At 39.2% G+C, this 144,179-nt stretch overlaps 2 protein-coding genes across 2 annotated transcripts in view; one reads left to right on the top strand and one right to left on the bottom strand.

The window, feature by feature from the left end:
- Positions 1-22,688: 22,688 nt before the first annotated feature.
- On the top strand, positions 22,689-114,560 carry APBB1IP (amyloid beta precursor protein binding family B member 1 interacting protein). Its single transcript, XM_075211980.1, has 14 exons — positions 22,689-22,783; positions 58,492-58,557; positions 62,345-62,432; positions 68,715-68,992; positions 70,701-70,772; positions 73,233-73,392; positions 75,487-75,608; positions 87,768-87,842; positions 93,527-93,670; positions 98,411-98,521; positions 102,866-102,964; positions 104,424-104,514; positions 106,187-106,278; positions 111,879-114,560. Exons 2-14 carry the CDS (start codon positions 58,492-58,494, stop codon positions 112,431-112,433), a joined length of 1,953 nt encoding a protein of 650 aa, XP_075068081.1. The 5' UTR covers positions 22,689-22,783; the 3' UTR covers positions 112,434-114,560.
- A 4,515-nt stretch (positions 114,561-119,075) lies between these two features.
- LOC142158224 (protein nucleotidyltransferase YdiU-like) overlaps positions 119,076-144,179 on the bottom strand; it is a 39,126-nt gene continuing 14,022 nt past the window's right edge. The window contains exons 9-20 of the mRNA XM_075211981.1: positions 141,883-141,970; positions 140,126-140,195; positions 139,582-139,654; positions 132,236-132,319; positions 130,477-130,606; positions 126,387-126,431; positions 126,222-126,303; positions 126,033-126,125; positions 125,162-125,241; positions 122,692-122,735; positions 121,248-121,327; positions 119,076-119,404 (exon numbers count right to left, since the gene is read on the bottom strand). Of these exons, the coding sequence (XP_075068082.1) occupies positions 119,282-119,404; positions 121,248-121,327; positions 122,692-122,735; positions 125,162-125,241; positions 126,033-126,125; positions 126,222-126,303; positions 126,387-126,431; positions 130,477-130,606; positions 132,236-132,319; positions 139,582-139,654; positions 140,126-140,195; positions 141,883-141,970 (992 nt within the window). The 3' untranslated portion in view covers positions 119,076-119,281. The remainder of the gene's footprint in view (positions 119,405-121,247; positions 121,328-122,691; positions 122,736-125,161; positions 125,242-126,032; positions 126,126-126,221; positions 126,304-126,386; positions 126,432-130,476; positions 130,607-132,235; positions 132,320-139,581; positions 139,655-140,125; positions 140,196-141,882; positions 141,971-144,179) is intronic.

The following is a 144,179-nucleotide window of genomic DNA, read 5'->3' on the forward strand; positions in this document are numbered from 1 at the left end:
TAACCGCCATCTGATAGTGATAACTCACATGGCACAGTCTTTGTTTTAAAAAGTACACGTATGTGTGCCACTAGATAACACAGAACATGTGTATGCAGAGAAAATTGACTATATAAATGCATTGTATGTACAGTATGCATTAAAAGCATCTTTATATATTTAATGTAAAACAAATTAAAAAAAAATCATATTTTTTATTAATGATTATACTATTAAGGGCTGTTCTTTTTTTTTTTTCATTTTATTAATGTGTCCTGATGTGACCTTTTAGTGAACAGACGCTTATAATGATGCGTATAATGCAGTCTATTGTGTGTATCTTCAAACAGCAAGTAGCATAGTGTACTTACACACAGTGAGGCTAGGTACACACTGAAACATTTTCCGACCGACGTGTTATCTCAAACGATTGAACCTATGACTGAAGGTTCGATCAGTCTGATGATTCATTCATACACACTGACATGATTTACCTTCAGGTCTGTGCTCTTGATCTGGATTACTAGTCTTCAGAGAACGACAGCACAATATTCAGTCAATCATTCTTGTCACATTGTCACACTGATTAAAACCGCCTTGTTACAGCTATCCACATCGGTGGTAATCGATTTTACGATTACCACCATTACGACAACAAGGACTCCTCCAATTTAACATCAGCGCGACTTCTATCCCCCCTTTTAATTTAAAGCAGCAATGTTTGGTTAACTGTTTAAACACTTAACCTGCGGGGTTTGACATCGCCGCTTTAAATTAAAAGGTATAGAAGTCGCACTGACGTTAAAGTCTCCTGACAGACACATCAGTAGTCAGAGTCACTTGCGGTCAGCATCCTGCGCCCTTTGGACATCTCCAACGTCGAGATGCAGGTAAGTCTGCTTCTCTTTAAATCGTTTTTTTACAGATTCGGATTTTAATTGGAGGATTCTGAAACTAAACATTCTGTCTCAGAATGAACAAATTAATTATTCCTTCTACAGCACTCTCTACATTTATTCACCGGGACATTCATTGCCGGCATCGGCTGAAAAGAGCCTGACTCTGTAAATTCTATGGAGATCGTAAGCTTGAGTGCATACACACTACATGTTCGGTTGGTGATTGGGAGGAAAATATTAAACAGTACGACCAACCAAATTAGCCAACAATCGACACTTTGGGATGACTTTCAACCATCGCGTCACTATACACACTAACCCAGTTTCCAAGCGAACATTTGTATGTCGGCTGAATGCCCCGATGATTGGACGAGAACGCTCCAGTGTGTACCTAGCCTCAGATATGGAATAGTATCTTGAGATACGTTTGGATTTGAAGACGTTCAGAACTACGCACAAGCTCTCTTCTATAAAACACAAATTGGGTACACGTTGCGTCCGACCATGAATCAGACCCTTACTGTCTATTATGTGTTCAATATGACACCTCCGGTACACCTAATTACATTTTGGCAGGATGAAGTTTGAGCTGTTTATCTTTGCAGGCTTCTAACGTAGCATTCAGATTTTTACAATGTTCAACTTTTGTTTTCTCAGCCACCAGGATGCCACAGATGACTAAATATATGAAGGCTTTTTATTATTTCATGTACCTTTTTTGATTTTTTTTTCTCTGTGGATGTGGTTCCAAATAGTAAATCCCAAATGGATTTGAAAAGTGATTAAAAGTGATTAATGTACTGCTCTCTCACCCACAACTAGTTGCCAGTCTTCAGTGTGGGCATCAAAAACAGTGAAGAATGTTGCTTCTGCCAGTTTTGCATGACATGATATACAATGTTAATAGTGCATAGTGCTCTCTCATTCTCATCATATTACTCAATCTCTTTTCCACTAAGATCATTGAGCTCCCTTGCGCCAATGGGTCTGTGTTATTTACTATTACACTTAGTTTTTTCTTTGAGTGTATATCTGTCGGTGCCCCAGGTTACAGTTTGATGGATCATATTCCTGGCACACAGCCCAAAAATGTAAAAACATCTGCATAAATGTTCTCCGTTATCAGTTGTGGTTCAGCCCCCTCAATGTTCAGTGTTAATTTTACGATGTTGAGTTTCTTACAAGTTTTATGACCAAGCACCGCTGGGCCTTCTCTTGCTATGCATTATTCACAGTGTCCATCTACAAATTAACTACATGTGTAGTGCTTTGGTTTTGTCTCTAGTTCCAGTTCTCGCTTCTGTTTGTTTTTGTGCCAGGCAACTTTCATAATATTGGAGTCCACAATGTCAGCAGTATGTACTGTCTGCAGTCTTTATGACTAGTCCTATGACTGTCTCTCTGCTTGCTCTGCAAGTTTATCTGTGTGTGTTCTGCAACATCATGAACTTCTTGTGCTGTAATTTTTGTATTGGCTTTTGACACTTCAATTGTTCTGGCAATTGTTAACGACTTCTCTAAAGTGACATCTACTTCTGCAAACAATTTTTCCTGCCACTCATTGGGGTGGATTCAATTCAGTGCGTAGCCTGTCAGAGCCTTGCACGATGAGAATCAACGGGTTGTTAGGGTACTAGACCATTGGAAGGGAGCAAAGATAAGCAATGTTTTTACGGTAGTGTCCAACAGTGCATTGCATCCAACCCTTGGGTCTATTCTCTAGTAAAATTACCAATGGCATAATTTCAGAAGTGTTTAGGAACGTGCTATACATGTCCATCCACTCCAGGGGCCACTACTTTGATTTTCTGAGCATACACTGGGGCCAGCACATACCGAGTGGCGCCCCATTTAGGCGTTCAGTTCCACTGTAATAATTTAGTTATGGGATTCTGTAATTGCAAGATACAGCCATGGTGATTTCTAACCATAATATCAGTATCTAATCATTTTGTCTGTGTCTTTAAACACGAGGTCCTGTTCAGTCAGTTTAAGCCAAATTATCCAATCCTCTATTGATTCCTATGACTTGTATAAAACAACTTACGCTGTGGGACAAAATGTTTGACTGTTTACTCTGTGTCTTTTTGTTTCCCTCGGGACCCAAAAATACCACCTGTGGCAGTTCCTGTAATGTTGTGCTGACAAGCCCACTCCAGGTGATAATATTCACAGACTGCAACATGTCTCTCTGCACTGAAGAATTTTTGTTAAACTTTTATTTTATTACATAAGTACGTTATCAGACCCATAATACAGCAACTACTGCCAAAAAATGGCTCTATAAATGTTTAACACCAAACTAAGGGGCTATTGGGCCTCAAACACCAGACTATATTTTAAAGGGTATAGAAGCTGTGGAGGGGTACAGTTAATAACAAAACAGTGAGTTACATTTAGACGTATTACAGTTTTGATGCCTAGTCAAACTATTCGGGAACAAAACATTGTGGGCCTGATTCAAGTCGGAGCGCAAGAGTAAGCGTAACTTGTGTCTGAAAAATGTGTGTGCAAGTGTACGCATAGTCGCATATGTACGTCGTATTCAGAGTTCAACCCCCTAAACATATCACTGCAGGTGCATCACCAGCTCACCTCCCAACAGTCCCAAACAGACAAAAGTTCTGACTGTCAGGAACAAGCAGACTGTCCACCTAAATCGGCAGCTACATATAGACCAAGAAGAGAGGAGATTTACATATAGAACATGAATGGTAAAAGTAATACTGCACAGTTTTCCATTTGTCCAGAATAAAAGGTAGATACTGAAAATTATTATCAGTATGCAGAACCAGAGAAGTGTTCTATGCAGCTATAAAGAAAAAAAATAGATGCTTAGCTGAAAACCAGCATACGGAACAAGAGGAGGTCACCTTTGTAGCTGCCCATACATTATAATTATATATATATATATCAAAGATTGCATTGTAGATTAATGCAGAGTGAAAAATTCACCGGATATACCGGGGATGTTCTGTGCAGCCATTTTTTCAAAGGCTCGTCTCACAGCCCTGGTGGGTGTGATTGTGGCTTCTGATTTGTCTTTCTACTCACATTCCCACTCCACAGTCATTTTTAAGTGGTGAATCTAAGCGGTTTGATGGATTAGGCGGCAATGCGACTTGAACCCTTATGCAGAGATATGATTACATATTTTATTTCTGTGACAGCTGAACTTTATAACCTGCTTCCTGTCTCCAGGTTGTACTACAGCATACATTATTTTTCTTTGTCGCTCCAGCATTAGGTGTTGGTAGTTGGGGATAGGAAGCCCATACTAATTTACCACTGGTTACTTGAGAAGTGTTTCACTATCTGCTGCTCATACTTACCTACTTTTGAGATCCCCTCCCGCCTGCAGAAAGTGAAATCTCAGTGAAGTGGTCTGGGGGCGTGGCAACTGGAATTGCGTCATTAGACCCCACCCCAACTGCAAAATGACAGGATTTTCAACCTATTGCAGCAGGGGGTGGGACCATGATGACGTGATTCACAAAGATTGAGTCACTAAGGCTCAACCCCACTCAAATCACTAAGGAAGTGACAGGATTTTGGAGGTTGTCCTGCTCTTCCGGGAGTCCAGATGAACTCCCAGACATTCGGGAGTCTCCCAGACATTCCGCATCTTGGTCTGGTTCTCTCACTCCCAGATTCTCAATGGATTTACCAGCATTGGGCAGCACAGGCTTCCACAACCAAAACTGTATTGAACTTGTGCAGCTCACATAAGTGACCTACAAGATGCTTGTGACTCAATCAGTTACCTCAGAGGGAGAGTTCAGTGTTATGTTTTTTTTACATTATTTATCTGTGCATTTTAATGTACTTTTGCTTTGAAATATGTGTAGATGGCACAAGATACATTCCATTGAAAGTAATTACCAAAGTCCAAATTGTATCTGCAGTGCCACTTCTGAAGTGGTGTAAAAATTATCTCCCCTTTCCACAAATACAAGGAACCCACACCAAAACAGAACTTCCTCTACCACTTGACTGCATTAGAATCTTTCGAGTAAACAAAACCGTATTTTTGCAATTGTGCTCCATTCTGGTTCTTTACTACAGCTAGCTTAAATTTTCCATGGATTGTCTTGATCCAGGTCTGCGCTTTTTAAATAGCAAAAATTTGTTCCCCTAACAATCGACTCCATCTTACTGGGTTAACCTTCTTGTGTGTCCATAAACACAGGCACAATTTTGCAAAATAGAGGTTTAAAATTACAAAAGTAAAAGACACGCAGTTATTGTTTCTCACATCTGCATTTAATTTATTTTTTTTGCATTCATAAATGACCTTAACTTACTTTTAAATAACCTACATGGCAAACTCTAAGTCATTTTAGCTTTTCATTCACTGCAGTATTCTCATTTCAAGAGTACAACTAACGACAGTGCAGTATCCAAATAGCTTTCCCTGCTGAAACAGCCAAACCTTTAATTAAAAAAACACTTTGAAGGGTGTCACAGCTACATTTTTCGGGTCAGGTAATTGTGGATATTAAGTCATGTTATTTCCTACTGTTACATCACTGGCGCTGTCCAGACTTGTCGTAAAGGTCACTGGAAGTAACCTATGGAATATTTCTTGCTGTGTTATGATGGTTAACAGTAACTACATGCCCACATTACAAGGCAATTAAATACAACACAGTTTTCTTTCCATTACTTCCAAAATAGAAAAAAATAAAATAAAAATTGTTATATTTTATTTTATTTTAATTCCAGACACAGCAATACAGTAATATAAAGGTAGCACAGATGCGACATCATCATCACCACCTCCAGTATATATAGGTACAACATTTATGCTCCTTAACTAATGTATTTCAAGCAATAGATCTCAAAGGGGCAAGTTTAACATACATCTGCATGCCCTTACGGTAGTGAACTTGCACATTAATGTCCTTGATGTGTCTCTCTGAGCTCAAGGAGCTGCAAATACAAGAAACGTTCAACTCAAATAAGGCTGCAAGTTGTGCACATCCGCAGTGCGTCAAGTTTTTACCAATACACATCTATACATCACGTAAAAGCACTTACATTCAACTCTAATTCAGGCACAAAGAGAGGAAGAAAGCAGTAGTAAAATTCAGATAAAAACAATTAGCAAGTTGCTTTAATGTAAATATTTTGGATGCACCATCATTGTTTCCTATATATGCACATTTCACACATATTTGTGGTTGCATTTATATTATTATATATTATAAAGATGTGTTCACTACAGACCACTCACTCTCAGTTTGAGAGAGACTATTTAATCATCTGCGATAAGGGTATTGGGGAAAAGGGTACAGCTATATGTACCTTTAATTGTAATGTAGCATTATCATTATTACCATTTAATTAGAAGGCGCCATAAATGGTCCGCAGCACCTTACAGTGGTATCTTGATATTTTTGTGACATTATTTATCATTAGTATTACTGTAAAGTGTTCTTCATACTTCAATAAACGAAGTGCTACTAATCTAATAACTGACACTCCATGTATACATTTGAACCATAACACATGCAGCTGTATATTAATAATTTTCAAACTTTATTAATGAAAAATAATAAAATAACAAAATAGAAAATTTACATATTTTTGCCTTTATGTATAGGTATGCATACATATCCCAATACAAATACAAAAACAGAAACGCACTGATAATAACACAAACATACATACACAGGCAGCCAGAACAGCCTCATTCTGTATTGACATTGAAGTAGTAATACATAGACGCATACTGCATACATACAGATATACAGTTACAAGTTAACCCGTGCATGATACTCCAGCATTCTAGTCAAATCAAGCTACTTAAGGTGTCAAAAAGGTTCTTGTCATGCATTTGGACCATAGCCCAGGCCTCCTCAGGGGAAGAGCGTTACTTTCCGACGTAAGCGCCCTTTTTTAACGTGGTTTTGTCCACATGTCACCCCCTCATCATTCTTCTCCATCACCTCATCCTTCATTTTCATCGCCACATCTATCCAGATGTCTATCCAGACACAGGGATCTCTCTCAGCGGTCCTGAGTATCACACTCCTCTCACTCTGTCACCCCCGGCAACCACCAACCACTCCCCACTGTCACCCCCGGCAACCACCAACCACTCCCAACTGTCACTTCTCCTTCAAGAAATATATATATATTTTTTTAAATCTTTATAAACACTTTTAACAATTAACAAATTAAATTAACAAATTAAAAACATCTTAGTATACCAAATTTCAGCCCTTTCTGAATTTTTTTTCCCAAACACACTAAGAATTTAGTAGGTCAGTGTATAACTCCGCCCAGCAGGTGGCGCTGCAGCTTGGTTTTATTTTTTCCACACACACAGACAGACTAACACACGCCACTAAGCATTTATATTATAGACAAGTTAATCCGTGCATGATACTCATGCATTCTAGTCAAATCAAGCTACTTAAGGTGTTAAAAAGGTTCTTGTCATGCATTTGGGCCATAGTCCAGGCCTCCTCAGGGGAAGAGCATTACTTCCCGACGTAAGCGCCCTGTTTTAACGTGGTTTTGTCCACATGTCACCACCTCATCATTCTTCTCCATCACCTCATCCTTCATTTTCATCGCCACATCTATCCAGATGTCTATCCAGACACAGGGATCTCTCTCAGCGGTCCTGAGTATCATACTCCTCTCACTCTGTCACCCCCGGCAACCACCAACCACTCCCCACTGTCACCCCCGGCAACCACCAACCACTCCCAACTGTCACTTCTCCTTCAAGAAATATATATATATATTTTTTAAATCTTTATAAACACTTTTAACAATTAACAAATTAAAATAACAAATTAAAAACATCTTAGTATACCAAATTTCAGCCCTTTCTGAATTTTTTTTCCACACACACTAAGAATTTAGTAGGTCAGTGTATAACTCCGCCCAGCAGGTGGTGCTGCAGCTTGGTATTATTTTTTCCACACACACACACACAGACAGACTAACACACGCCACTAAGCATTTATATTATAGATACATAAATCCAGATGCCATCGTATCGCTTATTATAGCAACACTCCCATACTGAATATGCCAACACTATCCACAGTGATTATACCAACACTGTGCCCCCAGCATTGCCACATTGATATCAGCACTGTGCCCTTAGAACTGCTTCTTCTCCAAGACTTTCCCTACTGATACCAGCACTGTACCCAATAGGTGCCCCATTAACACAGGCCATGTGCCCTTCAGAATTTCCTCATGGAAACCAAGCACTTTACCCCTCAATATTGCCTCCATTAACTGGCACTGACCCCCACTGTTCTCTACTAATAGCAAACACATATTCTGTTCCCTTGTCACAATATATCATCCTCTACACCAGGGGTAGGCAACCTGCGGCTCTCCAGGTGTTGTGAAACTACAAGTCCCAGCATGCTTTGCCAGTAGATAACCAGCAGATAAGTGGTAAGGCATGCTGGGATTTGTAGTTTCACAACACCTGGAGAGCCGCAGGTTGCCTACCCCTGCTCTACACTCTGCACAAGATATGTATTTCTTATAATTATTTGTTTCTTGCTCCCATTCCCATTTAGACTTCTAGGCTCCCAACCGTCAAGCATTCTCTGAAAACTCACCTCTTTAGGAAAGCTTATAAAATTCCTAAACAATCTTCTTTGCCCCGTTAGGCTATTCTACCCAATTATGTGCCATTTATAAAGTAAACCAGAAACTGGATCATATAGACCTCAGCACGTTCTTCCAATGCAACCTGGCTATATGAATAAGCAATCTGTGGCACTTACCTACATGTATCAAACTCCTCCACTGTGATAAGTGCCCCACTCATGCCATCCTATGCCCCAGTTGTCCCACACAGACCATTCATTGTGCCCGATGCCTCGCATATGCGATTCACCATTCAATATGCCCCTTAAATGTCACCCACTGTGCCGGCTGCAGCCATATGTCATCAGCAAACAAGAACCTTCAAAGCTCAGAATTTCATGTTGTTTCCTGTGAAAGTGCAGTAGAGCAAAGTTTGTGCCTGTGAGATAGACTTATGTCCAACTCTAAATGAAGCCCTAAGTGTTTAAATTAAAGTGCTGGACAACGGGACTGGTTTATTCTATGCAGCACTTTAGTGGAGAAGTAAATTTCAAGATGCACTTTGCCCAATGTAAAACAAAGCTTCAAACACACATCAGTGCCACATGTAATAAAGGCAGTCCCGATATCTCAATAGTCCTATGATTAATATGTAATAAATGAGCCTAAACCAAGCAGTATTTTGGGGTAAAAACAGAAATGTTTCCTTTAAAGGGGTGGTACTAAAGTGGAACGAGACTGAACGTTGATGTGATGTTTATACTTGTTGCACAGTGTATTTAGTGGGACTTTCCATCTGCACACTCCTAGGCGAAGTTCTAGTTTGCATTGGGAATTCCCAAGAGCGGAGAGTAGGCTGGCATCTTAATATGCACAATGCAGACTCTCTAGAACACAGATATAAAACCAAATACCATTCAGTATTGCACATTTATTACATTTAGGTTTTACTGCTTTTATTTTATTACACCTTTTTTTTAACTTTATTTTAGCTTTTTTTTTTGTACTGGGGGCAAAAGTAAATTCCATCATGTCTCCCCGCTCCTCAGCAATGTTGGAACACTGCAACTAGTGATTAAATGCTAACTCTCATTACATCACTAGTGACATGATCTATTTCTACTGAGGAGCAGAAGAGTCATGGATTCCATCTCTCCAGCCCCTCAAGGAGAAAGTCACTGTGACAGCTCCAGGTTTCCATGGCAACTGCATTGTGCGAAACACGACTTGCAAACTTTTACTGATCACGTGCCTGTGAGTCAAATAAAATGGTTTCTATGCATGGAACAAAGACCATCACAGCAATTTGATCAAACATGAGGCAGAGCAGGGATTTTGGCACTCGTACTCTAAAGCATAGAATAGGAGGATAATATTTGTATTTTTACATCACAACAGCAAGCCAATTTGCAAAAAGGTTTAATAAACAGTATAGAATAAACTAAATGTATAAATAAATTAAATCCAGTGCTCCCTCTTTATAACTCTCTCCTCACTTGTCACCAGTTATATTCTCTATACAAAGTACTTTAAAAATATTGGTTTCCATATTATAACCGTCTTTACAATGCCATCTTGGTATGCTGCCTATTTTGTCCTGTGTTTCATGTTGGTGGTATGAAGAGGGTGCACTGTATAATTATTATTATAACTTTTGGTACCATATCAGCCAATGATCAGTTAAAATATTCTAACACAACATTCTTACAGCATCTACTAGGTGCTTCTCACATAAGAACTAGAGTTGGTATTTTAATTATTTCCTAAAGAATGTTCTAAAGAATACAGAGGAATCCGCGGGGCTCTTTGGGTTCACCAATCCAAAATAGCCTAATCAATAGCTAGAAAAGATAAAAAACAAGACTCTTTGTCCTAAGAAAACATCATCTCCCGTGTCTTTAAAATCAAGTAATGGAGCTTGAAATGTTTGGGATGCCATTTATAATCTCTTTTGTGTTGGTTGACCTCAATCATTTTGAGGCTTTCCTAACGAATATAAGCTTTGTCTGTGGGAAGTGTAAACACCCAGTTGGTGTAACAGACTGTGTATAAAAGCACATTATAAGATCATTTATTATATTGTACAGCTTGTAAATTGGTAAATATATATTAAAGGGCTCACCGTGTATGTTCCCATAAACTTCACATCAACCTTAAAATATAAACCTTTGCATGCAAATAAACACACGGAGACATGAAATAAGTTATTAAGAAATGGCAGAACTTTTATTATAAGGATTTATATTAAACTAAACCTATGGTGGTGGAGAAAGGGCACTGCGGAACAGCTCTCAAGCTGATCACACTAGATCACATTGGGGACTGGCGCAAACCGCCTTAAGTCCGCAAACCACGGGGAACAAATCCCTGCATCACTTGCGCTGAGTTGGCGTCAGAGTGACTGCCCTCCCTCATCGAGCCGGACAGGGACCTTCCTCACCGAAGGACCAAAAGGAGTTACTGGTGCCTCAAAGGGGGGCAGTGACCTACGACATCTACCTGTGCGCCCACTAATCAGCCGCTGAACGCAGTGCCTTCCTACCCCCACGTCAACACAAAAGTACTACTTGAGGAGTGGGATCTCGGGCTGCAAAGTGAGGCAGAGCAGGAAGTGCAGCCTGCTATATTCAATCAGGGTCCCTCCCACGGAAGCAACCATTGGTCGGTTCACACCCTATGTTAACCCCTTAAGGTAAGTGTTAAGCTTATTACAAACCCTGTCGCTCTTTAAGTGCGTTCATCCTAAAAGCCTCACTTGTCATCTATTACACTCTAGTTTTAATGGCATAAAAAATCCAGTAGTTCAATTATAGAAGCTGAGTATGTCTATGGTTATTGTCATTGCTTATTTATATTGCACCATCAGTTTACACAGCGCTGTACAGAGAACTTTGAACCGGTCACATCAGTCCAATCGTTCACATCAGGACCACTTCAAGATTTTGGTTATAGAAACCAGATAGGGAAGGTCCTAAATAAACTTCTATATCAGCGACCTGCTGTCTAAGGAAAAAAAGAGACTCATTGCTTCAAAAAGGATATTCCCCTCTTAAGAAAATAACTAACACTGCCATGGACTATACACAGGATGGACACATTAATGATTCTCATTAGTTACAGAGTTCCGTTACCAAGGGCATGAGTTTAGGCAATTTCAAAGCTTTAACTGCTATCATTCTGTTCCAGAGCAAACCTTATCTATACTCTCTGTTCAACCTAGTTATATATTTCCTTCACTTTTCACAAATGCTTTATCTCGTCCAATGTCCAGTCATGTAAATTAGGATGAGAATGTAAATTAGTGCCAAAATGCATTGACTTTAATTTTTCATGTTACAAATTTCTTGTAATACTATGTCTGGTGTACTTGTAATAAAAATTGAGTTTCCTTCAATCTTCCTGGGCAGTAACCATGTTATTTGCATTCATTTGTCTTGGTTTAATCATGTAAATTGTTTTAGGATAACACTTTGCAGTTACATGCAAGTGTAAGCTGCAGTCTATGCCTGTAAGTGGTAGAGCTTTAAGACACAACAGATAGCTTAACAACAGATATGAGGCAGAATTGGCGCAGAATATGTCAGTGAGCTCAGTGACATATTAATAATGAAAGCTGGAGAAGGAATATCTTGGGTCAGGAAAGCTTAGAAAAAAGACTAAAGTTAACCTAAATAACTTTTTTTTCAATTCATCAGTTAATCAAATTCTGCTTATAAAGCAAGGCAGTAGTTTACTCAACGTACTTATGTTTATGCATATCTCTCCATCCCCCCGCTGGTGCCAAAAATAATAATAAAATAAAGATTTTAATGTGTAACAAATGACACAACTAATAACAACAATATTTGAAACACAGGGGGACTGATGCAGAGAATGGGATGTATGCAAGTTTGTGTAGCGCATCTTGTGTGAAATCACTCTGTGCATGCACAGAAAGTGGACACATGTGCGATTACACCCGCCTGCGCCTGGGAGAGGCGGGACCAGGGAAGGAAGGGGCGTTCTAAGATTGACTGAGTGCACTAAAGGTGTGTTTATGCAAATGTGGCTCATGCAGACCTGTCAAAACACACACACACACATACGCCTGGTAGGAGGCGTATTTTTTGCAGGTGCAAATACGAGCTGATCAAGATGACTTATCGTAAACCAGGCGCATCTACTGAGATGTGTACATGTCCATATATAAGCGGAAACGCTCTTTTTTAAGAGTTACTCCCATTTTGTGGCCATGTCTTTATCAGCCCATAGTTTGGTTTCATGAGGAGGGAACAAGTAAACTTTAATTGCAAAGCTGCAACATTATAAATAAGAAAAAAATCATTATTTTACTTTATGCTGGTGCGAGAAAAGTACTACAGGATAAAGCATGGTGGAAACGCCATTTGGATACCATTGGTTAGCAATGCTTTCCATAAAATGTTAACAGTATGCTTCTACAATATGTATATTGAGGAGAGCAATGTGCTTAATCTGCTGGCATTTTGTGGGAAGCATTATTTGTAGCAGTGTAGCAGTGTAGCATATATCCAATAGAAGTTCATATTTTATTTTAGCCCCTTCTGGACATCAAGTGAGTCTTTCTCATATTAACTAATATGTACTGCTGGATTATGAATATGGATTGATACAATAACATCTTTATTACACTAGATGGAAGCTGTGAGCATGTTTTCTATTCCCGATGCCATGCCTGTGTATCGCACATAAGACTGCTTTGTAGCAGATTGAGTTATTTGCTATTATTCAGCAGCCTAATACATAATGTCAGCGCTGTCTTGTCTGCCGCTCTGTTATCATTGGCAGCCGGTTATGTACCTTTCACTAAAGCCCGACAAGAAAGGAATATGAATGGGATGGTAATAGCTGTTGGCGACGGAGCTGCCACGACTCGTGTAACTCCGCTGGATATCAGCCATCAATTGCTGGACTCAAATTGTTATGTACATTTTTAGACATAGTTGTAGAAATTAAATAGAGCAATGTATGAACATTCTGTAGAGTTGAATCAATTCAAGGATGTCTGGCTGCGCACATGTCCAGGTACTATGATACCCCAACAACGCAGATTTTCCTGCACTCCTCTATGGGGTGTGAGGAAAAATACGCGATGCTGCTTAGCCGTGGAGTGGTCAAGAGTGATAGTCATGTTATCAGTACTGATAACACTGACAGTTAGTGTAACGACATGACATGTCCGATGCTGACAATAAAGAAATATAAACTCACCATAATAATGACACCTCAACTATTTGCCAGTGTTTACTTACATTCCGAAGACAACAAATCACAGCATGGTGTTTTGACGTCATTTTAAACAGCGACCATCCTATTCGTGGTTTTAAAGCGGCAATGCCGAGTCCCGACGCTTATCTTGTCTACGTAAGTGTTACGGTTATGGCTAGGGGGCCTGATTCATTAAGAATCTTAAATGAAGAGGATTTTTATTTCAGTCTCCTGGACAAAACCATGGTACAATGCAAGGGGTGCAAATGAGTGTTCTGTTTTGCATATAAGTTAAATACTGCCTGTTTTTTTATGTAGCACACAAATACTTGATAGCTTATTTGCACACTGAAATTTAAAGTTGATATTTGTGTGCTACATGAAAAAACAGGCAGTATTTAACTTATGTGCAAAACTTTGGGCTAGATTTACTAAGCTGCGGGTTTGAAAAAGTGGGGATGTTGCCTATAGCAACCAATCAGATTCTATCGCCTTAACTGTACATGGGCTGAGCTAGTCCGCCTCTTCCATCCCAAAACATAGAGAGGCACAACAGACAGATACGTCTATGTCTACACAACAGCTTTGATGTATGAACTTTTACAGCACATACACAATACGGAAATGCACATTTTGCACTTAAGAAATGGACACATGTCCAACTCTAAATGAGCCCATTAATGTTTTGGTTTGCATTTTATTTCTTACAATATTTTAATAAAGACTTGCTCCAAAAAGACAAGGGTGGGGGGTCACCCCAGGAGTCCTTTGAAAGCACAGTGGAGGAATAAAGCAAAGGCAAATGGGGAGACCGCCTATCTCTGTGGATTTCTAGTGGTTAAAAAGTAAGCAACCAATATTCCTACCCCATGTTTTTTTGCCTAGCATCGAACACATGGAAATTGTCTGTCATTTTTTGGAACAGAGCTCAGGGTGAAAATGTTTGACAAAATGTGTTTCCTGGAGAAAAACTAAGTCTCCTCTCATGCTGTGAAGTGATGAGAAAGTTCTGTGCATTTTTAAGGCACATTCAGTCCCTACCAGTATATGAGATTATATGTAGGACCATGGAAAAGGGTCGAGAGTATAATGATGCAAGTTGGTAAAAGAACACAAATAGTTTCAGCAAACCTATTTTTTAAAGTTTAAATTCCTAGGATATTCTGTCTTCCTTTGTGTTCCCGAAGTCATGTAGGGACTTCAGCTTGCAATCTTTAAAGGAACTGAGGAGAAGGCTGTCCCAAAGTGAACCTCAGCAAGAATTGCATTTTCACTTTTTGAGGTGCTGCCAGAGTCTTTTTGGTAGAGTCATGCTGGACAGGAAAAGAGGTTAATGATACAGCATTTTATGTCTCAGAGGCTTGAGGAGTGAGTTGTAGGATAACAATGTATCAGGGCAGTTGAGTATGAATTGTATTAGCAAAATCAGTTTGATTAACCCTGTTATATCCATTAGTTATACATATGTTGGGAATGTATGGTCCTCATTGCTAGACCAAAAGTATAATCATGCTAACTTATTTATTGATAAGCATAGTGGGCCTGATTCATAAAGGAAAGCGAAGCAAAAAAAAATAGGTAACTTTGCACCTTGGCAAAACCATGTTGCTTTGGAGTGGGAGCTAAATTTAAAATGTATGGACAGATTTATAGTTGGGGAAGAGCATGTCCTAGATCACCTATAAATTTCAGTTTAGATATAAAGCTATCAAGTATGTGTGTGCTACATGAAAAAACAGCCAGTATTTAACTTATGTGCAAAATAATAGATATGCACCCCTTGTATTGTAACATGGTTTTGCTAAGGTGCAAAGTTACTAATATTTTTTGCTTTACTTTCCCTAATGAATTAGGCCCAGTGTATTTATTTAAAATTCTAACTGTTTCAGATGCTAGCTAAGCTGGTGCAGGTTTATGAGGATACCATTTGGGAGATGAAACATGCAGATATATTAGTTATGAATGTGTTGGTTAAGAAAGTAAATGTGGCTAATCAGGAAGAAGTTTGTAAAAGTAATATGATGTGAAAGTTAAATATGTACAGGCTCGGACTGGCCTGCAGGGCAGCAGGACTATCCACTGGTAGGCCCCGCTACGTTATAGCCACGCCCCCTCCATTGTTAGGGAGGAGCTAAGAAAACAGCTGACTCCCGACTTGCATACAATTCATCTATTGGACATATGTGAGAACATGAAGGGACAGATGCGTTCCGCAGTGGAACGCAGACGCCTTCCTCTCCAACAGTAACAAGCATGGGCCACGAGAAACATCCTCTGATTTCAGTACACTGGGTACCCGGCCACCATCTCTATATACATTGAAACTGTAAGTAAACAAAGTTAAATTTGAAAGCATCGCAGCAATAACCATGTGATATATGTGGACAGTGATCTGAATATTTTTATTTCACTAGCAGAGACTTAAAGAAATACCAATTCCCATCTACTGGACTTGTATGCTATGTACATTATTTTATTGAGATATCAGTGACTGTGTTATATCTGGATCAATGCAGCATTTATACACACTGCCATTTGCCTCCCAGTAGCTAGACTAGGTCTATATACCTAGGGTTGTCTGATTTTTTATGTATGTTCAATTGATGCCATACCATATGTATGTATATAGAAATCAATGCCTCATAATATAAATACTGTGGTTTAATTGGAGTATTTTATTTGTCTATATTAATGTATTTTTATGTATTTCAACCAGGATTCAATAAATTGTAATAAAACTAACATTAAATGTTATCCCACTAATTGAACCGAGCCTCTTGCTCACAGCCTAATACAAGATATAGAAAAATACGAATTGTATTCAAGATATTACACTTGGAATAATACATAAGTCAATGAGCGCTTAACTTTCAGTAAATTATTAGTTCGTAGGGAGGGATAACCTGTGTTAATGCTGCTCTTGCAACAGTAGGGGTAGAGCGCAACTCCTCCTCCCCCCCCCCCCCCGTTTTTGCCAAACACTCCCATTAAACACACTACCACACAGGTGCAGAGAGCCGCGTCTGGGCTCTCTGAACCTGCGCGGTAGTGTGTTTTTCACTTTGAGCAGGGCAGATGAGAGTAGGAGTTCTGGATATCCAACCGCCCAGAGGAGCATGAGCAGGTTAGTAACTAAGTGCACAGTCAGCCTGTCATTTTAAAAGAGAAGGATGAGCACACTGCATTCTTTATATACTACACTATGGTGCTAGCTGTCCTTCGTGGGCTGACCACTCTCCCTTTAGTGTCTGGTCTCACCTCTATGATAGCTGGCCACACCCCCTCTGGCGGGCCCCTAGCGTTGCAGTCCCCCTGTGGGCCCTTCATGCCCCAGTCCGACACTAAATATGTATACAGTAAAAGTTGAATTGTTGTGGTACTACACCCCTGACAAACTCATGAAAATGTTCCCCTCTAGTTCTCCATTATGCTGGCGAGGTTGTGGTCAGACGGGTTCTTTCTTAGATATCTGGTGGACCTGCCCTAAAATATCCCCCTTTTGGGATCGAGTTAGGACCCTCCTCTCCTCCCTCCTTCCGTGCCCTGTCCGAAAAGACCCATGGTCTTTTCTTCTCTGTTATCCTCTGATTGATAATGATAGACAGACTGTGAAATTGGCTTCCCATGTCCTTGCAGCTGTGCGTTGCCTAGTGGCTAAGTTTTGGAAAACCAGTTGAACCCCCCACTATGGCGGCCTTATGATCCTATATTTGGTTTATCGCCCAGATGAAACAGATTACATACCATCTACATGATAAGGATGATAAATTTCACCAGATTTGGGCTCCTTGGCTTTACTTATAACCCCTAAGCTCCTGCACCAACTCCTCCCTCCTAAGAGAACTCCCTATTCATAAGTGGCCTGACTCTTGAAGCTGTCTCCCTTCCCAGAGTATCTGGGTAGTACTCTCCTTCGAATCTTTTATATATTTATTTATTTATTTTTCTTTTTAAAAAAAGTGGATAAAAGAAAGAATGTTTTCTCTTTTTTTTTTTCTCGGTGACGACCAGTGCCCCCCCCCCCCCCATGCTGTACTATTATAAAATGTTATAGATTCTCGAGTAATCTATATTTACTTGTTTGTTCAATGACAATCTGTTGTTGTCTTTGATATTTCCGACTCAAATATTTTCTGTTACATTGACATTTACCCATGTTCTGTTTTGTTTTCTGTTTTGTCTGCAATGTACTAATTCTTGATTCTGATCTCTATATCATTGCTATTTTTTAAAATAAGTTAAAAAAAAAAAAGCTGAATTGTTGGAAAAGAGAAGTGTTACAGTAAATTAAATTCTGAGATTTAAAACATTTTGTACATTAGAGCTGGAATTGTTTGAAAAAGAGAACTAAATAAAATGCTTTTGTACAAAAAGACAATGAGATAGAAGAGCTCTGTAATGAACTGGGCACTGTGGGTCATAGGATGGCACTACTGAGGCAAGTATAGCAGAGCTCAAACACTGAAGTGTCTGTGCCCACAAAGCAAATCTGTGAACACAATATGGAGAGAGGTAGTGCAACTAGTTACCACGCAGATTTGCCTGGCTTAAGATTCAATGTAACACAATCTATTCCTAGGGATGGTCAGGGATGATACACAAAGTGCCCTGTCAATCAACCAGTGGCGTGCAGATGGACTACTCCTTAACATGTGTGGTGAGTGGTGACAGGAGACATGCTAATTAGCGTGGTAATCAAGGCCCATTGCAACCAACGTCATGTGGCCCCAGAGGATTGCATGGATCTGTTTAACTTATGGCTACCCACACATTTCCAGCCCTCATGATCTAACAAAAGGACATAAACCAGGGTTTCCCAAACCCAGTCCTCAGGGCTCCCTAACAGTGCAGGTTTTCCATTTCTCCTTGCTGGAGCACAGGTGCATTCATTACTGACTGACACATTGTAACAGATCCACAGGTGGTCCTAATTATGTCACATGCGATCCGAAAACCTGCACTGTTAGGGAGCCCTGAGGACTGGGTTTGGGAAACCCTGACATAAACAATATAATGTCTAGCTGCAACCTGCAAATCATCATGACCCTTTAACTATATGATAGGTTTGAATCTATGTAGATAGCAGTGAGCAATGTCTCTACGTCAGAGACTCCACCAGTGTTGAGTCATACATTTGTGGATATATTTTCATATACAAATGCCAGCTTGTATGTAATAGAAAAGAGAGAAACCACTCTTACAGGCACAGCCAGAATAACTGAGGAACTCAGAGAAGAAATATTGTATTCCTAGAAATCCGTCCAGATAATGGTGTATATGGGTGTTCATTGCTAAATCCTACACTTTATTAGGCAGCACCTCAATTTGGTTAAATCCAGCATAGTACATAGCACATAGAGCTCAAAATATCATTAAACTGAACAAGCTAAGGCAACATGCTTAAAATTCCTGATGCCTAAATGCAATAATATTTTGACATGGTCCATAATGCATGCAACGTCATTACTACCACGGATGAGCTGCAAAACCTAACACAGAATTGGTCACCTGTGGCCAGCTGCATTCTAAATAGCAATAGCCAGGTGTGAAAACTCATAAAACTTTATTTTGGTATTGTTGCTTTTGTTGTTAAACTTTGTTTGAGTAAAACCATGTGGAATTAGAAGAAATAGCCATATATTGAGAATTTGTACACATAGGGTCAGATAAAATGACTCATGACATGAAATAAGGATGTGTTTAAAATACCTGTTTTTCTGCTTCTGGGAAAATGTGTGTTCGAATTATGAATATCTTAGGGTGGCAGATGTAATTAAAAACATAAAGCGTAGTACATAACATGCAGGAGCCATAAGACAAGGACGAATAAGTGAAGAAGGTGGGAATGGACAAGACGACAGAAGAGCCCTGCTAGTGAGAGCTTAATTAGCTAACGGACAAAATGATCTGCCTCTGTGCGTGGGGGCTGTGCTGTGGGTGGCATATCTATTCTGATGTCAACCACTCCCTCAATTTGTTGGGGATCAGTGCACACCAGTGCTGTTCTCTCCATGTAGGTTAAAGCCATCTCATTTCTTGATTTACCATCGGTCCCCTGGCATGTTGTTAATATTCTTTGAGCTCATCTTATCTTGACACTCAGCCTCTCATGTGCAATCCAGAGTTCCTGACATGCTTGTACACACCCTGACATACCTCTACAGCCTCTGCCAACCTTTGCCTTCTTTTAGATGTTTTCAAGTGTAATAGCTAATTCTACACTTGGTCCTGGCTGTTTCTCTGCTGTGTCATGGCTGTGCATCTTTTATCTCTTAGTTTTTCATGAATAATCTGTGAAGGATTTCCTGTCCAAAATAACAGACCTTATATAGGAGGAGCCACATTTTTCTTATGGTTTTTCCACATTTTGATGCAGTGGGCATCAATTTGGAAGTAGGTCACCCATGTAGGTTGAGGCACTTGTAACAATTCCATGGTATGTATTCTACTCCTAGTCTGCATAATGATGTAATCATTTACACCTCAATCAATAACTGTCTTGAGGGGTTTCTTAATCCTCACTCAGTTGCTACCATAAGGGCAGCTAACTTCTCTAAGCGGGAGCTAATGATCCTTACCAAATATATAGTTATATATCTTGCAGACATGGTACCTGTCAGCAATGCCCCTAAAGCCACATCATATAGGGTACTGTGGCTTAAGATCTGCATGGTTCTAGGTGTTGAGTAAGGCAGGAATTATGTCACAAGTTGAGTCAGAGATCTGTGAAAGTTTAAAATTCTTACATAAAAATATACAAGACATGACAATGGTTGGGAGTTCTTAGGCTGGAGAGCTATATCAGGATTGCACACGGGTATCAGCATGCCAGAAACTCAGGACTGCACATGGGTACCAAAATGTTCAGAACTCAGGATTGCACAGGCACATGGGTAGACAAGTGTCAGGAACTGTGGCATGCACTTGGGTAGTAGCGTGTCAGGAACTCTCGACTGCACATAGTTAGCAGAGTGTCAGGAACTCAGGATTGCACTCAGGTAGAAGAGTGTCAGGAACTCAGGATTGCACTCAGGTAGCAGTGTACTATGAATTCATGATTGCACACTAGTAGCTGGATGTCAGGATCTCATGATTGCACTAGGGTAGCAGAGTATCAGGAAATCAGGATTGTATATATAGTGAATAGCAGAGTGTCAAGGGCACATGGAGAGCTGAGTGTCAGAAACTCACAATTGCACTCAGTTGGCAGATTGTCAGGAACAAATGGGTAACAGAGTGTCAGGAACTCAAGATTGGACACTGGGACACTGAGAACAGGGACTAAGAATAGCAGGATCAGGATATCAGGGATAGGGTCAGGATCACAATTGAATTACTGTAACTGTAATTTTGTGACTTCATAATCTCACTAATGATCTGGCCATGATTGCAGGGAAAGACAGAGTTTTAAAGGCAAGGCAATATTTGCAGCTCATTGCAGCTGGGGAATGTGGCTAGTCTGATTAACTGCTGACTTGCAATCCAATAAACAACAGTACTTCTCAGCTCCACGGTTCAATCTGAGCCCAGAATGAGTATTTCACCATTGTACCCTAGACTTCCAAGGGCAAGAATTTTGTGCTCATCCAATGGTACTTCAATAGAGAAAAGATTTCAAGTTGGCAGGGCTGTTTTAATACCAAAGACCTCATCAAGAGAGAATTCTGGTTGCCTACCTTACGGAAGGATGTATCTACCTTAGTATCCTTCTGCATCACCCTCTGTGTCCACACGCAGGTTAGCCACATTCTGTCTTCCAGCCTACTAATGATTGCTTGGCTCTTTTATCTCTAGAGCGATCATAGGAGTAGCTAAATTTTCCCAAAGGTTTTGTTGCATTTCTTGACACAGTGGGCATCAATTCTGATGTAGTCAACCATGTTGGTTGAGGCCTATGTAACAAATCCACAGTGGCAATTCTGCATATAGAATTTCAGAATGTGAACCCACCTGCTACAGGGCAACACCACCATCCTTGTAGTTGTAGATCCCTTCTGCAAACAAGTCCACTTCACATTCTGGAGAAACTACTGACTAGCAACCAGAGCTATATCTAGACATCAGATGCTGGACTGTTTGGCCCCTGTATGCGTGTTTATTTCTTGTGGATCCTGGTATTCAATTTTTTGTGTCCTCCTTGTGGTATTCTGGTATCCTGTATATGTTCCTATTCAGCAGACCCTGGTATCCAGCGCTATATGATTCTCAGCTAATCCTGGTAACCTGTATCCGCTGCTTTCCAAGTAATCCTGGTATCCTGGTTTTCCTATCCTCGTCTCCTCTTGTCAGTTAACATCTTCTTCTCCTGTCAGTCTCACCTGGTACCCATACAGAGAAACGCAACCAGCGTCTTGGAAGCAACAAAGACCAAACCTCCTTGAGGGGGTTCCTGGCAAAAACCTTTTCCGCGTTAGACTGCATCTCCGTGGTGGGTGGAGCTAAACCAGGCAGATTGCAAGAATCCTACCATTTCAGTGTGTTTCGTGATAAAATGTCATTGACTCATAGGAGCAGCAAATCTGGACTCCAGGGGGTATATTTACTAAACTGCAGGTTTGAAAAAGTGGAGATGTTGCCTATAGCAACCAATCAGATTCTAGTTATCATTTATTTAGTACATTCTACACAATGACAGCTAGAATCTGATTGGTTGCTATAGGCAACATCTCCACTTTTTCAAACCCACAGTTTAGTACATATACCCACAGGTGTCTCCATCCAGACCTCCAACTACACAGACTTCCTACAGCTCTTACTATTTTATTGATTTTGTTTTCTTTTGTTTCCATGTTTCTTACTTTTTTAACTTGTTCAGAGGTTGGCAGAATAAAGTTAACATTTCTCGTAAACACCACCTTGACACTTATCACGAATCAAGATATTATATCTTGAGCAGATTAATGTCACTCACGGAGAATGCAACTGTCATCAGAGAGACATTTCTGCTCCTATTGGTCAGATGAACCACTTCCTCTTAAGGTGGAGGATATGTGTAACCTTAATGGGGAAGTTACACGGAGACTCTGACTTCATTTGTGCAAGGTAAAACACAGTCACTGTGTGAAGTAGTGCCTGATCTTAGGAACGGCAGAGCACATCAAACAGCAAAGGTACGTTCTTTTTCTTTATTGCATCCGAAAATAAATATTGGACACACTGTTACCAACTATACTTTACAAGTAGGCTAATGAATGTAATATTCTAATTAATTAAGAGGTTAATACATGAGCTTTCAGAGAAACATACATAAAAATGCCAGCTCTTTATCGCAGATCAAAAAAATAAAATAAAGTTTGGACTGTATATACATATATTTTCTGTTTCTTATGTGCAATGGAATACAGGCCAATTGGTTACATGTTAACTAAATTATGTTTTTTTACTGTGCGTTAATACTAGTGATTCCAATTAAGTTGATTTGCAGAAAGAAAACTTATTGCCATTTTGCAGTAAGAGTGGAGAGTGGAATTTCTCTCTTTAAATAGATGCTCATATTATATTATCCCCTTTATTCTGAATCAATCGAGCAGAGATTACTAAAGTGTGGACAGTTCTGGTCATTACTATGTAATAACATTCTTTAATTTCACTGTATTTTTCTGTGACTAGTCAAGCACAAAATTACAGCCGAGATTGTCAACGGTATCAATGTGTTGGATTTAACGATATGACAAAATGATGCTAAAGTGTACCCATCACCTAGGTACAGTGGAGACAGCATGAGAATGCATCGTATGAATGCACTAACTAGTGACCTCACTCTTGGACCAAATGCCACTTTCTCAGAATGTGTGATAACAGTTGCACTTCAAACTAATTTAACACTGTGTTCTTCATTGAAAATTACCAACAGATTAGGGTTTAATATGCTATAGTATGAAGTCTTTTGTTTTGACTGTAAAATATTATTCTTTAGTTCCTCCATACTTAAAGTCAATGAAAAAAAGCTAAAATAAATGAGTTTTTAGGAAGATGTGTTTAAAGAGTACTGGTCACCAATTGCACATTAAACAAATATCTGAATAGGAACAATGGGCCTGATTCATTAAGGAAACTTAAGCAAAAAATTGAGTAAGTTTTCTTACTCAAGTTTTCTGGACAAAACCATGTTGCAATGCAAGGGGTGCAAATTAATTTATTATTTTGCACATAAGGAAAATGCTGGCTGTTTTTTCATGTAGCACACAAATACTTGATAGCTTATTTGAACACTGAAATTTAAAGTTTAACTAGTACATGCCTTGCCCCAACTATAAATCTGCCATCACATTTTTATCCCCCCCCCTCTAATGCAACATGGTTTTGCCTAACTTACTTTTGCTTAAATTTCCTTAATGCATCAGGCCTCATATAACTAAACATGTTTCATTTACTATGTGTTAAATATGTAAGGTTTCTATTATATTCACTTTATACATGCTAACATAATGTTAGCAATCTCCTGGGCAGCTATAAATGAGTATTAATGAGAGTGTGACCCTCCAATATACTGGCAGGAGCATGCTCACTGTGACACTTTCTGTAATCACCTCTCAGCACATTGGCTCTGACTGATCACATGAGCTCAGTGTCACATGGCACAGTTTTTCTGAATTTCCTTAGCATTGGCTTGAGTTATCATAACTGTACATTGTATTTAGCCTTTTATACAGGCTGTACAATTAATGTCATGTCTTACCAAATGTACTTGACAGATCCACATTAAATTCACTGCATTTTATATTATGTACCCCTGTTAGCTTAATTAATTTAACTTAGATTCATGACTTTTAATGGCTAAAAAATATGTATGTAACCTATTAAAAAATGTTTCAAAAACTGAAAGCAGTAACATTTACATGTATACATCCTTCATACGTCTCTCACTTCCTGTGAAGGGATGTAGCACAAATTAGGTTTATTAATGTGCGAACAAACACCATATTATACAACAAAACACTTATAATCATAAATTCTCCTAAAATGTGCACACAGCATTCACGGATTGCTCTGCAGGACATATAATAGAATATAGCTCCATTGGCATGTGTTCAGCTTGCTCTATTTTTTATACTGTCTGTTTAAACAGGAGGCACAGTGCTGTTATGAACACAGGAAATGTGCAGTGTGATTTTTGAGAGATAATAGGAGTACTGGTATTTGTGGTTAAAAGCAGAAACACCCGCTATGTTTCCTACATATATATTAAGTAAGAGAGTGTAGTATATCAGAGTGTTAGAGAGTGTAGTATATGAATAATATACTCCTGTAAATAGTATCTGTATAAACAGTGAGTTCTGAGGCCATTGCTTATAACTGGTGAGTGTAATATATATATATATATATATATATATATATATATATATATATATATATATATATATATATATGTATACAATACATATACATCCATAACCAGTCAAGAAGCAAATACATATAATAAAAATTACTTAATTAATGAGACTGACACCCCACAACTGTGCTTGAGTCCAGTTTCTCTTGCACACATGCTTTTGTTGTACATAGTATTTATGAGTTAAATCTTAGAAATTAGCTATTTTGCTTCACTACCAATAAACGTCATTTCTCTGAAAGCTCTGTTCAGTTCAGCTAGTGCTGAATGGAGCAGAATCCAGGTTTTAAGAATATACCTTTGATGATTGCAAGGACTATTCACAATTTTCATAACTGTAAGTGCTTTAGAAATCAAATTTGTTCCGTGCCCCTTTTTCATTAATTTAGTGCACACTTGCCAACATTGGAGATCTCCCATCCAGGAGATCTCCAAAGTTGGCAAGTGTGCACTAATTACAACATAAGAATGATAATTTAATTATTTAAAGGAAATTTTCAACTCTTGATTGATTTCCTGGAGTGTAAGATGCGTATCATTTGCATTTGCACCTTTTAATGCACTCCACTAAATACTCAACATTTAGTGTTTGGTGAAGTTCAGTATGTAACGATAAAATGGAGTGCTTTACATACATGGGAGGTGCTGATCACATGATCTGTCGAAATCCATGAAGCTTCCCATGGTCCAGCTCTGCTCTGCTACCAACTCACATGTATCAATCAGGTATTTGATTTGTTAATAAGTTGCAGGCAGAGCTGGATTAAGGTTCGGGGGGGCTCAGGGGACTTAAGACAGGGGGGCCCCATATTGTCTAATATGGTCTTCATTTTAAATAAATAAGCAGGCAATGCTGTGCGCACAACTGTTAGTTGCATGCAGCTCTGTCATCACAGCATAACTGTGTGAAGTAGGACATACCTCCCAACTGTCCTTGTAGTCAGACCAAATCCTGACTAAGTGAGACAGTCACCCACATTCTTGACTGTCCCACTATATTGAGGACATTTGGCAGACTGTCCTGCTCTCTCCTACCTGCTCTTGTCACTTTCACCACCTGTGGCTGCTGGTGTCTTAAGCTCAGTTGCTGCTTTTGTAGATTCTGGGATGTCGGGGCCCTATTTTTTAAAAAAAAAACAGGTACATAAAGTTTAGAAGTCCCCAAACAGTCCCGTTAATAAATCAATGGCACCCCCTTTAATAATTAGGCCTCCCTCCCTGCAACCAGCCCCAGATTTGGAATTAAATAAAATTAATACTATTCACTTTTAATAATAGAACTATTTTCCCCAAGCAGCCCGACATTAAATTAATAGCATACACATTTAATAAATAAACTTATTTCCCTCCCCAACAAACAGCCTGGTAATAAATGAATAGCATTTACATGTAATAAATAAACCCATTTCTCAAAACCATTGCCAACATTTTATAATTCATATTCACATTTAATAAATTGCACTCCTTCTCCCCAAACTCAAGCACAAATTAAATACCGCCACATTCATAAATCACTCCCTCCTTGTTCATAAATAACCCCCATATTTATAAATCACCCCCTCCTTGTCCACAATCATCCCCTTCATTTTCATAATCACCTCCTCCTTTGGCTGAAACACAGACAGACAGACACACAGAAAGACACACACACAGACAGAAAGTCACACACAGCAAATCTTAACTTACTTTATGCCCGACAGGCAGGGCAGCTCTTCTCTGCTCCTCCTCACACTGTCATCTACACGGCAGCTACGGAAGCCCAGAAGACTCAAAAAAAAAAGCAAAAGCTTACTTGTGCTTATAGTGCCGACAGAGCACTTAAGCACAGAACCCTTTGCTGCTTCCTGTATACCGACATTTGGGGGCAGCAAAAAGAACCACAGTTGGTCCGGGGGGACCCCTGAGAGAGGGGGGCCCGGGGCACATGCCCCCTGTGCCCCCTGTGCCCCCTCCTTAATCCGGCCCTGGGAGCAGGGGATGACGGAGTCCCAATACCTCTGCCTTGGTGGAGCAGCACTAAACAGTTTAAGACTCAGGCACTCAATTCATTTGTGCAAATAGTGCTCCCCAGGTTAAAAAAAAACACAAAAAAAACAATGAATTTAATCTTAAAATATTGCACTTAAGTCTTAAAGTTTTGTTTTGTTTGTAGATTTTTTTAAGTAGTCCTCCATACCCACTCATTTTTCTTTATTGAAGCCTGTGGTGCGTGACTTCAAATCACCCAGTGCAGTGTAATACTGTCCTGGGGACTAGGAGCATTGGACTCTTCCCAAAAGGGAAAGAGCCTTGTGCCTCCCCATTCCCCAAGAGCCAGAAGGCCCCATAGAGGGAAAATGGAGATCTTCAGGCCCTTCTTTGCCGAAGATAGGGAGAGCCCCTTTACATCCCCGACCGCTTGAGCCAAAAGGCTCCTTAGGAGACAAGGGTCTTCAGAACCACTTCCACCTCAAGGCTCTGGTGGTTCCCTTTACCCCAAGGTTGGCCGAAGCTTCCTCTGGGGGACTGGTTCTTCAGCTCCCCCCAAAAGGAGGGAGCTGAAGGGTGACTTGAGGAGAGAGGGTTGCCCATAAGGGTGTATACCAAAACCCCTACAAAAATGTGAAAAAATGAAGACATCAATCAAAAAAAGTGTAAAAGTGTTTGGTTCTAAGTGCTAAGTGTTAATAAATAAATAAGTGCCAAAAGGCCCCTTTCTTTCGGACGGAAATATAAAAATTATCCTTGCACCCGGCCAAAAGGCTAGAGCGAAGGAAAAATGGTGCTGCCTGAAAATGAAAGGTGCATAGTGCAAAGTGCCTTACTCTGTGCACTGGTGCCTTTCTCCCCACTGTGCATTTTTCGGACACCCCCGTCTCAGGCAGCGTAGTGGGCACATAGCACCGTGGGGCAGCATGGTAGTTAGTGGTTAGCACTTCTGCCTCACAGCACCAAGGTCATGAGTTTGATTCCTGACCATGGCCTTATCTATTTGGAGTTTGTATGTTCCCCCTGTGCTTGTGTGGGTTTCCTCCGAGTGCTCCGGTGTCCTCTCACACTCTAAAAGGGTTTTTGGCTGCTATCAAATTGACCCTAGTTTCTCTGTCTGTGTGTGTGTGTGTGTGTGTGTGTGTGTGTGTGTATGTATGTTAGGGAATTTAGACTGTAAGCTCCAATGGGGCAGGACTGATGTGAGATCTCTGTACTGCGCTGTGTAATTAGTGGCGCTATATAAATAGCTGATGGCGATGACGATGACCTTGGGTTTTAGGCAGCCATCCCTTGGCCAGAGGACCAGGTGATGGCCCATCACCTACAGGGGGCACCTTTAAGGCCTACTACATACTTAGACATCTACCCCTGATCTTAGACAAAGGCAGAGGAGAAGGCACAGTGCTGTTGGAAATACATATATACATGTTTACAGTACAGATACATCCATATTCAGTAAAAGAACAAATACATGTAATAACTGACTGATACCTCAAAACTGTGCTTGAGTTCAGTTTCTTTTGCACATATGCTTTTGTTGTACATTGTATTTATGAACTAAATCTCAGAAATAAGTTGTCCGGGGTAGCTATATTGCTTCACTACCAATAGACATAGTTTACCTCAAAGCTTTGTTCAGTTCAGCTAGTGTTGAATGGAGCAGGATCCAGATTTTAAGAAGATACCTTTGATGATTGCAAGGACGATTCACTATTTTCATAACTGTAAATGCTTTAGAAATCAAATGTGTTCCGTGCCCCTTTTTAATTAATTTAGTGCACACTTGCCAACCGGGAGATCTCCAAAGTTGGCAAGTGTGCACTAAATAGAACATAAGAGAAAAATTTAAACTCTTGATTGGTTTCCTGGAGTGTAAGATGCGTATCCTTTGCATCTGCACCTTTTAAAAAAAGTTTGATTCAAAGATCATTCAAAATTTTTATAACTGTAAATGCTTTAGAAATCAAATATGTTCCATGCTCCTTTTTCATTAATTAATATGTGAAGCAAAGAATCACAAAGTAAATCTGATTTTGCCCAGCTGTTGCGACAGATTTTAAAAAAGGAGACTGGAAGTCTCCAACACCCAGCATGTCTGTTTTCAAAGTTTCACAAAAACAACTCCCCCCCCCTTCATATTCCGTTGCACCATTGTTACAACGGATCTCTTAGTTTCTTCCTTCTACTACTGCATATATTGAGCAAGAAGAGTGTTAAGTATTTAACCATTTTGCAGTTAGTGGAACCTGCAACATAGCCTTTAACAAGAACACTGCATAGTCTAAGGGGTATATTTACTAAACTGCGGGTTTGAAAAAGTGGAGATGTTGCCTATAGCAACCAATCATATTCTAGCTGTCATTATGTAGAATGTACTAAATAAATGATAACTAGGGGCCTGATTCATTAAGGATATTATCTTGAGAAACTTCTTATTTAAGACTCCTGGACAAAACCATGTTACAATGCAAGGGGTGAAAATTAGTTTTCTGTTTTGCACATAAGTTAAATACTAACTGTTTTTCCATGTAGCACATAAATATAAACTTTAAATTTCAGTGTACAAATAAGCTATCAAGTATTTGTGTGCTACATGAAAAAACAGTCAGTATTTAACTTGTGTGCAAAACAGAATACTAATTTGCACCCCTTGCATTGTAACATGGTTTTGTCCAGGAGTCTTAAATAAGAAGTTTCTTAAGTTAAGATCCTTAATGAATCAGGCCCTATAATCTCATTGGTTGCTATAGGCATTATCTCCACTTTTTCAAACCCGCAGCTCAGTAAATATACCCCTAATTATTTGCAAAAGGAAAAATACCATATTATAACTGCTGTAGCTGTACAGTATTTACATTTATGCAGGCTCACAATTTTAATGGTTGTGCACGAGAGGTCATGCAAAGCCTTATATCAAAAAGTGAGAAGTGAAATTCTAAGTATTTGGGATTTAAAGAATGTTGATGTAATTTCCTCAACATGTTAATTACAGTATTACAAAACTATATAGTTGTATTTGAATACTTTTATTTTTTTAAATTCCCTTACATATTCATAAAGGTCAATAAAAGACACAAATCCGTCAACTGCTCCTAAATTATCCTATTGTTAACTTAGGGATTATATAATACATCCCATTGATCATGTTTCCAGTTTATTACAATTATACAAATATTACAAATGTTTCTGCCATTTTATCCTATACACTCACAGGCAAATTGTTAATATATAATACATTTTATTGATATACTTTAAAATATATACATTTTGATAAGACTCATATACTTGGAGAACATTATTTAGCGAAATATTAAAAATTGGAAATTATGGTTGAAAACTAATGACACTGTTAAAATAGTAGTGAAACACTACCGTAGCGCGCTGCAAATAGCGTACTGATATGATAAACCTATTTCTAGGTAAGAAGTATCAATCAATGCTAACCTCAAATTCGTTAAAAGTAGAGTCAATCATTAGGTAGGATAGTAGGTATCCTGAATAATCTAATGGTCTCTGGTAGTTAATAACATATAAGATACTCCCTTGTCATTGTGGATATATGATGACATCTGATTTTTGCCTTTATCAAATATGTACAGCATATGGAGAGGACCCCCATATTTCCTGAGTATATAGGGTTGTAACAAGTAAGAACCCCTAGAGGTCTACTCTAAGCTAATTGTTTGATATCTATTTAGCTCTTACTCTGGACTATTAGGCATTTAGATATGTAAATAGCAGCACGTTACACTGCCGACGCGCGTTTCGCTAATGTTCTTTTTTAATGCATATCAATAAAATTTATTATACATTAACAATTGGACTGTGAGTTCCCTAGGAATATATTTCGTTCTTTTTTCTGTCCCGTATATCCAATTTCCCTATATGTGTGGGTGCACTTGTCCTCTGAGTCTCATGATTAATATTAATAATTAATAAAATTGAATGACTTTAGAATTAAGGAGTTAGGAGGAATTCAGTCTACCCGGTGCGATATATATCCTGTCAAAATGTTATCCTATACATAGAGTGGGTTCAGGGCTCATATATATGGGTGTTTTAAAACAAAACATTCAGTTTGTTCAATGCTTGTGCATATTGCATTAATTAAGTGCTAAACAATGCATCTCAAGCTTCCCTGCACAGTTCAGTGTGGTCAAACACCGTTGAAATCCATTCTGACGAGCGCTTTAATGCCTATAAAACTACAGTGTAATTTTAACACTTCTGAACTCTGAAAGGAAACAACAAGATTAATGTGAATTGAATGTTAGCCAGAAAATGTGAGTACACAGGTCCATGTGCCTTGCATCCTTTTGGGGGTCTCTGTATCGTAGTATACTTAATACACTTTAGGAAATGTCTTAAACACTTTAAAATAATGCATGTGTACACGGGAGTATTAACATAGTACAGGTATTTGCTTTCATAAATAAAATTGCCCATGTCCTTGATATGAATTGTTACAGCATTTTATTCCGTTAACTGGATCTTCAATATTAATTTCAGTTCAAAAATATAGATACAGATCTTAACCTATATAGTCTACTAGTGGATGATTATACTATTGGAATGTAGGAGAGGGAGCTCAGGAGCCAAGGGTCTAATGGGTTCTGGTCCTTCTCCACACAAACTCTTTCGGGTATGGTCATAAAAAGGGTAAAATGAAGTTGGGGAGTGTTACGTAGTTGAACTTCCTTCCTATCTGAAATATGTCACTGCTGAAATACATAGAAAACTTTGTGTGGTAAGGTGAATGTTGATGTTTTACTAGTGATGTACAATCTCTGTATAACTCAATAGAACATGACATTTTAATAATCATCATCATCATCATTTATTTATATAGCGCCACTAATTCCGCAGCACTGTACAGAGAACTCACTAACATCAGTTCCTGTCCCAACATACACACCGATAGTCTAGGGTCAATTTGTTAGCAGCCAATTAACCTACCAGTATGTTTTTGGAGTGTGGGAGGAAACTGGAGCACCCGGAGGAAATGCATGCAAACATGGGGAGAACATACAAATAAGATAAGGCCATGGTCAGGAATTAAAATCAAGACCCCAGTGCTGAGAAGCAGAAGTGCTAACCACTTAGCCACTGTGCGGCGCATACTTTTTACTTTTAAAATAGATGTGAAGGATGGCAAGGAGGACTATATTTGCACCCAGCTTTGCTCTTTTATTTATGGTTAATTCTGAGAGGGAGTTTGTTTATAACAATAACCTGTACTCAAAGAACATCATATTGTATAAACAATACATTAATGATATTTTATCTGTATAGAAGGGTGTGATAAAAATTTATTGAGAACAATAATTATTATCTTACATTTACACAGAATATTAACAAAAATAAGATCACAGTTTTAGAGTTGATATTGGAAGGGGATTTGATGGAGTTAATATTAGAAATGTTATCAAATCTGTAAATACAAACCTATATTTTACCAATGTCTATCTGGGAAAAACAAGGAAAACCAATATTCCATTTTCCCAGTTCTGTCAAATTAAAAAGAACTATAGTAACATAAATGTTTGCGATCAACAATTTATATGCCCAGAGGTTTAAGGATAGAGGTTATTCAAAGAACATTAATATCATTAATGCCATTAATAAGACAAGAACACAGGGCAGGAAATGTTTATTGGTCTATAATGATAAACAAACAGCCAAAAAATTTACTCTCTTCACCACTGAAGGCAATTGCAATGAAAAAATAATTAGAAACACCCTGAAAAACCACTTGAATGTATTACTTCAGCAACCAATATTGGTTGACTTTCTCCCGCAGAAACATTATTTATACATATTTAGGCTTTCAGTATAATTATATTTTAATTTTCTGTTTTATGTATTATTGATTATTCATGGGAATATATTGCATATTTTATATTTTACTTTTCCATAATATAGTATTTTATTTCACATTACTTTCTTGTTATATGTATAAAGTGGGTCTTAACTTTGTTTTAAACATTTTGATGTTGATACAAATAACATTACTGTGTATCATTGTGTATTGTGTACTACTCATTATGGGTTGAGTTTTGTAATATTGTCTTTTTATTCTCCTATGTTGTTGCTGCGCTTTATATTACTCATTTATTTTACTTATACACGTTGTTAATTTAACTTAAATATGGGTACAAACGTTTTCCCCCCTGCACTAGATTGTTTTTTGTACGATGGACACAAGTGCAATAGGCTTCTCTATCCCTGTCAGTGGCATCTGGGTGCATACACAATTAGGGGGCCGTCTCTACAAACCAAGTACAAAATGACACTTGACCCAAAAACTAACTGCCCAAGCCCAACTGCCTTTGCCATCAGTCTCTGGGAAACATGAGCATTAACGTACCAGTGGAGGACAGTTGAAAATTGCCACTTGATCAGAACTATGGATAGACTATACACAAAATACTAAAAATACCTATTATCCCCCAAGGAAGTCTCCTTAAGAATGAAAGGCATTGGGGGCCTAACTAAGGACAATATCTGCATCTGAATACATGACATCTATCACTATAGGATTTTATTGATTAAATGATTGTTTATCCAGATGATAATAAGATGTTTTGAAACAATTTCATGTTTTCTGTTGCATTATGGTTGATGACAACACATAAACTCATCAGCTTCTCTGCAACATTGAGTTTAATATGTTTTACAGAGGGTTGCAATAATGTCAACAGTTCATTACAAGCTTAAATCAAAGCTGTCTCTTGCCATTGACTGTTCTCTGTCTGTTCAGGTGGGTAACACAATCCATCTCGGATCTCGGGGTAGCTTTTCTCTCAGATAAACCTCACTATCTAGATGTAAGTCAGTACTCACTCTACAGTCAACTACAGGCAAGGTCATGCCTGTCTTGAATGACTTAACCTTAAACATGACACTCAACTCAGGTCCTTTACACAAGGGTAATTGGAACAGACAACACAAGGGGAATTTTCAATTTTAACACATGATAACTCTAACTTCTCAGGCATTGGAGAAGGTTTTTAAGACCTTCATCCAAAGATTACGCAATATGCCTCGAGGGTATCACTCTCAATTAAACCAGTAGCTAGGCCCCTTTCCATTAAACAATGCTCCATCAAGAAGGTGCTATGAATATATATATATAATAATGCAATATATATGCTCCACAATAACAAAAAAAAACTTCTATTGGAATAAAGCAATAAATATTATTTTCCAAAAATACTTTTCTTGATAGGAAGGGCAATGGTATAAAAACTAAAGTAACATCCTTTAAAATGAATCCAAGCAAGCAATAATTATGTAACATATTCCTTAGTCTCAGTAATACAAATAGTAATTTATCATACACCATAGCATTCCTAAGCTTAAAGTAGACTTGTTATTGCAATAAAGAAAAGGACCAAAAAGAAAAGGCTAGAAGAAAAGGCGACTGTAGAATATTAAGATAAGTAAAGCTCCAGGTCCAGATGGCACCCAAGGGTTCTTATCGAGTTAAACTCGTAAATAACTAGACCGCTATTCTTAATTGTCAGAGATTCAATCTCATCAAGTTTTCGTACTGGGGCCACTCCTTTTTAATATATTTTATTAATGACCTTGGTGATGGTTTAGAGAGTAAAGTTTCTATTTTTGCACATGACACTAAACTCTGTAAGGTAATAAAATCAGAGCAATATGTAGCTTCTCTACAGAGGGACTTAAATAAACTGGAGGATTGGGTGGCCAAATGGAATATGAGGTTTAACATAGATAAATGTAAGGTTATGCATTTAGGAATCAAAAACAAGAACACAATCTATAAATTAAATGGAATTAATGTAGGGGAATCTATAATGGAAAAGTATTTGGGAGTGCTCGTAGACAGTAGACTTAGCAATAGTGCTCAATGTCAAGCAGCAACTGCAAAGGCAAATAAAGTATTGGCATGCATAAAAAGGGGCATAGATGCAAGGGAAGACAGTGTAATTTTGCCACTGTATAAATCGATGGTAAGACCTCATCTTGAATATGCAGTACAGCTCTGGGCACCACTCTAGAACTAGAAATGGTTCAGAGAAGGGTGACAAAATTGATAAAGGGTATGGAGTCATTAAGTTATGAGGAAAGGTTAGCCAGTTTACTTTAGAAAAGAGGCATCTAAGAGGAGATATGATTACTATGTACAAATGCATTACGGGTCAATACAGAGAACTTTCATGGGAACTTTTTACCCCAAAGAATATACACAGGACACGCGGTCACCCACTAATGTTAGAGGAGAGGAAATTTTACAACCAGCAAAGGAAGGGGATCTTTACAGTAAGGGCAGTCAAGATATGAAATTCACTGCCAGGGAAGGTTGTGATGGCAGATTCAATAGATCATCATCATCATCATCATTTATTTATATAGCGCCACTAATTCCGCAGCGCTGTACAGAGAACTCATTTACATTAGATATGTTTAAGAAAGGGTTAGACAAATGTTTTGCGGAAAAGTGTATCCAGGGATACGAACGTTAATTAAAATGAAGGATAGTAGTCGACATAGGGTAAAAATAGGACTGCAATATTGGGTCTGGGGGAATTTTCACAATTGAAACAGATTGGCAGTTGCTTACTCTGGATCAATTTCAAATATATGTGAGGGATCGCAGGAGATCCAAAATAGGTTGAACTTGAGGGACTGGTGTCTTTTTTCAACCTCATCAACTATGTTACTATGATACTCAGTGTGTCCATACCACTTAAACAGAGCACTGTTAAGCTTCATAGATGGTTTGTACCAGTGGGTATTCGTTCTATCTGCTATACAAGACGTGTCCAAAAGTGGAGAACTCCTTTAACATTAGCTTTCTTCAAGCTTCAATGTACTGTGAGACTAGAACTTGTTCCAGTTAAGAATAAATATAAACGTCTGCACTGTTTAACATCATATTAAATAAAGTTAATACACATCAATTTGTATTACAAAAACTGGGTTTAGTGACTTATATTCAGGCCACTGGATAAATAAGCCCATCTACCTCTAAAAATGCCAGGTTTCTATCTCGGCTATCTCATCTATAACACTGCTACTAAATAGTGACAACGTGAATCTACCAAATAATTTCTGAGAAAAGAGAACCTTTCAAACCTAATCCATTTAATATTCTGTCAAAAAGACTCACATTCTAGCATTAATTATACCATGTGTCAGTTGTGCACATCATTTACAATTGCCAATGTCAGATTATGTGTCTACACATGACAATTCTCAAAGTGTCTGCTATTAAGAATATGTTGTCTGGAATTTTGATGCCACCTCCAGCCCCCTTCTCCCTGCACTGTACCTATTTGCATCACCACATCCTGCAAATGGTAATGGAAGCACTTCTCAATAGAAAACATAATAGTGATTTTGCAATGGGCAGGTTTGTAATGTTCCTCTCCGACTCTCATAAATTAGTAAGGTGTACGGTTAGTGCTAGCTCCAAGCTGCACTCACCATAGGGTGCACGGCTTAGTGCTATCTCCTAGCTGCACTCACCGTAGGATGCACGGTTAGTGCTATCTCCAAGCTGCACTCACCATAGGGTGCACGGCTTAGTGCTATCTCCAAGCTGCACTCACCATAAGGTGCACGGCTTAGTGCTAGCTCCAAGCTGCACTCACCATAGGGTGCACGGTTAGTGCTAGCTCCTATCTGCACTCATCATAAGGTGCACGTCTTAGTGCTAGCTCCAAGCTGCACTTACCATAGGGTGCACGGCTTAGTGCTATCTCCAAGCTGCACTCACCATAAGGTGCACGGCTTAGTGCTAGCTCCAAGCTGCACTTACCATAGTGCCATACTCCAGGTGACTTCCCTTTGTTACCACATCTAGCTACCACTTCAGTAAAACGTTGGTTCCATCAGTTTACAATGCTGAGTTTGGCACTGAAATTATACATGGTGACAGCCAGGATTCATTGTCTGTCAATAATGCAGAAATGCCGCTATTAAATTTCATCAAAAGACGAGGTTATCGTCACTTTGTGTCAGCCAAATGATGCCCTGAATGATTACGCTCATAAGTCTGTACTAGTAGCAGCTATGAGTCCTCATGATTATTCCATTGAGTGCCCTATTGCATTAACTCAATAAAAACATCCCTCAAACTCACACACACATACACACAGACCCTAATTCAAGTCACTATGCATAGACCTACTATAGCCAGCCTATTGCACACACCAACCCCCACTGCACAGACACCCAAATGCAGTCTCTATTGTCAGGCTGCGCTCCCATTACACTCACTTTGCAAGATCCACCTTATTGCATGAACCCTCTTAGCCTGCCATTTATTGTTATTATTATTAATATTATTATTATTATTATTATTAGTAGACACTCCTTTCTCAAACTCTCTATGGAATTATTTAATTTTTTTGAAGTGTTGCTTACTTACTGAATGCAGAGAGATGCACATGTTTGTGGATGTCACTGGAACATTCAGACAGCACACACATCATGTGGTAAGATAACTAGTACAGCACCATGCACTACTAAGACTTTGCCACTTGATCTTCACCATTTAAATGAGGATGGAATAGGCCCTATTGTGGCAGTGAGGTAGGTGACCTACATTTGTCACAATTTGGGATGCCTGGGGCTATATATACACTCGGTAGGTGCCTACGGGGCTCTTGTGGGAGTGATTCCAATTTGGCCTTCATCAAAATGTTAGAATTCTTTAGGTATACACACTTTACAAATAATACATATAGCATATATAGCAGACATTACATGCAGTGGCTGTAAAAAGTCTTAATTTCCTTTCGGCGTTTCCCAGTTTCCTGCAATCTCCTAATTGCATTAGAGCAGACAGATCCACTGCCCTAATCCACCAGCAGATAGGGTCACATGACCTTTGCATTTTATAGGTTAACTGCAAGTGAAACACATTAGCAGGTATATCCTAAAGATGATGTGGATGGATGGTGCTAAAGCCATTCTAGTACCAGCTAAGGTAATCCAAATCCAGAGTCCAATGCCCACACACAAATACACACACACATACAATACACTCACATACAAAATATACACACACACACAAACACATAAAATACACACACACGCATACACACACACACTTCCATTGCATTGCAATTGCTTCTGGGTATTTTACTCCCTACAGGGAAAACAACTGTCTTTGCATTTTACACCATTATCTTGCTATTTCATTGTATTATATTATATATTAAATTATTTTCACATTTCTATTTAGGTCAAAAAATTCTCAAGACTGGCTAGCGCCAAGATGCTTGGGGGTAAATGTATCAAGCTGAGAGTTTTCCGGCGGGTTTGAAAAGTGGAGATGTTGCCTATAGCAACCAATCAGATTCTAGCTATCATTTTGTAGAATGTACTACATAAATGATAGCTAGAATCTGATTGGTTTTTCAAACCCGCCGGAAAACTCTCAGCTTGAAACACTTACCTCTTGGTCTGAAAAGAAGCATGGTCAAACACTTTGCAGTATTGTGTACTAAAAAAATGGTAGTCCTTCACAGGACAGTACGATCAATCATGTAATGACAGTCCTCAGTACCCCAACACTGAATAATTTACATATCAATGAATATCCACCCATACGTTCTTCATCGTAACCTTGCCACAAAATACTTATGTTTATTACATTTTTTACAAGGTATCCAAATATCAAATAGTATTAGACACTCAACACATGCCCCACCTAGCATCCATGGATCTATGAAATGTATACAATTTAAATAAGAATAGGGGTTTATAACTCTTTTTAGCATTTCCTAAAATAAAGTCTTGAACTAGGATTTATTGATTTCGTTTTTTTCATACAGGCTACAGGTCCCATCATACACACACCAGCTTCCATGTCAGACATGCTTGTCTAGCTCTTCAGTTAAGATAAACACTGACATTCGCCACCATGGATTGTTCATTGATTTAATTTGAATAACAATAGAGAGAGATTAGAGTTCAGGTGGACCCTCTGCAAAAATATATCTTGTCTGAGGATTTGTAAAAAACGTTCATGCAACATACTCATTGAAGCATGCGCACACCGATTTCCATATAACAGACATACCTAATGTAAATATTACTGTTGTCCGTATAGCCTAACAATCTCCCATTGTAATTTTCCATCTTTGACATAAGAGACTTGCAAGTTTCTTCTTGTGTTTTATAATTATAGTGTCTCCTTCCGGTGCTGCATAGTCTAGTGATGATCTGGTTTTCTTGCTTTGCTGGACAGTTTTGCAACCTCTCAGTGTGGTGTGTTCTCTCTTCTTGGAAATTAAGGGGAATCCTAACACATCTGATGTCCAATAGCCTCTTTAGATTTTTACATCTACCTCTTTGTCTATGTTGGTAAGAACTCCCTGCATGACAAATGACAGAATGGATGCACAATGAATAAACACAAGACATTTTGCATTAGTGATATAGGCAGCGGTGCAAACAAAAAGGTTTTTATGAGCGCTGGTCATAAGAATCTTGCTGCATTTTCTGGAGAATATAGGGAGGAAGGGGGATGTTGTTTCTTGTTGTTACTGTTTATTAGAATTACTTGGAGTATGAGTTTGCTGTGTATATAAGTGATCCACAGTGGATATTAAAGAATGATGAGTGTCTCAGTGGATGATCAGATACAATCAAATATGTTGATTGGGGATTATGATTTCATAGTTAGGATTCAATCTTGGCCTCATAGTGTACAGCACTACAGCTTCCATGTATACATGGTAATACAGGTGTTTTGTGTATCTCTGCGTTGGTAAGTTTGGTAACAGAACAATTTATTTTACAAGGAAACATGTCACTTACTGCCGGTTGTAAACCATTAAACAAAACTATGACCAGAGTTTCCTTCTGCTAAATGCCAAAGGCTGTTTATAGCATTCTTTGCTATATCTCTTTACGCTCTTGTATCATCATTGTTTATTTATAAGGCACCACAGATTCTATAGTGCCGAGCAAAGTCATACAGATAAGACATACGTGCAAACAGTAACAGGATACAGCAGAATGTCAAATGCAAGGATGCAATTAGCAGAACTAGTAGCATGGCATACAGAGATAGTTCTGGCACCAGCATAAGAGAGGAGCATGGCTGCAGGTCAGAGGCGAACCGCTGGCTGCAGAGTGGAAGAAGGCCGCAGGTCTCTGTTCACTCACCCTCATGGGCCCAAACATGGCATTTCATCATCATCACCATTTATTTATATAACGCCACTGATTCCACAGCGCTGTACAGAGAACTCACCAACATCAGTCCCTGACCCATTGGGGCTTACAGTCTAAATTCCCTAACACACTCACAGACTAGGGTCAATTTGTTAGCAGCCAATTAACCTACTAGTATGTTTTTGGAGTGTGGGAGGAAACCGGAGCACCCGGAGGAAATCCACGCAAACACGGGGAGAACATACAAACTCCAGACAAGTAAGGCCATGGTTGGGAATCAAACTCATGACCCCAGTGCTGTAAGGCAGAAGTGCTAACCACTAAGGCACCGTGCTGATGGACAGCTCAATATGAATGGGCTATCTTCTTGGGCACCAGCAGATGTAAATTAGTGCCAAATATACAGTTTCAGGTGGACGATTGAGGAGACAAGGATTGGAGATCTGTGAGCAAGCGACCATCCTTATCCCCTCCACAGAATTTTGTACAGGGCACATTAAATCATACAATTACCCTTAGACCCAGGCACTCATGAAAGTTTTATGGACGATTTCACTGATCTTTCCAAACTCCTCCTTTCACCTGCAAACATTGGTACTTTCTATTTACTTAAGTAGATATGACCCTTACAAGACAAAAGCTTCAGTTATTAAATAGCTATCGTGTTGTGGGATGCTACATCTACAGACTGTGATTTTTGATAAATGACTATAACAAATTGATTTCACTGCTCACTGACAGGATAGACACATTCCAAGCATTCAGTCATTATTCAAACACTGCCGGCATGTGTGTACACTATGCTACAGGGGTCCGACCTCAAGGGTCCCAGAAAGGCATGTTTTCTAGATGTCACACATGGGTGCAGCAATGAGGATTGCAGCAGTCACAGCAGATAATATGGAAACCTCCACACTGATTATGTAAGACTTCTGATCACAGATGAGCTCAATAAAGTATCCTAAGCACTGCGTTTGTTACCAGAAGATCAGTATTTCCCTGTCACGGATCAAAGTAGAAATACAGCTAAGGAGCCATGGATAGGTGAAAAAACAAACAATGTTTATTGCTGGAGAGTATGAACAGTTGATGACATAATAGCTTGCAGAATTTACCAGATATACAGCAGTTGCAGGTAAATGGGAGGTGAGGAAATATTCCAGGCAGCATGCACAGGGAAATGCACAGATAAGTCCCAGGTTCACGTAAGGAACAGGTCAGCAGGTTGTATGTTGAAATAGATCTCCAGCAGCATAAATCCAGGAGCACAAACAGGAGGAAGTGACCACAGAGAATAACCTCAGGATGTGACAACAATAACCAGCAATGACTGCTGGGAGGAACAGGTATATATAAGGGAAAAGAAAACACACCCAGGTGCATGGGATAATTGGAGAAAGTGTTAACCCCTAATGCAAACATGAAAGGCAAGATAGCAGCACCTCTGGTGATCAGAGGTACTGCTGCAAATACACACTAATAAAGTCAAAAGGCAGGAGCTGCCAAGCAAAGCAGTATGGACTGCAAGGGGCTTGCAGGCAGATCCTGACATTCCCAATTATAGTCCTCAAGTCCCTCTAACAGTCCAGGTTTTAAGGATATCCATGCTTGAACATCTGGCCGTGGTTTGGGTAGATCAGGACGGAGACTAATTTCTCATGATCGTCCAATCAAGAATGTTTGCAAATATAATGTAATGTCAAATTATTATTATTATTATTATTATTATTATTATTATTATTATTATTATTATTATAATTATCTTTTATTTATAAAGTGTTGCAAAATTTCCAGAGCAACATACATGAAATTTACAGTTGTATACAAAACACTGGCAGCGACGGTCCATAATACTTTACAAAATACGTTACTAATGTAAACATAATTAGAAAACAAATTATACATCTACTAATTACCAAATTAATTTTCATTTCTAGGAAAACTATAACTTAGTTGAGGTCAGTTTTAAGAGTACTTTCTCCTATCTAATTATAACTTTCTTTCGGTAAGTCCCAATTTTTTAAGCAAAAAATATATTTTTTTTTTTTTTTTCTTTTAAAGAAAAAGGAAGTATAACATGAAAGCTGTCAAAAAAAAGGGATTTTTATTTCTATACAAGTTTCCAAGTAAATAAGTTCAACTATATCTGACTACAAAATCAACACTGGTGAAAAAACTTTAATCGTACTAGCACTTAACCCTAACATAGCCACAAAGCCAGTGTGTTGCCTCAACAATAGCTCATCTTATATAAGAAATTCAGAAGTTTGAAATATTTGCTTTAACCAATTTCATATTGGGGGGAGCATTTTTAAAGGTATAAAGTTTTTCCTATTTTTTTTAAAATAAATTTTAGCTATTTTTACACACTTCTTTTTAACTACGTGGAACTTAAAGAAGAACTTAAAGTTGAAAGCCAGCTTGCAATAACTGATTTTGTTTATCGCCACAATACGGGAAGATAAGAAAAAAAAATCAGCCTTACTGGCAGACTAATGATTAATTGTCCCCTATGTCTTTTATTTTCTACTTACATTAGTATAATGTAAATATTAATGGATACATGCAAATAATTATTATTCTTACATAAATTACCTAGATTCTATGATGGTTGTCAGGGACATCCAGGATTTCGCCATTGTTCTGCTGCCTGAGGTAGCAACTGAAATGAGGTCCCTCTTATCCCTTACATCAACGTAAACATTTATGTCAATATTGTGTGCACTGTTATGTATAAATGTTGCGACTTTATTAGGTTCAACAACCACTTACCAACAAACCACTACATTCTGTAATAAAGTATCTATATTTTGTTGTCATAATAATAGACAGCTGCCTCAGTTTGCCTCATTAGAGGAATGACTTGTTCTGTTGGAATAAAAACCATGTGGTGTATTCATATTTATGTTACATTATAACATATAAAAGCATATTCGGAGGGTGTTGTCTTGTTGGCATTTGAGACATATGTGGTTGTGAGATTCTAGAAATAGATGGGTGTTTCTTCTAATGGTTGATGATCTCCACCCTAAAGCTGCTGTCGTAATCTTACAATTAGAAACTCAAAAGTTTCATAAACTATAAAATATGACCCAAAAACTCAGGCTACCGTGTTGCTATGACCGGCCAACCAGCTTCCTATTTAGTAAATGGCAGCATTGTCCTGAGTGTTGTTTAGTACAAGGTGTGGTAGATTGTCTTGCTAAGTACAAGTTCCCACAGACAGTAAGGTGGTATAACGAGAAAAAGAGAGAGAGAGGGAGAGAGACAGAGAGAGACAGAGAGAGAGAGAGAGAGACTGAGACTGACTTTTTGGCACTGTTTATGACGGTATGGACGTGTCCGTTCAGAGGTATGAAAATACAACATTTTGGTGAAAAATGCTACAAAAAAGTCCAATTATTACAAAGTAGTTATGTCATTTGTTTCCCTGTTTATAAATGTGCTGTTTATAAGGGAACGCCATAAAGACTTTTGTGGTGATTCTCCCCTCTGGCAGAAATGTGAGGGTTCCATTGTGGGGTATGCTCAAACAATGCCAGTGCCTGTAACTGCTGCCTCAGTGCCTGTAGCTGCTGCCTCAGTGTCTGCAACTGCTGCTTCAGTGCCTGTAGCTGCTGCTTCAGTGCCTGTAACTGCTGCTTCAGTGCCTGTTACTGCTGTTTCAGTGCCTGTAACTGCTGTTTCAGTGCCTGTAACTGCTGCTTCAGTGCCTGTAGCTGCTGGTTCAGTGCCTGTAGCTGCTGCCTCAGTGCCTGTAGCTGCTGCCTCAGTGCCTGTAGCTGCTGCTTCAGTGCCTGTAACTGCTGCTTCAGTGCCTGTAACTGCTGTTTCAGAGCCTGTAACTGCTGCTTCAGTGCCTGTAGCTGCTGCTTCAGTGCCTGTAACTGCTGCCTCAGTGCCTGTAACTGCTGCTTCAGTGCCTGTAGCTGCTGCTTCAGTGTCTGTAACTGCTGTTTCAGAGCCTGTAACTGCTGCTTCAGTGCCTGTAGCTGCTGCTTCAGTGCCTGTAACTGCTGTTCCAGTGCCTGTAACTGCTGCTTCAGTGCCTGTAGCTGCTGCTTCAGTGTCTGTAACTGCTGCCTCAGTGCCTGTAGCTGCTGCCTCAGTGCCTGTAGCTGCTGCCTCAGTGTCTGTAACTGCTGCCTCAGTGCCTGTAGCTGCTGCTTCAGTGCCTGTAACTGCTGCTTCAGTGCCTGTAACTGCTGTTCCAGTGCCTGTAACTGCTGCTTCAGTGCCTGTAGCTGCTGCTTCAGTGTCTGTAACTGCTGCCTCAGTGCCTGTAGCTGCTGCCTCAGTGCCTGCAGCTGCTGCTTCAGTGCCTGCAACTGCTGCTTCAGTGCCTGCAACTGCTGCTTCAGTGCCTGTAACTGCTGTTTCAGTGCCTGTAACTGCTGTTCCAGTGCCTGTAGCTGCTGCTTCAGTGCCTGTAACTGCTGGTTCAGTGCCTGTAGCTGCTGCCTCAGTGCCTGTAACTGCTGCTTCAGTGCCTGTAACTGCTGCTTCAGTGCCTGTAACTGCTGTTTCAGTGTCTGTAGCTGCTGCTTCAGTGCCTGTAACTGCTGTTTCAGTGTCTGTAGCTGCTGCTTCAGTGCCTGTAACTGCTGCTTCAGTGCCTGTAACTGCTGTTTCAGTGTCTGTAGCTGCTGCTTCAGTGCCTTTAACTGCTGTTTCAGTGTCTGTAGCTGCTGCTTCAGTGCCTGTAACTGCTGTTTCAGAGCCTGTAACTGCTGTTTCAGTGCCTGTAACTGCTGCTTCAGTGCCTGTAGCTGCTGCTTCAGTGCCTGTAACTGCTGTTTCAGTGCCTGTAACTGCTGTTTCAGTGCCTGTAGCTGCTGCTTCAGTGCCTGTAACTGCTGCTTCAGTGCCTGTAGCTGCTGCTTCAGTGCCTGTAACTGCTGTTTCAGTGCCTGTAACTGCTGTTTCAGTGCCTGTATCTGCTGCTTCAGTGCCTGTAGCTGCTGCTTCAGTGCCTGTAGCTGCTGCCTTAGTGCCTGTAACTGCTGCTTCAGTGCCTGTATCTGCTGCTTCGGTGCCTGTAACTGCTGTTTCGGTGTCTGTAGCTGCTGCTTCAGTGCCTGTAGCTGCTGCTTCAGTGCCTGTAACTGCTGTTTTAGTGCCAGTAGCTGCTACTTCAGAGCCTGTAACTGCTGTTTCAGTGCCTGTAGCTGCTGCTTCAGTGCCTGTAACTGCTGTTTCAGTGCCTGTAGCTGCTGCTTCAGTGCCTGTAACTGCTGTCTCAGTGCCTGCAGCTGCTGCTTCAGTGCCTGTAGCTGCTGTACCTCCAGCACGCGCGGGCTGGGAGAGGGATGGCCGGGGGGCACACAGGCGGCCGCATCATATGACAGGGGATGCGGCTGCCTGTGCGCTGACACGGCCGCATCTGATGTCATCAGATGTGGCCGCGGGGGGGAAACTATGTTTTTTGCATCCGGGGGGCGGCCAGCCAGCCTAGCCCCCGGCCCTAATAGCCGTCTGACCCAGCGGCCTGGGGGGGCGTTGCCCCCCTGCCCCCTGGGCCAGCCCGCCCCTGACCTCCAGGTTCAGTAGCATAGAGAAGTTTTACAGCAAAAGCTTCTCAGTGAAATATTATCAATGAGCTGACTGGGCAAGCTGTGACAACCCTCCAATCAGCTATAATGACAACCTTACACTGACCAGAGTTTACTTTCAATTTCTCCAGGCTGGTATACCTGATCATAATACAGTTCTGATAATTTATGGTAGGGGGGCCATTGTCAAAAAATAATAATTTATGGAGTTTTACTATTTTCAACATGTTTCTTAGGGGCTGATTTATCAAAGAGTAAAAAAGTCTATTGTCAGAGAAAAGGTTTACTTTTTGTTGGTGTTAGAAATTTTTTTTCTTTGCCCTATATTTTAATGGAATTCTTTTCACTGGCGTTATGAATCTGCCACAAAATCTTAGAAAAAAAGTTTTGCTAAAGCCATCTCAAGTTAATTAGTAAATAAATTAATTTCATTTAATAAATAGGGCTATTCCTGACCTTCCAGGAAAGTATATGTTTTGGGGGGGGATTAACTATAAGAAATGGAATTATGTGGTATATGTATCACCTAGAGGGAGATTCAATTGGCTGCCCTGTGCCACAGGACATCACCATGTTGTCCGGCTGTGCACATTGTCGTGCATTACGGTAAGGAATCTCCACTCATTTTTTCATTGCCCCTCTATGGGGTGGGAGGAAAAATGATCAGAGATATCATCCTTAACATCAGCGCAATGTGTCTCCATGGACTATTTCCCGAAAACACATTGCGCTGAATTGAATCCTCCCACCCCCTTAGATTTCTTAGCACTATGGCTTTGCCCTGCAGTTCTTATTGTGTATGTGCGGACAACAATACCACTTGTTTTGTATATTGGGTGTAGTTCTCACCATGTATTTTCATTGTGGGATTTCTTGTGGGTTTCTCAGACGCTGACATGTAAGTTTTATTGTAAATTGTTTATACTTGGGCATTTTGTATAGCTGATAAAATGGGTTGGCTGATGAAATCATATTAACTTCCCTCTTCAAGTAGTAGCAAAAATGAAGTGTGCCTGTATGGTGAGCTTAATCATCATTATTAACTATTTATTTATATAGTGCCACTAATTCCAAAGCACTGCACAGAGAACTCATTCACATCAGTCCCTGCCCCATTGGAGCTTACAATCTAAATCCCTTATATTACCTACACACAGACCAAGAGAGACTAAGGGGAATTTAATAGCAGTCAATTAACCTACCAGTATTTGTTTTTGGAGAGTGGGAGGAAACCAGAGTACCCGGAGGAAACCCATGCAAACACAGGGAGAACATACAAACTCCTCACAGATAAGGCCATGAGGCAGAAGTGCTAACCACTAAGCCACTGTGCTGCCCATGTTATGTATGCAGTCATATTATAATTATGCTTGTTGTAATCTTCAGTATTGGTGGTATAATAAGTGGAGCAGGTTTGGCAAAGTATTCAATAATTTTTCTAAGCATGACCGCTTATGTAATATATGGCAGATTGGTTATTGGTGGGACATGGCTGGTATGATCTACCTAATAAGGGGTAGATTTACTTAAGCATCAAAAAAGTAAAAGTGGAGATGTTGCTTATAGCAACCAATCAGATACTAGCTATCATTTGTCTAATACATCCCTTTTTTGGGACTTTAGTAATTTTAGCCCCTATCCTTACCAGCCTTCTCCTGGACAAATGCAAATAGCCAAACAGAGTTAGTGCAGGGCAACGTTTTGTCATGCAAAAATAGCACATGCTTCTCTCCCAAATGCCCCTCCTGGCATTTGGGGCTAGTGAGTAAATACACCAGATTGGGCTTTGGGATATACTAGCCACAAGTATTAGTGTAGTAAATTGTATGCATAAGGGAATTGGGACCAGGCCTAAATTGTGCACTGAGGCTTCCTGACTTCTCATTATACCACTGCATACATATGTCTAATACAGTACATATGTAAATGCACACATATGTTGATATGTTTACACTTCTATGATATTTGCACAATTGCACTTTACAGCACTGAGAAATGACATATAATGAAATCCATTTACTGCAACTTCAAAAAATACTGTGAAGCCACTTAAATTATCTATATTAGACATGCAATCAACACATGCAAAACAAATTCAGGACTGCCCCCACAGATTCAGTACAGTTGTAAGACTATCCTGCTCTCTCCTTCCTGTTCTTATTGCTTTCACTAATTTTGGCTTTGGTGTTTTTAACTCGGTTGCTACTGGTTTGGATCCTGGAAGGTTGGGGGCCCTATTTGGAAAATTGAGTACATGATATTTATAAAACTCCAACCAGCCCTGGAGTTAAACCAGTTGCACCCACGTTTAATAATTAGGTCTCTCTCCAGCCCCAACATTAAAAAAATCGTGTTCAAATTTGATAAATAGATCTACTTCCCTCCAACCACCCCTGACATTAAATTAATAACATACACATTTAATAAATAGACCTATTTCCCTCCATCCAGTTCCAACATTAAATTAATAGTATTCCCATTTAATAAAAAAACATATTACCCTCCCTCTAAACTGCCCCAGCAATAAATTAATAGCATTTTCACTTAATAAACATAACTATTTCCCACAACCATCCCCAGCGTTAAATAATTTAAATTCACATTTAATATATAGCCCTCCTCCCCAAACTCAGCCCTACATTCAATTGATAGCCCCAAACCACCCCAGCATTGAAATAAAGGTCCTCACCTTAAAATAATAGGCCTCACTATGCATTAAATAGCCCTACCATCACCCCACAAATAAATTAATAGTATCCACCATTAAATAATTATCCCCGACCCATAGCCCACCATGAAATTAATAACCTACCCCCCACCCACATATTAAGATACCCTCCTCCCTTCCCTCACATATTATATTAAGATACCCCCCTACCTTCCCTCACGCTTACCTTATTCCATGGGTTGGAGAGGCAGACTCTTCTGTCTGCACCTCTTGCAGCCCTGCACACATGGGACGGCACCTGTCATGCGGTGTGCATCCCATGTGACATCTGTCAGTGATAGGGGTAGGAGGAGACCACACTTAGGGGAAGAGAGGGAGGATTGGATCATAAAATCTGCATCCAGATGAAGGAAAGTAGCTGGTCCCATTGGAAGGCCCAGCAACCAAGTACCACACTAATCCCCCCGCTAGCACCATTTGAGATTACCTGGTACAGGAGTCCCTCTGACAGAGCAGTCCCCTTAATCCAGCTCCGGCTATCTGCTTTAGATGAAAGTTGTCCGTAGACAATCCTACTAGCATGCTGTGTACACCTTTGTAGAGACTCCTATATTTCGGTTCAATGTAAACTGTATATAATAATATTGTCTGGGGAAAAAAATATATTGTTAGCTTGTATAATACAGTAGTCCTTTATATTATGCACAATGCCCACTATGGTGCTTTCAGTCCTTGTTGTTCATCAATAAGGATTGTGTTTCCTCCACTTCTTTGGAAACAAAAATATAAGATAACATAAACCATTAACTGTCTCACAGTATGTTGTCTAATTTATACCACATGCTGCAGAGCAAAGTGTTCTTTACACCACTAGGCCACCGATCAACTGGCAAAACTACATACTGTTTTCATTGCATTTATGTTGGTCATTGTATTGTAGAATCTGTGTGTTTACTATGTATTACTATTCTCAATGTTGAGCTATAACACAGGGGGGCATGTAAAACTCATCAGCACAGACTATCTTCATATGTATATATGTACAGTTGTACCTACATTCACGGGATCACACGTAAACAACAAACGGACATTAAGAAAGTTTACGATCTGGGCATCTGATATGTATGATCGATTAAGTTTTGAAGAACGAAGCTAAAAGCACATGTCTTGTGCAAGTGACAACCTGACCGCTAAGCGCAGTCTGCAATAACCTTTGGCCAACCAAATATATGTGTGTATATCATCACCTTTGTGAAGTTTCAATGGCACTGGCAAGATGTATTGCCGTGTTTCCGGTTCATAAATAATCCATTGTATTTGAAACTATTATACTTACTTGGTCCTGGAGAATGCTTCTTGAAAAGTCCATGCCCACAGGCATTTTTGTACATGCTATAAAGACATCATGTACACCTTGAAAGTATGAATGACGCGCATCTCCCATGATGGAACGTAACATGTAAATGTATTTGCCTTTGTCATCTAACTGAATGCAAAGTATTGCAAAGCCTACTGAGTGTACCTAAAAAGGCAAATCCATCATGAATCATTGCCTTCTATACCTTTACTTCTGAAGAGTTTTTGAAACTCTTGCACGTGTATTCTAAACTGTATTTTGTAATTCATTGCTTTTTCTTAACCTATGGATTTAAAGACAAATGAGTTGCCACACCTGTACTATATGGCACTAAACCTAGAACACAGGTTGCTCTAATTTAATGTGACCTTTAAATTCAAAAATGTCTATAGAAATGTTCTCATATCATGACTCAAGATACCAATTTTATACATAACCGTTATCTACAGAGCAAGTTAGTCCAGTCTTATAGTGGCCGTTTTAGGCATAAGAGTTCTCTTCCAAGCAGACCTGGCTCTGACATCTCCAGTGTGCCTTCCCCGCTGCGGATTTTGCGCATACATAGTGAAGCATCTTTGAATATCCAGCGCATATTTCAATCTCTACTCTGCTGAGAGAGTGGGGTCTTGGATGTTAAGAGGGCACACAGCCGGTGCCGGGAAAAAAACAAAAAACATTTCGGCACAGACAGGCACAGTACTCCCAGATCTGAAACATCTGATAAGATCCTGAAATGTGTAAATTATTATTTGGGAATGATGTTGGAAGAATCTCATTCATATAAGGCTGCTTATAATTTTATAGTGTTAGGGTGCCTCTAAGTTACCGCAACCTTGCTTTGTGAGAATCACAAGTCTACAATAACCACCTATATATATATATATATATTCCAATTGTAAATATTAAATGTCTCATAAATGCTAGGGAAATTGGATGGTATGTCCAGATGTGTAGATGTTTAGAAATGTTATTCAGGATTAAAGTCAAATATTATCTTAAAATAAACAGGCTGCCTTAACAGACTAGGCTGTATAATGCTGCCTGACATTAGGACACTTTTATCTGTATGCCAAGTAATGCTGCAAATTAAAGCTATTATAATTTTGATCTGGATTTAGATTACGTAAAGCAGTCAATTATTGGTTAGGATGTTTCCTTGTAAAGATATTTTTAAAGGTTTCCATAATCCTTTTAATTACAGAACCATCCACTGTGCAGTCTTTTTTATACTTGTACAATTGCATTACTCAATGGGGATTATTCTAGAAAAGTACTCAAAGATAAAATGAAGGAAAACCATTATATTTTTTTTTGAGAATTACACACTATTCTATAAATAGTGCAAGAGTAAATATTCTAAATAAATCTACTTAATTGTTAGCGGTCAAATATAATCTTTCCCATAAGAGCATTAATTACCCAAAAATTACTTGGTTTTTTTTTAGCCATTTTCTAGTGTATAAAATCAACTTTTAATAACATACTAGCTGAAGTTTGTTTGCTTATAGCGCAGTGTTTTGGGCGTAGTTTTTACTTGTTTTTAGATTAGACTTTACACTATTTCAGTACAAAGTATACACTGATCAGCCACAACATTAAAACCACTGTCACGTGCAGCGAACAACATTGATAACATTGATTGTCTCGTTACAATAGCACCTGTCATGAGGTGGGGTATATTAGGCAGCAAGTGAAAAGTCAGTTGATGTGTTGGAAGCAAGAAAATGGGCATGCGTAAGGATCTGAGCGACTTTGACAAGGGTCAAATTGTGATGGCTAGATGACTGGGTCAGCGCATGTCTAAAGCGGCAGGTCTTGTTGGGTGTTCCCGGCATGCAATGATTAGTATCTAAAGGAACAGACTCATTGGCACCCAAGGCTTGGGGAGTGAAGACTAGCCCGTCTGGTCCAATCCCGCAGAAGAGCTACTGTAGCACAAATTCTTGAAAAAGTTAACTCTGGCTACAAGAGAAAGGTGTCAGAACACACAGTGCATTGCAGTTTGCTGCGTATGGGGCTGGGTAGCCACGGACCTGTCAGAGTGCCAATGCTGACTCCTGTTCATCACCGAGAGCGCCTACAATGGGCACATGAGCGCCAGAACTAGACCATGGAGCATTGGAAAAGGTGACCTGGTCTGACGAATTACATTTTCTTTTACATCATGTTGGCGGCCGGATGCCTGTGCGTCATTTACCTGGGGAAGACATGACACCAGGATGCACTATGGGAAGAAAACAAGCCGGTGGAGGCAGCATGATGCTCTGGGCAATGGTCTGCTGAGAAACCTTGGGTCTGGGCATCCATGTGTACCAACTACCTAAACATTGTTGCAGACTAGTACACCCCTTCATGGCAACAGTATTCTCTGATGGCAGTGGACTCTTTCTGCAGGATAATGCTCCTGCCACACTGCAAAAATTGTTCAGGGATAGTTTGAGGAACATGACAAAGAGTTGAAGGTGTTGACAAATTCCTCAGATCTCAACCCGATCGAGCATCTGTGGGATGTGCTGGAAAAACAAGTCTGAGCCATGGAGGCCCCACCTCACAACTTACAGGACTTAAAGGATCTGCTGCTAACGTCCTGGTGCCAGATACCACAGGACACCTTCAGTGGTCTTCCATGTCTCGACGGGTCAGAGCTGTTTTGGCAGCATGAGGGGGACCTACACAATATTAGGCAGGTGGTTTTAATGTTGTAGCTGATCAGTGAACATTCTTTGGGGTAAATATAAATCCCATCCATTTTATCTACTGGACTAATGTTAACTTTCAAGACACTAACATTACATTTCAAATTGTGTTATTTTTAAAAGAGGTCTCCAAATATTTTTTGGTGTATGTGTATTATTAAAGGAAATGTGTATCTTTGGACTTTTTTTTAGTGGTTACATGTGCAAAACAGACCCAAAGGAAATATCCCCTCTATGCTATATCCAACTGTGGGATAAGTACACTTTCAGGTAGAACACATATATGGTTTAGTCATACACCACATTGATAGACCACCCCACTGATAGCAATGGAATGTCCTGCAAAACCAGGACAGTTGTAAGTAGTGGGCAGAGTGTATTGGCGAAATGTCAGGATCACTTACCCTTCATATTTTCCAGTGCTGTTAACATTACTTAGACTATTTTCAGTTAATAGCAGCTTAATAGCAGTTGGTGTTATCTAGTCTTTTAAAGCCAAATTTAATTGTGTGATGATTTTATACACCTACTCCAAACACACATTAAATTCTGATTTTGAGAATGAAAGCAAACAATATGATATTGCTAAGAAGATTGTAATATGAAGCATCTCAAGATCAGTTTATTTAAAATCCCAGCTATGATAATATGCTTACTTAATGGATGCATTTTGTAGTAAATGTTATAGTTTAAGAGAGCCACAACAAGTCTGATGGGTATAAATACTGCTGCAACCTTGTCCTACCTCAGTCTATGAGGCCTCACAATGTCACAACTTACTGCTCTATGGTGAAGATGGGGCTGCAACTCACTTGTGACTCAGGATAGACAATACTCCTTTTAAAGTTCTGTGATCGTTGTTTATTGCAAATAACAAGTAGGAGACAAAATCAGCTTCAGAAATGTTCTCATGCAATCACTGGATATTGAAGTATAGGTAAAGATCCCATTGTTATATTGCTATAATAACATTCAACAGTGGAGATCTCTCACCACCTTCACCAACTACCAGTCTCATGCTTTCTTCTAAAACATGTTCTTCCGCTCCATGCTGCAATGCCTGGAATGTGGGGTGGACTGTATTGAATGCAGATTGGGTTGCACAGCACAGGACAGTAGCAGGTTGGGCTGGGGGGCATCTGCGGACCCATAGTGGGCTACCTTGGGCTGAGTCACTGGGCTACTTGCATTTTTTATGCCTTTAAAATGCTCCTTATAGGCTGCTGAGCCGAGGCTCACCCCAGGCTCAACTTTGCCCCTATCCATTCAGATACAGGAGAAATTTGAGGCCACATTGCATATATCAGCATATATCCGATCCAATACCATTTGCATGTAATGTAAAATTGGATGCACAGGACCTACCTATTCAAATGTTTGGCTAGTGATGTCACTTCTATGCCATTGGTGGTTACAAAATAAGTTGTCAGATAAAATCCAATCAGATTTTGATTGATACACAAGTATTCAATTTTAACCAAAATATGAATACAAGTATTATGTGTTTTACCCATTGCTTGTAAACTTTAGTCATTTATATATTAAATTAATCATAAACATGAAGGAAAACTGAGTCTTAATTGCATATGTCACTTTTGTGTGCTCCAATTTTTATTATATCAGTCAAAATGCACCTATGAATGCATCTGGTTAAACCGCAAATATAATGGGTCTAAGGTGTAACATTAAAAGTATAGAGTGACTACTTCTGAGTACCCATAAAATTCTATAGGGAGAAAAATATCTAATTTGTATATTCCCATCATGCAAGAGAAAATCTCATTTACAGGAGGGTTCTTAAGTAGACGCATTCATGCTTTAGTCCATACTCTGCAAGAAACTCCCCTGATCTATCAGGTTGTTCCCTCAGAAGTTGCATATTGATACATTCCCACAGATACTACCAGTCTTCCACATTACATTTGCCATCTTCTATACGACCTCTTATCATTCTCATGTCTTCTCAATAACCTTCTAGTAATCGTCATGTATGCAAGATTCATAAGTCTATTAATAGAATGGAAAGAGAGTATCACTGTCCGGTTACTAACACCCTTCCATGAGCTCATTGTGACTATTATTTCCGTCACAGTCCACACACGTCCCCTGCACAACACAGAATAATAAATCTTCTTATGTCAAATATCCCTCATTTACAACATGTTCAAGGAAAAGGCAAACTCCTTCTATGAAGAAACAGACCATATGGCACAGTGCAAATGTAGTGTAAAGGTCTTCCTTCCTCTTTTCAGTCTCTTTCAGCATGCTTTCTGTATGGATAGTGATCTACTTGAGAAGTAACCCACAATTCTGTGCACAGGATATTTAATTGAGACGTAACTGAACTGTGTTCCCTACTTTCCATGGTGATGTTTGTATATCATGCAAAACATTTTGATTAAAAGGATAAACACCTATTCAAGCGTAGTATTAACTGTTACCTTTAATTGGTGCCATTTACACATCATGAGGCTCATTTAGAATTTCAGACATTGCAAAAAAACTTATTTCAAGATACATCCAATTTAACACATAGCAGTTTTAAGGTGTCAGATGTACCTCAGGCATTCAATCGCATATACTTACACCCAACGTTAGCCTGGAGGTGCGGCTTGACAGTGTTCATAGTAAATTTAAAAGTTGTATTATACTATTCATACACACTGTAATATGATGATGTGTCATATACAAAAGAGAGAATAGTTTGGCAGCACAGTGGCTTAGTGGTTAGCACTTCTGCCTCACAGCACTGGGGTCATGAGTTTGATTCATGACCATGGCCTTATCTGTGTGGAGTTTCTGTATTCTGGGGTAGCATAAACTACTACCTTCAATTCCTTACATATTCTAAGTGCACAAGAGAAATAGGGTGCGTGTAAAGGGTAATCTCTGCCTGCCTTGCTGAAGGGGACCAAGCAGTGCATCCCCTGCCCTAATATGGTCATTAACCAAGTCCCAGTAATGCCACATTGATGTTGTTGTGTCTCCATGGCAACCACAAAGCAAAAGGAGGAATTGATATAGAAAGCAGTGTTGCAGTGGAACCAAATCACACAATGGTTCCGAGGCCCAGCACTGGGACCAGAGGCCGGTTCCAGCACCAGCACACTTGGAGACAATAGTGGACTGCCATTATGACGATATACTTAATTACATCCTGTTGGATCACAATGATTTCTAATATGGTGTAGATAGGCGTTTGGTGGTCCTGAAGTGGTTAATGTTAAATTCAATGCCATAATTTTTTCTTGCCATTTTGGTATTTCCAAATACCTCAGTGCTGTTCATCTTTCTCATGTTTTGGCTAACACAGATTTGATACCAGCATGTTCCTTTTTATATGACCCCCATCAGTTTCTACCAAATGTCTTTGCGTAATGCATCTGACCCAAATTATGTCAATTTGACAGCCTAGATCCAGTTAAAACGATTGCGAGCTGATAAAAAGCACTTTTAAAGAAATGTCTTATAAATACAAAGCTGTACAGTTCCCATGCCTTATCGTATTAAAATGCACGACTGAAAAATAAGGTGTTTTGGCTATAAAAAAAAAGTTATAATAGTAAGCACATGTTGAAATAGTTGTCTGGAAGCTCACAATTTCGTTCTACAAACTAATATGTCTTTGATCACAGACATGATTACAAATAAGCGTCAAATAGACAAATGAGTGATTGCTTTCAGAACCCACGTATAAATAACCATTTTTTTGCATATTTAAGTGAAGATCAATATCACGATTAATACATACAGGTGTCCACTATTTTTTATACTTTGCAGTAAATGGAAACAGTGACAAGGTGTCTAAGACACCAAGCTCTCTAAGCAAATAAAACAAGCACATGCAGTTTCATAACTTAAACATTTTCAAAGAGAAATCAGAAAAGAATATCCAAGTACAGCATGCAGCACATGTGTAGATTACCAGAAACACATGGCCACTCTCTCCCTTCATGCACATTGTGGATTTGCGTGCCATAGAATGAAATAAGATTAAGATGTGGGAAGTATGACCATTTCATTAAGACGGATGAAGCTGCAGCCCTTCATTGAACTGGAGGCACATTTTGTAATGGTCTAGGATTTAAGGAGCGCCTCGGTTAAGTAAATAGGTAAATTAATTAAAATGACTGGAGCATTATAAATCTGCAAGGCTTATGCTTTGCATTATGCAGTAGATGCTGTAACTAAATTATGTTGATATATTATCTAGATACATTGATATAGCTAAATGTCTAGATAAATGAGAACGTTCTGTGTATTTGTGAAGCCCATTCAGATACAACTGAAGACTGAGGTTAGATGGTACAAGGAAACACAGAAAGTAATTTGCGAAGCGCGTTGGTCTGTGATGTGACATTTACCCTTTTGCACAGTGCACCTCTTCAGATCTTTTCTCCTCTACACACATCTATGTGCACTTTTAGTTTGCGCAAGCATCTTCTGAGAGAGCAGGCGGGCATATCCTGTGCACTTTTGTTAATGAGGTCCATAGAATACGTATTGGTCAATCTAGTCTGCCCATATTATAATGGTAATGCAAAGTTTTAGTCCAAGACATGCTATGTTGTAGACAAACACTTGATTATGGCAATCACAAAACAGACCTATACAAACACATCTACAAATATACACACACCAAAAGCTCACATCAAAGCAAAGTGAGGTCCTGTGTAAATGTGAGTCCTCTGTACAAATTGTGTTATCAGAGGCAAGGGAGTGGTCCTCTGCAAGTGGGAGATGGACAGTATATTGGGCTAGCAATGGGCTCAGTGAAGAGTGCCTGACAATAGGTTCTGTGCCATACACCATAACATAAACAAATACAAACAATGGTCAATGACAAGCTAATTACTTGTTACGGTCTTAAAACAGATCTGTGTTAATCCCAAACATGCTTAATCTATTTTACTGTTGTCTTTGGTTTCTAAGCATGTACAACTCTTTCAATAAATGAGCAATACATGCTATCTGGTCCATCAGATGCTTTCTTCTGGTTCTCATCTTTATGTTCAGTCCTCATTGGCTATGATCACCTTCAACACTAGAATTGGTTGTATGACTTCAGCACTGCCCATTCTTTCATTCACACCTACAAAGAAAAAAATACACAAACTAGTGAAGATATACACAAACTGAGATTATACAGCAACCAATAGATAAAGAGACAATTTTATCTATTTATGTGCATACGTTCAGTCTGAGGCATCTCAAAATGTGTCCCCCTTAGGCATGGGGGTGTCAGCGTGAAGCCTAAGGGATCCAACCCCCCCCCAAAAAAATGGATGCTTTCACTGTTTGCTGGAAACAGTTACATGTTAACCTATCATGAACGTGAAAAATTAATAATAGCTTAATTATGGCAAAAATTACAGATTAGGACATAATTTGGTAATTATTTACAATTGCAAGTGCAAAAACAAATATAAACCATACTTTGCTTTAATTATGATAATCACAGGGGAGAACTACGCAGGGACACCTGGGGCACAGGATGTAATTCCTAAATCTATTACTCATCTTTCAGTTTCATGGAAGTTATCTTTTAAACTCAGATGTGGTTATTACAACAATATTTCACTTAGTAAGGAATTTGTTAAAAGGCCACTAAGGCTTATTTACTAATTGCAGAATAGGCAGATGTACCGCACATTTCATTTTGCACAAATCTCCAATTTGTTGATATAAATAGATACATATCTACATTGCAGTGCGGGAAGGAAGTGCCCAGGTGCAAATGTTTTGTGTTCGAGATAGAATTGCACATGACTGAAATAGTGAGTTTGTTATTTGAAAGTCTTTCTTTGATTACATTGATATTCATGCACCTATAATTGCACTTTCATGCACAAAGATAAGACTAGGACAAATACTTTGCACCCTAACCGACACCAACAACTTAACACACCATGATGTCAGAAAACGGCATCATTGAGATATTATGCAAGAGTCAGATAAAAACCATTTGTTGTCTATAATACAGAATGAACTCTCGTTATTCAATAACTGTTAGTGACGTATGTGGGATTGTTTGGTGATTCTATGCACAGATGTGACTGGTTTCCTCTTTTTTTGCAGATGGAGCAGAATGAAATAGATGAAATGTTCAGTAGTCTGATGGGACAAATGGATCTGTTAACACAGGTGAGTTTTCTCAATATAAAAACCACACAACTTGAAGACAGTCATTTCATAAAAGGAGAAAAAAATTACATTTGTTTCTCTTCCACACTGGCTGCCCCACTCACATGTAGAGACTTCCCAGACTGGATAAATATTGACAAAGGGGGGATTTCAAAGGGAAGAAATTGGTACAGTCTGTTTGGCATCCTTGCCAAATTGTCAGTGGAACAGTCAGTGTAATATAGCAGAAATCTGTAAGGAACAGCTGCATCTCTGTACCACAAAAAAAGATTTACTCTAATCTCTGGCCAAATTATTTAAAGGCCTAATCCAGAAAATGTCAACACATATTGTTGCCTTTGTGAACGAGTAATATACTTGAAAACTAATTGGAGTATGCAGCAAGACCTTGCATGTTTCTAAATCTTGGTTTCAACACATGATTAACAAAGAGTTTATGTATAGGAGTAGTCCAATACTGCCACGGGTGAGCTGATAATGAGTCAACGTGCGGAAACTTTCTTGGTCATTGTATTGAGGATATGGTTTGTTTGGGGAGGAGTACTTGCAAAATGTAAGAAATTAATGTAAAAAAAAATACAAGTTTAAGTGAACAAACATTATGATATTCAGTGTAAACATTATGGTAGTGTAAACATTTGGATAGGCAGTGTAAACATTATGACAGTATAAAAATTATGTTATTCAATGTGAATATTATGATAGTGTAAACATTATGATATTCAGTGTAAACAAGGTGATACCTAATGTAAACATTACAATTGTGCAAACATTATGTGAATGTAAACATTATGATAGTCAGTGTTAACATGCTGATGGTCAGTGTAAAGTAAACATTATGATAGTGAGTGTAAGGGATGAGAAGAATTGTGGATGCCACCTCAGACAGCAGATGACTAGATATATCACTAATTAACAGTCACATCATTCTGCAGTTTAAACCTAAAAATACATTTTTGATCTTGTTAGCAACTGATCCATTGTGACAAACTGGGGACATTTAATGGAGAATGCAAAAATTCCACAGAGCCCAAACATGTTGGCTATCTAAATATTTAAATGCACCACACTAAAGTTCATGTCTGAACACCAAATTGATATAGGAATGATAAAACAGGGACTAGATGTAAATAACAACACAGGCCAAGACTGCTGTTATAGCAAGTGTAACATTATAAAGAGGGTGACATATAATGGTTTTAATATGTTTATGCGCTTTTGTTCTGAGGAATGCCTTTTGGTAAGTGAGGATGACAATAAAAAGGAGGCAGTGCTATTAAGAGGGAACCCCCTTATTATAATAGATTTGGGGGTCACATTAATCAAAGAAGACATGTGCGCATGAGCAGCTGGGCAGCTTTACCTGTACAGCATGTATGTATGTATGTATACAGTGAGTTTAATTAGGTGGAGTAAATAAATGACAAACGAGAATTTTGAATGCTGACAAAAACATGCATAATTGTATATATAGATACTGGGCTTGATTCATCAAGGGACATAAATGATGATTTTGTGCATATCATCTGCAAAATCACTCTGTGCATTGCCGGAGCCAGACCATACTCCACAGAACCGAACCACGTTTAATTAATCTCGAATGCAAAGGACACTTACTACAGTTGAGGATTTCAGGGAGGTAACGGGACAGGAAAGGGCAGTTGCATGTAGTCAATGTACAGTAAGGGCGCGCCAAACTCCAGCGCACGCAGCAGCGTCCCATTCAAGCTCTGGGCATCTCTCTGCTACTTGTTTTTCAGCCGTATCTCTTTCTCCAGCTACAGATTTAGTCTATGTGTCGATTACTAATGATGACAACTGTGTATGCATGCTATAACATGTGTTTGCAAACAGGAGCAACTGTAAAAATGTATTTTATGTAAAACAGACATTAATAACATCCGAATAGATATATTTCATGGAAAAAAAGAAATAATAAAAAAAACTCACTTTTGTAATGTTTTGTCATTAATGTCTATACTATTAACAGGTGAGATTAATTCAATATTTATTTTTCCTGTGCGTTCTTTTGAGAACTTACAATCCACATAAGTATTGGACGTATCCTGCTGCGTCCTGTGTAGTACAGCAGAGCAGGCCTACACCCGTAATCATCAGCGCACGTATCTTCTGATCCACTCCTTGTTGAGTTCGGGCGTACGCAGACCCTGAATTATGTGCGCTCTGAAATAAACGCATCTTTGCGCTCAGTATGCATCCCTTGATGAATCAGTCCCACAGAGAGCAACAGCGGGACAGGGGAATGGTTTCCAACTGGAGTCCTCTCGCTGACTCTCCTGGTTGCTGGCTTTTCAGACTAATGATAGATATTGTCATATTATGCCACATACATAGATATATTTGATATTGGACAGACTGGTATGATTAATACAATTGAAAGAGTGTGGGATCTAATCATTTATATAATAATTTTTCTGCATAAGGTAGCAACTAAAATTACTGTATTCTTTTTCCCTATACAAACCAACATTCTATTTTAATTTATAGCATTAAATGAGGTAATAGAAACATTTTATCACTTTGTTGTATTACATATACAGCCAATAAAAAACAACCATTTCACCAAGCATTAAATGCTATCCCTCCAGTTTGCTGCCCACTCTATACCCTGCACGGACTCACACACTGAGGTGTAGTTCATGACATAGTGCAACAAGCTTGTAGTGCTATAATGTAACCATCAGATTTCAGTTTTAAACAGTCAAACTAACGAAACTTGACATCTGATTGGTTGCTAAGGATTAAAACACATGTTTTACCTGCAGTATAATGTCACATAGAGGTTTATACAATAAGACTCCTCTGTTAGAAGATTCTGAACATTCTATTGTGCATCTTAACAAAAAAATGAAAACTCCCTAATGATATAGACCCCATAATCTACACTACTGTGAGCACCTGAACATTCAATGACATTAACAAATATGGTTGAAATCTGCTTTATATTTGAGCAGTTGGGGTTTCTAATAACTGATACATGTTAAAATAATGTAATACAGTAACTGATAAGAAGATAATGTAATGCAACAATGCAGGCATGTCAAGCTGGTGTATTTGGGACTGCATGTGACCTTGGTTATATGTGGGCATCTTCACAATTGGCTAATCCTGGAACGTCTGTGTCCAGGATTGGTTGTACAAAATGCTCACAATGCACAGTGCTTACAGCAGAAATGACAGATGACCAGTAGTTACCCAGATTTTTGCTACTGGCTCAGAAACCACTGTCACATGCTGAGACGCTAATTCTGCTTATGTAGCGCTTACACAATATATAACATTGGGCTATTTGTAAGTCACCCAGCAGCAAAGACCAAGGGGCACATTTACTAAACTGCGGGTGGTTTAAAGAGTGGAGATGTTGCCTATAGCAAACAAATCAGATTCTAGCTGTCATTTGGTAGAATGTACTAAACAAATGATAACTAGAATATGATTGGTTGCTATAGGCAACATCTCCACAGTTTAATAAATATACCCCTAAATGTCTCCATCTCCCCACTAGTGGGCACTATATATATATATATATATATATATATATATAAATGATAATAAATTAAGGCAGCAAGCTATATGGACCATTGGCAGGAAACCTGGGCAGACAAAAATTCAGGATATACTGTAAGATCAACATTGTACAGTTTCAAAATGAGAGATGTTATAGAAGGCGTGGCTTGCATATGGAGTACATATGGCATAAGACACACCATGACTAAAGGTAATACAGACAGGCTGCATAATATTGTTTATTATTATTTTTTTGCAGGACTTGGAAATGGAAACCAGCACATATACACAACCCGATTACAAAGAAACTGAGATCAATTTTTCATTTGGTTTTAAAGATTTAAATGGTAAGTAGTTATACAATATATACCGTATCATGGCTGCACAACTGAAACTATTAGACTATTAATGAACCTTATGTTAAAGGATCCATCTCTGATAGGTTACAGTATGTCAGCTGATTTGAAATGAGGGTATTTAAGTTGCTTTGACAGCTGTCAATAGGATGTTGTGCACCAATCTGCAAAGGTCCATGCTATTCATTAAAGGGAAATAATCAACCACAAGATATGTGGTCCTGCAATACATTTCAATGTGCGCAAACGCAGCTAATTGTCTGCCTCGTGCTTGAGAAGGCGGAAGTTCAAATTCCGATTTTTGTAGCTGCCCCTTGTAGGTCCAGCTGGAAATGTTCACCTCCTGTCTGCCTGTAGGCCCGCTCTTTCATTATTTTCATCATGTTTCTTTCACTAGTGCATTCATAGGTGTGTCCACATCTCTATTTCGCAATTGTCCCCGGAAAATCAATCTGCTTCTTATTTTGCAAGATGATAAGCCAGACCAGGTATGGGCATGAACCAGTGACTACATTACTTCACAGGCCACCCTGCTACCATGTGTGAGGGGGCATCAGTGCTTTCTTTTATTATATCTAACTTTAGTGTGCTTAAAAGGTTTTAATACATTAATCAAAAGTGCCTAAAAATGTCCTTTCTGGTATTAAGTAGAAGGTGCAACAGACGTCCCAATGGTAGATATAAGCTGAAGTCTTGTTTCTACCACCTTCAAGGACATAAAATCTCATCATGTAAAATATCATTTCATTTGTTGGAGCTTAACCCACATACGGCAAGGAACATCCCTGAACCTCCCATCAAATGTTACACTCTGGTAGACATATATGCATTGCATGAAATAGTGAACATGTTCTCCAATGTCAATGCTGCTGTTATAGGTCTATAGACCTTTTACTCATTCATCTGAAATAACCGCAACAATGGCACATACAGGTCTTCCATTAAAACTAAACCCGAGTTATGTTGCTGTAATGTGATAGATTTGAATTTTCATTCTTAGAAAAAGGATTTAGCTTTAGTACAGCACTAATGGTTAAATATTAACACTTTTGTGTCGTTTTTAAAGTGGTTAAATGTGCAAAATAGGTCTCAGAGATCTGTTTTACAAATAAAACCTGTTTTCTGTCTGTAAGTATTGTCTACATACACTGTCTAGAAGAGATGTTCACTGACCCCCGTGTTTTGGTTTTGGATCTGGATCAACTTCGTGTTTTGGTTTTGGCAAAACTGCCCTCACGTGTTTTGGTTTTGGGTCTGTATGTTTTAGAAAAATAGCTAAAATATGCTAAAATCACATACTTTAGCTCTTTTTTTTGTTCCTACATTATTATTAACCTCAATAACACTTATTTTCAGTCATTGCAGTCAGTTTTGACCACCTCACAGGTCACAATATTATTTTCATACACTTTCAGACAAAGACTGCAGCGACCTGGCTGGATGCTAAGCGGCAGACCAACTACACAAACACACAGCAGTTCATAGCACATCTAGGAAACATTGCCACACAGCAGTGACAGAAAAGATAAGTGGTGCAAGATGGAATTGTCCTTGGGCTCTCCCACCCATCTTTATGTAAGATATTGAAAAGGACATGTTCAGTTTAACAAAGCAAGTGCTCCAGCGACAAGCAGTGTAACTTTTGTGGCTGAAGTGCTTGGTTTGTTTGGTTCCCCACAAAACAAGCTACCATTAGCTTAGCTGCCTTAAGCCTAACAGTGCTGTCAATGGACTCTACGTTATTAAACCATGTCTGCTCCTGTTGCATCTTTAATTTCCTTCTCCTCTGTGGATACCTCCCTCTCATCCCTGAAGAACTGCCAAACTTATGTAGACACAGGAATAGATATTACAACTGGAGTGGCATTACATCTGCTTCAGACAGACTGTGACATGGAACATGTGGGCAGCATGGAATCTGTCCTGTTGGAATACGCTGCATTGAACAGAGATTTAAATCAATATATAGACACAGTTGAGGAGACCATACTTAAGTTAAAACGTGACCTACCGAATGAGATCCTGGATTTAAGAGAGCTCGTACACAAGAGATATACTGTGCTTACAATGAAAAATACAGAGTAGGCCCTGAGGCAGGATGATAAATATGTCCAGTTTAAAGAACAGCTAAGAGACCTGAGAAAACAAATGGATAATAATAAGCTTTGGAAGATGAAGACGAGGAGATCGCCGTCACCCAGAGCACACAGTCGGTACAGTGAAACTGAGAATGGGTCATTAAATCGGTTATGGTTCCTATGATCGCTCCGCCCGTTCCTTAGATAATATTGTGAGAGCATTACAGCGGAGACAATTCCGTTACATTCCCTGTTTTGCTCACACAATCAACTTGGTGGTAGGAAGATTTTTAAAAAATAACAGTGACATGCAGGAGATGCTGTCTGTGTCCAGAAATAATTTGGGTTATTTTCGGAATTCTGCATGTAGGATAATGCAGCAGCTGCAAGAAGAATCAAATTTGAGGTATTTTAGTCCAGCGCAATGGAGAATACTTTCCATGTTGTGCAAGTGTAACGGTGCAGATGGTTGTCACCCCAAAAGTAGTATAAGGAAGGATTCTACAGGCCCCGCGGTATGGTAGAGAGGCGAAGGTCCCCCCAGTAGTGTTGGGATAAAACAAGGAACACAGGGCTAAAACTGCATAAACTCATGGGTTTATTCTCTTTGCTTGTGGCATAAGGCTTTACCACAGGAGCAGATCAGTAGCGGTAGGGTAGAGAAGTAATAGCACAATACCATCAACATGCAATGTTATTCAACATGTCACAAAGTAAATCACATTTTAGGAATCTTGGTTCAACGATATGCAAACATAAATCAACACGATGCTTTTAGTGCAATTATACCGATTATACTTCTCAGACATAAATCAGCAGAGATGCAACAAGGATTAATTCAGCTTGTTAAGGTTAGATGCTTTCTGCAAATCTCTCATCATCATCCATTTCAGGCATTTTCAGTCAGCTTGTAGATAACTTTAAATACAGCAGATTTGGCTGGAACAAACTCTTCGGTTAGCCAGTGCTATAACACCTCTCAATAGCAATATTACAGTCCAGGTCAGAGGTTTTAATAACACAGTTTGCTGTCTACTTAAATAACTTGAACATAGCAAAGCAAAAGAAACTTATCTGTCTTCATATGAGTCCTGCTCACATCTCATGGGCAGTGGCAAGTTAGGTCTTATCCTATACTGCAAAGGTGCTTCTTTCTGGGCTGGCTGCAAACATCCCTCAGGACAACAATTCAGCCATAGATTCCGTGTCTCTTTATGGGAAGATCCTTCATTAGTTCAGCCAGCAGCCACACACCTCCTCCCCTTTCACCAAGAATCTACCTGAAGCCTTCTAGTACAAAATCTTGGGCTCTAGAGAGCAGCCTAGGCTGTTGTTTGTAGTCTGTCCACTCACAAATGGCCGACATAATTTGCATTTAACTTCCCAGAGGCACTCTGGGGAACTATAGTTTTCTGAATGAGTGCATACAGTAATATACCTGTGATTTGCAGGGTATTACACAAGGTTCTGAAACCACTCAATGTAGTCACCTGTGAAGAGAGTGCAGACACTGTTATCTTGAGTCAAGTGATTCCCCTAATTAGACTTTTTGAAAAGCAGCTAGAGAAATTTAAGAAGGAAATGAAACAAAGCAATCCCGCCAACTATGTTGGACTTGTAGATTAAGTACTTTTTTCGCTTCGCCAGAATCCAAGAGTTATCAACATATTGAAATCAGATCACTGCATTTTGGCAACTGTGCTTGATCCTAGGTTTATGATCTATGTCTTCTCTTTCTTTTCAACTGACCCAGATCTCAAGAGATGCAAGGAGCTCCTGGTCATCAATCTGACAGCTTAAGTGGTACATGACACTTGTTGTGTCCTCCTCCTTCAGTTTCTCTGGCAACTGCTTCTAGGAAAAAAAACAGTGGTGATGCAGATGAGTCAGCACAACATTTTGACATTTGGTCTAGTCTAAAAGAATTGCCCAAAAAATAGTGACAGCTTTGCTGTAAAATGAACTACAAATTCATTGAGGAAGGCCATTACCAGCAATGACATCAAAGTACACAGACTCCTGTGATGGTTGATTCCAGTGGGGATGAATTAGCATTGTTTAAGGATGATTTACACACTGATGAGGGGGATTTGATGACAGTGTAGATTGCAGGTGCTGAGGTCTACCAGCTTGCCAATATTTTGGGTATAATGACATGTTGGCAATTTTATGTTTTTCTATAGTAAACTGTCACCTTTATTAGAAAGGTGTTTTTTTCTTTAAAAAGGTATAAGCTTTTTATTTATTTTTCATTTGCGAGTTCCGATGACACAATGATGACGTTTTGCGAGGGCGGCCTGGTACTCGGCTTGGTACTTGGATCTGCGAAGTTTGGGTGGGCTTGGTTCGAACCGACCCTGAGCATCTCTACTTTCTAGTAGAGTGAATATTGTGCTGTATCAAAGCTTTTGCCATCTGCAAGGTGTAGTGTGTATACTAGAAAGTGTCTATAGAAAATACTTAAAGACAGGATAAGGATTATATTTGCAATTGCAAAATAGATTATCAGGGTATTGCAAAGTACAGAAAAAATGTTACCACAAAATAACAAGTTGGATGTGCCTGTTATCCACTGGCATATATACCATGGGTGCAGGGTGTGCAATGAACACTGGCAAATGGGTCAAGGTGGCCCCACACTATCCCCTTGACTTGTGGACCCCATGCACTCAGAGTGATATAACTAGACAGATGTGCCAATGGTGGATTCGAACAGGGGGAGATGCGACAGCTGCACTGGTGTCCAGAGCAGAGTGTGGCTACTGGCTTCAGCCTCATTGGCTTTGGGGTGTAGGTATTCTAGTAATAGTGCGGAGGTAAAAAAAAAATCCTGGTAAAAGGTAACGGCTGCATGTTTATAACCGAAGTATTACTATATTATGCAGACCCTCCGCTTTTCTTTTAAGCATCACGTGAAGTTAAAATGAGCAGATTACTACAGTATTTCCGTATGTGTTTGTGTGGGTTTCCTCCAGGTGCTCCGGGTTTCCTCCAGGTGCTCCGGTTTTCTCCCACTCTCCAAAAACATACTGGTAATCTAATTGGCTGCTGATAAATCGGTGTGTGTCTGTGTATGTTAGGGAATTTAGACTGTAAGCCCCAGTGGGGTAGGGACTGATGTGAATGAGTTCGCTGTACAGCGCTGCGGAATTGGTGGTGCTATCTAAATAAATGATGATGATGACGGGCCATTAATATATTTATACACAGTGATTATATCGTTATACAGCCACCCTTAAACCTCTTTGCTTACGTTTAAATAAATCTGAGATGTTCTTTACACATAACTGATATCTTATGCAGCTCATATAATTTATTTAGTTGTTACTTTTATGGACTCTATAATTCCTAGATATCCTATATGTGCCAAAACTGAAGTACATTTTCAAGCTGAGGACTCTCACCAGTGCCTTATATCATCATCATTATCATAATGATCAACATTTATAAATATATATAACTCCAGCAAATTCCATAGCGCTTTACAATTGGAAACAAATTATAAAAGGAAAAATTTATGTTTGTGCCCCTTTTAGTACATATTAATATTCTTCTGGAACTGGATGCAGCACATAGGCATTGATAGATCTCTGATTTACAATTATACTTAAGTTACAACATCAATTCACCCAACAGTGTTCCGGTGTTGAAATCTCCAGGTCACAAGTAGATGGGTCAGGGGCCACTTTCGCATATGCTAATTCTTCCAGCATACAGAAAAAAAAACAATGTATTATTTGGCCAGCAGTGATTTTACGTTTTCTTTTAATTACATAATATTTTGGTTACAGTTTCACAAGGTATACATTTTAAAAAAAAGTGTTTAAAAAACAATATTAAAAAAGTAGTGGGGCAAAATTAGTTTAGATAAATAGCACTCCTGAGAATCTATAGCTGTCATACTAACCTGCTCACTCAGTAGGTTAACTATGGAAGTGCTGCACTGTTAAAGATGAAAGGTGTACTCATCATGCAGTGTGACTGGAGCTCGATAATGCCATCTATCTAAATACTTCATGCTTCATCCGTAAACATGATCATGAAATATTCTGTCATTTTGCTTAATCTAAACTTGAGTACCAACATACCATTGATATAAATTCTAACTATTAATGCCAAAATATGTTATAACAAAGCATGGAGAGATACTTGTACATACCAATATCATATGTTGATATTTCTGCTTTTTGTGCAGAGTCACTAAACGCTCTTGAAGACAGTGATCTGGATGCTTTGATGGCTGATCTCGTGGCTGATTGCAAAGACGCTGAAATGAAAGTTAACAATCAAGACTGCAATAGCAACCATTCCTATCCCAATAAAGACACTTCAACCAATCATTATCCTAATTACAGGGACACCTTTCCCAGTGGTTCCATAGATGACCCGTCCTCTTTGCCACCACCGCCCCCTAGTGAATGGAAAATGGATCTTCCTCCTCCACCACCTGATCCTGAGGAGCCAATGACTCAGGTAACAAGTCTTATATTTGTCAACATTTAAGAAAACTATTGCATGTGTAGCAGGAGCGGTGTTGCTGATAGCAATAAAACAGATTCTGTCTTGTTTTAGTAAAGTTTTCATTAAGAAAGAAAACATCTAATTGGATGCTATAGGTAACACCACCTTTTATACCATACTCCAGTGGATCCCAAACTTTCTCAGTTCAAAGCACCCGTAGGATCTCCATAATTTTTCAAGGCAACCCTAAGACAAAATATTTATCAAGAAGTCCCCTGCCTTGCTTACAAACGGCCTCGGCACACAAGTTGGGAATCACTGCCATACTCGCCAACTTTTAGAATCTTCCCTCTGGGAGATCACAGAGTAAAGATCCTGATGCCGAGAGTGGGGGGCGTGGGCAAGCAGATCGTGACACTAGGCCCCAACCCCCTGTGCTCAAATGGTACGATTCGCGGGAGAATATAGCCAGGAGCAGGGATAGGATGACGTTACTCGTTGTGAATCACGTCACTAGGCCCTGTGGACAGATGTGGGAGGTAACCCTGCTCTCCCGGGAGTCCGGGAGAACTGCTACAAATTCAGGAACTAAGCTTTATACACATGCACAACTTAAATGTCACTCAATATGTCAATTTATAGCATACTTTCCTACCTTTCCTAAGTCTTCTCCAGGAAATCCCAGAGGGGTGGTTGGCTGACATCTGTGGCGAGGGGTATTACCTAGCAATTTGCATTGCCTCAGTCCTGCCTTCACTGACTTCACTAGGACATGGGAGGGTGGCCTGTGCTCCTGGGAATTTTGGGAGTTTTGGAGAACTAACTGAAATTTGAGAGTCTCCCGGACATTCCAGGAGAGTAGACAACTATGATTTAAAGAGAATTTTCTAGTAAAACAGCAGTCATTCAAATTTCCATTACCTTTTATCTTTAGATTATTTTAAAATTTCTTGCTTAACTAGAATAACAGGTTGCTTGATGCTTTCATTGCCATCTCTTATTTTATAGTAAAGCTGTGCACCGCTTGGATCACCTGATAGGAGTTAAGATTGGCTTAATGTTAACATGGCGGTCTGTAGATTTCTGTGGTATATTCAGCTGCCCGCTGAACTCAGTATACACCTTATATCAAATAGGAATCACTGATACCTATGGAGATGTACACAAGGGGGTAAATGTATGAAGCTCCGGGTTCTTCAACACCCGCGAGTTCGGCGTCTTCAGCGCTTAAATTTAAAGCGGCGCTGCCTTGTAAAGGGAAGTTTCCTTTTACAAGGCAGCGCGCTTTAAATTTAAGCGCTGAAGACGCCGAACTCGTGGGTGTTGAAGAACCCAGAGCTTCATACATTTACCCCAAGGCCTTAAAATTAAGTTAAATGACGCTTACTTTCTTGTGGTTGTGGACCGTCCATCATTTAACAAAAGTGCCTGTGTAGCCAACCAGTAGAAGATTAGACAACTTACTTCTAGGAATAATTTTTTTTTTATTATTAACGAAAAAAGTTATTTTGATACGTGTGACTTTTTAAACACAAACATCAGATTACTCATTTATTTTATTTTACATAATTGCATAAAGTGTCACTTTTAAAAAGAACTGAAAACAACAGTTGCAGCAAAGTTTATGTTTATGAGGAAGTTTACATAACAAATTTAGTTTGAAAGAGAAAATATTTGTTTATTGAGAAAGAAAAACTTTTCTTGCAAAAATTGCTTGCAGGATGAGTCGAGAGCCAAGGCCGACAAAATTAAACTTGCTTTGGGCAAGATGAAGGAAGCCAAAGTGATAAAAGTGAGTAATGCAAAAATAAATGCAGCATTTCACTCTGTCTACAACATAAGCTTTTTATAGTAAACTTATGACACCATATATTACTTTATATGCACTTATAAAATACATGTGATGTGTATGTAAAAACTGCCAGACGGTCCCTAAATTAGTAATTTGCACTATGTACTTTTGTTTTTACAATACTTTAGTACAGTTATAGATCAATTTAACAGACCTTCTAAAAATTAAAAGTTGAGGTGTTGCCTGTAACAACCAATCAGATTCTAGCTATCATTTCCTAGAATGATAGCTAGATTCCAATTGCTTGCTATGGGCAACATGTCCTCTTTTCCTTTTTCGAAGGATTCTTGAAAAACAAATAAAAAATTAGTAATGCTGTGGAGCTTCATTCATGTCCATTCCTGTCAATGGCACATTCATTTCAATGGACTATCCCTTTCAACTGTGTTCCTTCATCTAGCGTACAGCCCCATTGGAACGAATGGGCCATTTACATGAGTGGGAAAAACACAGAAAACCAGTGGTATAACCATTCTTGTAAACCACAACTGGATATGTATGCAATGAGACTCCACAGAGATATATGAACTTTGTTAACTTCTGTAAAATGCTTTGAATGAACTGAAATAGAGGAAACTGCATCCAACAAATCACATAGCAATGCAAAACACACAGCACAAGTATTAACGCAAATAGATATTTGCACTATGTTTAAAAACACCAGTAAGGGTCTTTAAAGTAACCAGTGGTTCTTTATGTAGAAAATGAGGATAAAAGCAGGACATTACATCATAAAAATACAACAAAAAAAACTTTGCAATGTCAGCAGATGTAGTTTTTGTATCACAAAATGAAATAAAAATGACTAATAAAGTGTCAATGAAATGTTGCCCAATGACTTAGATGGAGTATTGTCAGTTATTACTGGAAACATTTGCAAAGCAAATAAGATGTTCTACAAACCCTCATTTTACGACAAAAAAATTGTAAAAGGAACTACTTCTTGAAACCACACGTTTGCATGCTCAGGCTATGGTCACCTCTACAGTATGTGCTGGAAAGTTTATTGGCAACACATGGAAACTACATGTCCGTTTGCAAAGGTTTTTCATGGTGGCTTTTTAATGAAACTCCTCTGGGTTTTGTTATTATATTTTCATGTTTTTCATCTGTTTCCTATATAGACTCCATTGTACAGTTAATGTGCATACGACAGGTTACATTCTAAATACTCAGACACGTAATGCTGTGATCTACCTCACTGAGAGTGAATTGTGTTGTTTCTAATTTACTTTTCATGTATTACCTAACACATGAAGACACAAACAAGAACACAATGATGAAAAGTTTCACATCACAATTCAAAGTTGTAATTATGTTAAAATGAGACTTATATATATAAATGTATTGTAAATTAAGGTGGACCTGCAGGTAGGCAGAAGGTATAGCTGCTGGAGTGTAGAGAATTTCAGTTGCACTGAACAGTATACATTATAATACCTTACTAAGAACCTGTACTAGAGGTAAACATAAAAATGTGACTTTTGTGTACACACACAAATGCGTCTGTACACTTACTATTCTATGGCTGTAATTTGAGATGCGCATATCTTAAGATGTGCAAAACTTTAAGGGGAGCCGCGCATTATTACCGTTACTACAGTAATCTCACCGCTGTGAACCACGAACAGAAATCCACATTAAAATTACCGTAGTAACAGTAATTGAGTGTGGCTCGCGTTGGAATTTAATGCCCTCCTAAATCTGTTATATATATATATATATATATATATATATATATATATATATAATCAGTCCTTGGAGAGGCGTGTAAGGAAGTTCACGAGTAAGTTGAGTACAGTAACAGTCTGGAGAGGCAAGTCAACTGCCCCTGTTAGAAAGGCATCCGATTTTACTTTACACATATCCTTAAGATACGCCTTATAGAATGCATATCTTTGCAGTCAAATAAGCATGGTGTAATTTCCCATGTTGATGATGACGACACCTGCATGTTTGAGATAGACCTATCTATACGCTAGATTACAGATCTTAGGATGCCTGCACCTTAAAATAGATACATACAACTGCAATTATGCAGCCCGTATTACTACGGCCCACTGTACATGGGGCCCTAAAAGTGCAGTGAATTGCAAATTAACAGGATTTGCCCACACCAGAATATTACTATAAACCATACCGAAGTGACTGAATCCCCTGCTATGTCACCCCTGCTATGTCTCCCCTGCTATGTCTCCCCTGCTATGTCTCCCCTGCTATGTCTCCCCCAAGCTCTGCATTCTGCAGTTGTGTGGGGATTGCAGCAGTAAGAGCTTTGACCCTATCAAGCCATAAAGAAAGAGTTCTGCTATTTAAACAGCTAAGACAACCTTGCTCGCAGTAATTGTATCACAATGTAATTGAACACGTCAAATGATCAGTCACATGTATTATCTGCAGCTGGTTATTAAGATTCACATGACTGATAGCAGCACCAAGACTTTGATGGTGAATGAACGTCAGACTGTCCGTGATATCCTAGACAACATGTTTGAGAAGAGTCACTGTGACTGCACTGTTGAGTGGTGTTTATATGAAGAGAACCCTGAGCTACAGATTGGTAAGTACAGTACAACACGTATGTAGAAGTTTCAGGAACTTGTCATCAAACTCCAGGGTGCAAATGTATCAAGCTGAGAGTTTTCCAGCGGGTTGAAAAGTGGAGATGTTGCCTACAGCAACCAATCTGATTCTAGCTTTCATTTTGTAGAATGTACTAAATAAATGATAGCTGGAATCTGATTGGCTTCACAAACCCGCCGGAAAACTATCAGCTTGATACATTTACCCCCAGAGAAGTCTATTTAAGGGGAGTATATTTCAGTATATAGCAGAGAGCAAGTTAGAGGATTACTGACTTTTATGTATGTTTTATCTATGTTTTCATATTACTACCAGGTTAACATTACTGCATACAACATTTTGTTTTGGCATGTAAACCAGATATATTTTGTGGTGCAACATTATTATATTGTTGTATGGTATCAAATGTATTTTCAGCTTGGATATTATAAGAAAGTAGGATTCCCTATTGGTGAGATATAACAGGGACAAGGGGTGCGCCATAGTCACATGACATGGTCCAGTATTACCAGAATATATCAACCATCACCCAAAACTGCCTTGATGCCACAAATAACCTTCACCAACATTTAAACAGCCAAATGAGGACACTGGACATTATAATCCAGCACACTTTTGGTTGTATTTAGCAGCAGCATTTCAACTTAAATTAGACACATCTTACACACAGCTAAAAGTAACACATAGGGCTAGATTTACTAAATAGCGGGTTTGAAAAAGTGAAGATGTTGCCAATAGCAACCAATCAGATTCTAGTTATCATTTATTTAGTACATTCTACATAATGGCAGCTACAATCTAACTGGTTGTTATAGGCAACATCTTCACTTTTTCAAGCCCGCCGTTTAGTAAATATACGCTATAACATTAAAATAACAGACTATGTACAGTGGATAATAGTACAATGAATTTAGGAGACTTCTTTCAGAGCCAAGTGGTGAATGTATTCATACATGTGTATATTAGAGATGCTCAGGCCCGGTTTTCTGAAAACCGAGCCCACCCGAACTTAGGGGATCCGAGTAGGCTCGCGAGCCAACTCGCTACTTTCGCAAATCTTCGGATCTGAATCGAGGCAAAACCATACTTGCCAACTCTTCCGGAAAGTCCGGGAGACTCCCGAAATCCGGGTCAGTCTCCCGGGCTCGCGGGGGAGCTGGCATTTCTCCCAGATCCAAGATTTCACAGAGAATCGCGTCATTTGACGCGATTCTCGGTGAATCACGCCATTTTGGAGGGTGGGAGGGGGCGGGACGAGGCCAATTGCCTCATTTTGGCCCAGCTCCCCACGACGTACAGCTTGGTTTTGCGGGGGGCGGGGCCAAAATGACGCGATTGGCCTTGCCCCGCCCCCCGCAACGTACAGCTTGGTTTCGTGGGGGGCAGGGCCAAAATGATGCGATTGGCCTTGCCCCGCCCCCTCCCGCCCTCCAGTCACGCCCCCAACTCCCGGAAGCAAGTTTCCGGGAGTTGGCAAGTATGGGCAAAACGTCATTGTTGCATTGTCGGATCTCGCGGGGTTTTGGATTCCAAAAGTACCTCCCTCCCCAGGAGATTCAGCGCCATTCCTCACACAGAAACAGGGGTAACAGTGTTCTTGTCACTCTCCAGTCTCCAGTGACATTGCTCAGTGCCACTGCTCACACAGTAACAGGGGTAGCAGTGTTGTTGTCACTCTCCAGTCTCCAGTGCCATTGCTCATATAGAAATAGGAGGGGTAGCAGTGATCTTGTCACTTGACAAAAATTGACTGGAAATGATTGGAAATTGATGTTATTGAGGTTAATTATAATGTAGGGATAAAAAAGAGACAAATTATGTGATTTTATTAAAAAAAAATAGGGATTTTAGAAAAAAATCCGGGGTCCAAAACCAAAATGCGCGAGGGCGGTTTTGCCAAAACCAAAACACAAAGTTAATCCAGATCCCAAACCAAAACCAAAACACGGGGGTCTAGTGTATATATTAGATAATTAGAATATATGGACTGGGGCATTTTGACCCAAAATAGTGACAGTCACTGAATACAGCCCTTTTTCTCTTGATATATTATTTTTTTCTTTTTCATCAGAGAGATTCTATGAAGAACATGAAAACATAGTTGATATACTATCCAATTGGCCAAGAGACAGCGAAAACAAAATTCACTTTCAAAAGAAAAATGAAAAAAATGCTGTTTTTAAAAATCCTCAGGTGAGTTCACAAACGGGATTTAAAGGATGTGAATGGGATTTTACATGAAAGTATTTAAAAGATGAGCACAGGTAGTGCAGAACCGGTCTCTAAAAATATTATATTGTATAGTATTCTTTTTTGGAGGAATTATTACATCCATAAATCCCTCTATCTAGCTTATGAGTATCAATTAATATGTGGAAGAAAATTGTACAGTGTAACACCTGACCTTTTTGTTGATCTTTGCAAATCAAAGATGCTTTGTTTTCGACACAGCCCAAAAACACACTGGTAGGTTAATGTTAGTGTGGTAGAGAATTTAGAGTGTAAGTGTAACCTAATAATTAGAGACATTTCATACTTGTTTGGTGAAGAAAGTTCACAAAAAGTTATTGGCAAATAAAAAGCATTACCAAGCAGCTATCAGTCATTCCAAAAGCCAGAATTATGGAAACCCAAATATATTCGGACACTTCTAGACACCGGTGCCCCACTCTCCCCTGTTTGGCTCAACATATGGGGCTCGCCCAAAAAGGCGGTGCCTTATATCGCATAACTAACGGGGAGTGTTGCTAACAATGAACCTCCCTATTAAGGGGAGAGTCCCCCAGCACCTCCCAAATGAGTCATTTATGGCTGCTGTTTGGCATGCTTCTCCGCCACCAAGACCCTTCTGAAAGAACAATGATGGCAAACAACAATTCAACTAGAACAATAAAAAAATGACCCCGGTGGGCATGAAATTGCCAATGGCAAGAGAGTGAAACTAACCTAATCCTATCCTTATAAACCCTCCCCAGTTTAGGCCATCCCCAAACACCCTTACCGATTGGCTGGCCATTTTAAGTGTTTTAAAACCGCCAAACATCACCAGCAGTTTTACATTGAACCCTCAAACCGCCCTATAGTAAATATGCCAAGAATTACTGTTCCAAACCGCCAGAAATTGATGCCGATGCGGGGCGGATAGTAGCCGCTGAAGAAAGCGTTGTTTGATACATTTACTCCAAGATGTTATAGAAGTGAAATGCTAATTACTGAACGATTTTTGCGTCTGGCATTTGAATGCATACATTTTTATCATGCTGCCTTTAATTTACATAGAAATGTGACCTCTCCCAAATAAAAACAAAGGACTGTGTCACAAAGGCCAACTATAAGAAAAACACTGAGGTAATGAAACAGATTTCTGATTAGAGATACATTTACATGTTAAAATATTGCATACATGACCACCAACTGTGCAGAAGCAACAATAGACCAAGATTACAGTAAACCTCTGAAGCTACAAAATCTCTCTAAAACTGAAAAGTGAAACATACAATGCTGTATGATTGTAATGGCAAGCAATGCCACAGTGAACGTCTGTCAGGTTCTAGTCAAGCGTCTCATTAGTAAAGTAAATAAATTAAGATACAAGTACTTTCAATATATATTAACAATAGGCACAGGCTGGAAGACTAAATAAACAGCTGTCTGCTTATGATGAATTCCACCTGTGGTGTTAGAAGCTGTATTGTACAGAATTTAGAGAATAACATTCAGTGACTAAAATCAGAACCATGCAAAAAAAAATGCAATGAGTAACAGATGAGTACTACTATTTACCGGGGACACGTTATTCTATGTCATACTGTTGTAAAGCTGAACAGCGTTTGGTGATATAAAGTATTTATAATATACGTCACTTGGCGTCACCCCACCACCAGCAGCTGATAATGGTCCTTTCATTTTCCTTGGCACTTACCTATCTGATGATACTGTGCTGATCGAGCAGTGCATTGGTACTAAAGGTAGTTTGCAAAATGCACCCCTCTCACAATGAATATGCCATATGGGGTTATTTCTTGGCAAATGCATTGACTTCTGGGCCAAGAGTCTGCAAGGATGCAAAATATTCCATCTATTAATGCAAGGAGATGCGTAGATCTAGGGTGTCCCTTGCTAAATGTGGGCTAGGTGTGTTAATGCACTCAGTTACTTCCACATGCAAAAAAAAGCTGATTTTGTTCACTGGGACAAAATTAAATAAATGAGATACAAAGTATGAAGAAGTGGTGTATACAGGGCTGCATTCAGAATCTGTGGGGCCCAGTACTAAGTAATCTGGCAGGGACCCGCCTTCCCCATCCCATTTGCCGTACTTGACCCCCCCTCTGCACAGCACATTCCCCCTCTCCCTCATCAAAGTAAATGCCCCCCTTCCTCATCACAGTACATGCCTTCTCCCACTTCCTCATCACAATAAATGTCTCCCCCCTCTCCATCACAGTAAATGTCTCCCCATCACAGAAAATGCTCCGCCCCTCCATCATAATAAATATTCCGCTCCCCCCTTCCGTATCACAATAAATTCTCACCACCCTCCCCTATCATAATAAATGTTCCACTCCCCCCTTTCCCTATCATAATAAATGTTCCACTCCCCCCTTTCCCAATCATAATAAATGTTCCACTCCCCCCTTTCCCAATCATAATAAATGTTCCACTCCCCCCTTTCCCTATTATAATAAATGCCCAATTAACGTACCTTATTCGTGAAGCGATGACCTGGCTCCCTGGTCCCGGCAATGAGCGCCGAGCGAGGGACAGGAAGGTGGTTGGTCAGACTAATGGGCCCAGACAGCCCATGGGGCCCAGACAGATGGAGGTGTCTGTCCGGGCCCCTTACAGCTGTACTGCCCATACCTCCCCCCTGCCCTGATCGCAGCCCTGGGCATGTATAGAGGAATATTTTTATTTTATCAGTGGTTGCAAAGCAATTATTTCATATGCAAAATGACATTTCCACATATTCAGATATAGTGAAAATCTATAGCTTCATTGGGATACCCTTTAACACAAAAGTGCCACATAATAAAGACAGTTCTAAGGACATGAATTAGACAAAGCAGTATTTTAAGAGAAAAATGGTAATGTTTACATTAATGAATTTTAGATACTTGAGCTATTATAGATATATTATTTACCTTAATTTGATATTTCTAGCACATTAATAGGTATGTTATATTAGATTTTTTTATTTAAAAAAAAACAATAATTTTTGAGTATAATCTCCTTCAATAAATAATTATATCTATCATTTTGTCTCTTGTGATTGTTAGATTGAAAAAAATCTATAAAATAATAGAAAAATAACAGAAAATAAATAATAATATCAAAATCTTCAATGATGTTTGAAGTTCAGGGTCAGGTTTTTCTAGCCTCAAGGTATTTTTGGGAAACGGGGAAAGTGTAGATAAGATGTAGATTGTACAATTAAAGGTCAATAGGTTGAAAAATTTGCCTTGTGTTCTTAGTGGTCTCTCTATTTGATTACGCTAGGCTCCGCTCCAGAACAATATAAACAGTAGACTAGAGCATAATAAAAGCATGATGGTATAATTACAACTCTAAATATTTTCTTTCTGTGCCTATAATACACTGTTGGCCACTGCAGCTTCATACACAGTACAGCTTCTCCAGACATATTCATATACCACCCAGAAGCTAGATTCTTAGCACAGTATAACTTACTGAGAATGCTACTCCTTGAGAAACACAGACTGCTGCTTCTGCATTGTATTAATGGTCATTTTATTAATAGCCCCAACACTGGAGGTCATTTACAATGTGCGTCCGAAGAACACTGCAAAATACCTTGGTTTTACATTGATGGTCCACCCAGCACAAATAGAGATTTACACCTCCTCTATATACTCGGGAACTTAAAGCGTGTCTGTATGGCCAAAATATTTAGACAGTGCACTGTGGTAACGTGGAACCATCACATCAAAATCCAACATCCTATACCAGTGGTTCCAAAACTGCGTGCCGCGGCTCCTTGGGGTACTGCTGCGATTTCATAGGGTGCCGCGACCAGGGCCGGTGGTAAGCAAGGCAGGGGACTACTTGGTAATTATTTTGGCTTAGGCATGCCTTGAAAAAATTATGGAGACCCTAAGAGTGCCTCGGACTGAGAAAGTTTGGGATCCACAGTCCTAAGTCCTTAGTACCACCTGTTCCAATTAAATAAAAATGATAAAAATGGATGTTTTTCTCCTAAAATTTTCTTTACTTTAGCCATATTAAAGGTTTTTATAAATCTCAAGAGTGATGAGGCATTGGTCATGTTTTTATTACATGTCACTTTTCTATGTGCACAGTCTTTTATTACATTGCACCTAGAAATACGACTCTCCACCACAGGTCTATACTTGGTGGAACCCGGTCGGAGGAGACACTCATTTGCAGGCACATTCCCCACCTGTGATAAAACAGTCTACATGTACGGTGTAATGCTTAAAATAAATAAAAGAGTTAAATAACAGACATGAAGCATGCTCGTGGTCTGCCTGTTATAGTGGAAACCACGAGACTCAATCTCCGCCAATGCTGAACTGGTGTGTAATGGAATTCCTTTCAATGAGGAGGAATAGCCAGCAAGGAATGACCCTGAAAATGAGTCCTCTCCACCCCATTATCTTATTACAATCATTTCGCTCTGCAAAAGAAAACCTTGTGTTTGTACACAAAGCTCAGCAATGTGCCTACTCCATATTTGGCTAGGAACACCTTCACTCCATCCAGCTCCTTGTATTTGCAAACTTCAGCCCTTTCACAACGGCAGTCATAATGCTCTGCAAAGCTTTGGCCCCTTGCGGAAATCTAGGTTCACTTGCGAAAATCGTTACATACTGCTAGGCCAAAGGCGCTATTGTCCTGCCACTTTCCGCTTTGTAACCGACCTCCACTGTATTTTGACCTTCATCCTTTAGATATCTAACTTTACATTTGGGGACAATATGTTATTGTAAATGTTGTTTGTGGCTATGTTTACATTTTGGAGGGTAAGGGGGAGTTGTCTAGGGCTCTGTCTGGTGGTCAAGATCTTAATCCATCTCTTCTTTCCATGTATATTCAGTCTTCCCTTCATTTTGGCCTGAAGCTTAGGCTGCTGTGCGGATGTTGTTGGTGCTATGAGGGGCATGATTAAGTATTTATAGGCAGCTATCAAATTTCCTGCTCCATCAGAGCACAGAAAGTCAGACTCAGTGTTACTCTGTAGCCCACTGAGAAGTGAGAACCAGGCAGCACGGTCAACTAAATTATATGGATTTATACAACTGCTTTTTATGAAATGATTGTTATTGTATCTTCTGGAAGGTGAAGGTGATTGTTGTTATTGTCATTGTTGTCATTGTCATTGTCATGTTTGTGACTGACAAGTCAACGTTCAGCATGTCTCATATAAATACATGTTTTGAGAGAACTTATATTAAGCCCAACTATTCCTGTAAGAGTTATAAGCCAGAGAAATATGATTTACTAGGAAATAGAGTTTAATTTAAAGTCAGACCAAATGTTTTGTGTTGTATGATCTTTAAAAGATGATGTTGGAGAGTTCAATTAAACATCAAATATGTTAAAGTTATGTGGACATCAAAGAATGTCCACAGAGTAGGACCTACTAGGACGTTAATTTGTTAGGAAATGGCTAATGTAAAATAAGCCCGCTGCTTAAAAGCATCTTGCTTGTTACTGATTGTGAAACAGAAATATATGATCGAGCAAGGGTTCAAATGTCAATATGCATGGCCAAGCATAAGCATCCTCTTCTCCACAGCTGTAAATCATTGAACATCATGGAAATGTAATTATGTCCCTTATTGAACGAATGGAAGGAGAACAACTGAGGCCATGCAAGAAATATATTGTGACTTCCGCCATCAAATTATATACTGCATGTTTTCTTTTACTTTCCCTGCCCACCATACATGAAGACTGATTAAAGAGTATGTAAATAGCACTTAAAGTAATATATTCATGTAGACTGACTGTAGACTGAAGTAGTCTAATATACATTTTTTTTTATAAATCTACATGTTTACTCTTTGTGTAGTTCTTTGACGTTTGTATTACAATTATGATCCAGCAATATTTAGTTCTGCCTTATTGGAGGAGGTAAGAAAATCTACCATAAAATGTTCATTGGGCCTGAATCATTAGGAAAAGTAAGGCAAAAAAATGAGTAGGTTTTCTCCTGGTCAAAACCATGTTACAATGTAAGGGCTGCAAATTAGTTTATTATTTTGCACATAAGTTAAATACTGGCTGTTTTTTCATGTAACAAACTAATACTTGATAGTTTTTTTTTTACACTGAAATTTAAAGTTGATCTAGAACATGCCCTACCCCAACTACAAATCTGCCATCACATTTTAAATTTAGGTCCCCCTCAAATGCAACATGGTTTTGCCAAAGTGCAAAGTTACTCATTTTTTTTGCTTTAGTTTCCTTAATGAATGAGGCCCATTATGTTTTCAGCTAACAGAATAAAGTGAAAAATGTGCAAAAAATGTTTTATGTTGGCCTGGCATGGCTTTAAATGTATGCACTGTTTTTTTTATATGGCGTATAAGAATGGCAACCATATACCTGGAAAAACTGGGCGAATCCAGAGAGACAGTCAGCTTGATCCTTTCTGCATAGGTGCTGACTGGCAAATGTTAGCCCGGGAAACTCATTTCAGCAGCCTATTTGGAACATTTTAAAGGAAAAATGCAGGTAGCCCAGCCCAAAGTTTCCCACTATGGAACTGACACAAAGGGGGACGATGCCCCCATGCCCCCCAGCCCAGCCAGCCCCTGTTGCTGTACAGACTTCAATAGAACACTGTGTAGTATATACAGGATATGACTGTTTTTTTCATGTAGTACATGATAGCTTATTTGTACACTGAAATTTAAAGTTGATATTTGTGTGCTACATGAAGAAACAGTCAGTATTTAACTTATGTGCTAAACAGAATACTAATTTGCACCCCTTGCATTGTAACATGGTTTTGTCCAGGAGACTTTAATAAGAAGTTTCTTAAGTTAAGATCCTTAATGAATCAGGCCCATGGTCGGGAATTGAACTCATGACCCCAGTGCTGTGAGGCAGAAGTGCTAACCACTAAGCCACCACGCATTTTCGTGTCTGTATAACTCTTGCCGGCTTTGTAGTCATCGGAATAATGACTACCACCGCTCACTGACTCCCAATATATCCTTCAAGTGCAGCCTCTGTACCATTTCTGCTGGCAAATTATAGAGGGGCTAAGTTATTTACATTTAACAGTATGTCGGTAGCCAGCAGCCTTCTACCGACCTTAAAAGCATAGCAAGATGTCAACTTTATGTTGTGTAACATGTAAACTAATTAGCCCTTGTTTATATATTGGAGCAGAAAATGACTCATGGTAAATCTGTGTGTTTGCGTGGGTAGCTATTCATTTCATCCTCATCAGTCACTTTGCTACACTCCATTAGTAATGTCTAAAATACATTTACACACGGTAAAACTCCATATACAACATATTATTCAAGTGGCTTGTAATAGCTATCTCTCTAAACAAGCATCTTACCTGTATACACAATATAAACCATTACAGTTCTATTTTCTCTGACGTGTGGATTACATCAAAGGATCAACTGCTTCTCTTGCACAATTTTAAATCTTAACTAAACAACTCTTAAACTATAAAGCATCATATATTCATTACTGGAGCAATACATGCCTAAAATATCCCAGAACTTATTAATAAAATGTGATATTATTCAAGCAAATATTAAAAAATGGACAATTCACTTAATTGTTGCTCTAAGCAATAACATGATTATGCATTATATCATTTTGGGAGAACTAAATATAGAGCAAAGTAAGCAATATATTTAGATAGTGATATTTGTATGGAAGCTATTTCATACTTAGTTCGCCTCATATACAAAGCCAAACTGGGATTCCGCAGCGCAGTTCATTTCGCGCATATTTATGGACATAGATAGGTGCGCGTCCGCATCCTGGGTTTTGGAATTGTACATTATAGAAAGAAAGAAACAAGCTGTACAAGTTTCTGGCAAATTACTGAAATAGTACACATTACATTGGGGTGTTTTAGCTAAGAAAAAATATTTTTTCTTAGCTATCCTCCTACGAATCATTATCTTCGTTTCAATAGCTCTCTGTTCGACAAACACCCAAGGCTGCCAGACACAGACACGGTCAATCGGCTACACAGACACAGACTCAAAGCTCTCAGCATGTCACGTGATGGCAGAGGGGGGAGAAGGAGGATGTCACAGTGCAGACTGAGCTCAGAGGGGTGTTCCAAAGACTCTCTGCTCACTCCATCATGTGCCATGTGACTATGGTTACCAGGGTAGTCCATTAAATCATTAATAGCAGCCTGAAGTAAAAAACAAGGGAAAATGGTAAATACCAACATTGTTCTTATAGCCTGCCACAATGATTTATGTTTAAAAAAATGCACTTGATTTCCTCATAGGATTGCTGCTTTGATTCAGGTTGGATCATATTGGCTGTAACTTTTAGTAATATCGGATAATAGTCATGACTTAGCTCTCTCACTTTTTTTCGGGGGGGGGGGGGGGGGTTGAGGGGAAACACCCCCTTAAAAATCCTCCGTGCGCCCCTGTGGAGATCATCATCATCAACAACATTTATTGAAATTCATTTATTATTCCGTAGCACTTTACAATTGGGAACAAACAGTAAAAAGGCAATACTGGGAAATATAGACAGACAGAGAGGTAAGAGGGCCCTGCTCGCAAGCGAACAATCTATGGGGGATGCCCCCAGGACTTATGCACAATAATTATAGGTGTGTATTGGTAAGGCATACAGGGTTCCAGAGCCAGAAAACCACAGATACATGAAAGCGAGGGTCTAGTCAGGACAGGTTCAGCAACAAACTGGCAGCACCAAATGAGAATCCAATAGCAAGTTAAGAGTCAATAACAGTTGGACAAAAAAACTAGTATATATCAATATCATTATTCTTAGGGCTTTATAAGTTACTATTTATTGTATATAAAGTGCAAAGAAAAATATATTATTGCCAAAGTTAGTAAATATATCTCAAAGGAGAATGTACTACACAAATGTTTGCCTAGACAATACTTGACGTGCTTGAAGTGCATCTGTTCAGCAGCAATGTGCCCTGAAAATTATTTAAAAAAATGTTGACAAGAATGTGGATGGACACCTAATTTTCCTAAAAACCCAATCTGGTTTCCCAAAACCATGTAAGTAAATTGTATTTATTTCACACAAATGAAGATGGATGAGTAACATGTGGAAGGGTTTTTGTTTTTTTTTGACCGTTTTCAGAATCTCACATTGTTGCTGCAGAGTAGGACTTTAATTCCAGAAAAGCTATTAAGCTCTTGTTGCCTGTGTGAGAAGCCTTTTGTGATGCTGTACTCCTCACTGCTGGAGGCTGCTCCATTCTGTGTGCCTAAGATATTAGGTCATTGAACAGACACAGCTGCAAATAATCCCAATCTTGTAATTGACCTCTCCATGTGGATGAAACATAACTCAGAACATTTTTACAGGTATGAAACATTGGGATTTATATATAAGTGTCTAATAGTGATGGGTAAAAAGATAAATTATACCCAGGTTCCGTTTTGGGGGGCAGCCAAAGGGAGTAGCCAAACAGATCTATTCAAAGTGGAGAGCAATATCATTTTCTCTCTTCACTTCTCTTCCTTCCAAATGTTTTTTTTCTCCCCATTCCACCAGCAGGTGGTTATATAGACCACTAATTCACTTTGGCACTGTGGCCAATTGGCACTGCCCACTCCTATCTGAACGGGGGTTGAAGATGTAGGGACTGAATATGTAGCAGTTCTGCTACACTTCATTGAAGTTCCGGTAAACCTGGCCAGATCTGGATTTATGGAGAGGCCACAAAGGCCCCCTGGCTGAGATTGGAACATTTACATGGGACAGCACCATGGGTAAACAATGTGTTAAGCTATTACTCCAGTCCAGTTCTTGTCCAGTATCTTGTCCAGTTCCCTCTCTGCATTGAGTCTGGACAAGATAATTACTAAGCTTTCTGGTCACATATTTATAATGAGATAGACACATGGGTGTATCTAAAAAAAATCCTTATACAATTCTTATTAAAGGGTCCCCCACTTGATGGATGTGATTATACAATAAGACTCTCCTCTGGTCTACAAACTTTCAAGCGTTCTCTGAAAACCCACCTCTTCAGACAAGCTTATAATATTCCTCAACCACCCTCTTAACCTCACTACATTACCCTATTACCACCCGTCACAGAATTTCACACAAGACAACTTCCCCCTAACCAACATTGTTCTGTGACAGGATCATTTAGCTTATGGGTCACTTTTACATTTGCAGTCTGGCTGGGCCGAAATGCAAATGTAGACTTAACCTCATGTGTCAAACTCCCATTGTCCCATAGATTGTAAGCTTGCGAGCAGGGCCTTCTCACCTCTTTGTCTGTTTTACCCAGTTTGTTTATTAGTTTACTATGTTTGTCCCCAATTGTAAAGCGCTACTGAATATGTTGGCGCTATATAAATAAATGATGACGATGATGATCATAGCAGTAGATTTTGAATCCAGCCTTGTTGATACAACCCCTGAAGAGATATGGAAAGTTGTGGTGCAATTTTGCACACATTGAGCTTTGTGACGGAACATTTCAGCAATGTCATGGCGGGGTGAAGTTCTGTTGATACAATCTTTGAGTTCTGCTTTTGCTACACATTCCTGCACTGTATTTGTAAATTTTTATTCTGTGGAATATAAATTCTATGAATAGAGATGGGACAGTTACAGTCAATTAATTCTCCTGTGTGGTGTGATTGGGGCTGTACTGGAAATAGGGCCAAATTCCACCAGTGAAATATGCAACATTTCAATGCCAAGTGAGGAATGAGACACATATGGCATGGTGTAGATCAAACACATGTACATTTCAGGATAGTATTTATTAATTAACCACAATGGCCTGATTAATTAAGGAAAGCAAAGCAAACAAAGGAGTAAATTTGCTCCTAGACAAACCATGTTACAATACAAGGGGTGCAAATTAGTTTATTATTCTGCGTATAAGGAAAATTTTGGCTGCTTTTACATGTAGCACACAAATACCTGATAGCTTTATTTTTACACTGAAATTTAAAGTTGATGTAGGACATGCCCTACCCCAACTATAAATCTGCCCCGGGATTATAAATGTATCTCCCCCTCCAATACAGCATGGTTTTGCAAAGATGTAAATTTACTTCTTTATTTTGCTTTGCTTGCCTTAATCAATCAGGCTCAATGTCTGTAATCTTTAGTCGGGAATTGTACTTAGATAAACTACTGAGAGTTAATTGCAAGTTAAGAAGATTCTATCAAATATGATTAAAGGTCAAGAATAAAACATCCTTTAAAAAAGGAAGCTACATACTTGAAAATACAATGAATGCTAAGCTTGTCTTATATATTATACAACATGGGATTTTCATACAATGTAGGGCCATCCTTAGGATTATGGAATTATCCTACTGTACATAATAAATCACTTTGCAGTTCATTGATATACAATAGGGCTGAGACTAATCCACTTTATACAGCACAGCAGTTGCAAATATATAATTGATCATGTAGTGTTTTAAATTTAGAAATTACAATTCATGTATTACTCCTTAAGAACAGTAGGAAAATCATTATAGCGGACAGTCTGCTGTACAAGGGCTGATGCCGTCTAAATGGCACAATATAACAGTTTCCAGTGAGTAATTTATGTCAGCATGTACTTGTGGCTATAAAGACTGAGTAAGAAATTTGTCATGAAACCTCCTTCAAGTCACCCTTAGACATGATTGTTTGGAAGCGCTTGTGTCTATTCTATTGAGCATATGAGTAGGTCTGCAGGAAACACAGCCGTTCACACTTATTCTGCCGACATTCATCATACTGAATGGAATATTTATTTCCTAATAATGAATGCTAATGTTCATTTTAATACTAATTGCATAAGCTTTGTATTAAACTTAAGTATTGCTTTTGTTTCAGATTTCAGTAACAAAATATTTCAAAGCTAGATGGTGTTTTGATGATGGATCTGAGATACATCACATTTCACCATTAAACAAACCTAGTGGAATTGCAGGAAAAATATTAGTAAAATTAATAATTTAAACATTCTTCTAACTGGACATTTTTCCAAAGCATTCCTTTTGGAAAACTTCACAGAGATGTTTAAACATTTTGAAAATATTTGTCTTTGTAATAAGTCTAAGAAACTGTTGTCACATAGTTTGTGATTGTGTATTTTGTTTATTTTGTGTGTTTTAAGTATTGTGTATTTTTTTTCAGAATTTCTACATGGCCAGGAAAGGAAGCGCAGATATGAAGGACATGAATGAGAAGAATAAAATGTCTTTACTGGAAGTAAGGATAAACAATACTTTATGCATTCATTCATTTTCCCAAAAATGTTTCTTTGATTGTTTTTGCAATCAAGTTGAATTTATGAACCATGTATCACATAGCTGTGTGTTTGGCACAAAATCTCACATCCGTGTAACAGGAGACTAACATCTCTACTCTGTATTGTGAGAGGACCTTGCTCTTTCTGCTATGTAACTCTCAGTCTGTAGCTTCCAGCTTGCCGCCATGTCCATCCTCATGACACTGCAGTTATTGTGTATAGACCTGTCCTCACTGACACACTGTCACATCCGGGTTCACTCCCAAGAGGGAAAACTACGCCAGTGAACGGTCAACGGTGTTTGTCACCTCATGCTGCCTCCCTCCCCTTCAATCGAGTTGTGCTTACAGATTCTCAGCTGCCCCAAAAACCTGTGCACAAGTCAGTGATGGTTATCAGATAGCCATTATTAAAGTTATTTTATCGTTTACCAATCATTGTCTATTTGATTGTGTGGTTTCAACTCACAAAGTGATTTATTAGTAAAAGCAAAAGAATAACAATTAAATAAATAAGTACAGCCGATACATACGCCGCGCTGCTGGATCCAGCTTACAGTCATTTAATCCTGAAGTCTGTGGTCAAAGAGGCTGTAAGCTGATTCCAGAGAGCAATATATGTATACATTTGTTGTTACAGTAAATACAATACAGATGACTTGGATGTTTCCATAGGTTCCAGCTCCAGGACAGTCCACTATAGTGTAGTTCATAGGTCTGTTCAAACGACACCCTCCAAGGGTGGGGGTCAGCTCTCCAAGGGTGGGGGTCAGATGCATACCAATCTTCCCGCCGACAGCTAGTTCAAACTGGTCTATTTACATTTTACACACAATACTATTCTGATCACTAATTCTCTATATTCCAGAACTAGCATACACGAAGTGCGATCTCATAGCCGATGGAACCGAATCATAAGAATAAATAGGGGATTAGAATGACACCAAACATGATATGTTTCCTGTAACCTGAACCTTAGATCTCCATAAAGTGCTTCTTACCATTATCATATATAACTATAAATTAAATAACATTTGTTCATAAACGACTGTGGGTGGGAACTATTATAAAAATGAACTATGTACAAGTGAATGTGTAAGTGTAAGTGTATGCGTGCGTTATTTATCGTGCGATTGCGCCACAACACGTGGCGAACTGATCGCAATCGCACAGTAAACCAATATTAATCAATATAGTTTCTTTCATACAATTATATGACTTTGACAGAATACATGGTAATAAACCTGAGGAACAACAGGAATAGAACAGGATCCAAGTATAGAGATACAAAATGCAAGGTCAATGTCAAGCCAGGTTTAGCAACAGTCAGGCAGATGCAGCACCAAATCATTATAGAGCGAAATGGTCCAAATTCAAAGGTGAGTACAGGCAGGTCAGGCCAAGTAGGTAGGCAAAATCAGAAGTCAGGTAGGGAAAAATACCAGAGAATCACAAGTAACAGGGTGTGTCCTAGGCTTATCTAGGCACTAAGGGGTAAATTTATAAAGCTGCAGGTTTGAAAAGGTGGAGATGTTGGCTATAGCAACCAATCAGATCCTAGATATCATTTATTTAGCACATTCTACAAATTAACAGCTATAATCTGATTGGTTGCCATAAGCAACATCTCCACCTTTTTATTCCTGCAGCTTGATCCATTTACCCCTAAATGTCTATGCATTGTGCACCTATCAATTATGTAAATGATTGATTAGAAAAGTAGTAAGTTGTTGCTATTTCTGGGAAGGTGGTGAGATGAGTAGCCTGCGGGTCGCAGGGTTGGATACCTCTGGAAAGGTGGCGATACTCAGAAGCCAGGTAATGCTGATACACTTGCGAGCAGACAGCAGGTAATGATGGAAGTAAGCAGAACAGGTTACACTGAGAAGCAATGAGCTGTAGAAAGCAGAATCACAGAGATCCACACAGGTGAACAACTCAGGAACCAGATAGATGATGAGCTGTGTATGCAGCAGTGGAATGAACAGCAAAACCACAAAGGCAGGTACACAGGTAAGAATAACCAGGAACAGGAGTCAAAGGAGAATGCTTCCTTTCAGGTAGAGTGACCTGATGATCTGGCCCAGACTGCTGGGTGAGGCTGTCTTTTAAGGAGTAGCAGCAGGTGAAAATCATCCTGAGATAACGACCTTAGTTCAGCAGGAAGGAAAACAGTTCAAGTGTCACAGTGGCCCCTTTGGTGGCATGGTGATACAGCAGGCTATATGTATCCAGATAATCCAACATAGCTCCTGGCAAACAGGAGCTGCAGGAGGCAGATAGTGACAAAACTAAGATGATGGCCTCACTTCCTCTCTCAGGGCACTGGACCACCTCCTGTCCCCGGATCAATACCCATCCATCTCACCTACCAGAATGGCTGTCCACAAGGTCTTTCACCATGCCCGACCACACAGGCTCGCGTTAATTATGCCACCGTCTACATCTGCTTACACTACAGTTAGAGATTAGCTAATTTTTCAAACCTGTTAAGCAAAATATTTTTATTGTTCCACATTTGGCAATGAAATGTTGCATGTTTCACAGGCAGAATTTGGCATTCAATGTTACCCAACTAGACCACACAGCAGAATGAATTTACTGTTGTCATCCTAACGCTATCCATACATTATAACTTACATAAAATGCTAATTTACAAAGACAAGGTGATAAAGGATTTCGGTGGAATAGCAAAGCAAAACCAGAAGTTGAAGATTAAACAGCCTAAATTTCAGACCCGATTCTATAAAGCCTTTTCTGGCCCGAAACTCACTTCACGTATAATTTAACCACAACGTTGCTCATCTCTAACTACAGCTAAACATCCCTTCATTACTTTTTTGTGACAACAAACACAGCACTTTGAAAATCTCCACATATGTCTTGTTTCCTAAATTAGGTTAGTTGGCCTCCTCTGTTCTTGTTCCAAGTATTCTGTTTTCTATAAGCACAATAGCTCAAGCTGCATTCTCTATCCGCCATATGTCTAATCAAAGCCTTGTAGCACAATAGAAGTGGTTCCTTATTTTAGTGTGTCAATATTGCCACTGTGTTGAGATTCTGTTAAGCACATTTTTGTTACATTCCACTTATACTCTTATTGTTATAGTTTTCTATCTACACTGCCCTTATTTGATCAGCTGTGGGGGTCATTGCAAGTTGCTTCATTCTGTGCTTTTTAGCCAAGTATTTATATTACCCATAAGACTTGTTTCATGTTTTGGTTGCATTCAGATATGACAGCTCTTGTGTGCTTTCTGCATTAGATACATATGCAACCAGAGAACAGCTTTAAGTTTCCTAGAACAAGGGAAATGAATAATACTGAATGACCATATAAGGACATGGCTCAAAAGCACAGAAGGGAGCTACTTGCAGGAGAACATGTACAAGCCTATAAGTTAAAGTCACTAGAAGGTGGTGACCCTGTATTTGCAAGTTTTCATTAAAGTGGAAATTGACATATATTAATAAATTATCTATACTGAATATTTAAAAAAATATATATGCTAACTTTGACTAATATTATCTGCTGTTAGTTTTGTATGAGATAATTAATTATTATTTCAACTAAATTAGACATGTTATTAAAGTGATATAAAAGTCAACTTTATGGGATTTTGACACATAAGTGTTGCTCTTATCATTTATTTTTTTCAGTCCCATTTCCCATAATTAAATAAATGAAAAACACCTTATGTTGACAATTCACATTTGATAAAACTATTGCAGTAAATACTAGTTATGGTGTCTCTCATCCACACTCATTACATCCTCCCATTCCCGGTTACAGGACTTTTTCCGGGCTGCACCCACTCTATGGAATTCTCTCCCTCGCACAATAAGACTTTCCTCTAGTCTACAAGCTTTCAAGCGTTCTCTGCAAACCCACCTCTTCAGACAAGCTTATAATATTCCTCAACCACCCTCCTAACCTCACTACACTACTCTATTACCACATGTTATACAACTACCCCTTGACCAACTTTGTTGGTCAACAGGATCATTTAGCTTATGAGTCACTTTAACCTTTGCAGTCTGGCTGGGCCGAAATGCATCAATGTAGACTTAACCTCATGTGTCAAACTCCCATTGTCCCATAGATTGTAAGCTTGCGAGCAGGGTCTTCTCACCTCTTTGTCTGTTTTACCCAGTTTGTTTATTAGTTAACTATGTTTGTCCCCAATTGTAGAGCGCTACGGAATATGTTGGCGCTATATAAATAAATGATGATGATGATGGCGATATTGGTAATTAGTCTGGTGTTGCAGATTGGATATTTATCGGGTATGTTTATAAATGTGGAAGATGAAAGAACACCTCAGACTCAAGAGTGGTTATCTGTGGACACCAGAACTATATAACATTTGATTTAGCAGAGTAAAAGTTATTTCTAGTGAAGCCAAAAAAAAATTGACAATCTGAGGTGCAAGATCAGTGCAATGGTGGTCAAGCGCAACAGGCTTTTCACCTTGCTGGATTAAATCCAATCACATTGGATTTAATACAGTTTGCTTTTGTCTATGATTGTATATGAGCGGGTCACTCAATGTACAATGCTTGATCAGTTTGGTCACATCTTACTGTGAGTGGGCAGCTTAATCCAAAATTCACTGACAATTCATCATCTATTCAAAGGCCCATAACATTACAAGATTACTACCAGGCAATAGGATAATACCAAGCTCAATTTCCCTGCAATTTCCTGCAACAGGCCAATCCAAAGAATGCACACTAATGTTTTTGAAGATGTAATTAACATCAATTAAAAACCCCAAGTCGAATGTAAACATATGTATAAGAATATGCATAAAAGCTTATACAGAAATGTATATGTGGATCCTTCATAGCATATCAATGTATCCTTGTTTTATTCCTTCTTAGTTTTCAGGAAGTCTCATATATACTTTATTAGTTTTCAAAGTAAAATTAAGTCCAAGAAAAATATTGAGATGTTGTAGGGAAGGGTGAGCACTTACCTTGTCTTTAATGCCAAAACAACGTTGATACATTAAAAAATCATTCAGATGTTGGTCATGGTTCACTGTCATAATTATATGGAAGTCTATCCCATTCCCAGTCGTTGCTTCTAACCATTAAATACACTGATCTGTTAATAACAATGTTTTCAACATGAAACTTATCTACCTTAAAAAAAAAAGAGACCGAGCGCGGCATTTACATTATCACAGCATTTTGTTTTGTCTTATACAGCAGAGTGCCGCTAACTTTGAGAAAGATCATTATTGCAGCCAGGGCCGGATTAACCATAGGGCTAACTGGGCTACAGCCCAGGGGCCTATGGCATCCAGGGGGCTCTTGAAAGTGCTCAGCAGCAGTATTGATCAGTCGGGGGCGGGCAGCTCGGATCACGGGGGGCCCTCACGGGGGAATGGAGGCCCCCTTAGCCCAGGGGCCTCCATTCCCTTAATCCGGCACTGATTGCAGCTCCCAGTGAACAAAACTGATATTGCCAAATGCATTTATGCCATTAGAATACACCACTTATCACGTTCTCAAGTATGCGTTTTCTAATAAATGTTTTTAATTTTTTAGTTTAATTCCAGTTTAAATGCCAGTTTCCTAATAACCACCATAAAGATATGACTTGTTCTCAGATAATAATTCCAGTTCTTCACTTGCAGCAAAGTTTCTGTGGCGCATCTGTGGTGGTGCCAGATCTGGAAGGCGCCTTCTATTTGAAAGATGATGGCAAAAAGTCCTGGAAAAAACGCTACTTTCTCCTGCGTGCTTCTGGAATTTATTATGTGCCCAAAGGAAAGACAAAGGTCAGTATACCAGAGTAAACCATTTAGGAATAAAGCAGCTCATGAAGGAAAGAATTCCCAGGGTAGATTCTTCTGGGCATGTCTGGTGCACATGGGAGTCTCCCTCGCCCGTGCCACTTGTGTAAATATTATATTTCTTATATTCTTTTGGTTTTAGGTGTGTTGTATTTGCATACATAGTGGTATTAGGTTAAACTAAAATACTTTATATGGAGACCTTGACATTCTTCTGATAAATGTAGCTGCGTTACGGACATTCCTCAAAGGATAGCTAACTTATTTTAGTTTGCTTTGAGCATGAGTGCAGAATTACCAGAGCCACCTAGGCTCACTGTTTTCATCAATAGGACTGTGTTGGCCAGGAATGCTAAATAGCCGTGTGTTAGTACAAATATTGAAATGAGACATTTTAGATGTTGCTGATATGATAACACATTCTTTGCAGACAAGCAAATATTGACTTAGTTTTAACATAATACCAACATTCTCTAATTCTTGGCAAGAAGTTTTACTAATGCAACATTTAATAGATTTTTGTGTTTCATTCTGTTAGTGGGGACAATAAACCACTTTCAATTATTAGACTTCTGAGTAATGTAATTTACATGGCAGCCTTTTACTTTAATATTAATTACACAAGCTTGTGCTGACACAGAATATTCACTTACAGACAGCCTGTTTCTGCCTTATATGGCTTCTTCAGTGCAGGACCAGTTGTTCTGTTCAGGATGTGAAGCACTACAGAGGCAGCCTCACTATAATATATAATGTTTGACATTTTTTTTTTTAAAAATCAAACTTTGTTACATTCTCAACAAACATATATGTCTACAAAAAAGGAATAAAGGTCAAAATACAATAATAAAAGAAAAAAGGTGGCAACAATTCAAAAATAATAATATTAGGATATGGTCCTTCCTTTGTTCTCCAGGCATTTCAGAATTCAGCCTTAATAATAAAGGCTGTCAAAATAATAGATGTCTCAGTCTCAGTAACTCAGGAGAGATGTAAGAAGAGCTTTAATTGATCTTTGCCTAAACTGCAAGACAATCAGTGTAGATTTGATCAGAGCAATCGATTTCTACAAACATAGGGCCTTATTTGTTGATAATTGTTGAAAGAGGTCAGATTAACTTAACCACCACTGAATACCCCTGAGGAATCTTCCTGGAGACCTGAGGCATACCACCCTGCCATATACAATTAGAGAGTTGATTCTAATTTCCAGAGATACAGTTTAATTCCTCATTAATAGTCCCCCTTGCTCAGTTCCTAACCCCCAGTAGTCAACCACTTACTCAGCAGTGGTCCTCTAGTTTAGTTAGCAGTCCACAGGAGTATTCCCTTAGCATATTTTCCAGTACCCAGTAGTAATCCTCCTAGTATATTTCTCAGTCCCCAGCAGTAATCCTCTAGTATAATTCCCAGCCACCGTAGTAGTTTAGTAGCATAATTCTTAGTCCCTATTAGTAGTCTTGTAACATAATTCCCAGTCCATAGTAGTAGTCCTCTCTAGCATAGTTCCCAGTCCCCAGTAATAGTCCTCTCTCATAGTTCCCTCAGTAGTGGTCATCATCAGCATAATATCAATCTCCAGAAGTGGTCCCTTTGTACAGTTACCAGTGCCCTAACTTATTTCTATGTCATCATTAGTAGTTCCTTAGCTAATTCCATATAATAGTCCTCTAGCATAGTTCCTAGTCCCCAGTACGAGCCTCTTAGCATTCATAATTCAGTTTTTTAGCTGAATGTACTGCTACAACTATAGGTACATCCCTAGGTGCCTGGAACACAGGGAAACAAAATGATTTGCCCAAGGAGTTGACACCAGGATTCAAACTATGATCTTCAGCAAATCTCACAATGTAATTTCTTTAAAGCTAGTGCCTAAACCAATACACTACTCCTTTTTATAGAGAGAAATGGAAATGTGCGAAGATAAGAAACCTATTTCCCTATATTTCAGTTAAAAGAGAACTAAATGTAACCATACTGATAAATAAGATTTATTATTCTTATAGCAATAATAAGAAACTAGGTATCAGAGTTGATTTTTAGTCATAATTTCTGGGCATACCTCCGCCTCTATGAAACTAATTACACTGACATCTTTCACTGCCTTACTACCTTAGAAGACTAAGACATCAAAAGCAAAAACAATTTATATAATATTAACACATATCGATTGGATCTTCCAGGTTTAACCCATAAAAAAATAAAAATGGTAATGGATTCTGTGGAATCATAACAATGTAATAAATTGCCTTCAGTCCTGCATCATTGCATTGGTTAATATATATATCGAGCAGGTAAATAATTATATACCGATTTGATGAAGTTCTTTGTCACGTGGAATATTATAAACAGTGAGATTCAACACAGCATGAAATGATTGTATCCAAACAGCTCTCGGTCCCGGTTATCTCAGGTTGCCATAGCAACTATTCAAGAACAAAAGGAGAGTCTTTAACAAATGGCAGGGAAAAGGTGCCCCACAATATTCTTCTTTGTAATTTTAAATACAAAGAAAATAAAAGGCATTCTGTTCTCCACATGGAACAGCAATTTTAAATTTATAAAAAAAAAATGCGATTGGAAATTGATTTTTTTTTTCTGAAATAAAAAATGGTGTCTCTTCTATATAAAAGCAGAATGCAGGTACACGAAAAGAATGTGACTCATCATTAGGTAATTTTATTGAAAACCAGGTAAAGCGACAGTTGGTGACGTCAACGATTTTCTTTGAGCTGAGAGGAACAGTATGACACAACAAATACCTCCCCTTCTCTATGTGTGTTTGTGTATTGTAATGCAGTCATGTTGCATATTCCCTTGGGTGAAAATAAGCCCAGAATGTATCATAAACCTGTATGTTTGTCTGTTAAAAAATAATACAGCACCTGCTATAGTGCACTAAACATACGACTGAACAAAAGATTATTGTATGCAGCAGCTATTAGATTATACCTGTCGCCCACACACATTGGAGGTAGTGATGGAAGTACTGTTATGCAAGGAATTGGCAGCTATGGGGCCCAGCAATGCAGATCAAATTGCTCCTTAGGCCCCCAGTCTGCTTTTTTGAGCTGGGCCCCTCTGCATTCTCAGTAGAGCAAAGTCGGGGCCTTTGGAGGGTAGACTGGCAGACCCCTTCCCCAAATTCACTAGGAACTTCTGACATCAATATGATACGAGGCACCGTGTGTCTCATGCCTCAGGGATTACATGAGTTCCTAGTGCATTAATAGGCTGCATTTTCATGAACATTGGTTCAGGCTAAATCAGTGTTACCAGACATACCAGTTTACGCACATAGCTCCCCAGTTCCTGGGTGTCCCTGAATGTTTCCCTGGTACTAGCAGAAAAGAACTAGTGTTCTATGGATTGAAATCTGCTTGTACATTAGCCATTAGCATTAGGGTCTGCTTGGTATACCACCATGAAGATTGAGGCCACTTTGTACATCTGCCACCAAAATTGGAATGTGTGTTATAAAGTAGACTCCAAGATTAGGTTTTGCTTTCTGTACTAACCATCTGTTTGGGGAATGTATTTTATACTAACCATTAAAATATGGTCTGTCTTGTAAATTAGCCATCTAATTGTTGTCTGTACTGTGCACTAGCCATCAGATTGAGTTCTGTATTTTATACTAGCCACTAGATTGGTTTTGTGATCTAGCAGATTGGGGTCTGCCTTGTGTTCCAGCCATCAGATTTGGATCTGTATTTTACACTAGCCATTGGGTTTGGTTCTTTATTGTGTACTAGATTTCAGATAAGGGTCTGTATTGTACTCTAGCCATTGGATTGGACTATTTGTTCTACACTAGCCATCAGATTGAGCTCTGCATTGTGCACTATCCATTAAATTGTGTACACTTGTCAACGGTACATTTGCATTATGCACTCTCAGTCAGATTGGGGTCTGCATTATACACTAGCCAACAGATTGGAGTATTTACTTAGCCATGAGGTTTGGGTCTATATTTTACAACAATCATAAGATTGGGTTCTGTTTTTTTACTAGTCATTTTATTGGGCCCGCTGTGAATAGGATCTGTTTTGTAGCTACTAAATTGGAGTCTGCTTTTTGTTTAGCAGAATGTGTTCTGCTAAACAAAGTATGTTACAAATGTCTCTGTTGTTTTCACAAAAAATATGTGTGCAGTGCAAAAAGAGATCAATGGATTTTACTTGACAATGTTTTATGCCCTACACTTATACATGGGAGGTGCCACTTATGCATGGATCAAAAACAGGGATGCACTAATGCATCCCTGGTTTTGATTTGAAAAATGTAGTCAACTTACACAAAACAGCTGCCCTCACTGTGTATAGAAGATGGGTGTACTTTAAGTACTTGATAAATTCCTTGCATTATTAACAGAGTCATAATTTATTGATGTATTTTATGCGGCTTTTCTAGAAGAAAAAGTATGTTGAGAAGTATTTTATTCAAAATATATCGCTCTTCAAAAATGATGTAAAAGAAATATTGTTTAAGGGCTTTAAGTAACCTACCTATTATGTCCCAGAAAATAACATTGCAGCTTTATGACTTGAACCAGAGACAAAGTAAAAACACAAAGAATCATTGTAATAGAACTTTAGTTACTGTTTTATTAGACATGTGCACCAAAGTCAGTTCATTGAATGTTTATTTTCACTAAATGTAAAACTGTGTGAGTATATTAATTTTCCTCTATTCCTCAATTGCCTCCATGTGTTTGTTTTGCAGACGTCTCGTGATTTGGCATGTTTTGTACAGTTTGATAATGTCAATGTTTATTATGGTACCCAGTATAAATTAAAATACAAAGCTCCGACCGATCACTGCTTTGTCCTGAAGGTATGTTCCTTGTATAAATTTAAGTTAAAAAAAAAATGATTTAACTGATTATTAAAGACGTTAAGGTAATCAGAAGTTTATTTAGCCAATTATGAATGGTTTGTTATTTCAAAATGGGTTTAGTTAGGTTACTCATCTACTCAATTATTCCCGTGTTTTTATCACAAATAAATACAGCAGTGAAATGTTCACAGGCCATAAAATGATTTACTGGGTGCAGGACAACTTTGCAAAATAGTACTGTTTTTTATTTTACTTCAATTATAAGAAAAAATTTGGCCTCTCCAAGGCCCCTTGTTTATTAATTTGCAGCGATAATACAGATTGTCTTTCACCACTTATCGCAGCAATAGAAAATACATTTTCGCTGCAATTTACAGAAAATATATTGGAGGCAGCTGATACTACCCAGGAGCTGTAAGTCTTCACTTGCCCCTTTACCGGGCCAGTCTCATCATCATCATCATCACCATTTATTTATATAACGTCACTGATTCCGCAGCGCTGTACAGAGAACTCATTCACATCAGTCCCTGCCCCATTGGAGCTTACAGTCTAAATTCCCTAACATACAGACAGAGAGACTAAGGTCAATTTAATAGTAGCCAATTAACCTACTAGTATGTTTTTGGAATGTGGGAGGAAACCAGAGCACCTGGAGGAAACCCACGCAAACATGGGGAGAACACACAAACTCCACACAGATAAGGCCATGGTCAGGAATTGAACTCATGACCCTAGCGCTGTGAGGCAGAAGTGCTAACCACTTAGCCACTGTGCTGCCCCATATGCATGATCTCATGGAATATGCATATGTGGGATCCTGCAAGCATGCTCGGGTATTCATTTTGGAACGGAAAGCCAAAGTTTGAGCTTTAAGTTACATTTATAAATAGAAAACAATGCTTAAAAATATATATAAAACAATAATAATTATTATTATTTGAAAATATTTATATTTGGAAAACAAGTTTTATTTAAATAATTTTTCCCTTTCTTTTTTTCCTCTGAGATGGGGATAGCAAAAGGAGAATTGCGGTCTATATGTACCGCTGCAGCACTTGCAGGGCCGGTGCAAGGTCTGTAGGCGCCCTAGGCAAACTTTCAGCCTAGCGCCCCCCCCCCCCCTCTCCCCCCTGGGTTTTCACCTTAAAAAAAAAAATACAATTTATAATACCCAAAAAATAAATAAATTAAATATACTTACCGTTTTTGATGATCAGATGCAGGGAGGCTCTTCCTAAATGGCTGCCCACCGCTCCTCAGCTTCTTTCCAGAAAAAGGAGAAGGGTGGAGCAGCCTGTGCATGCTGGGAAGAGAGGGGGGCGCTGGGTAAACTTTACTCCTGACAAACAGGGGCACAGCCGGCGGCGCCGGGTAAACATATGTCACCTGATCACTGACGTCAGTGATCAGGTGTGCAGCCCGGGCGCATCTGACATCGGCGGCGGCGGACATTTAAAAAACAGCGGCGGCTCCGCGCCGCCGCTGCACCTCTATCCCACATCTCTCCGCTGACTAGATTTTCAATCTAGTCAGCGGCAGCGGCGCCCTGCAGGACCCGGCGCCCTAGGCAATTGCCTAAGGTTGCCTAATGGGAGCGCCGGGCCTAAACACTTGTTAAAAGACTACCCCTTGACTTGCATGGGGAAGCTTTTGCCAAAGCAAATTGCATTACCAAGACCTCCTCGGTGAACACCAAGAGGGAAGTGGTGCGATGACGCAATTTGTGCTATAATATGCTCCATGGTGCAAACTGTGGCACCATACTTTCTGTCTCCGGCACCCACCAAAATTGTGATATTAGGCCAGGGGAGGGCTGGCAAATTTTAGCCGGGGGCAAGACTCAACTCAGCAGGCTCTCTGCCCCCCCCCCCCCCCCCCCCCCCAGCCCAGCCTGCCCCTGCATTAGGCCACTGTCAAGTGAAGTATGAAATGTTGGCATGCATGGCACTAACTTGGAAAAAGTAGTAATATTCTTGAAAACTGGTGTAATATGTGGTGCTGACCATAGCAACCAACCATGTTCTGTTATTTTTATAACGCAGTTTAGCACATGTATATAAACATGTGGTTTCCTGCAATTAGGAAGAATACGTCTTACCTTTGCATCAGTTTTCATAGGTTACCTCCTTACCACAGGGCCCTATAATCATTTGTGATTAGTATTGTACAGTGATGCTGATGAACAGCTTTCAGCAGCTGTCTGGTTAAATCTAGGCCAATCTCTGGCTACTCAGAAAATCACTGCAATCTCTACAGACAGCCATCGAAACATAACTCATAAGAAAACTCCTGAAGGACTTACGTACATTGCAGCCCAACCTATAGGAAAAGAGCATTTCAGCTGATAGTTATGACAGATGAAGAGCACAGATCTGAAAGTAAATCGTGTAAAACGTGTACAGTGTGTACACATGAATCAGCTGCTGATCGGGACTTTCAGTCATTGGTAAATCCGTTAATGATATCACATCCGGAGATTTTCTGTTGTTTGTACCCAGCCTAACTCTGATTTCTGCTTGTATTACACTATCCAGTTGTGTCAGTGGTAATCTCACCAGGCTGCTGCACATTTCTATTCAAGGACGCTTTATACCATTAGAATATACAATTGGAAGTAACTCACCAGAAAATAATGATATCTGCAGCACAGGAGAGATAACGGTTTAGATGTACAGTTTACGAAACCTTCTCACATCACAATCAATGACTTAAATCAATGTCCTGCCATTAGCAGAATGTGTATGTCAGCAGATTTTTTATCTTCTTTTTACCCTCATTATTGCTTTTAAGTCACACTTTTTAAAAGAAAATACAAGATAAGCTGAACACTTCCATTATCATACTTTACTTTTGGCTCTTGGCATAAATACCACATTATCAGCCACCTCCATTACCATCATGAGACTTCCAAGTCAGTAACAGCTGATATTTTAGAGCTTCTGTGAGTCATTAAGGGTTGTTGACAAGCAGCGACAAGGTGACCTGTCTGCTTTTATATTTGCATTAGTGCCTCTAATTATCTGACAAACACATTTCAAGGGGCACAGCCAATTCCTGGAAGTAGATGTATCAAACTTTCTAAAGAGAAAAAGGTGCCCATAGCAATCAATCAGCTTCTAGGATCATCATCATCACCAGCTATTTGCGTAGCGCCACTAATTCCGCAACACTGTAAAGAGAACTCGCTCACATCAGTCCCTGCCCCATTGCAGCTTACAGTCTAAATTCCCTAAAATAAACACACCGAGAGACTAAGGTCAATTTGATAGCAGCCAATTAAGCTACAAGTATGTTTTTGGAGTGTGGGAGGAAACCCATGCAAATATAGGGAGAACATACAAAATCCACACAGATAAGACCATAGTCGGGAATTGAACTCATGACCTCAGTGATATGAGGCAGAAGTGCTAACCACTGAGCCACTGTGCTGCCCAATACTTACTAGATAAAAGATAGCTAGTATCTGGTTGGTTGCTATGGGCAACACCTCCACTTTTCCTTTTTTCTAAGGTTATATAAAGCTATACTCTGGTCTTTGAAAACACCCTTGTAAAAGGAGGAATGTGTGTTTGCAGATATTCCATTAAAGTAGAAAAGTAAAAATGTGGCTTCAAAGTGCAAACTTTTGCCACTTTAGGACCAAGGGGTAAACGTATCAAGCTGAGAGTGTCCGGTGATTTTGAAAAGTGGAGATGTTGCCTATAGCAACCCATCAAATTGTGGTTATCATTTAATCAGTACATTTTACAAAAAGACAGTCTTAAATTAATTGTGAGTGTAATGGGACATTGAGATTGCCTTTATTACGAGGCACTTTTAAGTGTTTGAAGATTATTATTATTATGTTGTTGAAGGACACCTAGAGACATGCACCCCCCTCCCCCCCCCAATAGCAGGGAAGGTAAAGTATGTGCAGTTGTATGCTTTCCCTCTATACAGACGTGAACAAGAGCAGGGAGTTGTATCTGCTAAGTGTGTGTCTGCTCTTGTATTTTCTGACCTGGCCACTTCTCCATTTATATCAGGCCAACCTGTAGCTCTCCAGGTGTTGTGAAACTAAAAGCCCCAGCATGCTCTGCCAGCAAAATAGCCAGCAGATAGCTGACAATGTATGCTGGGACCTGACAGAAATTCTGGGAAAACTAACCGCCATTGGGGTCGTACTCCGGCAGTAACCCTTTTTATGCATTGGGCAATTGCCCTTTAATAAATATGCCCCTATGTACCAAGTGATTTAAAAGATCAATTAATTATTATTATTATTATTATTATTATTATTATTATTATTATTATTAAAAATCTATTATTATTAATTACATTTTTTATGTTTTTTTGCAGCATCCACAGATCCAGAAGGAGTCACAGTACATAAAATATTTGTGCTGTGATGATCCATGGGTTCTCCACCAGTGGGTTACAGGGATTAGGATAGCCAAGGTAAGACAATGATGGCTCTTCAAGCAGTCATATGTGCATCCAAGACAGAAATTTTCACTGATGAAATTAAGGATCACTAAACCAAAATAAGCGTAGTTGTATTTAAAAAAAAAGCTACAGAAGCTTTTTGTTAACATTTCTTATATAGAGGATGTAAGCTATTTTCCCGTTATCAACTATTTTCTGCAAAAGATGGCTAGCTGCAATGTGCTTCAAGTGGATGCTTGCTGTCTGTAGGAAAGTAATTCTCCCACAATCACAAAATCTTCCAGTAACTCCCCCATAATCACAAAATCTTCCAGTAACTCCCCCACAATCACAAAATCTTTCAGTAACTCCCAAATAATCACAAAATCTTCCAGTAACTCCCCCATAATCACAAAATCTTCCAGTAACTCCCCCACAATCACAAAATCTTCCAGTAACTCCCAAATAATCACAAAAACTTCCAGTAATTCCCCCATAATCACAAAAGCTTCCAGTTATTCCCCAGCAATCACAAAAATGTCCAATATCAAAACCTAACATTTTTTAAGACAAACTTGGAACAAAATAAAACCCCCTAAGATCTGCACCATGCCTCTGATCCACCCAAGCCACATACAGATCCGCCCAGCTATAGCCACCTTAAACCATGCACAATTTCTGTCACATGACTTTCAGGGTCTGAGAATGACCCAGTCCCGCCAAAAGCAAGACTTTATATATCTATCTGATAAGTTCGTGAAAGTTATCAGTAACCACTTGTATTTTGGGTTTAGAAGGGACATCATAATAAGGGCTTTGAGGCTTGTGCCTTCCAACAAATATTACATAATGTATCAAATTTATGTCTGATTTAAGTACTTGGAATAGTACATGAGTCTAGGCAATCTGGTGCTTGAGGTGGCAACTCATCCTTAATAAAAACTACCATAAAAATGTGTATATTAGTAGTGTGCACTCTAAAAGTCTAATACTGTACTAACAAAGTAAATACAGGTAATTGATATCAGACATTTTAATTAAGAAATACATATATATATTATATATATATATTTTGAACTCCTTTCATTGTGCTGTTTCCCATTACTTGCTGCCTGAGACAGCTGCCTCATATTGATTGCCTCACTATAAACACCCACTCATATGGAAATAATGGATAAAGTCCACTATATCTACCATAGCAGGGTAAGCTGAAGAATACCTGGCTCACCCAAGTGACTTTAATGGAATCATACAGTAATGTTTATGGTGCTTGATTACTAAATAATGAAGATCAGTACTCCCCCATATTCTCAAAGAAGATGTAGCCAAAGTTAGGAAGGCTGAAACGCAATTAGGGAAAGTGGGACACTCTTTCCATCTCTAGTGCTGCCTCCACCCCTATCAGTTACCGCTCTCGGTGCCCAACATTCTCATACAAGCCATTAACACCTTCCTGTCCCAGAGTGTAATATAACCACGTTTCTGTTTTCAGTATGGGAAGACCTTATATGACAACTATAAGACGGCTGTCCAAAAAGCAGGACTTGCTTCTCATTGGGCCACATCTGTTTCAAGTACAACAGGTAAGTAAATACAACACATGACCTGTATTTAGTATCATTACACAAACATGCTACTTCATTTCAGGAAAGGAAAATCACTGCTGAGATGGAGCCTTGAAAACTTAAGTATTAACAAAAGGGCACAAAGAATCTACTTTCATTTGAGCATCACACACATCCTCCATCATCCGGCTGTATCAGATATAGGGGGGTATTCAATTACAATTCATGGCCGCGATTACGCGCGGCTGTGCGCATAAAGTGTCATTAAGGTAGCACAATATTGCGGATTTCGATGCGTACTCCATAGGGGTGCGCACAGAAATCCATGATGTTGAGGTACCGAGATCCGTGCGGCCGCAAATCGTAATTGAATATGCCCCATAGTGGTTGCTTTATTGTTGGATGTCTGGTTTTGATGAATCTCCATGATGGGATTTGTAGACTGTGGGTGATGTTGATGATTGTAGGTTGATGCTGACTCATCTGGGTGGCAGAATTTAATGGGTGACAGACCTCTGGGCACTTTTTACCTGTCCTCAATGGCACAAAACTTTTTTTAATAGAAGGGCAGCATGTATTAGAATTAGTATAAGAAGCCCTGACCCAGGATCTCCAGACAGGACCATAGCCCTTCTAGTTGGCCAAATAAAAACATCTTCTTCAAGAGATCTTAAGGGGGGAATTCAATTGGCCGTGTTACAGGTAAAAGAAACGTGGCCTGCGCATTATTACCGTTATTACGGTAATAATGTGCTTAGTTACCGTTATTACGGTAGTTTCAACGCCGCTCTTTAACTCCGCGCTAATTCGGGGGGGAATTGAATTCCCCCCCAAGAATCCAGAATTAGTCTTACATTAAACTCCAGTTTAGCATCTTAGAGCTGTGATTGGTTATAGTGCTAAGGATTTTCTTCCTTTAAAGAACTTCAGCCAATCTTCTCTTTCAATTTGGAGTTCATGTATTAAAGTTCCCATCAGGCAAACACTGAGATTGTAGAACGATGTAGATCAGTGTAAAATATACATTTATCCTTTTTACAAATCATGCATATCACAGGACATCGTGAATAGATGCCCCGTATGAAGCTTTAGTTCCACTTTAATGTTTATGATGACCAGTTGCCATTAAATCTCATTACAACATTTGCAGTGTGTCTTTCATTAGGTTTGAGATTTACTAACATAACAATCTATATAGAAATCTGTTGTGAAGCTCATCATGCAAACAATGATCGGGCCATGTAGCCTAATCACCATGCGTTACTTGACCATGCATGTAGATGTAGTCAGGGCCGTAACTAGGGCTGTGCGACAGGGGCGACCGCCCAGGGCGCAACGCTGAAGGGGGGCGCAATTTAGGAATATTTTAGATTAAATTGGTTAAAATTGAGGTCTAGGGGGGCGGCATTTGTCTTTCTCGCCCAGGGCACTAGAATTCTAAGTTACGGCTCTGGATGTAGTAAATGTAAAAAAGTGAAAACATATTTGGCTATGTGGCCAGATTGATCCTATAATTTGGAGCCACTCTACTTTGAATATCCCAAAACAAACAGAAGCGCTTACATTTAAAGTTCATTAAGTAACCTTTGCCCAAGACCAAAAAGTTGCTGTGTCAGTTTAAGACATAACAGTATATTTAATTATATAGTTTTGATTTTATGCTTGTTAAACGTGTTCATTTATTTTAAAGGGACAGCCCAAGGAAATGATCAGATATCCCAAAATGCACCAAATGCCAGTTCAAGCTTCACAGATGCCTGGAAGCGTGGAGAGGAAACAAAGGTATATATGTCACGATAAGTGTATGATGATTATTATTATTGCTGTTATTACAGGATTACACCATACTTGCCAACTCTCCCGGATTGTCCGGGAGACTCCCGCATTTTGCGAGAGTCTCCCGGACGAGTGTGGCAATCTCCCTGATAGGAAGGGGGAAAAATTTAGTTTAAACGCCGCGATTCACCCGGAATCGCGGCGTTTATCCCCGCCCCCACTGTAAAATGACGCAATTTGCGTCATTACGTCACGGGGGCGGGGCCAAAATGACGTGATTTCGCAGCCCCGCCCCCTGCACGCCCATGTCCCAGCCGGCATCTCCCGGAAAAATAAAAAAAAATGTTGGCAAGTATGGATTACACATACCTTCCAACATGGCAAATGTCCGGGGATGGACATTACATTTCCTATAATGAGAGGTATATTGTCTAGCATGAATGTGGACCTAGGCAGATGTTAGGACATTACTCATCATAAAAAGAGATTGCAATACAGAAACACAAACACCATTAAGCAGGCCTGGCCAACCTGCGGCTCTCCATGTGTTGTGAAACTACAAGTCCCAGCATGCCCTGCCAGCTATTGTCTATCTACTGGCAAAGCATGCTGGGGCTTGTAGTCTATAATGAAGGTCATATTGTGCAGTAGGCTTAGTCAGTGAGAGACTTTACCGCGCATGGTTATAAGCAACTGTTCTGTCTTTCAATAAACAATACAAATGCAGGTCCCCTGTCAGGACTTTTCTGAACAATGCAAAAATTCCTTAATTGTATTGAATTCATGGATCATTTTTTTATATTTGGGCTGTGTTGACTTCACTGGACATAACTTTTCTATTTCTATGTCTACCTAAGCAAATGTTTTATTACTTTGTCTGTAAAGAGATAGAGTCTTTATCTAATAGCATATTGGAATCAGCTTATTTAATTTTAATTTCATTATAGAACAAAATAGGATACTGAATTATCCCCACAGTTCCCCCGAGTAAAAGCATAGCACACACATATTAATGTGTGTGTGTGTGTGTGTGTGTGTGTGTGTGTGTGTGTGTGTGTGTGTGTGTGTGTGTGTGTGTGTGTGTGTGTGTGTGTGTGTGTGTGTGTGTATATATATATATATATATATATATACAGTCAGGTCCATAAATATTGGGACATCAATGCAATTCTCATATTTTGGGCTCTATACACCACCACAATGGATTTGAAATGAAACTAACAAGATGTGCTTTAACTGCAGACTTTCAGCTTTAATTTGAGGGTATTTACATCCAAATCAGGTGAACGGTGTAGGAATTACAAGGTTTCTATATGTGCCTCCCACTTTTTAAGGGACCAAAAGTAATGGGACAATTGACTCCAAAGCTATTTCATGGACATGTGTGGGCTATTACCTCGTTATTTCATCATCAATTAAGCAGGTAAAAGGTCTGGAGTTGATTCTAGCTGTGACATTTGCATTTGGAATCTGTTACTGTCGACTCTCAATATGAGATCCAAAGAGCTGTCACTATCAGTGAAGCAAGCCATCATTAGGCTGAAAAATCAAAACAAACCCAATCAGAGAGATAGCAAAAACATTAGGTGTGGCCAAATCAACTGTTTGGAACATTCTTAAAAAGAAAGAATGCACCGGAGAGCTCAGCAACATCAAAAGACCCGGAAGACCACGGAAAAAAACTGTGGTTGATGAGAGAAGAATTTTTTCCCTTGTGAAGAAAAACCCCTTCACAACAGTTGGCCAAATCAAGAACACACTCCAGGAGGTAGGTGTATATGTGTCAAAGTCAACAATCAAGAGATGACTTGACAAGAGTGAATATAGAGGGTTCACCACAAGATGTAAACCATTTGTGAGCCACAAAAACAGGAAGACCAGATTAGAGTTTGGCAAACAACATCTAAATAAGCCGTTACAGTTCTGGAACAACATCCTATGGACAGATGAGACAAAGATCAACTTGTACCAGAGTGATGGGAAGAGAAGAGTATGGAGAAGGAAAGGAACTGCTCATGATCCAAAACATACCACCTCATCAGTGAAGCATGGTGGTGGTAGTGTCATGGCGTGGGCATGTATGGCTGCCAATAGAACTGGTTCCCTTGTATTTATTGATGATGTGACTGCTGACAAAAGCAGCAGGATGAATTCTAAAGTGTTTCGGGCAATATTATCTGCTCATATTCAGTCAAATGCTTCAGAACTCATTGGACGGCGCTTCACAGTGCAGATGGACAATGACCCGAAGCATACTGCAAAAGCAAAGAGTTTTTTAAGGCTAACAAGTGGAATGTTATGCAATGGCCAAGTCAATCACCTGACCTGAATCCGATTGAGCATGCATTTCACTTGATGAAGACAAAACTGAAGGTAAAATGCCCCAAGAACAAACAGGAACTGAAGACATTTGCAGTAGAGGCCTGGCAGAGCATCACCAGGGATGAAACCCAGCGTCTGGTGATGTCTATGCCTTCCAGACTTCAGGCTGTAATTGACTGCAAAGGATTTGCAACAAAGTATTAAATAGTGAAAGTTTGATGTAGGATTGTTTAGTTTGTCCCATTACTTTTGGTCCCTTAAAAAGTGGGAGGCACATATAGAAACCATTGTAATTTCTACACTGTTCACCTGATTTGGAAGTAAATTCCCTCAAATTGAAGCTGAAAGTCTGCAGTTAAAGCACATCTTGTTTGTTTAATTTCAAATCCATTGTGATGGTGTATAGAGCCCAAAATATGAGAATTGTGTCAATGTTCCAATATTTATGGACCTGACTGTATATATATATATATATATATATATATATATATATATATATACACAATTTATTTATTTATGGGGGGTTTTCTAAAGTGACCTTTGAGAGGTCAGCTGAGAATCCAGCAGAGCCAGCATACTTGTAACACCAGTAGATCCAGTTAAATTAGATCTAATGGTAACTAGAGGTGAATGGAAGAAAGGCGGCTGCCTCTTAGGGGGGCACAGCCACCAGGAAGAACCTCATTACCATGGCTGCCACAATAAGTCAGAAAGACCAGGGCCCTGGCCCTCACACCCTATGTCAGCTAACAAAATTTAAAAAAACAAATGAAAGACAGAAAAAAAACTAAAGAAATGGATGGGGCTAAAACAGTGGCACGCTCTATTGCAACCATATGCCCCTATTATAATATGTCACTGTATATTAGCATTGCCTTGCATGGAATCCCATGCATTTAACACGGTCCTGCATGGAAATCCCTGTAACCTCAGCCAGGGGCGGATCTAGAGAATACTGCTACCCGGGGCGATGTAGGGGGGGCGATTTAGGCCCCGCCCCCTTTTTGACATCTGAGGCTGCTGGCGGCTGCATACTATGTGCAGGTCCGTTCAGCAGTGACAGGCAGGGACAGTGTGCTGCCCGGATGCTCTGATTGTGTTTAAAACACAATCAGAGCGGCCGGGCAGCACGCTGGCCCTGCCTGTCACTGCTGAATGGACCTGCACATAATGTGCAGCCGCCGGCAGCAAGCCCCTGCTAGGGGGGGGCGATCGCCCCCCCTGGATCCGCCACTGACCTCAGCACATTGATGTGCATAGGACTTTCACATTTATCACATTCACTGTCATTTGTATTGATATCACTCTGCATGGTCACACAACCCCTCAGCTGTCATTGACTGACTATTCATAGATTGAGACCCATGTCTTCTGTTTATATACAGTGCTAGAGATGGAAACTATAACTAATTCATTAAAGGACATTTCTACGTTCAGATATTTCTTATTGAAAAAACTGTCCCCGTACTTCTATAGTATTATTCCCATCCCTATACAATATGGAGTTAATCAAAATGGTTTTGTTTTTTCTCATCCATTACTGCTATTTTCTATGGTGGGTTTTGCAACCAACATTTCAGAGAATATCTTAAATCTCTTCTGAAGACTAGCATAAAACAAATAACTGCAACAGAAATGTAAAATATGTTCTAGTCTCGTTTTTATACAAAAGACATAATGATGGCAAATAAACTGCTGGTCTCAATGATGAATTACAAGACCGACAAAAATGATCTGTATGGTACAAACATTCCTCCCAGCAATTTTAAATATTCTCTGCTGGGTCAAAGCAATTAACAGTCCTTTACAATTACACATTATAATAATGTTTACACTATCCTGAAGATGGATTCCTGTTATTAAACAGGTTTCTACATGCTGCCTACTTTATGTTACATATATATATATATATATATATATATATATATATATATATATATATATAAAATGAAGGGCATGTTGTGAGTAGCACCATGCTGCCGGAAGGGCCAGCGTCATGGAGGGTATGGGTTATGCCTCCTTCCAACCACCTCCATCTCTATCTCATCTTCCCTCTAGTTGGATAGCAATGTCAATATAAACAGGAGACTGCATATAAAACTATATCGATCAATATAGACAGGAGACTGCATATAAAACTATATCGACCAATATAGACAAGAGACTGCATATAAAACTATATCGACCAATATAGAAAGGAGACTGCATATAAAATTATATTGAGCAATATAGACAGGAGACTGCATATAAAACTATATCGACCAATATAGACAAGAGACTGCATATAAAACTATATCGACCAATATAGAAAGGAGACTGCATATAAAATTATATTGATCAATATAGACAGGAGACTGCATATAAAAATAGCATCAATTAAATTAGACAAGCGATTGCATATACATATATTTCCTACTGCCTGAGAGATCTGCCTTATTCGGCCTCATATAGTGCTACTTACAGTCACTTGCGGTGGAAATTGATCATGGCAACAGAAGTGTGAACCACATCTGAGTCTGCACACCAAGGGCTAGATTTACTAAGCTGCGGGTTTGAAAAAGTGGGGATGTTGCCTATAGCAACCAATCAGATTCTAGCTTTTATTTATTTAGTACCTTCTACAAAATGACAGCTAAAATGTGATTGGTTGCTATAGGCAACATCCCCACTTTTTCAAACCTGCAGCTTAGTAAATCTAGCCCCAAGTCTACCTTCCTGAGTTCTACAAAGACCCATGGGAGGTACTGCTGCAGCTATTTTGGTTTGTACTGCAGCTGTGGCGCTTCTCTAATGTAGAGACAGCACTGTGGCTGCAAATGACCAAAGCTAAGCACGACTGTTCAAGCCGTGGAGGGTGGGTGAGAGTGCACCTTCTGCTATTTGTGAGAGGTGGTCTGAAGCTGTAGCTACATCAGCCCCATTGTTATTCCGGCCCTGTGTTTAGGAAACACATGTTTTGGTGTATGTCAGGTGATGTATAGGGCACTATCTTTAAAAACTTGTAGTCAAACCTTATTTTATAGCATTATGGCCTGTAAACACTGGCTTCTTTTCATCCATCTTTCCTCCATTGCACTTTATGGAGAAGTGCATGAGGAGAGACAAATGCTGTTATAGAGATCATGGCTCCCTATAGAGAAACAGAGACTGACAATGTACACGGATCGCTTAAAAAAATGAGCTAACAATCTATATTTTGGCACGCTTATGCTGCAATAAATGATAAAAAACTGAAAAGTACATATACATACTATGTTATTGTTGTTTTGTTTTTCTTCCATTAGAGTATGAAATTGAATGAGACTACCAAGCCTGAACGTAAAATCTCACCTCCTACTTTAACAAAACAACCCCCACCCACACCCGCAAGAATGTCATCCAAACCACAGGCAGTTGCTACCCCACCACTGCCAATTAAAGCCAAGCCAGTGCACTCGGATTTACCACCACCACCACCTGAGCATCCAGCAACAGAAGAATCACAGTGGGGGGAGGATTTCCTGCCCCCTCCACCTCCGGACTTCCTTGATGCCCCCCCTGATTTTTTACCTCCACCACCTCCATCCTTTAATTCTGCCACTGGATATCCTCCTGCTCCTCCACAACCAACCCCGGTAGCAAGTTTTGGTGCACCTCCACCTCCTCCGCCTCCACCGCCTTCTGCCGCTTTGGCTCCACCGCAGCTTCCAGTGAAAAAGCTGCCACCAAATCCTCCAAAACGAAGAGATAGTAAAGGACCAAAGGAACTGAACAACGCAAATGGTGGTGCAGGCGGGCAACTAGACTTCATGTCCGACTTGGCAAGGGCTTTGCAGAAGAAGAAAGGAACTACATCCTAAGGTGGACTTCATGCTCCCAACTAACCTTAAGCAGCTGTAAAGCAATTTAAAGAGACTGTATAATTAACATGTTTTCAGTATTATTAAGGTTTTTTTCCCCCTAAAGTATATTTGAGCTAAAAGAAAATTATTTGGGTTACATGATTAATAAAGATCAATACACAAAAATGGCACATCAAGCCCCCGCCACATCTTACCATTATGTTTTCTGAAACAGTGTATTGTGCATATCTAACTTTTGTGCCTCTATGAAGGAGTTTCTATAAGGGAATGATGATCTTTTACTGGCAGGTGGATTACAATTGACTATATGATATGTCATACATTGTATTATAAAACTCATTACATTAATATGCTATGAGGGTCATTTCCGAATAGTAGAAAGGCGTGTAATATCTTTATATTATAATATGGAGATGTTCCTGTTTGCCCATTAGAGGCATACATTGATGATTCCTTTCTGCTTTTTTGTGCTTGTCTGTGCAAACGCTTTGAATGACGTTTTGTAGAAAGAAGAAGCTTTTGTGATGCACTTATACAATGTTATGGTTATTAAGTGACCTGTAAAGTCATCCCATCTTTATGGAAAAGGAAATAATTGTACTAATTACCAAACTTAGAAAAGTTCAATTGTTTTGATTTTCACATAATCGTATTGTTTTCCCTTATTTGGATACTATAATTCCAGCAACATTTTTTGTTGTATACATGATATGATGACATTTAGGGGATTTTTAGTTTGGCCTATTGCTATGGCAGTTATTATGCTAGCAATGAAGACAATAATAACCCTAATCTGGTCTGTGGCCACTGTATGCTGGGCTGGGGGAAAGGTTTCTCTTGCTGATGACTAGTTACTGTATCCTAGAGGCAGCAAGCTGTTGTGTCACTAAATGACATGGTACGGATACAGAATGAAGAGTAAGTAGGAGGAGGAAGGGGAACATGTGGGAACATCATCATCTAAATGACTAATGCTAAATTCAGGTTCCTTATTTTATGTCACACTGTTTATCTCTGGCCCTCCATAACTGTTTACAAGGAAAGTTTAATTTCAGTTCGTTAAGCCCCTTATGTTAGTGGATTTAAATATGGACCTAAAATACACTAAGGGGTATATTTACTAAACGGCGAGTTTGAAAAAGTGGAGATGTTGCCTATAGCAACCAATCAGATTCTAGTTATCATTTATTTAGTGCATTCTTCAAAATGACAGCTAGAATCTGATTGGTTGCTATAGGAAACATCTCCACTTCTTCAAATCCGCAGTTTAGTAAATATAGCCCCAAGGCTCGTTTACAAAGCCCCAAGCCTGTAGTGCATTTATTTTGGCACAAATGCGCCTAAGTTACGCAGTTGTGAAATGTATCTGTGGTGACACGTTGTGTCCCCATTTGTGGGATTGTTGGCTGACATCCACGTTCCCTCTCAGGGATATTATTCATCCTCCCACACATGGATCCGAAGGATTCATGGCCACTGTCTGCTGCGTGCACCTCTGTGTCACTGCACTGTGCGTGGTCGCCCATACCTATGAGTGCTAAGTGCTCATAGTCCTGTATGATGCGGCCAGTGGCACTTCTGGCGACATCGTGTTCCTTAAGAGATTATTCAGCCCCATCGTTTGCTCATAACCCTGAATATATAGAGAATAACATGAAGGTGCCAGGGGAATCAGAAGAGTACCCACGCTGATACAATTACTGGGAAATTGTTGACGTTCAAAGGAACATGAAGGTGCTAGTCTGTGCAATATTTGACAGGCAATTGGGGGTATCTGTGCATCAGGTGACTGGCAGTTGGAGGATCTCGTTAGTATATGTGGTTTGCATTTGGGGTTATAATTGGCTATTTCTCTACAATACATGGCTTGTAATGGGGGTAATTCCCTTCAATATGTGGCCTGCAATGGGGGGCACGGGGGGGGGGGGGTATTTCTCTGCAACAAGTGGCTGGTAACGGATAGTTATGCCTGCTTTATAAATCTAGCTGTGCAAGTTATCTGTACAAACTGTGTCTGGTGATGATGGCTTATTTGCAGGATAAAAGAACAGTGGTCATTTGCTGTGTAGGAGAATGTTATATTATGCTGTCCTACACATGCATGCTTCCTTTTAAATCATATTTTTTTAAAAAAATAGGCAGATCCCAAATAAAGCCCGTGGGGACACCCACAAAACCCTAATGTACCCTTAGTATGTAATGTCCTTCCCTTAAAGCTTATGTAAATATATCATCACAGAAGCAAGTATTTTTAGGTATGAGCGCAGAATGAAGTACAGCTAGTCTGTATACAGCGAGGAACACCTGTTCCTGAGCAGATCTCACCCATATAAACGGATCATCTGCACAAAAATAGGTGTATGACATATCTAAATGGTCATTTTTTTTTTTTTTAAGAAGACACATCCCCTATAGTAGTGTTGGCTAACCTGTGACACTCCAGGTGTTGTGAAACTACAAGTCCCAGCATGCTTTGCCAATATATAGCAGCTTATTGCTGGAAGGGTATGCTGGGACTTGTAGTTTCACAACACCTGGAGTGTCACAGGTTAGCCAACACTGCCCTATAGCAAGTAAAGGGTCTGTGCCCAAAATCCATGTCCATACAACATATAAATGCCTCCAGCACTCACAACTTAACGCCCCTCATTCAGTCTATCACATTATTGATGCAAGTGTTACTGTTTTTTAATTACAATATTAATTAATGATAACAATTTGTAAAAATAAGTATTCTAATCCACACCTTACATAGAAATGCACTGTATTATGAGATATTGTCCTAATAACATTGTAACTTGTAGAATGTGATTTTAATTATACAGTTGTATTTTTATGGTCTGTTCCCATTCTATAACATTTGTGTAATAGTTCATTGTGTTTGCTTATAATAAAATGTGATTATTTTTTAATAGAACCCCTTATGTGTGGGACAGTTTCTGTATGTGATGAATAGTGCAGACTGAATGAAACTAATTCTGAGGTTTCCTGTGAACTGAAAATCAGTTGGAATAAGACAACAAACAGCTCCATCAACAACTACTCAATACCAAACAGAAATAATATAGATAAATATGAAGTATACAGAAGAAACCGATCTCTTAGATTAAAATTATGTCAGCACACCTTCATTATTCAACAGCAGATCATTTATTGTACCAAATCTGTATTGCTTTTAGCTGTCTATTTTATAATTGTCCCCTATTATGACTTGTTCAGCTTCAATGATGTTTTGATTACATATATAAATTACAAGTTAAAGGAATCTGTCTAACCTACTGTGGATTACATTAGAGGTTGTATATTAGATAACTTGTGGAGTATTTGTGTAGTTGGAGTGTGTGAAAGTATGTGGAGTTGGATGTTAAATAAAAATGTTGTTACTAATGTAATGTACATATAAGGGCTCAATTATATGTTGACGCATTTGCAAAACGCATCCATCTCAAAAACTGTAGAATCTGCGCCAGGCATACAGTGTGTATACGTACGCCCCATGATAGCACAGAGATAGCATAGAGATGTTGCATCACAGTGTTATTAGTTAATGTTAAATTACCCTTTTTGTACACGATATAATTATACTTGCCTACTTTTCTGGAATGTCCGGGAGGCTCCTGAATTAGTTAAGCGATTCACATCATTAAGTCCCACTTTTTCCCAGGACCTGGAGGTAGCCTGCTAGCTTGGGAGGCTCCCAAATTTCAAGGAGTCCTCCCAGACTAGCTGGCTTAATTATGTGAATCACTTAATTAATCCTGGCCCTCGCAGTGGTTGGTGACAAGGGACAGGGCTATGGCCCCTCCCATACTTGCCACCTGACCTGAGAAGTAACAAGTTGGCAAGTATGAATATAATAATGTATTGAAGTGTCCTAGCGGCAGATTAGGGATTTAGAAACGGGTACATATGTAAAATACATGCTGCAGTAGAATTAGCTCAGATGCATGCTGCATGGCTTCAGCTGCTACTATGCAGACAAGAAACAGAACAACAGCAATGCAGCCAGACAGCAAGCGTATAATGTGTATCCGGCTATCTCTGGCTGACCTGAATCTCTAAGTAGACATGGTTGAAAAGTGAGCAAAATGGTTTTCTTATGATTTCTTGTGAAATACTTTAGATTCAAAAGACTAGCACGAGTAAAAACAAAATTAACGGCCAAATGTAAAGTAAATATAACATAGAGTGACAATCTGGCTACAAATAGATGCAAGCCAGTGACGTGGTTTGTTGTGCTATTACTAGAGGCAGACGGGGATGGTGACACCTATGCTGACCACCTGCTCCAATTAACACAGACCTGTTCTGGCAGCTGCGCTCGGCACCATAATTGATGACAGTAATTATAGAAAGTTTGTACTTCCAAAGAAAAAGATCTTTTGGGATAGCTGATATAAACCATTGTAAAATGTTTCTATGATACACAGTATTTGCATTGTTTCTGCTTTAACTTACTTCAAAATAATTTTCTATACTCAGATATAAGCAACAGATCCGAACAGATGAAGGCCAGATGACAAGTTACAAATGCAACCTTAAAGGGTTGAATCGTCAAAATGTAACTTTTAAACATGTTGTATGAAATTAAATATAATAAACTTTGCAAGGCATTTCATTAGAAAAATGCTACATCTTCATTATATTACTTACTTTGTTCGTCATTAATAAGATTTTTTAGTACTGTTTGTGTTTTTACTGTTTACTTTTTTAAGATATTTTAGTTTACTATTTTTTTAGTACCTTGCTTTAGCCAGTAGATGTCCCTGTTGCAACAACTGTCTATGGAAAACATTTGGTCAGCGGCTATATTTCAATATACAGTAGAGAAGATGAAACAGTGGCGGATGCCGAACGTTAAAGGTCCAATTTTCTCTGCGTTACCATTCATTTGTGGAGCATCTACTTGTGCTTCAATTGTTTGGTAGACAAATATGCATCTCATACTCATGTAGAACATGCATGGTCAAGCCTACCATTGCCTGTATCTAAAAAACGGAACTTCAATTAATAAAAATGAATTTGATCTATGCAGAGCATGCACAAATATTGCACGCCCATCAGCCCCAGTGACCTTTAATGATATCATTATTTAATTTTACAATGACCATACAAGGCATAGTACATTAAAGCCTATTTCTCTAGGACCAGCGAATATATCTCTAATGAATTGAAATGGTGAAATGCAGTGTTTCTATTTTACCTTACCCCTTATATTGGTATTCGTTCCATTGCCTCCTCTCTCCAGGTAGTTTTTCAGTGTCAATGGGGAATCGTATCTAGATCTACCAAGAGTGGACCCATCTCATCATTCCTATCTTACACCAGCTGATTTTATATTTTGTATGTGTTTTTTAATCTATTTTCCTTAATAAATATTTCTGTTAAACATACCACACAATTATGTTCTCTTGCTATACCCCTTATGGGCTTGAGGCTAACTGATTCACATGAGACTGAAGAAGATCTTTGTTACTGTGGCTTAGTGGTTAGCACTTCTGCCTCACAGCACTGGGGTCATGAGTTCGATTCCGGCCCATGTCCTTATCTGTGTGGAGTTTGTATGTTCTCCCCGTGTTTGCGTGGGTTTCCTCCGGGTGCTCAGGTTTCCTCCCACACTCCAAAAACATACTAGTAGGTTAATTGGCTGCTATTAAATTGCCCTTAGTCTCTCTGTGTGTGTTTGTTAGGGGATTTAGATTGTAAGCTCCAATGAGGCAGGGACTGATGTAAGTTCTTTGTATACCGCTGCGGAATTAGTGGCGCTATAGAAATAAATAGATGATGATGATTTCCTGCATCTTGCTAAGCTATTTCAAGTGCGGCCTCTGATACATGCACTGGGTATAATTAGGGTGTCTCTGTTGTTCATCTCTATACTTAGCGGAAGGCCCAGAAAGTAACTCAGATACAGACGTCTCCACCCTCTCATGTAAGAGGGAGAGATATATTGATTTGTTTACTCGCTGCAATTGATTCACTTTTTTGGATTAAATACATTTTTATTAAATACTTATGTGACTGTGGTGTAGATAGACATGTCGTTCTATGCACATCTTCTATTTATGTAAAACCAAAGTGTTCTACAAATGTGATGATAACATGAGAATGATACATTTCACAGTAAACTACACGGCTGATTTGATTTATGCAAATGGACAGAAACTGCTGCAACATAAAGAAATCTGGACCTTAATAGTTTCTGGCTGAAAGCACAGTGACCCCAACTGTTGTGTGTGAGGTCATCCACCTGACTCCAGCACTGTAGGAACGTAAGGAGATATTTCTCTAGAGGGCAGCAATGGGGCAATTGTTTTTCTTTTTTTTTTAAAAAAAAAAAACTACAACTTTTTTAGAAGGGTTAGTCGGGTTACATGGATGAATTTTAGCAGATCGCTTACTGCCGTTGTCCTACCTCCTGTGTGATGCACGTTGTAAAGAGAAGCAAGGAAGTGCAGTGTCAGTGAATGATCAGTTCACCGATCGCCACCTCCTGCACTGTCTGATGAGCGAAAGCTGAAGAAGTAAATTGAAATACCAGGGAAGCCACAGAGAACCATCTCAGGCAGCATCCTGGCAATGGTCCTTCACTGGTGGGATCATGTATGGCTAAAATAGACACAGAAACTCAACTGGGGCCGGCTTTATGGTACTGCTCATGTTTTAATTAATGGGAAGAGCCTAGTTGGAACATTCAGTACATGTATTTAATAAAAGCAGTGCAACCCTTTACAACAACATGGTCAGTAATTGTATATATATATAGGGAAATGCTTGGAAACAAAAATGAAAGACGCTCATTGTATTAATAAATCATAAACCGAAGTCCGACGTTTTATGCCGCATCAGGAGGAGCAGCTGACTCTTAAGTCTTTGGCCCATTCTGGAGATTTCTGGGAATATCCGGCCAGCTCTGCCATCTTCTGGGTATGAAAGGGCTTACGCAAAACGTTCTGCAGCAGACGAACCTGTGTTCAAGCAAATAACGTTATCAAATGTATCCTTTGTTACTTTCCAAGGCGTGTGTTAATCTATTATAACCAAAGGGAAATATATTTATTTTTTAACAAAAATGAATAACCTATTCTTTTAATTGTTTTGGAAAATCCATAATGTTGGGTTTATTTGGGACAGGGGCCGGTGGTTTCCAAATGTTGTTGTGTATTTGTAATGGAATAGGTAAACAGAGAAGTAACTCTCAACATGAGTAAGTGGTTGCCGCCTGGTACTGAAGGGAAAGCTGCCCAGGGAGATGCAGGTGCTGCGATACAAGCCGCTGCACATATTGTCTGAGACTGCTAACCCAACTCCTATTATCATTTCAGTGCCGATAGGGGAAATCGAGTCAGAGTCTTCAGCAAGGAGTGGGGTTGAATGTTAGGATGCAGTGTGGTGCAACCCAATGAATAGAGGAGATGGCAGCTGCCTCTGCTACATTTTCCTTGGCCTGGTTTTGCACTAACATATAACCGTCTAATATAAAGAGAAATAAAAGGGATACATTTATGAAAAATGGTGCAAAGGGTGTTGTTGTTCATGGCAACCATAAAGTTCCATCTTACATTTCCTATTTTTCATATATGTCCCTGTATGTTCTCCACAATGTGCCCTGTAGCAACAATACACAATGATTCTAAAATCTATAAAGATAACATCATTTTGATTAAGTATATTTAATATTTTTTTGGAGCCCATGGAATGGATTCCACAGGCTACAAGGCCACAACTAAAAATCATTGTATAACAGCACAGATTTTATTTTCTGAAATATTTTTGCAGACAAAAATAGTCCAGCAAGAAAGTGCGTTAAGGGCTGACGTTCCCAGGTTTACGGATGAGCACACAGCATTTTCCTATACAATGACCACATATTTGCACCTGCTCAGAGGTGATGTAAACCAGGCTTCATCCTATAGTTTTAATGGGATGCATTTTGCACATCCAGTTGCGCTCTGGTAGAAAAGCACATTTCTAAGTGCCCTGTGACCAATGTGATGAAAAGCTTCACTCGCACAAGTGAAATGATTAATACATTAATGTTTACATGTAATGGACACAGTCCCGATCTTCCCTCACTCATGAATAAGACATAAAAGAGGCAGAACTGAGCGATAGTTTAGGAGAAAAACTTTATTATATATTATATTTTTGCCATGTGGAGAATCCATAAATGTAGAGGCATCTCCTTTTTATAGGCGTGTTTCCAAAAATCAGGAAGTTGGAATGCACCCTAAAATTCATTACGGTGAACAATTCAGCAAACTTCTGCAAATACAAACTGCAGTGCTGCTCTTAATTTTTTTGCACTTCGTAAATAGTTCTTATACAGCCTTTTGCAGGAACAAAAATCATTTTTGTAACAATAACCTTAATTCAAGGAATTGTCCACTGCACACTTGCCTACAGTCTTAGAATGTCTGGGATTCTCCCAAAATTTGGGGAGTCCTCCAGATCTCCTGGGACAGTGTTCGGATCACACTTCTATTTCTTGTGAAGAGGGTAGACCAAGGGCATTGATGACGTGTTTTGCCTAATTAAGCAAATCGGGTCATTAGGCCCCGTCCCCAATACAAGATGGCATAAATCACGTCATAATGCCCCCTGCACTGACCCCTTGGCTATCCCCTCTGGGATTTCCCGGAGGGTAAGTAAAAGTATGGTGCACTTATGAGGTTTTATATGAGCCCTCTCCTCTGTCTCTCTAGCTGATTGACAGAGATCCCTCTTTTGGTACAGCTATGACAGCATACCAGGGATTTACTGTAGTGACGGAATATAACTATATTGAAATACAATAAGACTTCTACTGACCTCACTAAAGTCATCCATCTCCGCCTTGCGAACTGCAGACTCTGCCATCCAGTTCCGGAGTATGTATCTTGGGTTGGTGGCTGTAAAGGAGTTTTTTTTTATGATATATAGTGATACATAAAAATGTTTAACAAACCTTTATAACAGAGGGTTTTTTTATAACTGTGAACTTTTTGCGTACTACCCCATATCTTGTTCTTTATATTTTAGCAATAATATACTCTGTTAAAGCTAAAATACTCTGGTTTAGGAGAGAAGTAAAATATAGAGGTACTGAAAATGAATGATGCATTTCTAATTGTGCCAATAGCATACTTCCGCAGTGCATTTTTATATTGTGCTTTCATGAATCAACTTTTGCTTGAAACTGTGCCAATTAAAATTGTTTCCATCTCATCGTGTGCCGTTAACAAACTGTTTCAGAGAACATATGTTTGGTAACCTCATATAGAGTGGTGTGATACACGATACATGGTGCTTTATTAGAGTAGAATCCTATAGCAGCCAATAACTAATATAAAGGCAATAAATGCTGATCCAGAAGAGGATTATTATTTAGATTAATTCACTTAAAAATAAAGTGTGTACATTATCCTTCAGGAACTGAAGTTAGAAGTCTTGATGACTGTTTTCCCAGGGATTGGCAATGGGAGATTTGAAAGCGAGGTTTGCCATCTTGTGGGGAAGATGGCATGTGACCGGCTAACTCCGGCTTTTGTCCAATCACTACTCTCTCATTACTTGGCCATCCTTTAATTCTCTCACCTACTTTCAAATAGGCTGCTCTCGCATTCTGCCTAGTTAACACCAGTCCCTTACTCTTTAAGTTCTTCCATCCAACCCTATTATGAGTTTTGGGAGGCATTATTTGGGCTGTAAAGGCTTATTGCACTTTTGTGAAGTTCATTTTGTTTGTTTCATTTTTTTTTATAGAAAGATACAAAAAGTATGTGTACAAACACTGCAGACAAGGGTAATAAAAAAAAAAACATTTTTTATTAGGGTATAAATGTAGTCCTATCTGTAACCAGTAGCTATCTATATACACTTTCTAGTAGAGTGTATACAGCAGTTACCTGTTCTAAAGCTACATAGCATAAATGTGCTCCATCCCCTTACTGAAAGCTGACATTCCCAATGCTGTGCCAGGAAGTAGAGCTTCTCTACATTACATAGCTAATTGGGAATAACATGAGGGGCTTAAAGATCCCACATTATACAGATATGTGGATTAAGACACAAGGAATGTCCTGAGTAGTCATACTAAACAACAGTACCTAAAGAATCATCTCCAGTGTTACTGTCCAGCTTTATCTGCCCTCTAGGGTGTATGCTTTGCTGTTTGTGATACTTCAACACTCTTTTAAACAAAGTATCAGTGGAAAGTCACAGTAAGGTAGAACAATGCATCAGATTGTCCTAGTTTTTCAATAACTAATCTTACCTGCCATTCGTTGTCTTCTTTCAGAATCTAAATCATCTGGATTGCTACATTTAAACAAAAAGTCATTAATAGGGTTAAATTAAAACGTGTATAAACTATAGATAAAATGCAAAGCAAGGTGCAGGAGCTCACTTTATTCCAACCATTCATCCATCTATCCATACACTCACATATATATATATATATTTCCTATATTGCTTAGTATGCTCTTGATGCTTGATGTACTCCTCTGTAACTTATATGGACATAAGGAGTTCTGTGACCATTCAAAAAGAATGAGGTTGTAGGCCACGTGCTTTTACATGGATCACAGAAATCAGAGGTGACATCTAATGTCCATGACAAATTACAATAGGTCTATTAATCCTTATAGTGTACAAGTTTTCCTGATGAAATTATGACATCAGAATTTACTGGTTATAAACAATTGCATCATAACTCACCAAAGTAGCATAAGATCAAACACTGCAACCAGTCTAAAATCACCAAAATATATAAACATGTGTTGACATATATTAACATGTTTATTTAGTACGCTTATAGTAGGCGCCCTTTAGATAGACATGCCACCCCTTCCAGGGTCCAACCACATCCACAAATCCGTCTAGTGGGTATAAAATAAAAAGAAGGTAGAGAGCATAGCGCAATACTCTCTAATATTGGGACAACCAAAAGTGTGTACATATAATATATACATCCGTTCCAATTCCCAGGAAGTGGGGAGGTATGTCCCCGCTCAACATGAAGGCGGCAATTTAATGGTGTTTTTAGGGGAAAGGAGTGGAGGGAAAATGGGATTGACTTAGCACTTACGAATTGCTAGGCATGCAAACCCCCCCCCCCCCCCTTGAGATCTAGCCAGACCCCCAAAGTGCTGTGGCCACGCTGCCTTTGTTCTGATTTCCAAGACGCCAATGTTGGGAGGTATGTAACTATAATCTGCCTACAGCTTAGGCATTGTTGGCGGCCAGGCTTTACTTTCTGGAATATATCCTAGGAAGAAGACCAGTGTCGCTTCATAGTGCAGCAAGCACAATCTTTAATAAATTAATGTTAAAAACTAAAATATTAGTGAATGGAAGCTAATGTGCATGAATGATAGGAGCAGTGGAAGCCTTTCTGGTTGATGTAAGGTGCTGGCGGTAGCTCTGAGCGTGTGACCTGAAACACAGAACCAATGGCTGATTAATAATCCACAGGAGCAACCCTTTCTTGTGGTTGTAAGAATGCTGCATTCAGTGGTTGCTGACCATTCCAGCTATCAATACAGTGGTGCTGATGTTCTGGGACATGTGCCAAAGATCTTGCAGCTGTCTTAGGACTGCTTTACATTACATTTTGTGATCCCTGGTCAGCGGTGAAAAGTCACAATCAAGAAATGTGACTTAACTGATGAGAAAATGAGACATCACCGCCTCTTTGTAATTCCTGGGTGGCCAGAGGAGCCGACACACCTTCTATACTGCTGCGAATACTCTGACGATCTTCTTGACTACAGGTTATTCTATCACCACTCACTTCAAAAGTAAGGACATCAGGAGGAGCAGGAGATGAATTATGAGAGCAAAAGGGTGCTCAGATCCTAGTGAAATGCACCTTAAAGGATATATATGTACACTAGTACTTCTGAGCGTGTTAATTGTTGCAGTAGTGATTGTGTATTGACATAGACTAAGCAGTAGCAGCTTCTATTACCTCATCATCATTTATACTTCTGTTAGCCAATTGTGTATGTTCTATGCAGGTACCATAAATATATAAATATACACATCATCCAAGAGCACTTGAGTGATGTTATCGGATCTCTATCTGTATAGCTGAGTAAAGTGCACGTTTCATTTTCCTTGTGACTGTTTTTGCTACTGAAGGGTTGAGATCTGGTGAGCATCTGGAAATACTTTAGTCCCAGCCCCCGTCACGCATCATTAACTTAATAACAATGCAGATGTGGGATTTTGTGCACGTGCTTAATTTTTAAAGTAATTTAAATACCATCATTTTGTGATCAGCAATCTAGGCATGAAATGTTCTCTGAGTGCATGTACTTGTCTTCTGCATTATGAATAACAGATTAAAACACAAGGATTCTGACACTAATTCACCAATTCATCAGCCCTATATGTTGTTATTTGCACACCTCCTTACTTCACAATATTAACGTCCAATATTATTCATCACTAAAGATAGAACATAACATATTGGGCACTGATGTGACCCATTTAGGCATCAGATCAAAGACTGTATCAATGTTTCTAAGGTTATAGCCACCATCTATCGTTATCTGTCATCTGCTTTAAAAATGGCAGAAATTAGGTGCATGGTGCGATACATGATCTACGTCTGACGTATTTGGGACTCGCATGGTTATCAATGAGAGCTCTGCCATCCATAACAGCACTAAACAATGTAAAACAATCCAACAAACTGTATATGCGAGAATAGGATAAATAGTAGCCAATATATTTGTTACCTTTTGAGTCTTTGGATGTATGCAGTTACCCATGTGGGGAAGTCCATGTGTTGGCTGATATCATATAGTGCCCAATATTCCTTACACAATATGGGAAAAAACAATTGGTGAATATTGCACAGAATTTTTTTTCAAGCAATGTAGCTATAATACTCATGGCAATATATTACTGGTACAAATAGCTGTGAGCCAAGGGGACATTTTATATGGAATTAAATGGTTCCTAAGGGGCTTCCTGACACCGAGGTAGTAAGATTACTCAGATGAACCTATTGGTTCCCATATTCCCTGGCATTCAGCAGGCTATCGCAAGACAAAGGTCCCAAGAGCTTGTGGACGGACTCCAAGTTTTCCTCCCAAACCCTGCAGCCCCGCTCAGAAAACAGAATACAAAAGGAATACATGACTTTTATAAAATGTCATTGGGAACAATTTATGTGTTTACTTCACTTATAAATAAAAAAAATATTATACAGTACCATGTGCATTTTATTTCTACAGTAACTGAAGGGTTTCTGATCACAGAAAGACAGGATAAAGAGTACAAGCACCACAGATATTCTCTAAAGACCAATCAGGTCCAGCACAACAGAACAGCTTAGCCAATCAAACTGTTTGGAATATCCTATATTATCAGTATACACTCCTACAAGGAGTTTAGCTGGAAAGTTATGTTATTTATTCTATGTTATTACAATGACTCTTATTTATTGATTTAATTGTTTATTTCAAAACAACTGTCGCCTTTATGCCTTTCTTGCTTTTAATACTTTGTTTTTATAACGTTTGAGAAAAAAGCTGGATACTTTTATTTTGGGCAGCAGTGTTTAATGAAATAACATTTTACATCTTACTGCGTGCCTTCCGATACCTGAGGAATGGTGAGACTTTGTAGCTGCCGGAGTGTAATCTCGCTGAGATGACGGAATGACATTGTAAAATCAGCTTTGGTGTCGTCCATCAACTGTAAAACGAAAAAGACAAAACCAAACAAACTGCAATGTGATCGTTCTTGATTTGAGCACTTTATTTTCCCTGTCTTCTGTTGAGTGTAACATACATTAAGGAAGGATTGGATCAAGGTCGGGTCTCCGTCGCTGGCACCTAGGAGGCCCAGTTTAGCTCTATAAAGCTCTATGTATCTGCAAACAAGGAGGGAAATGTCAAATGGCATAATACAGCAACAGGACACTGATCATTTGGGTTATTCTTAATCAGGACTTACCTCTGGAAATAAAGATGCGGAAAGTCAGCAAGTATTTTTGAAGCTCTGAAACAGAGTCAGACAGATAAGTCAGTCTCAATGTATTTCAATTGTGAATTGGAAAACAATATGGTAATTTTATGATTATAAGAAAACTCAATGATATTATACTAGTGATGGGTAACAGGCGGCCCTAGGGCCATATGTGGTCATTCTGAGCCTTTACCTGCGGCCCCCAACTCCTTCCTGCCTTACTGTCATGTCTGCTTGTTACAGCTTGTGACACTTGTTTAAATTGCCTGCTGATATGTTATTACAGATAGGTGTCTATTTCTTTGAATGTATTGTTTTAACATATTACTGAGATTAAGGGTAATGTGTGTCCCTTATATAGGGCCACACCATGTGACTCCCAAAGTGTTGCCCATCATCATCATCAATTATTTATATAGCGCCACTAATTCCGCAGCGCTGTACAGAGAACTCACTCACATCAGTCCCTGCCCCATTGGAGCTTACAGTCTAAATTCCCTAACATAGATAAATACAAACACACACAGACAGACAGACAGAGAGACTAGGGTCAATTTTGATAGCAGCAAAACAACCTACCAGTAAGTTTTTGGAGGGTGGGAGGAAACCGGAGCACCCGGAGGAAACCCAGACAAACACAGGGACAACATACAAACTCCACACATGGCCATGGTCAGAAATTGAACTCATGACCCCAGTGCTGTGAGGCAGAAGTGCTAACCATAGGCCGATACATCGCTATACTATATAACACAAATCACCATCATCAGTGGCTATTTATATAGTCCCTGCACCATTGGAGCTTACAGTCTAATTTCCTAACACACACACAGACTAGGACAATTTCATAGCAGCCAATTAACCTATGATATGTCTTTGAATTCACCTACTTACTGCATAATGTGAGATTTCTAATAGACTTTTCAGACAATGGATGTAGGTTTGGTAAGGTTTTACCCAGCTAGTCCAAGATTAGAAATCTAATACTAATTAATAATGAGTATTAATAATTTCAAAGCAGAACTAAGTAATACAAGATTGGGAACCTGTAGAAGGTGATCTATAAAGAACGGAGGGACATCAATGAATGTGGATGCTGTCCACTAGCTACGTACAGCATCTCGGTGAGAACAGGATCTACTTGTACTTATAAAAGGAAGGAATGATTGATACAATTTACGGTCTGAGTGCACCGACAGCTTGTCTTCAGTGTACATATTTCTCTTTATCCGGGAACACATGACCTCCGACAGAGCTTAGTTTGCGCTAGACAATGATGAATTGCCTGTAACACTTAGACAAAATACACACTCAAACTATACTACATCCATGCTACTTAAGTATAGTCTATGTTCCTTAGCCAGGCCAGGATTTAATTCAACATTGAGTTCTCTTTCAACTGCAGTCCTCTTTCTAATCTCACCCTCAATTACTTCTTTTACCCTCATATTTATATTTTCTCTGCAAATACTGTATATTATTCTAGTAATGTTTGAATACTGAGTTTCCTGTGTGCTCCTAGACATTTAATGGCAGTTATTGTGCCTTCCTCTCTAAAATAAGTAGTAATAAAGAAGAAAAGGGCATATTCCAGTACTTTGTGATTTGTTTTACTCTGGAAGAAGTTTACTACATTGAGGCTGTTTTTCTAATACACATTTGCAATACACTTTAGCTGCCTCATAGCTCCCTCTGCTGGTGTATAAGAAAATGACTATACTTATTTACATACACAGCATAGAGGCATTAATGTTTACAGATGAGACTGCTGAATACAGGACTTGTGTATTGTGCATTAAAAGTAAACATATTAGTTTTATACATTTATATACAGTCTACGTTGATGCTTTTTTGCTTTGCAAAAATGTACTAATCAGATGAAGGGATCCGTTTGTATAATCAAATGCTCTATAAGTGAATATTTTTATGATGCTAAACAATGACCTGTATGATACATAAAGCCTCATTTGCAAACCACAAAAAAATGCAGACCTGCAGTGCTGTGCTATTAGCATAATTCCTTTAATTTTTCTGCCAACCGCATTTCAAAGTGCTCTTCCCTATTCAACACTTATAACTAACGCTAGAATGTAACTCTATGCCATACTTGACATTCCGGGAGACCCTTAAATTCGGGTAGGTCAGACAAGTATCCCGCATACGGCAACTTGCTCCTCAAAATGACGCGTTTCGCTGTGAATCGCATCAAAATTTCAAAAAAATCATAAAAATTTCTGATTTTTTTTGCATTGGTTTTGTATTTGTATATTTGGATAAATGTTTGTAATTCTTGTATTAACGTAGGTAAGGAAGTGTGGGGTTTGGAGGTCATTATTACAACATCTGCGTATAATAAATGTTAATAATAATAGGAAAATGATAGGCTAATGGAGACCACAGCTCGTTTGAGAACAGACACATGATGTAAAAAAATGCACTTTTTCCTTTGCCCCATAAGCATAATGGGCCTGATTCATTAAGGAAAGTTAAGTAAAAAAAAAAGTAAGTTTGCACCTTGGCAAAACCATGTTGCATTGGAGGGGGAGGTACATTTAAAATGCACCCCTTGCATTGTAACATGGTTTTGTCCAGGAGAAAACTTACTCTTTTTTTTTTTTTGCCTTACTTTCCTTAATGAATCAGACCCAATTTGTTTAGTCAGACAATAGCCAGACAACCTTGTTATATGTGTGAATGCAGCTGCCCTTTAAAACGTAGCAGACATCATTCACCACAATTACATGCCATTGCACTAAGTAAATTAGCCTCAAAATCACTTTATTAAACTCTGGACTGGACGAAGGTTAAAAAAAACGTTAAAGAGGCTAAAAAACAGCGATGACCTAAACTAAAAGAAAGTAAGAGGATGACATAGGATGAGGACATTCACAAGCGGTGACTGTAAGTTATCAGTGAGCACACCCAGTGACTACAATCTGCCCATTTGTAGAGAAGGGAATAACCACGCAAGTAGCAACTGATGAGCAGAGTTGAGGCATTCATGCCCAGTGCTGCTCTACCGTCATGCCACAAGAAGAACATGGCGTAGCTTGTAGAGTAACTCCGGCATTCACTACAATATACAATTAAACGTCAAACCTCCATTTCCGAACATTATAACCTTCTTATTCAACATATGACTTGGGACATTACAGATACCCAAAGATGCAATTATTTTAGGAATATTCATCAAACTATTTCAGAAATCATCTTATAGCGAAATGAATTATACACATAGAACAATATAAATACGTTTAAGCATGTATTGGATAAACAAACTTATGATAAATAAGCGGTAGGATTGGTTGCCTGTACCTGGCAATTAAAATGATCATACTTGGCCAATCACATTTCCTATAGACTAGATTGCATCATTTTAGATTGTTAGTGAACCACATACAGATAGCAATAATTATACGGCCACAATCTATGGAATCTCATTGCAAATAAAAATTGTTGCATGTGTCAGTACCTTTAAAATATGCTGATTATTTTCTTTATGATTCATGTATGAACAGTAACAGACAAAACGAGTGGATGAACGCCTCCAAACTGATCACCCCCATATACCAACTATACAAGGACTTAGGGACTTGCATCTAGTTTGTATTCAGTTTTATCTGATTATGGGCCTGGAGTCTGAAAAATGGAGTGATAAGTGAATAAGGTATAAGCACCCAATCAGTTGCTAAATACTGGAAGCAATAATGAACATAAGTGGAGATTACAGAAGTTGCAGTGAGCAGACACTAGTAAATCTTACACTCCCTGGACTACTGTCTACACAAGTTAAAATGAATTAGACCTTACTTGGATGTTCCTTATGCTTCCAATGGGCTGTTGCACCAGTGTTTAATATGAGTCAGTCTTTCTTTACAACAATAAACACCCTTTTCCATCTGTCATTGGTCATTTATCAACACAACATTTTTCTAAGCTGTCATAATGCTCCCAGGGATTCCGTATCAACATGTTCAAAGGACACACACCAGCAACCCACACCGCCACAATACCAATGTCTCAGGGTCGAAGAGGCAGACAGGATAAGGGTATTTCTGACATTAGAAGGATTACTCACAGCTGTTTCTGCCTGTTGTCTATAAGGGGGTTCAAAGCTACAAGCAGCTTGTTCAGATTAAACATTCCAACATAGGCTTGTCCTCCGATCCTATACCTCGCTTCATCGTCAGATGTGTTTGGAACATAATCTATTTAAAGCAAACAGACCATGTATTACCAAGGTACAGCAAAAAAGTAAGTAAAATAAATAACCAAGACAGCCTTTTCAACAATAGACATTATTTCTGACTTGATAACTAAATGGGAAACTTAGATGGAATTCAAACCTTCCCTTTTAGAGAGCGCTGCAGTCTACAGGGTATTTATTTTCACAGGATGGACTACAGATTTCCAGATGGTCTTCAACATCGTCCCCCTTGCACTCACAAATTGTAAGGCAATTGATTACCAGTGGTACATAATAAACGTTCCTTATTATGTTAACCGGAATAATCTGTGTGTAAGTTGTGGCAAGAACATAATGGTCATCTATCATCTAAAACATTTGTTTTCTTTTCAAAATATGTTAAATCCTTCCGTGGCCGGGGGCAGAGTATCCAGTTTTCTTGCGCTTTGCATAGAAGGTTGGAAAAGATTATTAAAAACAAGTCTGAACTTTCATTTTTCTACGCTCTAAGAAAAGGACATTTGTTGAGTTAAATATATAGCTGCAATATGAGATTAACGGTATTGTACATAATATAATTAGCCCAAAAAAAAATAAAGCAATTGTTAGACACATCACTGGATTACAAGAATTAGGGCACAGTGATATGGCAAAGGAGTCAGTCATGATGACCATCTAACATAGAGTGAACTAAGCTTCTGATGGGCATGCACAGCAGATTAGCACACCAAATAGGACAAATACACATTGCTGGTGAAAACATTGGTTGTGTATACTATAGTTAGTACTATCGTCCATGCAGACACAAGTGGTTGCAAATAACATAGCAATGCGGCCCAAACGCAAATGTGGCCAGATGTCTGGCTATGTAGCCTAAAGTTTAATACCTGCACCAGCATGGCGACATTTTGGGATTCTAGCGACCTTGTAATGTCAACATATCTTAAGGACTGTAAGTGAAGAGAGTACTGAGAAGGAGGTCACCTTCTAGCCTATGTAATGACTTAATGGAGAGAATCTCTGCTATACGTAATTAGAAGATCCATTGTACCATTAAAAGACCTATCAGTGGGACTTTGATGTAACCTTATGCTCCCATCATGTACAGCAGTGCTGCTCCCGTTCCTGTATTCTTTATCCCATCTTGGGGCATATTCAATTAGGTTTCCGGTCACCGCGGAACGTGCACAGTATTGACGGTAATACAGATTTTCCTACGCAACCCTATGGGGTGCGCACGAAAATCCACGTTATTACAGTACCGTGGATTGACTTCGCGGCCCGTTCCGGCACGTTCCCACAGACCGGAAACCTAATTGAATATACCCCTTTATATTTTAATTTGAAGATGTTTAAGTCAACATATTGATGTAGGATTGGTCGCAGTGTATGGTGCATCATGGCTAAAAATTAAGTGGAGAATTTGTGTTACATTGTGACATACCTCTGATGTTTATCATTGAATAGTTTGGGATATTTGAGGTAATTGTAAAAATGATGCGATCTACAAGGTGATGCATACAGATTTATTCACTTAAAAAGACGTAACCTCACTGATATCTCTAAATTACATAAAGTAATAAAGTATAAAATAAATGCTAACTTTAAATGACATCAGCAAATAACTGTACTGGAAATACTGGAAACTCACCAGCATCATAATCTTCCATGAAACCAAATGGACCATAATCTATGGTGATTGACAGCAAGCTGAAGTTATCTGTATTGCACACACCTGTATTAGAATGAATATGATGTACATGTTACTGGCAATTACAGAGAAAAATCCCCCAGCGCACCACTGCTAACCAGCTGCTATTTCTATTTGTACATAAAAATGCAGAATTCTCAGTTACACACATTTGCAAATACATGATAAGCCACCCAACCTGCCAAGGCACGTCTGCTAATAGGGTGGTCCTAAATTTAAACAATGAGAGGTCCTATATTTGGGTCATACATATATGTGTTTTTAAATTGACAGCTAACTTATCAAGAGGTACCCCAAAAAGCCTTTAAATGGCAATATGGCACCAGCACTCCCCATCTGCAACTGATATCAAACATGCTTCTCAATCAGACAATACGGAAGTGGAAGTTGCTCAATCAATTGATAGGTTCATAGCAAGTGCTTGAAAGAGTGGGGTTATCCAGAAAGGAAAGCAATACAGAAAAATCCCCCAGCACACTGTTATGAACTAGTAACAGAGCTGCTATTTCTACTTGTACATAAAAATGCAGAATTATCAATTACAAATACATGATAAGCCACACAACCTGTCAAGGCACTTCTGCTAATAGGATGGTCCTAACTCAAAGCAATGAGAGTCCCTATTTTTGGGTGATACATATATGTGTTTTTAAATTGAGAGCAAATTCATCCTTAAACTGTTAAGTGTTATGCATCTCCCAGTCATACATAGAGTCTATGTATTGCCTGTAACAAACAAAACATAAAGGAAAGTTGGTCAATCAATTTATAGGCTAACAGCAGGTGCTTGAAAGGGTGGGGTTATCCAGAAAGGAGTAAATACACATTCAAGCACCTGCTATTAACCTATAAATTGATTGACCAACTTTCCTTCTGCTTTGTTTGTTGCTGGCAATACATAGGCATACTTTATGCATGACTGGAAGATGCATAACACAGTTTGAGGATGCATTTGTACAAATTATAGTGTACCCATTATCTTCACACTGTGGACACAAAAGTTTATGGGCTGAACTAATTGAGTTGCATCAACTCAACAGTAAAAGGTGACAGCAGCATGAGGAATCAGCTCACACACTGGCTGCTCCCACAGGTACACTTTAATGTATACATTTTGTTACAATTATCTAACTCCACCAGTACAAGGTTTACAAAAAATATTTTTTGTAATCAAACTAACCATGGATACAGAGTATAACATTTATTTAAAGTGGATTGTATGCTGTCATTTACTTTTATGAAACGAGATTATTGATCTAAGAGTCACTGTAGTTTGGAACGTTTAATACAAGCTACAATGCTTTATATTACATATAAGTCTTTAACAGCAATACTATCAAATCTAAGGAGGAAGACCAATATCAAAAACTTATTATGGTACACGTGAATTAAATAAAAAATATATGACACAGATTAATTATACTCCTCTCCAGCAATGTTCGGGAGACTCCCGAATTTCGGGCAGTTCTCCCAGGAGCACAGGACTTCCTCCCGGATTCTGCCCGGGTGGGACGGGATCCTCAATGACGCAATTCGTCTCTTATTGCGTCACTTTGGCCCGGCCCGCTGTAGCGCAATGTCGGAAACATGGCGGGTACAAAATGATGACATTTGCAGCACCACGCCCCCCTGCACTTGCCACTTGACCTCCCCTCCGGGAACCTATCGGAGGGGAGAATTTCAAAGTTGGTATATATGAGATTAATTGAACAGGTCATTCATTTTTGACTTACTGTATAAGCATGAAAACCACCAACAAGGAGAATGAAATAGTTACCAGTAGTTATAAAACATGGAATAAATGACACTAACAGAACTTCACTATTATGAACATAACAGCAACAAAACAGCATATTAAATCGTAATAATAAGACATAAATACACATAAATAAACATATGTTACATCAACCGCGCATTATAGCTGTTCTTTATTTACTTTTCCATGTCAGCATGATGTTTTTTGTGAGCAACTATAAATATTCACGAGCATAAATAAGAATGTAAACAGCCCACATGCTGGCAGGAGCATGCTCACTGAGCTCTTAAGAAACTTTCTGTGACATCATCAAGCTGCCCACTGTCAGTACATTAGATTGTACGCTCCTCTGAGCAGGGTCATCTCTCCTCCTGTCCTCACCACTCTTAACTCGGCTCTCCAGCTACCTAGCCCTCCTCCTCGAGGACCCTCCCCCCCCCCCCCCCCCCCGTCCCCTCTCGCTCCTTCTTCTCCCCTCTGGGGGTTTCCCTGTCATCCGGGCCCTTCCTCTCGGGCTCAGCCGTATGCAGGACCCTCCCCTCTCCCCTCCCCCGCCCCTCTAGCTGTGCTTTGAGCTCACCGAGTTACTGTGCTTATTGTTTACTGTACTGTGCTGTCTCACCATGCATTGTAACTTTGTTTGTCCCTGGACGGCGCTACGGATACCTAGTGGCGCCCTATAAATAAAAATTAATAATAATAATAAAAAAGTACATAGGTTCTCAATGATCACATGAGAACTGTGTCACAGGAACTTCTGACCACACCAACAACTTATTTAAATAGTGCCTTTATGACACAGAGGGCCACTTTTATATCTAAATTTTCCCAGTAATGGTATGTGTGTTCATAACTTTCAATTTGGCTTCTACTCGTGTTGCACTATTAATGTTACTATAATTTTGCTTAAATACTGATTGACTGGTACATATTATAGAGTTATTAATGGAACATGACCCAAGAAATGGGCACCAATACCATTTAGATAGGTCTCTATGATCCTCAAAAATATTATGTATTGCCAATCAAACTAGTATTCATACTTGTCCACTTTTAAAATGTCTCTTGATTACGGAAATCGTACCATTAAGCCCCACCTCCACCAAGACCCAGGAGGGTGCTTACTCTTCTGGGAAATTCCGAGAGAGTGGGCAAGTCTGCTATTATTTATACTGCCATGCTGATTTGTATACCCACCTAATATCCCAATTTTCTTCACGGTTGTCTTTGCACCAATATTCACATATGTCCTCTAGTAAGCTTCAGTAGGGAAGTCAAACAGAGAGGACTTCCTTTAAGAAGCATACTGGAAGACATATGTCAATATGTAAATGTAAACTGAGGACATATGTGAAATTGTAATCCCATGATTTACATTTTCATGCAGCAGGGGCATGGTGACGTGATTCGCAGTGAAACACCCCAGCCCTGTCCACTTGGCAAGGAGATAAGGCTGAATCTGAGAGGGTGGCCTACCGGGAATCCAGGAGAACTCCCCAAAATGTGTGAGTCTACCGTAGGCAAATATGTTGTCTACTCTCCTGGAATTTCGTGACACTCCTGGTTTATTATTATTATTGGTATGGCTCCTGGACTCCAGGGGAAGCAGGATAAGCTCTCAGAGGTGTGATCCCCTCCTGACAAGGGGGTTTGGATGTGCAGTGATTACACAACTTGCTTCATCATACCACTGGCTCTGCCCTCTTAAGGGCACCAACGGAGTCAAGAAGGATGTCTTGAAGAACAAGTTTGAAAAGTAGGCAAGTACGGTGCTCAGTCAAGTGTCTGCCAAACTGAGAAAGCCGCTATGCAAGCTAGTGCTGGAAGGCTGGGAACAAGACAGCAAGCATACAGAATCCATATATAGATCCCCCAACAAGTTATAATAAAAGATATTTCAGGTCTAGCCTATTAATCTGGGCTGAACATGTAATGAAAACTTGACTGAAAGGGTCACTTCTCTTCAGCATCAGTAGTGAAGACATTTGAGATAAAGGTGTGACCAGCATGCAGATATTGTTCTACACACAGCAGTCATACTGTTCGTAATCCCATTAAAGGACATTTTTGGTCACCTTTTGCGGAAAATGTCTGACAGAGAATTACAATTTACACCTAACTGTACACCAATAAAATAACTCCATTTGAGTCAAGGTATGGAAACATGTACTTATATATTTTCAAATGTTATTAGTAGCTCCTTCAAAGTTTACCAGTCACCAGGTCATCTAACATTATATTCACCCGCAAGGATTCCATTCAGAATGCTAAGATCTCTCCCAGGAAGGCTTCCTCTACCCTGCATAGTAGTAAAACCAAGACATGTAGAGGAAGCCAGGCAGACAGCGAGCACTCAGTGCTAGGCAACATGACCAGTGATAGGCAACATGACCAGTGATAGGCAACATGACCAGTGATAGGCAACATGACCAGTGATAGGCAACATGACCAGTGATAGGCAACATGATACACTTCAAGGGGCTGCACAGGTGATCCCCCAACCTTCAAAAGGGCCACACATTTTCCCTAATCTCAGTAATAAGCTAATACAAGCTATAACAAACATCTGACAGTAAAGCAGGGAGGATCTTGGGACCTCAGTAGAAGGATCAGAGGGCTGCCTGTCGCCCATTGGCTGGCAGTCTGCCTCTACTTCCATGTTAGACTGCACAATCCTCACTCTCTGTTTTTTCTCTCCTCATGTCACAGATCTACTTCCGTGCGAGTCGCAGTAACCCTGACAGCACAGTGTTCAGGCAGCACAGTGTTCAGGATAAAAGGTCTGCTTTAATTAAGTTAACTTCTATTTTCGGTTTAGGGGTTTACTGTACTGAATTCTTGTGTAGGACAATGTAGTAAATATTTTGCTCTAAGGGTGATTAACTCCTTTTAGAAGAAGGCGATTAAAATGTGTTTACGATCTTTTTTAAATGATCTTTCTGCATCCTGCATTTGAAGAAAAAAATCTTGTCAATATCTGCAACAGCGGAAAGTTTATTTTTATTTAGACAAGTGAGTTACTCTACTTGCATTCTGACTGTTATGTTTACGTGTTTGCCCTGTGGCGGTTATTTTCTGGGAGTTAAGCAAAAGCTCTGGAGAAAACATGAGTCACATGACAACTTTTTCGTGTTTGCTGCAATACACGAGTCTGCTTGGCTTACATTTGTCTTTTCGAAACATCAAGAGAAAATCCCTTGAGAACCACCCTTAATATATAATATTTTCAATATAGAAAACTTGTATGTCTTTCTCCTAAAATACTGCTGGCTTTAGCCTCATTTATGACTGAAATTGAGCAGGAAAGTGAGGGGACCATTAATAAACGTGGCACTTTTGTGTCCTGGAAGCTTTGTTTTGCATTGGACAAAGCATGTGTGTGTGAGTGTGTGTGTTTATTACATTGCTTGAAACTTTCTCCCCCAAAGGGAAACTTGGAGGCACAAGGCGATTAACATTAAAAGCATAGGACGACACCTGAACACCTTGTGCAAAACAGAAGTCCTTATGTGGAATGGAAAGCGCTGTGTGTTCTTGTGCATGGCAAAAAGCGGCACTAAACAATCTGCATCCCTTTATCTCATTACAATAATCTTTACAAAATTAAACTTCGTTTCTGAAGTGCTTTGCCCACTGAGCCTTAATGGTGCCTACTATGTACTTTACTAGGAACTCCTCCCCTCATCCTGCGCTCCGCAGCAACTGCTACCATCCTGGTCATAAAACCATGCAGTATGGTGGAAAACTAGAGACACTTGTACAAATGGAGGCGTATGTTGGTCCACAGTTGCTTTTGCACTGTGGTGTGAACGTTTTATGCGTTTTTTAATTACCTCCTTTTTTAGCTTTTTTTCACTGTTTCAGAGGACACGTGTGTCTTCAATGTGAAGTCTGAACATGGGTGCCAAACGGATTTCCTGCCTTTCCAGATTTATGCCGTCAGAACACACAGAAGTACCGGATGTATTGCTATACAGGACCATGCAATAATTCCATGTGTACGCATGAAGGGGAATTCAGCGTTAAGCATATTACCGTTAATACAGTAATCTTAACACTGCACCATCGTTGAAATTACTGTACTAATGGTAATTATGCGCACTATTACCGTAGTAACGGTAATAGTGCACAGGCCGCGTTACTTTTGACAATAACACGGCCAATTGAATATGCCCCTTGGCAAGGGTATGGTTTGGCATTTGCCATTTTGCCAAAACCTTGCCCAGGCTCTGACTGTAATGTCATAGAATATTTTTGTCTTTGCCGCTAAAGGAGGGAAAGTTGCAGGTGGTCAACAAATTTAGATTTCCAATATATGGTTATTTAACAATACTTACCTATTGTCTTATTAAAAGCACTAATTGCAGCCTGTCAATCTCAGTTCTCCTCCCACCGCTGACATTGCCTGACCACCTCTCTATTCCTATATATATTTAGGTAAATCTATAGCACGGTATGATAAATGGAGATGTAGCCCACTAATTTCTTACAAGGAGCCTACACCGCACATACAGGGCTTTGTTTCATCCCACGATGTTTCTAGAGCTGGAGGACATTAAACTTACTTACGAGTTCTCACTGGTCAGAATAGGAACCGATTTTCACCAATCCTGGAAAGGTAAGCGGGCAGGTCTTGAATCAAACTGCTAAAAAGGAGTTCTGTGGATTTTTTGAGGGATATTTCAGTGGGTCTTCATGTTGCTAGTAACCCAAAATTTAGTCTACGCTGCTGCACTTTAAGAGCTGTAAGTGACCTGCATGTACCCCAGTTTTCCTTTCCACAAAGACCACGCAAGGGGTAAGATTCAGCGGAGACACCACGAGCCAATGTCATGGCAGGAATCTCCACTCATTTTTCCTTGCACCCCATAAAGGTGGAAGGAAAAATGAGCGGAGATTCCAACTGTAGTTGTTGGTAATGTGTCTGCCGCATGCCACATTGACGGCAATTGAATCTTCCCCAATGAGGCTAACTGAAGCCCACTGAATTACCCATTACCACCATCAAGTTCATTAAACTGTAGAAATGCACAAAAGATGCTGGCACCTAATCGTCTGATTTACACTAGATGCTGGTAAGGTGGCTATGTGATGCCCGGTCTGACCAAGGCAGGAGAGTTTGAATTAGTTGCTGTGGGAGAATTGAGTAAGATCTTTTAAAAAAAACAAATGTTCTTACAAAGAGGCTGATTTTCAGCTGCATACCGAATACTTTTACAAAAGATTCAACCAAATTCTCACTGAATCTGAGCTTTAACTTGAATATTAAAATTAATCAGATGAGGCCTAAATTATAAATCATATTGATAATGTTACCTACTGGAAGTGAACCTAAAATCACAAGAAAATCAGAATTCAGATTCAGATGGCCGACTGTAAAGGATTTGGATGAATCTGAATCTTGCTAAAACATGTATCAATTCTCGATTTGATATGTCGCCCAATTATATTTTTATCATATCAGAAATATTTTAACTTCAATGTGTCTTAACACTAAAATATTGCTGTAGAAGATTGAATATAAACTTACCATGTGCGAATCCTACGGACTTCCATCGTGCAATCATCTCTGCAGTCTGAGACACCACCTTAGAGAAGAACACCTGCAATGATATTCACATTGCAGATAAAGGACACTAATACTTACACACATAAGGTAATCCAGGTAGACATACACAATAACCTATTTAACTTATTCAAGCTTTTGCCTCAACACATTTATCCACTTTTAGACAACCCCCATTTAAAATAACATTTCCTCTCATACAGCAAATAGCATGGGGAGGCTGGACAGGAATCCACCATTACTGGAAGCCGGGGATAGACTGCGCAGTAGCCTGGGACAAGCAGCATAATACAAACCAACCATACCTCTGCAACTGAGCTCTGTTATTGAGCTATGGGCGGATTGATTCCTAAAGTGAAAGTGCAGAAAGCTGAGAAAGGTACTGACTTAAGGGGGATAAGTTGCCAAGGTGCCCCTGTTTGCTATATGGGGAAATGTTAAGCAGGGGTTCATTAATACACAATACATATGGATTTCAGGTTGGAATAAGTCATTCTTTAGAACTCACCAATACTTTGTCAGGATCTGTTGTGCTAATAGATGGAAAGTGTTCCTTAATTATAAAGTCAACTAATTTCCTGCAAACGAGAATATGTAATGTATTACTAATAAAGAATTCTTGTGGGTCTTTCTTTTCTTTACACTAGTTGCAAAATAAAGATCAATTGTAATAGTCATTCAAACAATTAGCATCACATTTCAGATATATCTATCTATCTATCTATCTAGCGGGGGCGCTTCCATAATGCATTAACTTCATTAATTGGTTAAAATAACACATAATATTGGACGTACCAGAGATCTTTCAAGTATGAGCATGTAAAATACAAGTACTTATAGACAATGAAAAGCAATCCTCACGTTTAATACACCTCAGATCCCCTACGCGTTTTGTTTTTAAACAACTTTGTCAACTCCTGTCTATGTGACACATGTCTATGTGGCCACACCCACAGACATGTGTTTATGTGGGTGTGGCCACATAATGAGGGTGTGTGTGGCCACACCCCAGAGGTGTGCCTAATGCTATTGAAGCGCTAGGCTTCCATGTTCTCTCTTCCCAGTGTGCACAGCATCCGTTCAGTGCTGCTCTGCCATGCAGAGCAGCAGTAAACAGAGAATACTTTGGAATGGCGGGACAGAGGCTTCAAATAGGTCTGTCCTGCCTAACTCAGGACTTTGGTAGGTATGTGTCTCCTTCTCCTGCTGCACACAAGCGTGTTGCTACTGAGCAGAGGCTGCACAATGCAAGCAGCAGAGTCTGACATAACCCCACTCCCCAAGAACTTCCTAGCTGTGTAGTAGTAGTAGTATATGCATTAATAATTCATGCATAATAAGGTCAGTGAAATGAGATGGATCTCTATAATAATGATAAAAGGAGTACTAGTAAGAGGAGAAAGTCAAGCATATGCATTTATAAGTAAAACACAGAAATAATGAAGGTCTATAAAAAAGGAAAATAAACACATTTTTCTGCTGTCTTTTGTGATACATCCTCTTTAAGAGTCATTAATAGTCTGCATTAAGACAACGGCTAAGAACCAAACACTAAGGGCCTGATTCATGTGTGGACACAACTTGCATTTAAAAAACGAGCACGGAACACGAGCGTAGCTCTGACTGTATTCAAATCCAAGCAGATCGCAATATACGGTTCAATTTCTGGGTGTTAGTACGCCCTGCATAAACTTTGCATGTCTTATGTTAACAGGCAGAACACAGTGTATATGTGTAATATAAAGTCCCATCAGTAGACTAGTAGAGGATAGTGTACAGTATCTCAATGCAGACTGTGTTCTCCAGACTCTTTGCTGGTTATGCCCTGGCAATTCTGTTTTGGCTCACAGAGACACACTATCATCATTATCATCATCGTCATCATTTATTTATATAGCGCCAACATATTCCGTAGTGCTTTACAATTGGGGACAAACACAGTAAACTAATAAACAAACTGGGTAAAACAAACAAAGAGGTGAGAAGGCCCTGCTCGCAAGCTTACAATCTATGGGATAGACTATCTCCTTCATCTCCTGGTTACCTACACTTCCAATATAAAAGTGATGTACTCCAAACTGGGCATCTTTCGAATAGGAAAAACAAAGCTTTGCCTTTGCCTTGCTAGTGCAATACTGCACAATGAAGGTGGACTTTCCATTTTTTTGTGCTTTGTGTCTCATATTTAAAGCTTCAGAAACATTGTTTGATCATTTATTATAATTGAAACAATGGCTGGTAATATACTTAAGAATATCTCCTTACCGTAGCAAGTAAAATTCGCCAGAATTAGTCAAAACTTCAAGTGAACCAATTCTAAACCATGATTTTGCAACTCGTAAAATCACTGCTCCTATATAAAAAGGAAATATACATCATGTTTTTGGTTACTGACTTAGAGGCGTTCAGTCATAATCCCACAGACGGTAGCTTCGCCCCATTGGCTCCTCAGCCAAGCACATACACCAAATGTCTGAACCTGCGGTTCCTCTCGTACTGAGCAGGATTACTATGGCGACAACACATCATCAGTAGGGTAAAAACCCTTCATTTTTATTCAACGTCCTTTATTTATATAAAAGAAACAATCAAATATATAAACATTGGAGCAAATAGATTAGCTTGTGGTTGGTGTCATGTTCAAATGTAAATAGACACAGAAATTAACAATGATATCCCAATGCTAGTAAGTCATAATGTAAGTTACAGTTAAGAAAACTAAAGAGTTCCAAAATCCTCTGACCTTAGGACATAGTCAAAGAAGGTAAAGGAGTTCACCTGATGCTGCCAAGCATTTATAACTTAGAAGACTAGGGTGGAAATTGTGCAGCCTTTTGGTAGTGAAGTAGGACCTATGCAGTATATATAGTTGCATCTTATACTTTAGTTACAGAAAAGAGCATTTAGGGGGATTGTAGGGCTTTTCCTCAGTCTTCATTATCAAGAGAGGCTACATCACTGACCACTGGGAGCAAGATTACTGCATGAACTATGTTTAAAAGCAGTGTTTTGCGGACGTTGATTATAAAACCTTTTTTGGAGGATTACATTTGTTCCAAGTATTTCAGCCCATGTGGCCAATGCTAGTGTTCCAGGATCAGTCAAAATTCAGACACTCTTGAGGTACGACAGAATTCTGTGCACTCAATAAAACTGTCTCTGTAGCAAAGGATGCTGACCCTCTATAAAACCTTTAAAGCCTGCATCACTATGGGGCATCTCGCCACCTCCGTGGAGTGTGCCACAGGCCCCAAGACCAGAAACCCAATGGTCTCACACATATAATGGGCAGCACAGTGGCTTAGTAGTTAGCACTTCTGCCTCAAAGCACTGGGGTCATGAGTTCGATTCCCGGCTATGGCCCTATCTGTGTTGAGTTTGAATGTTTTCCTTGTGTTTGCGTGGGTTTCCTCTGGGTGCTCTGGTTTCCTCCCACACTCCAAAAACATACTAATAGGTTAATTGGCTGCTATTAAAATTGACCTTAGTCTCTCTCAGTCCACGTGTGTATGTTAGGATATTTAGACTGTAAGCTCCAACGGAGCAGGAACTGATGTGAGCGAGTTCTCTGTACAGCGCTGTGGAATTAGTGGCGCTAAATAAAGAGCTGATGATGATACCCATTGCCTCACAACGCCCTTCTACAGGGCCATATGATTTAACTGTAATGAATAGCAGTATATGATTTTGTTGCTAATAAATGGAGTGAAATTTAGATGTATGAACTCCTTAAGGTCTCTTCAAGTGTGTATTCCAATGTACATGATGCAACAAAATAAGGTCTGAGTATGATTCAAATCTGAAGGACGTCCATTAATGAGGGATCCTGGTTGGCTAGATTAATGAGCATGTCATCCACATACAGCCCAATTGTCTCTACAAGATCACCTTTGCTCACACTGTGATGGCACGTATATGGGTGGCTAATAAAGTTATGGCGATAGCATATGATAGTGGGGAGAACAGACAACCCATATCTAACATGTCTAATTCAAAGCATTCTCATAGGCCTTGGAGACTGTGGTTGAATAAATAGCAGAAAAATGTCCCCAGGGCTTACGCCACACTGACATCTTCTGATACTATGGACGTAATGACAGGTGGAGACTAACTAGCCTTGCCGAGTATGCCAGAATTCATTACAGGCTGTCACCAAAACCTTTCTGCTTATAAAGAAGATTTTATGGTTGGAATGTTCAAACAGAATATTCACATATACTCTGTGTTGTATATCCACAGTTCTGTATTGAGTGGGGTGTGCTTTAGGAAATATCTTGCTTCAGCAACTGTGATTTCAGCTTCAATTATTACTCGGAAATACATCCCAGGCCTACAGGAAGATGTTTTTGTCTCAAAGGAGAGTTAACCAAAAGGCAAATTAAGTTTTCTTTGTATTGGGGGATCCGTTACTCAGGCATATATAGATTATAACTCGAGAGCGATCCAAAACATACCAAGCCAGCTATGTGGCTTTTAAATCTAAGGGGAACAGGCATGAAATAATCACCACCATGTCCAACTGTCGCGCACTCTACTAAATAGGAGAAGGATGGACTGTTAGT

Source organism: Mixophyes fleayi, chromosome 5 (genome assembly GCF_038048845.1).
Source record: "Mixophyes fleayi isolate aMixFle1 chromosome 5, aMixFle1.hap1, whole genome shotgun sequence".
Taxonomy (NCBI): domain Eukaryota; kingdom Metazoa; phylum Chordata; class Amphibia; order Anura; family Limnodynastidae; genus Mixophyes; species Mixophyes fleayi.

Bases quoted from the DNA above. Each gene is read 5' to 3' on its own strand.
- APBB1IP (XM_075211980.1), top strand. From the start codon at position 58,492: ATGGAGCAGAATGAAATAGATGAAATGTTCAGTAGTCTGATGGGACAA. The intron at 68,993-70,700 runs GTAACAAGTCTT...AATTGCTTGCAG, and splicing joins CTGAGGAGCCAATGACTCAG to GATGAGTCGAGAGCCAAGGC. The intron at 102,965-104,423 runs GTAAGACAATGA...TTCTGTTTTCAG, and splicing joins CAGGGATTAGGATAGCCAAG to TATGGGAAGACCTTATATGA.